The 144,179-nt window shown below is 34.1% G+C and overlaps 1 long non-coding RNA gene across 1 annotated transcript; it reads right to left on the bottom strand.

Moving 5' to 3' along the window:
- Positions 1–86,685: 86,685 nt before the first annotated feature.
- On the bottom strand, positions 86,686–134,015 carry LOC134808086 (uncharacterized). The gene is made up of 3 exons (XR_010150284.1): positions 133,952–134,015; positions 93,292–93,342; positions 86,686–86,794 (listed from the first exon to the last, which is right to left on the bottom strand). It is a non-coding gene; the product is annotated as an uncharacterized LOC134808086 (long non-coding RNA).
- Between the last annotated feature and the right edge of the window lie 10,164 nt (positions 134,016–144,179).

Below are 144,179 nucleotides of genomic sequence, written 5' to 3'. Positions count from 1 at the left end.
TTTCTTGTAAATTTGTTTGAGTTCATTGTAGATTCTGGATATTAGCCCTTTGTCAGATGAGTAGGTTGCGAAAATTTTCTCCCATTTTGTAGGTTGCCTGTTCACTCTGATGGTAGTTTCTTTTGCCGTGCAGAAGCTCTTTAGTTTAATTAGATCCCATTTGTCAATTTTGGCTTTTGTTGCCATTGCTTTTGGTGTTTTAGACATGAAGTCCTTGCCCATGCCTATGTCCTGAATGGTAATGCCTAGGTTTTCTTCTAGGGTTTTTATGGTTTTAGGTCTAATGTTTAAATCTTTAATCCATCTTGAATTGATACACTTCTCAAAAGAAGACATTTATGCAGCCAAAAAACACATGAAAAAATGCTCATCATCACTGGCCATCAGAGAAATGCAAATCAAAACGACAATGAGATACCATCTCACACCAGTTAGAATGGCAATCATTAAAAAGCCAGGAAACAACAGGTGCTGGAGAGGATGTGGAGAAATAGGAACACTTTTACACTGTTGGTGGGACTGTAAACTAGTTCAACCATTGTGGAAGTCAGTGTGGCGATTCCTCAGGGATCTAGAACTAGAAATACCATTTGACCCAGCCATCCCATTACTGGGTATATACCCAAATGACTATAAATCATGCTGCTATAAAGACACATGCACACGTATGTTTATTGTGGCATTATTCACAACAGCAAAGACTTGGAACCAACCCAAATGTCCAACAATGATAGACTGGATTAAGAAAATGTGGCACATATACACCATGGAATACTATGCAGCCATAAAAAATGATGAGTTCGTGTCCTTTGTAGGGACACGGATGAAATTGGAAATCATCATTCTCAGTAAACTATCGCAAGAACAAAAAACCAAACACCGCATATTCTCACTCATAGGTGGGAATTGAACAATGAGATCACATGGACACAGGAAGGGGAATATCACACTCTGGGGACTGTGGTGGGGTGGGGGGAGGGGGGAGGGATAGCATTGGGAGATATACCTAATGCTGGATGATGAGTTAGTGGGTGCAGCGCACCAGCATGGCACATGCATACATATGTAACTAACCTGCACAATGTGCACATGTACCCTAAAACTTAAAGTATAATAAAAAAAAAAGAATCCTAGCAAATGCAAGATGTTTTCTGTTTACTACTCCACTTATCAATACATGTAACAGCATTTATTTTACTGTGAAATTTATTTTCTTAATTTTAACATTAGATAAAGTTTATGGCTTAGATTTAGGAGCCGGGTTAACAAAACTACAATTTTGTTTTCATATGATGTTTTATTTGAAACTATGTGAGTTACAGGTAAGAATAGTACAAATATACTCTAATTGGTGAACCTATTTTCTTGAAAAGAAATATTCACTCACTTCATCATTTATACTGGCTGCATGATATTCCATTGTTAAAATATATCAAAGCTTGTTCTATACCTAAATAGAAGGCAATTATGTATTGTCCAAACTTTTGCTATTAAAAGCAACTCATGATAGCCTAGTAAACAAATATGTTTAGGTTCTGAAAATCCTTATAATGGGATATTACATAATCAGTTAAAATTGTATTTATGAATAATTTTTGTAACCTAAAAAAGAAGCACATTATAAAATAATGCACACAGTTTGAAATAAATGTGTGAAGAAAAATTCCAAAGTAAGTATATTTTTTAAAGAACTGTAGTTACTTGGCATGAGTGATTTTTCATTGTTATAATGTTTATTCTGATACTCTACAATTAATATGTGATTATTTAATGAATTTTTAAAGTTGAACTCTGAATAATGCTTATTTTTTGCATGAAGGTGTTTGTATTCTAATTTTACTATGTGTATCATTCCATTTTCGTGCTACTGTGAAAAAAACACTGGAGACTGGGCAATTTATAAAGACAAAGAGGTTTAATGGACTGAAAGTTCCACAAGGCTGGTGAGCCCTTTCAATCATGGTGGAAAGAGCAGGAGGAGCAAAGGCATGTCTTACATGGCAGCAGGCAAGAGAGCATGTGCAGAGGAACTGCATCTTATAAAACCATCAGATCTCATGAGACTTATTCACTATTATGAGAACAGCATGGGAAAAATCCACCCCATGATTCAGTTACCTTTCACCGGGTCCCTCCCATGACACATGGGTATTATGGGAGCTACAATTCAAAATGAGATTTGGGTAGGGGCACAGCCAAACCATATCACTATGGGATTGATTTATAGAAATAGGATTACTGTATTAAAAGCATAAAGTTATCCTTAAATGATAACCTGTATATTCAGTCCAATTCGATTATTTTAAGTTTTTAGGATTATACTGAATTAAGTATATTTCTAGAGTTTGGATATCTTAACTGCACAGGAATAGAATGATCCAACTCCACGATAGAAATTAAGATAAAACATCTACTTTAAATAGTACTTATTGGAGAAATATTTCCAATGAAGACAAACTAGTAGGCTATACCAAAGCAGGAGAAGGCTGGATTCTGAGATGCTTATTTTGGTGTTTTCTTTCAGCATTTTGTTTTCACATTTTATTGGTAAAGAAACTCTGTATATTTAAACATTTTTGAAAGAAGCCATTCTACAAGAAGTAATGGAATATTCTAGAAAGGAAAGAAAACTAAGACAGCAGCTGGAAAATTTTTGAGAAAAGAAGCAAAGACCACAGGTTTAGAAAATATATTTAAAATCAGGATTCTAGTTAAAAAAATTTTTGCAATGATTGTGTTAAAAAGATTAAATTTCATCTAATGATCTGGTTTAAAAACAATTTTAGGTTATTCACTACTTATACTTTTTAACATTAATTCTGTATTTTAGCTGTCACTTTGCTGGATTTCTTGGAGGTATTATCACAAATGCAATAAACAGTCATTAGCATAACAACATGTCAATATCTTCATTAATGTGAATGTATTGGCAATCTATTGTGGATATGCAACATACTATGAAAGACTTAAACAAAAATTAGAAATAAAGAATTTAGATTCATGTCTTTGGTTTTGTACAGCAGATTTTGTACCTTACTTCATTTGAATCCATGAAAGCATAATATCAACTTGCAAAAGATTTTGCACATCTGTTAAAATACAACTGGTCTATGCTGTCCACCAGCAGTGAAGTGCAAAGGATTCCACCACAGACTCTATTTCCAGATTGTTAATTCCCTTCCAGATGGTACTGCAGAAGGCTGCATGGAGTGTATGACTTTTTTAGCCAATTCAAGAAAAATTCTATTCCAAGAAGAAAATCTCTATTCTAAGTAGTGACATGTAACATAGACATCTTAGGTTGAGCACTTTCTCACCCAGTAGTTGAACATATATAGCAGTTCATAGTTAGCAGACGTGTTCATTACCTAGTGAACTATTAATCAATGGTATATTCTTTCTCAAGGAAAGAAAGGCAGGGTAAGCCCCTTACATTCATCAGCAATGTTACATATACGGAACATAAAGTGTATTTTTAAACCAATTAATTCTTTTCTTTTTTTTTAATTTTTTTGAGATACAGTCTTGCTGTGTCACCCAGGCTAGAATGCAGTGGTGCAATCATAGCTCACTGCAGCCTTCAACTCCTGGGTCTAAGCAATCCACCCAACATGGCCTCCCAAGGTGGTGAGATTATAGGTACCCAACACCATGGCCAGCCTCAAATAATTTTATAATCTATTATAATTTTTTCATCATTTTGTTATCTTTCCAAATATATGAAACATAACAAGAAACCTATACGGATAACAATATGCAAATACAATCTAGACATGTTCATAAAAATTAAGTTCTAGTCTTTTGTGTATCGATTTTTGATATAGAGAAAAGAAAGAGTCATTTTTCAATAGAAGGGAAGTCCAGAAGGAGATTCTAAAAGAAGAAAAGTTATCATTTATGTTATAAAGCATACACAAATAAAATATGAAAGGGAGTAGAACACTATGCATGACTGTTTGCTCTCCAGTGATTGCTTTCCTGTCATCAAGTATTTCTACCCTAAGAAGGTGCATACCTGATTTTGGAGGGCAATAACTTAAAGTAAATGTAAAGAAAATACAAATTTTACATATTAATACTTAGCACTTTTCATTATGTAAAGATGTAGCTTAAGGATCACTCTCTGCCAGTCTCAAACACGTATAAAATCAGTAAATATTTATTAAAAAATAGATTCTAAAAAAATAAGTTTGGTGCAATATTAAAAATAATCTACTATAAAATTAAAGTGTTACATTTGTGGGTTTTACACAAAAATATCCAAAGAAATGTTAATCTGCAAGTTTGTCTTATGTCTCCATAATCTCATGCCCAATGTATGGATTCAGCCAACCTATGGAGGAAACTATGTAATGCATATCTCATTCAATTGTTTAATCTTCTGGTGTTACCCATTGTTCAAAGGAAAGGGCGGCAAGAAGACAAGAAAGTCCATCAATGGAGGACAAGTTATCTGAAGATGCATTGATAAAGTTAGAGAAGAGGCACAGAGAAACAGAGTGAACAATGTGGGTAACTTTCTGGGGTTGGAACGAAAAATCAATAAAAGTTTCTAGTTGTTCTAGGTTCATTTTGTATATTTTTATTCAAAGAAAACACCAATTTCATATGAGCACCAGTGAGCACTTTATCAACCTTTAGGATTGTATTAATTGGTTCCCACATTGCTATAAAGAACTACCTGAGACTGGATAACTTATGAATAAAAGAGGTTTAACTGACTCACAGTTCTGCAGGTTGTACAGGAAGCATGGCTGGGGAGGCCTCAGAAAGTTACAATCATGGCAGAAGGCAAAGGGGAAGCAGGCACATTTTCACAAGGGTGGAAGAGACAGAGAACAAAGGGGGAAGTGCTACACACTTTTAAACAAGCAGATCTCATGACAACTCAGTCACTAGGACAAGAACAGCAAGGGGAAATCACCCCATGATTCAATCACTTCCCACTAGATCCCTCTCCCAACATTGAGGATTACAATTCAAGATGAGGTTTCTCTGGAGACACAGAGCCAAACCATATCAGAATCATTTGACTTGACTGTCAACTCCAGAATACAGAAAAGGACAGAGAGAAAACAAAGGTCTTGAGTGTAAAGGTAGTTTGTATAATCTGAGGAGGAGGAGTTTATATGGAGCAAGGCATTATCCTCTAAATATGGGGTTAGCAAACTTTTGCTGTAAAGAGTCATATAGTAAATACTTAAGGCTCTGTGGGCCACACCTTCTCTGTCACAGCTACACATTTCTACCATTGTTGCCAAAAAGCAACCATAGGAAATAAACGAACAAGTGAGCGTGACTTTGTGTCGATAAAATTTTATTTATTGAAAAATGCCATCTAATTTTTATATGCCATAAAATCATAGTTCTATTTTTGTTTCCAACCATTAAAAAATTTATTTTAGAAGTGGGGTCTCATGATTTCTTCCAGGCTGGCCTCCAACTCTGGGGCTTAAAAGAACCTCTCACCTCAGCTTCCCAAATAGCTGAGACAACAGACCTGCACCACCAACGATGGCCAAAACTTTTTGAAATGCAAAAAGCATTTTGAGCTAGTGGACAGTACAAAAATCAAGTGGCAGGCGAGATTTGCCAATCGACCTGTACTTTGCTGATGCTTGCTTTAAAGTAGTGGTCTCCAAAGTCAGGTATGCACCTTCTTAAGGTAGCAATACATGATGACAGGAAGTCCATCACTGGAGAGCAAACAGTCAAGCAATAGTGTTCTACTCTCTTTCATATTTTATTTGTGTATGTTCTATAATATAGATATGTGTTTAATATTGTAATAGATGATAAATAAGTTTATAAAATGTACTCCAAATTTCATTTTAGCTGATAGAGATCACAATCCAAACATCTGGTGACTAATTTCCTAATATAGCTTCTCAACTATTGGTATAAGTAATACATGTAGGACCCAGAAGTATGCTCAATGAAATACAAAGTTCTTTTGTGTGTGTGTGTGTGTGTGTGTGTGTGTTTTAAGATGGAGTCTTGCTCTGTCCCCCAGGCTGGAGTGCAGTGGCACTATCTCAGTTCACTGTAACCTCCCAGTCCCAGGTTCAAGCAATTCTCATGCCTCAGTCTCCTGAGTAGCTGGGATTACAGGCATGTGCCATCACACCTGGCTAATTTTTGTATTTTTAGTAGAGATGGTGTTTTGCCATTTTGGCCAGGCTTGTCTTGAACTCCTGACCTCAAGCGATCTGCCCGCCTTGGACCCACAAAGTGTTGGGATTGCAGGCGTGAGTCACCACATCTGGACCAAAGTTTTCATAAGAATGACCAAGAACCACTGCTTTCTCAATCTCCAGATAAGTTGCAAGTGTGATATATCATTTTGGGTCTACCCTTTATATTGCAGATTCTCTGTATCTAATATTTGACATTGCAGCACATCATTCAGTGTTTTTCTTCATCCTTCAACTACAGAAGTGTTTTAATATGTCTCTTCCTATCAACCCTGTTTGCCGGAGATTATCCACTGTGCTTCTCCCTTATCCCTTCTCCAGTCCCAAGCTGAGTGGAAGAAAGCACAGCCCTAACATATGCAAATGTTTAAGAAATCCAGGAAGAGCAGACCTCCTTGCACCAAATGGCTTAGGCAGATAAGTTGCTGAAGGTTCTCTTTTATTTGGCTCAATTTTATCACTGAAATATACATCTGAAAATGAGATTGGGAGAGGTGTTGGAGGTTTAAGTAGAGAGGATTCCCTTTGGAAGGACATAGAAATCTCCCCGAGTACCTTTTTAAAATCTGAGTCATTCCTCATGGGGCTTCTGCAGGACCATCCCGGCTAGATTCTGTTCTCATCATCATTTTGCCACTGGTGCAAGGTAAAAATATCTCTTTTTAAGAAAAATTACATCAGCAATGCTGTTAGACTTAGCTTACGTACATCGATTCTATTTTTTCATTGAATAAAGTATACAATATGAAAAAAATCACTTTATTCCTTTTCAGCATGTGGATTTTAACTGTGCATGTACATCACGAGTCACACTTACCTTCAGTGAAAGAAAGATTCATAATATTGATTAGATATTCACAGATTTTATCTTCCTTCTTTCCCTGTACACATTTTCTAAGGCTATCAGAAAATCAACTCCTGCCATAATGCAACCCTTTCACTCCTACATCATTACTTTTTCTTTCTATTCAGTTGCATCATTCCTATCAAGTTAAAAAAATTGTTTACACATGCACACACACACCAGGTACATTTATTTATGCAAATTAAAAGTGGTTTTCAATTATTTTTTGAGAGGGAAATTAAATCCAATTTGTAAAGTAAGAACAAATTTACTAAATTATTTTGTGTTTCAGTATTCATTAAAGTATATTTACTAAAATTAATTTTTAGCATAAATCATGATCAAAAGTTCTATGCCATGAAGACTACTCCGCGATTTTATTTTTATGATAAATCCAGTATCCTTGCTTTTATTGTATTATATGAAATATAATAATATAAAGACTTTCTTTTATCTTGCCATTCCATGAGTTGTATCTAACTGTACAAGTGTGTGAGTTTTGATATGTTTTCCCTTCTCTTGGTCTATATTAACATAGTTTAAGTAATACAATATAAAATTTCTCATGCAAATATTCCTCACATTTGGGAAGAGCAGAAATGAGAAAGGAAGGAAGGAAGGAAGGAAGGAAGGAAGGAAGGAAGGAGGCAGGCAAGCAGGGAGGGAAAGAGCGAGGGAGGGAGGGAGGAAGAAAGGAAGAAAGCAAAGAGGAAAGAAAGGAGAGAGAGAGGAAGGAAGGAGACAAAGGTTAATGCTGCAATAATTGACTATCTATTAATAATTACATTATTTTCCTCCAGGCCTGAAGTCTAGCCAAGCCCATAGCAGTGACTATTTGTCACTGCTGCTTAAATTTATGAAAGTTGAGAGCAATGGCTTGGTAATTTGGAATTCACCTGCTGAGCTCATCTAGTCTCTATTTGGAACTTTGCAATGTCCTGCATTACACATGCATACACTGCACCGTCATTTACAGATGCAATGAGAGAAAACCTGATAAGATGAGTCTTTGGGAGAAGAAAAGGCATAACAAATACAAAAATTAAAACACTCGGGAATAAGGTAAATACTGAGAGTAAGAACTGGCAATGAGACAAATATTGGATTAAGACAAATACTGCTGCAGATTCCAATGTCAATTCTAACGGTGCTGGTAAAGATTGGATTGTGTTGACAGTTGAAGATGAGCAGCTAAAGCAGAAAGTAAGAAAAAAAATCTTCTAGGCCCGAATCCTATGTCATTGAATGTTTTTAACTCAGGTAACAACTTATTAGATCATAAAAATAAATTTAAGCACAGGTAGTTGTACTCTTAAAAAAAGAATCAAGATTAATAAATTAATGCAATTAATTTAAATTGACAGCCAATAGTAATATATGAAAGTCATTTGAGCCCCTGAAATATTTCTTTTTTTAGTTATTGGAAGATAAATTATGCACAAATATACCTATAAAGAATGTTAATTATAAAATGTAGGTATTAAGAGCATGATGAACATTTTGCTTAGATAATATCACTACCAAATCTCTAAGCTCACATTACTCATTTTATTATCCTAACATATTTTAATTTGTTCAGGTATAATGCCATGATTATTCATGTTCATCTGAGAACCTTTTTCATTGGAAGAAATAAGAGAAGTAAATTAGTGTAGCAGTCAAAGCCTGGACTCTGAAATCAAATTGAGTTTAAATGCAGACTCTGCCCCCTCTTAGGTATGAATTCTTGGACCACTTAAGTAAACTCAAAGGAGGGAGTCCCTGGATCCCTGGCTTTCATATCACCTTTCTCAGATGTGATGCAGAAAAGGAGAAGAGATGTGGGGCCTGAAAGCTATCAGCAGTCAAACATCAAAAATGAAATCAGACTCATTATTCTGAGTACTTTTAAGAATTAAATGAGGGTTTTGTTTGTTTTCTAATGCCCAACACTCAGAAAAGCCTCAATAAATCTTACCTAGCATATCTTATCAAAGATGTTGAATTGGAGTCTGTCTAATGTGTATGACAGTGAGGGAAGAATGAGACATAGTCATGAGCTCCAAGGTTAATTATGTTTGAGGAGAATGATAAGTGTGAGAACAAAATACTGAAGGATAACATTGAGAGGTGCACAGCTGTAACTAGGAGGTCATATAGATACCCTTATTCCTCATATTTCATAGTTTTATTCCGTAGCTTCTTGGAAATTAATTCTAATTAATTATATTATTTATACTCCTCTGCATTGCAGTCAAGTTAATGTGTTCACAGGTAACAAATAACCTCTTATGGGAATTATGTCCTTTCACGTATAGAGTTGGGACAGTTCTTCAAAGAGAGAGCAATCAGTGGTAAAAAATTGTTATTGTTGTTAAGTGGGCAATCAGTGGTGAAAAATTCTAAACCAAAAATGGCTAGGCATGTATTTTTCTTTAAAATACTGAAAAATAGTCCAGGCATGGTAGCTCATGCTTGTAATTCTAGCACTTTGGGAGGCTGAGGTGGGAGGGTCATTTGAGTCCTGGAGTTTGAGAGCAGCCTAGGCAACACAAAGAGACTTCATCTTTACAGAAAGTAAAAAATTATGTTAAGTGTGGTGGTATGTGCCTGTAGTCCCAGGTCCTTCGGAGGCTGAGGTGGGGAATTCTCTTGAGCCTCACAGGTTGAGGTTGCAGTAAGCCATGATCACACAACTGTACTCCATCCTGGGTGATGGAGAAAGACTCAGTCTCAAAAAATTTTTAATTAAAGAAGAAATGTAGAAACAATATAGTTAAATTATATTTTGTGTCTTTGTACCATCACATATACCAACCTCTGTTTAGCAGATCTGAAACACAAAGCCATTTCTGGTATTTGTAAACCATTAAAGCACATACTTACAATGCCTATCCAGGAAAACATAAGATGATCCCAAGATAGTTTCATTCTAAAAGACCCCAAATATCTTTATGATTTCTAAACACTCACTGGTCACTAGAATCTATTTCTTGGAATCCTCTAGACTAGATAAACTGTAGAATCAAGTCAGTATTAAACTGAAGTTTCCAAGACATGTTACCTCTAGACTTTCTGCACTGGGAAACTGTATAAGCCTTGCATGCCACTCCCCACTCTTAACCCCCGGCTTCCGCCTTAGTTTGTATAGATTTACCAAAAATATGCTTACAAGAAATAGGCTTGCAACAACTTGTCTTTAACTGAAATGCATTAAATATCATGTCACTGTTCCGGGAATTCAAATGGGATGTGAAGTTATATAATCATTTCTTGTATCACTATAAAAGAAACATTTCATACAATATGTCTATAGGTATCTTCAAGAGGGATGGTTCTAGGGATAAGACAATGAACAGTAGCAAATTTTAACCATCCTAGACTGTTGAGGTTTTGTATTTATTAAAGACCAAGATGGTTCATGTTTATAATTAGCATTTTTTCACATCCATGTTTCCATTCATAGCCTCAATACTAGTCTGGCACTCATACTAAAATTTTTAAATACACCTTTGCTGTGATAATAAACATTATTCACTATAAACATCTAAGTTGAAATTTAGAGGATAATTTTAGCATTGGTTACTCAAATTGCATGGTAAATCTTTAAAAGATTGTAAATTTTACCGTCATTGTTCCTTTAGCTCTTTTTATCTGTCTGCTACATTTTTTTTCTCTCTTTTTCTTATTTCTAGGAGCATTTACTACTTGTGCTCTCTTTTGATGCTTTCTCTGTGTAATTTGTGTGTCATATTTTCTTCTCAAACTTCCAAATTGTGGCATTATTCTAAGGCTATATCCTCACTCTTGCCTATATATTTTTGGTTAGTTCATCCTCTTTTATAGTTTGACCAAAGATATTATTTCCAACATTAAAGTCTCTCCAAAAACTCAAGTACACATCATTCAGTGATCAATTGGTTAATTATTAGTGCTTTGTACTCAGTGTCCACAATTACAAATAACTTTGTTACACATGCATTCCTCTTTGGATCTTCTTATTTCATGTAATGGAACCATCATTCTCCACTCAACCAGCTTGAAATATTAATATTTTTATTCTCCCTCTATCTAGAAAACGTGTCTGTTTACACTTTAAGTAGTTTGTCTTTTACAGTTACAGTACCTTTTACATCTATTCTTTTTTTACAATTTCTATTACTACTGTCCCAATTCAGTTTCCAATAGCCTTTCTAAAAGACCATTGAAACAGCCTCCTCACTGACCTTACCTATCCAGTCTCTTTTCCTTATTCATACCACATGTGATATTAAGTTAAATAATTGTAAAGAACAACTGCTTTGCTAAAAAAAAAAGAAAAGAAAAGAAATTCACTATCAAATCATGTTGTCCCTGAATTTAAAAGCCCCAGCTTGCCTTTACAACCTGTGTCCAACAACTCGTTTACATATACTAAGGGCTTCAACCAAACAATACTACGCACATTTTCCTAAAAATTCTCTGTTCTTCCCAACTCTACAGCTTGCATCTTCCTTTTCATTCTTCATAATTTCCCATTGTCTGTGACATCCCAGCCTGTCAAAATTTTCACAATCTTTGGAAGCCCAGATCAAATACAATTTTCTCAATAAAGTTTTATCCACTCCCCCTTTACGAGTTGAAGTTCTCTCTTTGTATTTTGTTTTCACAATTTCAAGTAGAAATTGTAGGGTTTCTCATTATTGTCATTTGTCTTCACCCCCTTTTTCCCCTACTAGAATGTTAGTTCTTTAAAACAGGTATTGTGATTTAGCCATCACTTTTGTTTCTTCCATGATGAAGCCAAGTAACTGTCATGAAATAGACACCCTTTAATTTTTTTTAAGAATGCATAAACACCTTTATGTTGTAATATATTAGTATTTAGGAAATTAAAACCCTTTTGTCTAATGATGGTAAAATAATTGAACAAGGTTATATAGCTTGTCACTGACAGAACTGAGTAAGAACCACAATACGAAGAGAGAAGAGAAATAAGGCACAGAGGAGAATACAGTTTCCAATCTAGTTTCCAGTGCTATAGTTAGAATTGTGTTCAGTTAGAGCTGAGTAAAAATAAAACTGCATGGTAAAGCAATGACAATGTCCAAATATTTAGAAAACAGCTATAGATTAGAGATTCTTATCAAATACTTAAACCCATCTGATTAGTACTTTTATTCTTGAAAACAAAATTTGAACAGATATAAATACAGTATTTACATTTTCCTGGAAATCTCCATTGCATGGCTGCTGAAGAGAGTCAGCAATTACCCAGGGACCAATTAGCTTGTTTGTGGATTATCTACACCCTGTGGCTTCTTCCTTTTTGCTTTCCTCCTCATTTCTGCCTTTTGACCACTTCACAGTTGTTAGAAGAAGAAATTAAAGAAGTGCTAAAAAGTAGAAAACCAGAACAAGTGAAATTAAGACTGTAAATTATTATACATGAAACAAAATTATGTTAATAGTTGGCTGAATTTTTAAAACAAAATGCCAGACATTTGAGCCAAAGGGTAATTAATTTATTACAAAAAATTTTCAAATTTGTTTTCTTAATCACTCAATTGTTTCTTTTTGAAAGCTCAAAGCTTGTTCAGTAAGATGATACAGCAATAATTATTAAAATCAACCTGGGGAATTATTGAATATTTCATTACTTTATGTTGTCTTGCATAGTCACAATTTGCGAAAGCTTATCAGAAAAACATTAATAGGATTCTATGACCATTTAGTCTGAATATTTCTAAATGTCAGTCTAGAATATTTCTGTGCAGTTTATTCACTGACAGTTTCCACTGATTTGCTCCTATTCATAGAGAAGTTCCCAATGCAATTGGAAAAATCCATCTTCAACTACTAACATGCACTTTTCTATTTATGTACAGTTGGAAAGGGTCCTAAAAATCAATTTGTATCATTTTCCATTGGGGAGTTGATTCTTCATACTTGAATTTCCTTTTCGCAGAGGGGAATTTACTTCAGCACATGTTAAACATTTTTGGTCCACATTTATTGTCCTGTGTCATTTTGGGCCAACTCAATGTTGGCAATCTCTGTGGAGTTTTCTCTTTACCCAGGAGGACTGCACTCAGGGTTTCATGAACACGATGCAGAATTACCCCTCTCAGCTGTCCTGGGACTATTTCTTTTTCTTCTAAGAATACAATTCTATTTCTGACATATAATGATTTTCCTCTGTACTTGCCTATAGACCCAATGTCTAATAGTTTCTTATTCTTTAATTTTTCTATTACATACCTTATTTGCAGTAAATAACCCAAAATCACGAGGTAAATGGTTATTCAAACTATTGTTTTATCACAGACTATTTAATAAAAACTTTAGCTTTCCCATTTTTACTTTCTTAGCATCATTTTTCTAGTGTCTCTGACATTTCTGCCCAAATACAAAAAGGGAATTCCTGAATCAAATTGCAAATGTATTCTAATGTATTCTGTGCACTCAATTGTATCTCAAAATCATCCAAGGAAAGGAAAACATCAGATTTCCATGCTGAATCAGGAAACAAGAGAGTGTTTCAATCTTGGAACCATGAAATTTTGATAAGAAATATGATTGTAATTTTTCTGCATCTTTTATAAATTTGGTAAAATTTTACTTAACCTCCTTTATGCATCCTATTCAAAATAGTATTTATGCAATACTCTCACCTATTTCCTTTACTTTTAGGAAATGTCATCGATCCATATTTTTAAATTTTTACTGTTAATGTATGGAATTCTTAAGCAAAATAGGAAAAGATCAAGTGAAAGCTGTACTTTGATGCCATTCTTTCTACATGTGGTTTTTCTTAATTCTTCATTCTGCACACTTGAATTGAGCATACAAATCACTTTTCTAGAAATAAAAGTCAAATAATTTGTTATGTGTTTAAAATGGTTCACAGCTTACAATATACTGCCAAATGTACTACATCACCTCCCAAATCCCGGTAATCCTGTGAAGAATATAGTCTGGTTATTATTATTACCTCTCATTTTACTGATTGAAAAAATGAAGCAGAAAAGGAGTAACTTGTTCTGGAAGCACAATTCATGCCCCAATTTTGAACATGATTCTTACATGTTTCACTAAGCTGCCTGTGAAAATAAATGAACTAATAACAACTTTATTTGCATGCAGTTTTAAAATGTATACAGGAATTTCATATGTATTCCTTTTCTTATTTTGGCAGAGTGTAGAAAAAAGAAACATTTTCTTTCTATTACATCAAGATTCATGTTTCAATCTTTGGTTACAGACTGATGGAATATGAAATAAGAAAAATGGAATAAGGAGGAGAAAAATGTTTAAGAGAATGAATGACAATTTTTTCTATGATATTTTAATTTTTCTTTTTAAAGTAATGTGAAAATACTTAAAGGAAGACAAAAATTTTTAAAGGATATTACAATTTTGTGTGCTTCTTATTTTAATATGTTGATTTTCAATTGCTACCACATGTAATTAATGTTTCCTGTATTTCAAGCATATGAAATGTCAAACGAAAATATTTTACATTTTTATAAGATTATCAGTGGGTAATTATATATTTGAGAGAGAGGGGAGATATAGAGGAATATGCATATACATTTATAAAAGTATTGCAGAACCATTAAAAAGTCTGCTTTCTGTAATACAGTTTTAAAATGTGCATGAGAAAACAGCATTAGGGTCAGCTAAAAAAACCCATGCAGCATTATAGAAAAATCAAATTCAAAATATATTGCTTTGCTTATTAGGCTGCAATCATTTTAACCATATACTTAAAAATAAAGAGAAATGTATTTTTTAGGATAAGATTTAGCAGAATACTACATCTGACATAGAGATTATTGACAGCAATGGTAACATTCAAAACAGCAAAAAGTTAAAACACTCTGCTGAAATACCAAAAATAGTGGAGAGGAAGTGGAAAATTATTTGAAATGTTAGAGACGTTTCATTCCAGTACCTTGGCCTCATTATATTATCAGCTAAATATAAAATACATAGACCAGATAAATGTCTCATTAAGTCTTTCACAGTTCTTTCTGGGAAGTTGGTAGTGGTCTTGAAAATGAAAAATAGAGAAATATTTTATATGAAAATTATGGCATAAAATGCATTTCAGTGAATGTTTTTATTAACTCACTGTGTGTGGTAAGGCATGGTGGTAGAGTTATCATTTTCTCAATTGCTCTTAAGACAAAGATGTATTCCATATAGCAAGCTTTAACACTGAACAAAATATCTGTTGCATTTCACGTTTAGTTAGATTGTCAACTGCTCAGATGTAGTCTATATTATATGCTTTCTACCTCCATTTTATGAGAAGGCTTTTTTCATACAATAGCATTTCTGAGCTTATAGAAGCATATTAAACTATGCATATTATCCCATTTAATTTGACACACACTCAAATATTAACATACAAAAAACAGGAGTATATTTCATGTTCAGATTTACTTATTTATGGTTTTCACCTGAGATTCATGTGAACACAACACAAGAGGGTTACAGACAGGAAAATAGCATTACTTTTCAAGGTAAAAATAACTTTCTTCATCAATTAATTCATGTAATCTGAATTATTGCATCTAATTAGCACACTCATTCTCTTTCTATAACAAAACAGAGAAAAATTATTTACAATGAATTACTGCTGTATTTCGCATTCTGGCAAAGTTCCCATTGCTTTCAGATATACTTAATGACAAGGTGAATAAGATGACACCACTTTTTCTTTCAAAAACGTAGTCATGCTGAAAATATCTATGTAGAAGACAAGTCACAACACATAGAAAATATCATAAAGGATGCTTGTTAACAATAGAAAAATGAATGGAGAGGGGACAGAAAGGTGTCAGATGAGAGGTGCTCATAATACCTGCAAAATAAACACCAGCTTCAGTTTCAGAGACAAGTGAGTCTCAGATTGACAGATGGTGGATGATTGCTTCTGGTGGAGCGAATGATGGTTAGTTTGCAAGTAAAAGCAGATAAAGGAGCACATGAATAACAGTCAAATCTTTGGTATGTGGGTAAGGCTTAAATTATAAATGGCTTAAATTATAAATGGTTCATGATTGACTGGCCACAAGTAAGTTATTAAGAATGCACATATGGTGAAGAAAGGCAGTAGTGTTCTAACAAATGAATGCAGCTGACCATAAAAAATCCTATATTAAATGGAAAGGAATATTTGGAAAACAATAAACTTGAAGGAGACCTAAAGGCAGATGAAATAAAAATTAAGCCAGCACTTGTGACAAAAGCAACAAAAACATGCTTGGAATATGGGCATGTTAGGGTTAAACTTTGGTTGATCCAAAGACTAAGTTTCATTTCTAAATTCAATTTGTAAAATTCAAGGACAAAATATTGTAAAAGTGCTATCAGACAAACAACTACTTGTGGTCTTGGCCTTTAATAGTATGGAATCAAGCACTCTTCACAGAGAACATGGTTGTCATTCACAATGAGATCAAACCAAACATTAGAGATTCACCCAAAAATTTTCCCTTCAAAATGACCTGGTCATGTCTCTACGAGATGTTTTACAAGTTAGTTTATCCTTCTGTCTCTTGAAGGGACTATGCATATAGAACCTGGTACCATCTTGAATACAATACAGGAAGTTGGCTCATAAACTAGTTCTTAGTTTTAAATCAATGCATGTGTCCATTTTTTTAAATTCAGGTAGAATAAACAAGGCTATAGCAATAGTTGAATGATTATAAATCATAAAATGCTAACTCTGAAATAACTCCTAGAAGTCATTTGCTCTATGCTCCTCTTTCATTTTCATTTTTCATATGGAGAAAGTGAGGTCCAAACTGTGTAGCTGAATTTATCAAGGCACAACTAACTATTTAGTGCCTTAGCTAAGATTAGAAATCAAGAATCCTGATTCCCAGTGGAGTCACCAAAGAGTTAGAAATAATGACTCAACCAATCATAATAGTTATTTATGGAAAAGTGTGGTTGTTTTCCTTTTTATAAAGAAATGTAATGTCATTCTGAAAAAAAAAAGCAAAGATAGCTAAATGTAAGAAAATTGGATTCAACTTTAAATAAAAGCTTATTCTCCAGTTCTCCTCTGTAATCGTTTACTATGGATTCTGAATTGGGGAAATTCCTGATCTACTTTAACTTCTAAACTTCTTAAAAATTACTTTCAAATATCCAAGTTTATCATTTAATTCAACTGTTGACAGACTTTACTGTATAGGATTACATATTTAAATAACAATTTGAATTCGTATGACACATTTTAACACCTACTTTGATTTACAGGTTCTCTTATATTCTCTCTATGCTAGCAAAGCGTGCATGAATAATTAATCTTAGTCTGATTACTATCAAGAAACAGAGAGGTGTCAATTCCATACAGTTTTTATTCAGACAGGAAGAGATAAAAATGAATTTCCAACATAAAGTGGTAGAGACTCTTTTCCCATTGGATTCTGCTCAAGGTATTGTCTCCAAAATAAGTTGAGAACCATGGTGTAGAGAAAAGAGACTTCAAGAACACAGTGACTGAGCACAAGAGAAAAAAAAAAGACCGCAACTTGCTCCCAGGGACTGGAGAAAATTTTAAAAAAGAAAGGTTGGAATCCATCAGTGTTCTATTAGTCATCTTCTCTTTCATCCTCCTCTCCTTCCTCCCCTTCATAATCATCTTCATCTTCTTCACCTTCATCCTCATCCCCTTCATCAATATCTTCTAATCCTTCCTCCTCTTCATCATCATTATCTTCTTCTCCTTCTCCTTCTTCATTATCCATATTGGCAATCAAGTAGTGCCATAATGGGTTTGGCCAAATAGCATCGAGCTCTGTGGGAAAAAGAAAAGCCTGCTCCCTTATCTCTGCTGGAAGCTGGAGGGTGCTAGGCCCCTGTGTAGCAGTGCATAGAGTTCCAGCTTTTTTCCTCCTTTCTCTGTATATTGGGCTCAGAGAGTACATTGTGTCTCTATGTGAATATGGACAGCTAGCATTTACCAACATGTATCTGACAACTTTCTCTTGTTTAAAAAAAGAAAAAAACCTTGAAAAATGGGGTTACAGAAGGTCAGCAAAGGCTGGGTTTGAGATGTTAGGGTGAGTTAAGTGGGTATTTTGACAACATGGCTTCTCCTTTGGTGTGTTTAATTGTGATATTTGACAGATTAAGATGACACTTTTAAAACAAATTCTCTCCTAATGATGACTTGAGCCCTGCCACTCAATGGGATTATCAGCAGAACCTGTAGAATCTTATTTGGAATTGACACTCTCTATTGTAATTTTGTTTCTGTTTATTTTTAATTTTTTTTTTTGTTTCACTGAAAAGGAAAGATGATGCTCAGTTGTTAAAAGTGTACAAGTTGCTTTGTTACAATAAAACAAAATATGTACAAAAAAAAAGAAGCAGAGAGGTGAAGTGAATGGCTCCAGGTTACACAGCAAGCCAGTAGCAATTTTATAAATGTCTTATTTGAATACAAAAATATTTAGAAAATAGAATAATTATTTAGGATCATCAATAGTGGTAACACTTGTCATGTCGACATAAGAAAAACATATTTAAAATCTCACAGGATATTTCCTCATGGCAAGAACAGGCATAGCAAATATTTTCCTAATCTTAATTTTTGTATTATTTAAACTTGCATATGAAAAAAACAGAAGAAATTCAATCCTATTTAATAAAAATGTTGAATACTCAGTATTTGCTCTTTTGATAAGACAGCATGTATTTTCATTTAATAAAATAAAATTAATTCTTTTCCTTTTTAATTTTTATGAAACAGTGAAGTCAAACACCAAAGGATTTTATTAAAATTAAAATAACATTGTTTAGATAGTACATAATATAAACAAACAATATTCCAAAACTCTTGTTTGTATGATGAAAAACACAAGAAATGTGGTAGATATTTTTGTTTGTTTTGGTTATAAAATCCAAACAGCAAATAGACAAAAAAATTACTTTATTTTTTAAACCACATTCAGAATTTATTACAGAAAGGAGATCTTTAGAACTTATTACAGAAAGGAGACCTTCAGCACTGCACTTACTTGAAAAAGGAAGAATTTGAGTTTAAGAAATAGGGCTTTTTTTTGTGAAACATCTTCTACAGAATAGATATTTTTACCAGTGAAAGTATATGTTAAATTTTTTGAGTCAGATAGCAAGCAACATTCCTTACACATATGTACTGTTAACACATTAAACCATGTTATTCATTATTTTTATCAACTGCTTCCACCACTTTTCAGCTTTCAACATTTTTAAACTATATAAAAATTCATTTCAAAGAAGCAGATAATTCCTTGAAAATTCAGACACCTTTTCTCTCCTTGTTACTGATTGTGTTATTTACTAAGTGTGTTAATCCAACAATGTTAATTCAGCTTCACTAATTGCCTGATATTTAAATATTGGATACTTATCATATTTATTTCACTTAGATTAATGCCCTTAGTATATATTCAATCAAGATGAGTTTTGTGGTTTCTAGCATTCTATATGAAAATTGCCTATTTGGGCCATGTCTAGCCACAATTCCTCCTACAAAGTAACAATATTATCAAAAAATGAATATATAGGAATGACAGAGAATATAATCAATTTTTCAGCTGTCCACTGCAACAATGTAAAATATAGGCATTGAACTAAACAGAAAGAGATAATCTATGTATTGGTAAGAGATCTTGGCAGTTTATTGGAAACTACTTAGATACCCATTATTCTTTTACTCTCCATGTTAGAAAAAAAAGGAAATTACAGTTGAATACAGCATAAGACATTCCAAAACAAAATCAAGCAATGAGGACACAACTTTCTTTGAGTTACAATAATTTTCCTCAAATAATATGCGTGCATGAATATTGAAATCTGCCCTTAAGCTAAAAAATAATGTAGATGGATCAGTTGGTTACTTGGGAAGAGATGAATGTAGATAGGAAATAACTCATTTTTCCTATGTTTGAGCAAATATATAAAGAATAAAAGCAAGTAATTTCAAGAAATTATTTTCCATTTGAAAGAAAATGTTTGTTATTTTAAACTTGGTAAATGCATAAAAATCAAGAGAAGAAATAAATGATGCAATACCTTAGCCCAAATACATTTACTATCAAATATTTTGTACCATTTCATTACAGTTTTAAATTTAATGAAGTGATTTTTACATAGTGACAATCATACTGAACATACAATTGTGTTTCTACTCATTCATTAATTGTTTAAAATTATAATATCAAAAAATTCTGTTTTAATATTGGCATATTCATATATTTTGGGGTTTACTATAATTTACATAATCATTTCCATATAGCTAGCCAATTTTTTTGGTATTGTGTTTTTCTCTGTTATAAAAACTGAAACAATAAAAATGTGCCAAAAAATGGTTTTGCTTTTAAAAATTCTCAGTATATATTGCTAAACTGCTTTTTCAAAATTCTGATCAATGTCTGACTCTGGAGAGGCATCATAGCATGTGCTTAGGAGCAGGGTATCCAAAGCCAGGCTTTAAAGGCTCTGGTACTAACTTCCTGCGTGACATTGAGAAAACCACTTAACCTCTCACTGTGACTCAGTTTCTTCATCTCCAAAGTTAGATAGTAATAGTATGTTGCTCATAGCATTGCTGTAGTATTAAAAGAGTTAATATATGTAAATGTATAAATATGTAACACTTAATTGCTTATAATATATATGTAAATCCTTAGAATAGTTCATAGTAGTATGAACTTTGACTGTAAAAAAATATATTCACGTAGACCATACTGATAGAAAATTTGTTGTTCTAAACAATGTCATATTTTCCAAGATTGATCCTTTTCTAGATAACCAAAGCTTGGTAGATAAAATATCAACCATAGTGAACACAATTTATAGCCCTTTGGGTAGATTTCCAATGAAATATCCTTGTCAGCTATCTATGGACTTTTATTTGAGAGAAATTTTACTCACAGACATTTTCCAGTAGTTCCTTTCTTGTTGACAGTGGGTACAGTTTTTTACATTAGTGAACTCATTAGATGCAAGGTGAATACGGCATCTATCAGCACACTGGTGCATGGCCTGAACATCTGCATCGCTGCTGTAGAGATTTGACCAATTCTGCCTTAGCATTCAATTTGATTTCTGAGGTGGCAACTGACATTTTTATTGGCATCTCCATAACACATCTAAATTATTACTCTAAGTCTTCCGGAAATTTCCATAAATGAGTGTTTCCTATGAGGGTATGTTTTTTAAAAGACTCATTTACCTGAACATACTGTAGCAAGGCCATTGATTATAGCTCAAGAGCCTACAAAAATAAAAACATTCCCCTTAAGGCATAAGCCTAAATTCTCTTCTCCTGCTAAGTGGATCTCAATTCTGTCCACTGTGCAGATTTGTTGTTGGCTTCTTCCACTGAGATTTTACCTACTGTAAGGTAGAGTGTGACTGATTTCTTTTTTTTAAGCAAATCGTGTATTTTATTTATTTATTTATTTATTTATTTTTATTATACTTTAAGTTTTAGGGTACATGTGCACAATGTGCAGGTTTGTTACATATGTATACATGTGCCATGTTGGTGTGCTGCACCCATTAACTCGTCATTTACATTAGGTATATCTCCTAATGCTATCCCTCCCCGCTCCACCCCACAACAGGTCCCGGTGTGTGATGTTCCCCTTCCTATGTCCAAGTGTTCTCATTGTTCAATTCCCACCTATGAGTGAGAACATGTGGTGTTTGGTTTTTAGTCATTGCAATAGTTTGCTGAGAATGATGGTTTCCAGCTTCATCCATGTCCCTACAAAAGACATGAACTCATCATTTTTTATGGCTGCATAGTATTCCATGGTGTATATGTGCCACATTTTCTTAATCCAGTCTATCATTGTTGGACATTTGGGTTGGTTCCAAGTCTTTGCTATTGTGAATAGTGCCTCAGTAAACATACGTGTGCATGTGTCTTTATAGCAACATGATTTATAATCCTTTGGGTATATACCCAGTAATGGGATGGCTGGGTCAAATGGTATTTCTAGTTCTAGATCCCTGAGGAATCGCCACACCGACTTCCACAATGGCTGAACTAGTTTACAGTCCCACCAACAGTGTAAAAGTGTTCCTATTTCTCCACATCCTCTCCAGAACCTGTTTCCTGATTTTTAAATAATTGCCATTCTAACTGGTGTGAGATGGTATCTCATTATGGTTTTGATTTGCATTTCTCTGATGGCCAGTGATGATGAGCATTTTTTCATGTGTCTTTTGGCTACATAAATGTCTTCTTCTGAGAAGTGTTTGTTTATATCCTTCACCCACTTGTTCATGGGGTTGTTTGTTTTTTTCTTGTAAATTTTTTTGAGTTCATTGTAGATTCTGGATATTAGCCCTTTGTCAGATGAGTAGATTGCAAACATTTTCTCCCATTCTGTAGTTTGCCTGTTCACTCTGATGGAAGCTTCTTTTCCTGTGCAGAAGCTCTTTAGTTTAATTAGATCCCATTTGTCAATTTTGGCTTTTGTTGCCATTGCTTTTGGTGTTTTAGACATGAAGTCCTTGCCCATGCCTATGTCCTGAATGGTATTGCCTAGGTTTTCTTCTATGGTTTTTATGATTTTAGGCCTAACATTTAAGTCTTTAATCCATCTTGAATTAATTTTTGTATAAGGTGTAATGAAGGGATCCAGTTTCAGCTTTCTACATATGGCTAGCCAGTTTTCCCAGCACCATTTATTAAATATGGAATCCTTTCCCCATTGCTTGTTTTTCTCAGGTTTGTCAAAGATCAGATAGCTGTAGATATGTGGCATTATTTCTGAGGGCTCTGTTCTGTTCCATTGATCTATCTCTCTGTTTTGGTACCAGTACCATGCTGTTTTGGTTACTGTAGCCTTGTAGCTATAGTTTGAAGTCAGGTAGTGTGATGCCTCCAGCTTTGTTCTTTTGGCTTAAGATTGACTTGGCAATGCGCACTCTTTTTTGTTCCATATGAACTTTAAAGTAGTTTTTTCCAATTCTGTGAACAAAGTCATTGGTAGCTTGATGGGCAAGGCATTGAATCTATAAATTACCTTGGGCAGTATGGCCATTTTCACAATATTGATTCTTCCTACCCATGAGCATGGAATGTTCTTCCATTTGTTTGTATCCTCTTTTATTTCGTTGAGCAGTGGTTTGTAGTTCTCCTTGAAGTTGGATTCTCCTTGTAAGTTGGATTCCTAGGTATTTTATTCTCTTTGAAGCAATTGTGAATGGGAGTTCACTCATGATTTGGCTGTTTGTCTGTTATTGGTGTATAAGAATGGTTGTGATTTTTGCACATTGATTTTGTATCTTGAGACTGCTGAAGTTGTTTATCAGCTTAAGGAGATTTTGGGCTAAGACAATGGGGTTTTCTAGATATACAATCATGTCATCTGCAAACAGGGACAATTCGACTTCCTCTTTTCCTAATTGAATACCCTTTATTTCTTTCTCCTGCCTGATTGCCCTGGCCAGAACTTCCAACACTATATTGAACAGGAGTGGTAAGAGAGGGCATCCCTGTCTTGTGCCAGTTTTCAAAGGGAATGCTTCCAGTTTTTGCCATTCAGTATGGTATTGGCTGTGGGTTTGTCATAAATAGCTCTTATTATTTTGAGATAGGTCCCATCAATACCTAATTTATTGACAGTTTTTAGCATGAAGTGCTGTTAAATTTTGTCAAAGGCCTTTTCTGCATCTATTGAGATAATCATGTGGTTTTTGTCTTTGGTTCTGTTTATATGCTGGATTACGTTTACTGATTTGCATATGTTGAACCAGCCTTGCATCCCAGGGATGAAGCCCACTTGATCATGGTGGATAAGCTTTTTGATGTGCTGCTGGATTCACTTTTCCAGTATTTTATTGAGGATTTTTGCATCAATGTTCATCAAGGATATTGGTTTAAAATTCTCTTTTTTGGTTGTGTCTCTGCCAGGCTTTGGTATCAGGATTATGCTGGCCTTATAAAATGAGTTAGGGAGGATTCATTCTTTTTCTATTGATTGGAATAGTTTCAGAAGGAATGGTACCAGTTCCTCCTTGTACCTCTGGTAGAATTCGGCTGTGAATCCCTCTGGTCCTGGACTGTTTTTGGTTGGTAAGCTATTAATTATTGCCTCAATTTCAGAGCCTGTTATTTGTCTATTCAGACATGTAACTTCTTCCTGGTTTAGTCTTGGGAGGGTGTATGTGTCGAGGAATTTATCCATTTCTTCTAGATTTTCTAGTTTATTTTTGTAGAGGTGTTTATAGTATTCTCTGATGGTAGTTTGTATTTCTGTGGGATTGGTGGTGATATCTCCTTTATCACTTTTTATTGCATCTATTTGATTCTTCTCTCTTTTCTTCTTTATTAGTCTTGTTAGCAGTCTATCAATTTTGTTGATCTTTTCAAAAAACCAGCTCCTGGATTCCTTGATGTTTTGAAGGGTTTTTTTGGTGTGTCTCTATTTCCTTCAGTTCTGCTCTGATCTTAGTTATTGCTTGCCTTCTGCTAGCTTTTGAATGTGTTTGCTCTTGCTTCTCTAGTTCTTTTAATTGTGATGTTAGGGAGTCAATTTTAGATCTTTCCTACTTTCTCTTGTGGGCATTTAGTGCTATAAATTTCCCTCTACACACTGATTTCTAAATAGCAACCTGTCCCCTCATTGTAGGATGGCCTTACTTGATTTCTGGCAAGTGCTCCATTCCTCACGCTTTCTAGTTTTAAACATTTCGAACACCACCTGCTCAGCTGGGCCATAAAATGGCTGGAATAACCTGTATCACCACTCTTAATATGTCATTTAATGTTTGTTTTTTCTCAGAGTTTTATTCAAATTGTGACATTATTCTCATGACTTTATGAAGAGGAGCCAAAGAACTCATGGATGAGGAGAGTAATTTTACAAAAGTCTGAATGGCACTGCTAGTCCCTGAGCTTCTTTCTTTAGACATGTTCAGTGAGAGATAATTATTACTCACATTGTGAGGAATATCCCTGGTTACTATTGCCACATAATTCTCAGAAATCTCACAAAACAATTTGCCTTGAATTTTACCTGGATCTATCGGACAAAGATTATTTGTTATATGGATGACTACAGTCCTTAACTCTCTTGAGTTTTCTCTTTTGAAGAGGGAAATTATCATATTATCAATATAGGGAACTAACCTGCTCTTTGTGGTTATCAAGTCCTAGTACCTCTGGTAAGATTATGACAATATGGTGGCAAATTTAAATATTCTTGTGGCTAAACAATCACTGTATAGTGAATTCCACTTCATGAGAATGTAAATTGTGCTTGGATGAACTTCAGAACTGGTACTATAAAGAAATTATTAGCCACATCTATATTAGCTCACCAATCCTGCTTGGTCTATTTCACTTCCTACATAGTATTTAAAATGTTACATAGGTATATAAGTACACATCAGGTACTACTAAAATTTTCAGACAAACCACCTCTTTAATCCTTGTCAGTCTACTCTTGATCTCTCGGAACTGCCTTCTATACCAGCCAGATGAGGTATCTTAAAAGGTGAAAATGTAGTAGTGAGAATTAAACTCCCACTTCACCCATTTTCTTAATCAGAACATAGATCTTATGCCATCGCCTGGAATTCAGTTGCTGAATTTTACTACCTAGAAGGGCATGGATAATTACAAAAGTTCTTACTTAGCATGGCTAATTATAATTGGGCAAAGGGCACCTTATCACTCTGTTGATTGTTTCCTTTGCTGTGCAGAATATTTTTAATTTGACATAGTCCCCATTTGTCTATTTTTGGGTTTGTTGCCTGTGTTTTTAGTGTCATATTCATGAAATCATTGCCAAGACCGATGCCATGAAACTTTTCCCTTAATGTTTTTTCTACAGGTTTCACAGTTTCAGGTCTTAACATTTAAGTCTTTAATACATTTTGAGTTTATTTTTGCAAACTACAGAATAGGAGAATATATTTGTAAACCATATGTAATAAAAGGTTAATTCTCAAAATATATAAACCATATATAATAAAAGGTTAATTCTCTTTTTTTATTTTACCCGACTTTAAGTGTATAATACAGTATTATTAACTATAGGCACAATGTTGTTTAGTTAATCTTTAGAGCTTATTCATCCTTCATAACTAAAATTTTATATCTATTGATTAGTAACTCCCACTTTCTCTCAACCCCAAGTCTTTGGCAACCACCATTCTACATATAACCCCATTAAAAAAAATGAGCAAAGGACACAAACAGACAATTCTCAATAAAAGACGTACATATGATCAATAAGCATATGGAAAATGCTTACCATCATTAAACATTAGAGAAATGCAAATCAAAACCACAATAAGACACCCTCTCACACCAGTCAGAATGACTAGTATTAAAAAGATAAAAAATAACAGATGTTGGTGAGGTTACAGAGAAAAAGGAACAGTTATGCACTGCTGGTGGGAATGTAAATTATTTCAGCCACTGTGGAAAGCAGTTTGGAGATTTCTCAAATAACTTAAAACATAACTACCATTCAACCCAATTCCATTACTGAGCATATACCTAAAGGAATACAAATCATTCTGTTATAAAGATACATGCATACATGTATTTGTCACAGCCCTATTCACAATAACAAAGAAGTGCTATCCTCCTAAGTGCCCATTGATGGCGGACTGCATAAAGAAAATGTGGTCTACAGACAACATGGAATAATATGCTAGCACAGAAAGATCAAAATCATGTCATTTGCAACAATATAGATGGATTGTAGGCCATTATCCTAAACAAATTAAGACAGGAACAGAAAAGCAAGTGGACAGAAAGAAGGGAACAATAAACACCACGGCCTACTTGAAAATGGAGGTGAGAGGAGGGTAAAGATCAAAAACCGATCTATCAGATACTATGCTCAATAGCTGGGTAACAATATAATCTGTACAGTAAACACCCACAATGTACAATTTACTCACGTAAGTAATCTGCACATGTACTTCCTAAACCTAAAATAAAAGTTGTAAAGGAAGAAAACCACCTATAATCTTGAAAATACGTATGTGATCATAAAGATAAAAATTAGATACTGGCATTGCTCATGTAAAAAATGTCTTGAAGTATCATATTTATTATATCATATTTCTTGAAGTATCATTATCATATTAAATGCTGAAAATACATGTACTGTGTGCATTTACGTAAATATTATTATCGCATAAATTCATTATGCATATATGTTGTCTGTTTTCCTCATAATAAATTTTTCATAGGAAATGTTTCTGAATATATTTAAATTTAAAGGGGCAATCTTGTATTATATTTATTATGAAAATAAGCAAATAAATATAGCTTTGGAATAGATTTGGAAGAAAAGTAAAAGTAGCCCATTGTATAATAGTTATTAACATTTTATAGAAAGAAGAAAAGAAAAACATTAAGTCTTTAAATAATTTCCAAATTTGGCTCTCCCTCAGAATTAACATGGATGCCTTTTAGAAGAAACAAACTCTTCACTCTATCCTTATTGAATTAGAATTTCAAGAAGTAGAGCTTTGAATTTTTTAAGTTTTTTTCTTAGTATTTCATACCTCGGTATCTAGAGTATCATCAATCCGTCTGTGTCTGGGTTTCTACATCCTATCTCAAGGATGATGTGTACAACAGCATCCTCTTCTGCAACTTGGGCAACTACTCATATCTACCAAGCTATTTTGCAGCAATCTGTGGTTTCAATTATGCAATACCTGGGTGTTTTTAGAAAAGTAATCAGAACAGGATTGTGATATACAATATATCTTTATTTTAAATCAAATTAAATTTCAAGATTTTTAAGAGCATCACAGCAGTATTTTAAATTTCTTAATTGGCATATGTATATGAATTCTGCTGGAAATATGCTTTCTAAGCAAATAAATGCTAAGGAAGATACATTCCAGGAGTAGGGATGATAATATAAAGAAAATGAATTAAGAGCTATTAGATCTTAAACAATTCTTACTGAATTAACTCATTGTTTAATTCAAAACATATATACATGAAAAAACAAAAAGTACCTCAGAAGGTTTTGCCGTTTATCACCCTCTTTTTATTTTGAATCTCCTTTGTGTAGTTTTAGAATGAGTATTGGCAGATTAAGGTGCAGAGAATTATTTAGAACTCTTTGTTCAGATATTGAATCTTCCATTTCAGCTAAACAATCCCTTCCTGTTCTGAAAATTAAAAAAAAATAAGATAATGAAAACCTGCAATTTTCAAGACTAATGTTTAAGGAGAAACCAAATTTCCACTATTAGTTTCAGAGCATCAGGTGAAGCTTGTAATCTCTTAAAGAAATGTAATCAACAGCTTAAAATTATAAAAAATGATATAATCACTCAAAAATTTTTTTATGGTTTGATAGTTTATTATTGTCTTTTTTTTACTCTACTTTAAGTTCTAGGGTACATGTGCACAACGTGCAGGTTTGATACATAGGTATACACATGCCATGTTGGTTTGCTGCACGCATCAACTCATCATTTACATTAGGTATTTCTCCTAATGCTATCCCTCCCCAGCCCCCCCACCCACTGACAGGCCCTGGTGTGTGATGTTCCCCACCCTGTGTCCAGGTGTTCTCATTGTTCAATTCCAACTATGAGTGAGAACATGCCGTGTTTGGTTTTCTGTCTTTGAATCACTCAAAATTCTTAACATAAGGTCCATTAGTAAAAAGGAATATCATCTTAATCATACCAATAGGACAAGGCCAGTCAACTCCTCCTACACATCAATATATAATAAATGATTTGATAATTTGGCAGAGGGGGAGGAGCCAAGATGGCTGAATAGAAAAAGCTCCCGTCTACAGCTCCCAGCGTGAACGACGCAGAAGACGGGTGATTTCTGCATTTCCATCTGAGGTACCGGGTTCATCTCACTAAGGAGTGCCAGACAGTGGGCGCAGGTCAGTGGGTGTGCGCACTATGCGCGAGCTGAAGCAGGGCGAGGCATTGCCTCACTCGGGAAGTGCAAGGGGTCAGGGAGTTCCCTTTCCTAGTCAAAGAAAGGGGTGACAGACGGCACCTGGAAAATCGGGTCACTCCCACCCGAATACTGCACTTTTCTGACGGGCTTAAAAAATGGCGCAACAGGAGATTATATCCCGCACGTGGATCAGAGGGTCCTACGCCCATGGAGTCTCGCTGATTGCTAGCACAGCAGTCTGAGATCAAATGGCAAAGCGGCAGCAAGGCTGGGGGAGGGGGCCCGCCATTGCCCAGGCTTGCTTAGGTAAACAAAGCAGCCAGGAAGCTGGAACTGGGTGGAGCCCACCACACCTCAAGGAGGCCTGCCTGCCTCAGTAGGCTCCACCTCTGGGGGCAGGGCACAGACAAAAAGACAGCAGTAACCTCTGCAGACTTAAATGTCCCTGTCTGACAGCTTTGAAGAGAGCAGTGGTTCTCCCAGCATGCAGCTGGAGATCTGAGAACGGGCAGACTGCCTCAAGTGGGTCCGTGACCCCTGACCCCCGAGCAGCCTAACTGGGAGGCATCCCGCAGCAGGGGCAGACTGACACCTCACACGGCCGGGTACTCCAACAGACCTGCAGCTGAGGGTCCTGTCTGTTAGAAGGAAAACTAACAAACAGAAAGGACATCCACACCAAAAACCCATCTGTACATCACCATCATCAAAGACCAAAAGTAGATAAAACCACAAAGATGGGGAAAAAACAGAGCAGAAAAACTGGAAACTCTGAAAAGCAGAGCGCCTCTCCTCATCCAAAGGAACGCAGTTCCTCACCGGCAATGGAACAAAGCTGGACGGAGAATGACTTTGACGAACTGAGAGAAGAAGGCTTCAGATGATCAAATTACTCTGAGCTATGGGAGGACATTCAAACCAAAGGCAAAGAAGTTGAAAACTTTGAAAAAAATTTAGAAGAATGTATAACTAGAATAACCAACACAGAGAAGTGCTTAAAGGAGCTGATGGAGCTGAAAACCAAGGGTCGAGAACTACATGAAGAATGCAGAAGCCTCAGGAGCTGATGCGATCAACTGGAAGAAAGGGTATCAGTGATGGAAGATGAAATGAATGAAATGAAGTGAGAAGGGAAGTGTAGAGAAAAAAGAATGAAAAGAAATGAACAAAGCCTCCAAGAAATATGGGACTATGTGAAAAGACCAAATCTATATCTGATTGGTGTACCTGAAAGTGATGGGAAGAATGGAACCAAGTTGGAAAACACGCTGCAGGATATTATCCAGGAGAACTTCCCCAATCTAGCAAGGCAGGCCAACGTTCAGATTCAGGAAATACAGAGAATGCCACAAAGATACTCCTCAAGAAGAGCAACTCCAAGACACATAATTGTCAGATTCACCAAAGTTGAAATGAAGGAAAAAATGTTAAGGGCAGCCAGAGAGAAAGGTTGGGTTACCCTCAAAGGGAAGCCCATCAGACTAACAGCAGATCTCTCGGCAGAAACTCTACAAGCCAGAAGAGAGTGGGGGCCAATATTCAACATTTTTAAAGAAAAGAATTTTCAACCCTGAATTTCATATCCAGCCAAACTAAGCTTCATAAGTGAAGGAGAAATAAAATACTTTACAGACAAGCAAATGCTGAGAGATTTTGTCACCACCAGGCCTGCCCTAAAAGAACTCCTGAAGGAAGTGCTAAACATGAAAAGGAACAACCGGTACCAGCCACTGCAAAATCATGCCAAAATGTAAAGACCATCGAGACTACGAAGAAACTGCATCAACTAATTAGCAAAATCACCAGCTAACATCATAATGACAGGATCAAATTCACACATAACAATATTAACTTTAAATGTAAATGGACTAAATGCTCCAATTAAAAGACACAGACTGGCAAACTGGATATAGAGTCAAGACCCATCAGTGTGCTGTATTCAGAAAACCCATCTCACACACATAGGCTCAAAATAAAAGGATGGAGGAAGATCTACCAAGAAAATGGAAAACAAAAAAAGGCAGGGATTGCAATCCTAGTCTCTGATAAAACAGACTTTAAACCAACAAAGATCAAAAGAGACAAAGAAGGCCATTACATAATGGTAAAGGGATCAATTCAACAAGAAGAGATAACTATCCTAAATATATATGCACCCAACACAGGAGCACCCAGATTCATAAAGCAAGTCCTGAGTGACCTACAAAGAGACTTAGACTCCCACACATTAATAATGGGAGACTTTAACACCCCACTGTCAACATTAGACAGATCAACGAGACAGAAAGTCAACAAGGATACCCAGGAATTGAACTCAGCTCTGCACCAAGCGGACCTAATAGACATCTACAGAACTCTCCACCCCAAATCAACAGAATATACATTTTTCTCAGCACCACAGCACACCTATTCCAAAATTGACCACATAGTTGGAAGTAAAGCTCTCCTCAGCAAATGTAAAAGAACAGAAATTATAACAAACTATCTCTCAGACCACAGTGCAATCAAACTAGAACTCAGGATTAAGAATCTCATTCAAAACCGCTCAACTACATGGAAACTGAACAACCTGCTCCTGAATGACTACTGGGTACATAACGATATGAAGGCAGAAATAAAGATGTTCTTTGAAACCAACGAGAACAAAGACACAACATACCAGAATCTCTGGGACGCATTCAAAGCAGTGTGTAGAGGGAAATTTATAGCACTAAATGCCCACAAGAGAAAGCAGGAAAGATCCAAAATTGACACCCCAACATCACAACTAAAAGAACTAGAAAAGCAAGAGCAAACACATTCAAAAGCTAGCAGAAGGCAAGAAATAACTAAAATCAGAGCAGAACTGAAGGAAATAGAGACACAAAAAACCCTTCAAAAAATTAATGAATCCAGGAGCTGTTTTTTTGAAAGGATCAACAAAATTGATAGACCGCTAGCAAGACTAATAAAGAAAAAAAGAGAGAAGAATCAAATAGACGCAATAAAAATGACAAAGGGGATATCACCACTGATCCCACAGAAATACAAACTACCATCAGAGAATACTGCAAACACCTCTATGCAAATAAACTAGAAAATCTAGAAGAAATGGATAAATTCCTCAACACATACACTCTCCCAAGACTAAACCAGGAAGAAGTTGAATCTCTGAATAGACCAATAACAGGCTCCGAAATTGTGGCAATAATCAATAGCTTACCAACCAAAAAGAGTCCAGGACCAGATGGATTCACAGCCGAATTCTACCAGAGGTACAAGGAGGAACTGGTACCATTCCTTCTGAGACTATTCCAATCAATAGAAAAAGAGGGTATCCTCCCTAACTCATTTTATGAGGTCAGCATCATTCTGATACCAAAGCCAGGCAGAGACACAACCAAAAAAGAGAATTTTAGACCAATATCCTTGATGAACATTGATGCAAAAATCCTCAATAAAATACTGGCAAACTGACTCCAGCAGCACATCAAAAAGCTTATCCACCATGATCAAGTGGGCTTCATCCCTGGGATGCAAGGCTGGTTCAATATACGCAAATCAATAAATGTAGTCCAGCATATAAACAGAACCAAAGACAAAAACCACATGATTATCTCAATAGATGCAGAAAAGTCCTTTGACAAAATTCAACAACCTTCATGCTAAAAACTCTCAATAAATTAGGTATTGATGGGACATATTTCAAAATAATAAGAGCTATCTATGACAAGCCCACAGCCAATATCATACTGAATGGCAAAAACTGGAAGCATTCCCTTTGAAAACTGGCATGAGGCAGGGATGCCCTCTCTCACCACTCCTATTCAACATAGTGTTGGAAGTTCTGGCCAGGGCAATTAGGCAAGAGAAAGAAATGAAGAGTACTCAATTAGGAAAACAGGAAGTCGAATTGTCCCTGTTTGCAGATGACATGATTGTATATCTAGAAAACCCTATTGTCTCAGCCCAAAATCTCCTTAAGCTTATAAGCAACTTCAGCAAAGTCTCAGGATACAAAATCAATGTACAAAAATCACAAGCATTCTTATACACCAACAACAGACAAACAGAGAGCCAAATCATGAGTGAACTCCCATTCACAATTGCTTCAAAGAGAATAAAATACCTAGGAATCCAACTTACAAGGGATGTGAAGGACCTCTTCAAGGAGAACTACAAACCACTGCTCAAGGAAATAAAAGAGGATACAAACAAATGGAAGAACATTCCATGCTCATGGGTGGGAAGAATCAATATCGTGAAAATGGCCATACTGCCCAAGGTAATTTACAGATTCAATGCCATCCCCATCAAGCTACCAATCACTTTCTTCACAGAATTGGAAAATAGTACTTTAAAGTTCATATGGAACCAAAAAAGAGCCCGCATTGCCAAGTCAATCCTAAGCCAAAAGAACAAAGCTGGAGGCATCACACTACCTGACTTTAAACTATACTACAAGGCTACAGCAACCAAAACAGCATGGTACTGGTACCAAAACAGAGATATAGATCAACGGAACAGAACAGAGCCCTCAGAAATAACGCCGCATATCTACAACTATCTGATCTTTGACAAACCTGAGAAAAACAAGCAATGGGGAAAGGATTCCATATTTAATAAATGGTGCTGGGAAAACTGGCTAGCCATATGTAGAAAGCTGAAACTGGATCCCTTCATTACAGCTTATACAAAAATCAATTCAAGATGGATTAAAGACTGAAACAATCGACCTAAAACCATAAAAACCCTAGAAGAAAACCTAGGCATTACCATTCAGGTCATAGGCATAGGCAAGGACTTCATGTCTAAAACACCAAAAGCAATGGCAACAAAAGCCAAAATTGACAAATGGGATCTAATTAAACTAAAGAGCTTCTGCACAGCAAAAGAAACTACCATCAGAGTGAACAGGCAACCTACAAAATGGGAGAAAATTTTCACAACCTACTCATCTGACAAAGGGCTAATATCCAGAATCTACAATGAACTCAAACAAATTTACAAGAAAAAAACAAACCACCCCATCAAAAAGTGGGCGAAGGACATGAACAGACATTTCTCAAAAGAAGACATTTATGCAGCCAAAAAACACATGAAAAAATGCTCACCGTCACTGGCCATCAGAGAAATGCAAATCAAAACCACAATGAGATACCATCTCACAGCGGTTAGAATGGCAATCATTAAAAAGTCAGGAAACAACAGGTGCTGGAGAGCATGTGGAGAAATAGGAACACTTTTACACTGTTGGTGGGACTGTAAACTAGTTCAACCATTGTGGAAGTCAGTGTGGCGATTCCTCAGGGATCTAGAACTAGAAATACCATTTGACCCAGCCATCCCATTACTGGGTATTTACCCAAATGACTATAAATCATGCTGCTATAAAGACACATGCACACGTATGTTTATTGCGGCATTATTCACAATAGCAAAGACTTGGAACCAACCCAAATGTCCAACAATGATACACTGGATTAAGAAAATGTGGCACATTACACCATGGAATACTATGCAGCCATAAAAAATGATGAGTTCACGTTCTTTGTAGGGACATGGATGAAATTGGAAATCATCATTCTCAGTAAACTATCACAAGAACAAAAAACCAAACACCGCATATTCTCACTCATAGGTGGGAATTGAACAATGAGAACACATGGACACAGGAAGGGGAACATCACACTCTGGGGACTGTTGTGGGGTGGGGGGAGGGGGGAGGGATAGCATTGGGAGATATACCTAATGCTAGATGACGAGTTAGTGGGTGGAGTGCACCAGCATGGCACATGTATACATATGTAACTAACCTGCACATTGTGCACATGTACCCTAAAACTTAAAGCATAATAATAATAAAAATAAATAAATAAATAAATAATAAACAAAAAATAAAAATAAATTAAAAAAAAAGAGTAAACCTCACATTTCTGATAGAATGAAGAGGTTTTTTTTTTTTTTTTTTTTTTTTGAGACGGAGTCTCCCTCTGTCACCCAGGCTGGAGTGCAGTGTTGCCATCTCGGCTCACTGCAAGCTGCGCCTCCCAGGTCACACCATTCTCCTGTCTCAGCCTCCCAAGTACCTGGAACTATAGGCGCTCGCCACCACGCCCGGCTAATTTTTTGTATTTTTAGTAGAGACGAAGTTTCACCGTGTTAGCCAGGATGGTCTCGATCTCCTGACCTCGAGATCCACCTGCCTCAGCCTCCCAAAGTGCTGGGATTACAGGCGTGAGCTACCGCGCCTGGTCTAGAATGAAGAGGGTTTATGCCTGCTTTCAAAGAATGAAAAAAGAGCTGTAAGCCCTAACTACACTGTGAAAACTTCCAACCAAGCCTTGTGTTTTGGCTTCATCCTAGATTTCCACTTTCAGAACAACTCTTACTCCTGAACATGACTGAGATTCTGTACTCTAAACAGTAATGCCTCTGGGTCACTGCCTTCATTACGGGCTAAGTAAATTATGCTACGTAAATTAACACTTGCTGTCTGGGCACAGTGGCTCATGCCTGTAATCTCAGCACTTTGGGAGGCCGAGACAGGCAGATCACTTGAGCTCAGGAGTTCGAGACCATCCTGGCTAACACAGTGAAACCCCGTCTCTACTAAAAATACAAAAATTAGCCAGGCATGGTGGCAAGTGCCTGTAATCCCAGCTACTCGAGGCTGAGGCTACTCGGGAGGCTTGGTTTATCAAAGACTGTCTCTATGGTGGAAAAATATTTTCACGGTAAAATGGTATAAAACATTTAAATAAACAAAAGCTATTATTGTAAATATAGATATTTGTGAGAAATATTTTAATATTAATATTGTTCTGTAAGCATATACTGTCATTTATATTAGAGACCATTGCTCCCATTGTTAACTAGTAGATAATCTTTAATAATTTCCAAAATAGTTTTCTTAAACCCATTAGAAAATTAATGATGCAAAAAGTCTAAAAAAAAAAAGAAACTCAAACAAACAAAAAACCCTCCAGTTTAGGCAGAGCCCTCCTTAGATTAGAAGATATCTACTCTAGCTTATTTCTTCCTGGGGGAATAGTGAAGAAAGAATTAAGTCTGCCATGAATAGTAAGGTCTGGGGGAGACTCTAAAGATAAAATTTAGCTCTGAGAAAGAATCATTGAATTCATAGTACTGATAAATACAATATCCAAAATAAAATATCCACTGGAAAGCCTTAATAGCAGATTAAAGAAGTCAATAAAAATAATCTAAACTAAAGCCCAGTTTAGATTTATTTCATCTTTGATTTAGTAAAAATACTTGCATAGCATATTTTTACCTATTTCAGCCATTCGAAAGAATTGCTAATTTCAGTAAACATAAATATATTCTTTGCTTGGTCAAATGTAAGAACCAGCTGAAAATAAAGAAAATATATATTTGGATAATATAACTGTTTAACAAATACGTAATAGATATGTATTAAGATTATGTATATATACTATTAAGAGATGTTAAATATATATGTTAACAAACAAAAATTAATAAGCTAGGGATCCATTCTTCCATACCTTCCACATTAAGCCAGTTATCAAGTCTTTATGCATCCTGTTCATCTGTCTCTCCAACTGACTCTTTTCTCTCCAGCCTTACTAAATATTACTTATTTCAAATTATCTACTTTTTCATGGAAAAAAGGAATTAGTATTTAGTTTGTAGCTCATATTTCAACTCCCACTAGGAGGATGGTTAGAGAGAAATGACTTGACTAAATCCTCATATAAAATATAAATCAAACCTCTTGAAGGTGCTGACTAGTACAAAGATAAAGAAGAGTCCTTGGATATGCCCTAAATTTAGCAGGACTATCACAGTTCATTTTATGCTGCTATAACAGAATACCACCCACTAGTTAATTTACAAATAAAAAAAGTTTATTTAACTAGTGGTTCTGGAAGCTGGAAAGTCCAAAAGCATGGTGCTGGCATCTGGCAAGTGCCTTCTTACTGTATCATGACAAGGCACAGGGCACCAGATAGTGAGATGTAAGACCTTGTGCACTCAGGTCTCTCTTCCTCTTCTCATAAAGCCACCAGTCCCATCATGAGAGCTCCACCCTGATGAGCTTATCTAATCCTAATTATCTCCCAAATACCCCACCTCCAAATTCCATAATCGTATGAATTTGGGGATAAATTTACCACACATGAAATTTGAGGGACACATTCAGACCAAGGACCTATCCTGTCTGTCTAGGTTGATCTCTGCTTTTTGTGAGTCTGGTTTGATAAACCAAATTTTGTGTTTGTCAGACTATTGCTATAAGCAGAATTATCTTTATTTTATACACATAATAATGCCTAAGGCACATTTTAACAAGAAAAAGCTGGAATGGAAAAGCAGTATAAGAAACTGATGCTTGGATGTTTCCCTACCTATGGTTGGTAGGAAGTGGTGAAAGACATGCTGTAGATTATGGAACAAAAGACTTACCACTTATCACAGGCTCTAAAGTTCTATACACTGTTTGCAACAATAAATTAAAATTATAAAACACGAAAAAGGCAAGAAACAACACATTGTCAAGAGAAAAAACAGTTAACAGAAAAATATTCATGAAAGACACAAATATTGGAAATATGAAATAGACAATTTAAAAGACTATGATTAGTATTTTAATGTTTCATGAAGAATTTTTTCAGACAAATGGAGACAAGAAAATGTTGAGTGGACATATGTAAAAACTTCTATAGAGATACTAGAAATAAATGACACTGTGACAGAGATTAAGGTTGTCTTAGACAAACTGATCTGTTTGATCTAAGTAAAAAAAAAAAAAACCGAAAAAATATCAGTGAACTTGAAGATAGTTTAAAGGACATTATCTAAACTAGAATATAAAGAGGAAAACATAGCAAGCAATCAAGAAGAAAAAACAAGTAAACAAAAACTAGAACAGAGCAACAGAGCAAGAGTTGTAGGACAATATGACATTGCCTACCGTGTGTATATTTTGAATCTGAGAAAAAGAAGAGAAAGATAATATAGCAGAAAAAAAATGTTTGAAGGGATGATGGCTGAGGATTTCCCCAAAATAGTGAAATATATTAAACCACACATCAAAGAGGATCAAACAACTCTAAGCAGGATAAATACCATAACACCCACATATCACATACAAACTACTTAAAAACAAATATAATGAAAATCTTGAAGTTCAATCAGAAGATAATGACACATTTCAGGTACAGGAACAAAGACAAAGCTGAGACAGATTTCTAATCAGAAATTACGTTAACGTAGATGATGATGAAGTGTGACCTAAAGTACTGAAAGAAACAATAATACCTATCAATCCAGACACAGATAATATCAAATCATCCCTGACCAATGTGAAATAAAACTAACAATCAATAACTGGAGGAACTTTGGAAGTTATAAAAATACATGAAAATTAAACTACATGCTCCTGACCATTCAGTTAAGGAAGGAATTAAGAAGGAAATTGTAAAAAACAATGCTTGAAACAAATAAAAATTAAAGCACAACGAACCAAAACCTATGGATATAGCAAAAACTATGTCAACAGGAGAGTTTATAGCAATAAATGTCTACATCAGAAGAGTTTCAAATAAATAACCGAATTATATACCTCAAGAAAATCGAAAAGCAAGAACAAACTAAACCCAAAATTAGTGGAAGGAAAGAAATAACTATAAGAACAGAACTAAATGAAATAGAGACTAGAAAAGAATATGAAAGATCAACAAAAGGAAAAATTATTTTTTTAAAAAGTTAACAAAAGTGATAAACTGCTTGCTAGACTAATGAACTAAATAAAGAAGGCGCAAATAAACAAAATCAGAAACAAAAAAGGAGACATTGCAACTGATACCACAGAAATACAAAAGGTCATCAGAGACTGCTATAAACAACTGTACCCTAACAAACTAGAAAACCTAGATAAAATGGATACATTATTGGAAAAATACAATCTACCAAGATTGAATCAGGAAGAAACAGAAAACCATAAGAAGCAATGAGATTCAATCAGTAACAAAAAGTCTCCTAACAAGGAAAAGTTTGAAAACAGATGGCTTCACTGCTGATTTCAGTCAAACCTTCAAAGAAAAACTACCACCAATTCTCCCCAAATTATTTTTAAAAATTGAAGAGAAGTGATTTCTCCCTAATTATATGAGGCCAGCATTTCCCTGATACCAAAATCAAATAAGAACATAATACAAAAAAGAAAACTAAACAGCAATATCTCTGATGAACAAAGACACAAAACTCCCTCAGTTGACTTTTAAACTAGATCCAAGTACAAACAAAAAATTAATACATTATAATCAAATGGGATTTAATTGAGGGATACAAAGATAGTTCAAAATGTGCAAATCAATATATGTAATATATTACATCAAAAAATGAAAGACAAAAACCATATGATCATCTCAATAGAGGCAAAAAAAGCATTTGATAAAATACAACACTTATACCAAAAACTCTCAACAAATTAGGCATAGAGAAAAAGTACCTCAAAATAATAAAAGCCATATACAACAACCCACAGTCCAATGAGGAAAACCTGAAATATTTTCCTCTAAGAACTAGAAAAAAGACAAGGATTCCTGCTTTCACCACTCCTATTCAATATAGTACTAGAAGCCTAATCAGAGCACCAGGCAAGAGAAAGCAGTAAGAAGCATCCAAACTGGAAAAGAAGTCAAATTGTCACTCTGCTGATGATATGATCTTGTATCTGGGAAAACCTAAAGACACCACCAAAACAATTCTTAAACCTAATACATAAATTCAGGAAACTTGCAGAATACAAAATTAATTTGCAAAAATTTCTGGTATTTCTAAACACTAACAATGAAATATTTGAAAAAGAAACCAAGAAGGCAATTCTACTTACAATGACTACAAAAATACATCCAATAATAAATTTAAGTAGAGAGGTGAAAGACCTCTACAAGCAAAACTACAAAACACTAATGAAAGAGACCGAAGAGGACAAAAACAAATGAAAAGACATCTCATGACCATGGATCAGAAGAATTAATATTGTTAAAATGACCATACTTCCAAGGCAACCTACAGATTCTACACAATACTTATCAAAATATCAACATTATTTTTCACAGATATAGAAAAACAGTCCTAAAAGTTGTATGAAACAAAAAGGACCTCCCCCCCTCCAAAAAAAAAAAAAAACAAGGCTGGAGACAACACAATATTTGACTGAGCAAAAAGAATAAAGCAAAAAGAACAAAGCTGATGAAAACGTATAGAATCTACGTGCAATTCCTGGATATCAATAAACAAAAGGAGAGGAAAAACAATTCTTAAAAATGGAACAAAGGATACCAGCAGCTAGTTCCTAGAATGAAAAGCCTGCATGAATATAAACAAATAACAAAACAACAACAAAAATACGATACAATGCTCGAACTCACTAGTAAGTAGAAAATTGCAAAAAAAAATGCATCTGTAAACCATAAGAAGGATCAAATTAAAAAATATGGGCAATACAAAAATAAATAAATGAAGACGGAGTATGTAACATTAGTACAAATAGGTACAGCTATTCTAATAGGAATGACATCTGGTGCTAATTAATAAAATTAAGTATCTATCTATATACTTAATTTCTAGTCGCCACCTTTGGGTATATATACCAGAAAAATTCCAACATGGGTCCATAGGGAATATATACGAGGACACTCATCAAAGAATTGTTAGTGTTAAAGGGAGTTGTAGGCAACCCAAATGTTCATCACTAGAGGGATGCATACCATAAGTGTATTATAAAATAATCTGCAACAATTAGAGCAATGGAACAGATGAACACAAAGCAATATGAGTAGATCCTCAAAACAGACTGAATGCATAAAGTTAGAGTGAAATTTATGTAAATGTAAAACAAAAATACACAAAAAAAGCACAACATATTTTACATGGATAAGTACATATCTGAAGAGCATTCAGAAGATTAGAGTGGATGGTTATGGGGTGCAGAGAATGGGCATTAAAGAGAAATAAGTATAAAATAAACACATTGGAAGTGACAGCATGGGAATTTACTTGAGCACCATTCAAAATAAATAGTACTAATTAAAATATAGAACAATATTAAGCAATATTGGATTCTAAAGCAAACAACTTCATATGATATGCAGACTTAATGCTTGGAAAATTCTAATGATTACCTCATAACTACAGTGGTTATTTTTTACAGTCTCTCTAGTTTGCTTTTGCTATTAAGTCAGAATAGCTGCATTTTGTTTGTTTCTCCTTTTTTTCCTCTCCTGACTTAATTTTATGTACAATGAATTTCTAAGAACAGTGTTATTTTCTCACATATCATTTTTTTGCAGTCAGTCTTAAGATAATAAATTTATTTCTTAGTATATATAACCTTATTTGGGAGGCCTGAACACTTAAAATGTGTTCAAACCCTTCTGTTAGTTCTACAAACATGCAGCAAAAGTGTCGTAGTCAATTTTGTCTAATCTACTATAGGGACCTTAGACATATACATACAGTCATGAAAATAAGTGATATCTTATTTAATGCGCTGGTGGCATTTTTATTAAGGCATTGATCTTGGCTGAGCTTATATTGAGGGTCATATTGTTATTTCTAAATTTTAAAATACTATAGAAGAATTATTTTAAAACGTTTGCTATAATTTAATTTATATCTATATTTTAAACTCTTTAGCCATTTTTTTCTTTAGATTCCCCCTTCTGGATTTGAGATTATAACCCAATGTTATCGGTTTAATAATAGTAAAGTATGATGGCAGGACACTTAAGAAATGCCACTATATGTGAAACAGAATGTAATGTGATTTTAGATCTGGAAATTGCCGGTGGTGAGTGGAGTGCGAATAAATATCAAATGTCTCCTCTTTAGCACTAAATGTAAAATGTTCCAAATCATCTTATCCAACTCTAGATGTTAACTTAAATGTAAATGCACATATTGAATGCAATAGTGGAATAGCAAACAGAATTCATAACAGAACAAGTAATATGATTGGGGATGCTGTTTTGCTGTATTTTTTAATGCCAAGAAATAGCAAATTGGTCTTTAAGAACATATACCGTAGGGTACTTGGGGTGCTAGAAAAGATAGAGCTGCACTATTGCTAACCTCGATTTCTTTTAAATTTCAATATTGTAACACAGGAGGGTAAGGTAAGAACTTTACCTAGGCAACTACTAAAACAGAATCTAACACACCAGATCAAAATAGTTAATATATCTATGTGCTTCAGAGCATACTTTCAAGTCTATCTACCTACTTGCTAAAATGTCCCTACTGAGAGAAGTTAACTTTCTTGATTTAGAGACAAACACTGATTAATACCACGGAGTGAGTCCTGTTATGCCTTAGGAGATTCAGTGTTCTACAAAACAACAATTGTCATGTTTTGTCTCAGTCAGACATTTGACAAGTTTGTAGACTCGCTGAAGATTTAATTTTTATTAGGATTATTTAGAGATCTAAATTTTACTAACAAAATTATTCATCAGATTCTGAAGCGAAAGTATAGCAATGAGAATCTTGTCCAGATCTTATCTTAACAAAACAACCTTACACTCAAAGCACTCATAATTTTTATTTTCCACCCATCATTTACTGCTCTATATTTTGTCATTATTTTCTCAAGTAGACTAAAGCTGCTCCGAGTAAAATGTTGGGTATATCAGAATTGATCCCTAAATATTCCTTGGTACAGTTTAATAAATTGTGGAATATATCCAAACAGCAGAATAGCTTGGCATGTTAAAAAGACTGTGTAGATCTATCTGTTTTTATTACACATGTCCTTTAAAGCTTAGAAGAGTGCACATTGTATGATTTGTACTGGGTTTTAAAAAATAGATTTGTATATTCACCTATAGATAAATATAGGAATAAAGATACACTTTTTACTTATATGCTGTACTAGAAAGACGCAAAAAGTACATGCCTATTTTAGTTCTAAAGATGAAAAAGAAAAAGTTGATGGTGAATAAGTTTGAGAATTAAAATTAGGGTCTGGGGAATGAGAGGGAAACATTTTCTTGTCATTTCGCTTCATTTTGTACTGTTTGACATTCTAGGTAGATGATTGTGTTCATTTTATTGAAAACTAATTATTTAGATTAGCTGGATGGTGAGATTATGGACTATTCTAATTTTATTCTCTACTTAAAAATAACATGAATTAAAGTTTTAAGAAAAAGAACAAATAAGGCAAGAGACAAGCAGAAAGGGAAGAAGGAAGAAGAATGGAAGGGAAAGATACAAGAAAGAGGGAAAGGGACAGGATTGTAGAGGAAAATGTAGGTTTCAAAAATTCTCTAAACCACTGATACACCAGGCCTGTCATTAGAACAGAACTATTTAGTTAGATGTTCTTGATTCCTGTCCACAATCTCATGTCAACTTGTTTAATCTTTTAATGACTTCTCACCAAAATGTGAAATACCTGACAATTCCTTTCACATAAGCTACTACAGGAAGTCTTAGAAACCTTTTATTTAAATATACAGCACAAAGCTTTTGTAATTAAGTGTTGAGCATTGCTTAACGGGGCATAAAGAATCATGAATAGTGCAGTATTTTAAACACTGTTATGCTTGTAAAATCACTGTTTGGTTTTCCAAACAGATATCCCTTTTTAAAATAAAATTTGATTGATAACATTTGCTTTAAAAATCAGCAAATTATTTTTGTGAGAAAAAATATTAATATGCCATCATGCCTAATTTTGATGTTTATAATTAAAAAATTACCTGCTTACCTTTTAAATTACCTTATACCTCTCTATAATTTGGGAAGATTTTCTTCAAGCAAGGCATATAAAATACATTAATATAAGTATGTATTTTTGATCCTTCTAGAAGTTTATCCTGATGTAGTCAATTATATACTTTCAAAAGCATATGGGAATTTATTATATAATTGCTAGAATACTATTTAGAAATGACCAAAATATCTAACAAAATAAGATTGATTTTAGAAAGTATGCTTTGAAAAATTTTGCAATCATTATAATTTAAGAAGCATAGAGCTGTATGTATTGCCAGATACATAAATTCATAATATATTTTTACTTGAAGAAAACACAATACAAAATGCACAATTTATTTTTTGTACAAATTATTCTATTTTTTGCTACAAGCAAATGATATATGCATAAAAAGCTGAAACAGTATGCATTTATCTTATCTCTTAATATCTGTTTCTAATTAGCAGGATTACTTTTTTCTTTTTTAATATATGTATTATTTTGTTATTCAACAAGCATTAACTATTCGGGTAGTAGAGATATAATAAAAATAAATAAACTATAAAATGCTAAATGAAAATCGCATTACCACATCTTTGAAACTAAATATGATTTCTACTTTCTTCACTCCTGAAGTCTCAAGTCAATCATCACCTCCTCTGTTGAAGTATTTTGCAGTTTCACTTTATCCTACTGCTTTGACTCCAATTTGTATGACCTTATTTATTAATAATACCTGTCAAAATGTGTGTCAGCATTTAAAAACAAGCCTAGTTCTCCACTAAATTCCTTGAAAGCTGGGACTCTATTTCCATTGCCTATGAACAATCTGACAATTATCATTTTTTCAGTGTGATTTAACTTAAATCCAAAAATACAATAAAGTTTAAAAATACCTGCAAACCAATCCATATGAGATAAACAGGTCAACCTATAACTACACATGTAGTCTGCCTGTAGATAATTTCTATAAGGAAAAAAAATCTTGAAAATATATGATGCTTAAAAGCTATCAGTCATCAGACAGTTTCTCGGGATTTTAAATTCACAGTGTTAGGATAGAAGGATACAATTGTTTATTAATATCTGTGAGTGCAAGATGGAATTCAATCCATTATTGATGAAACAGACCAATAATCAATAAATGCAACATTGGAGATATTTTTGACATATCCCTTTTAAGTTTGCAACCACTGAGCCAGTCATTTGCCTATTGCTCTCACATCTATTCTCGGTCTTTCACTTACTCTGCTTTGTATCTCAAAGAACTACATTTATGCAGACTCCTTTGCCAACTGACTCAGAGTTAGGTTTAGCAAGTTGCAGGCACAGGGAGGAAATGGAGAGAAACCAAAATATATCTTTCCTGCTCTGCTACTGATGTCATAAGTGTCTAGGTCTCTTCAGTGGCTCCAGCTCCTGCCAGACAGTTTCCCTTTCCATGCTCATGACAGCCACATGGCAACCTCCACCTTGATTCTAGATCCTATAGAATGACCCTGGCTTTCAGGTTCTAGTAACATCATTTTTCTCAATTTCTCCCAGCCCTGGTTCCTGCTGTTTACTATTCTTTAGGTTGATTCACTGGTTCTTTATCTCTTATATCAAACATATAATCAATTCCTTGCATCAAATTCTCTGTTTCAAATAGCTAGAGTGTTTTTTCTTCTTATCTGGATACCTTTCAGTACAACAGCCAAGATTTCTTTCAAGTTACAATGGAAGCTGGTGTGCAAACTGCCTTTTCAAAAGCACTATTTAGTAAGAAATCCAGTTTACCTGGTTTACCTGCTTCAGCAACCACATTTTTAAATGTAAATACAATTGCATGTACAATTGTTCAAGGACTTTTGCAAAACATCTGATGAAATTAATTCTACTTAGAACTTACTTGCTAAAATATAATAGCAATTGAGAATGATTTAGCATGCCCTATGGACATGCTACTTATGAAAATTATTGATCAAAGTATGTGCATTTTTATATAATGATATGTATTATACTTATTTATATAATTGTCTTAAATAATGGGTAGCTATAGATAAAATGAGATTGAGGATTTGTTTCCAATTTCTCCTCCTTTTCAAATTGATGAAGACCTTTGTCTCAACCACCTAATTGAAATGTCCCCATCCAGATTCTGTCCTAAGTTTGGCTTTCATCAACAATTCTATGTAATTCGTTTATCCTTTTTTGGTTATCACTATTCACACTTCACAGACCACTTAATGATATGTCATCAATTATTATGACTACAGGGTACTCCAGTTCTTTATGTAATGGCTCGAAGCAAATTATTAATCAAGTGTATCAAGGAAACTACAAATATGTGTTCGAATTTACTACTACTAAATCCTGGCTATACAGGAACCTTAAGGGGGTTCAAACTCTATTGATCCTATCCTAGTCAGGCTCCTCTGAACTTTTTTCAAGTAGGCCCTGACTCTTGGGCTTCCAAGTTCATATCTGCTTAGCCCGGTTTTAGCAAGAATCTTACCCAGTCAGTGTAGCAGAACTCCTCAATCTTTGATACATAATCAAATTCCTTATGCCCCCACCCTCAATCTTATCACCCAGTCTTCCTATTGCCTTCAGCAATTATGCTGTCAAGTCTGTTTAACCAGAATCCTCCTTACCCGTGATGCTGCTTCTTAGTAATTTTCCATCCACTGACCCCCACTAGGATATAAATCTCCACTTGACTTTGTTTTATTTGGTGTTGAACCAAATCTCTCTCTTCTACTACCAAACCGCATTGTAGTAGCACCCCTTGAATAAACTCTGCCTTACCATTCTTTAACATGTGTCAAGAATATTCATTTTTAATGAATGAGCAGGAATTTCTTTTATTATTCTGCAGATATGGCTGGTGGAGCTACCTGGTTGTTGAGAATGAGTTTCTCAGTTCTTCCCAAGCTGCTGTCATGAATCAACTTTAACTTTTAAAAAATTCTGTTTGAGGGTGACACAAGCATTTTCAAATTACTCTCTCTCTAAAACAAATACTTTCACATCACTCAGAAACATTACTCTTTCGACACTTTCTGTGAAAGCCTATTTTGCTAGTATTATGTATATTTACTTAGTAAATATGCCAGTTTGAATAAAATGACTGGGATTTAAAAGTTTTGAGATACAAATCCTAGATGGTTATTGTGTTTTGTGATTATTTTGGCAGCTTCATATCAAGGTAGAAGTTATCACATTGTACCTCTAAATGTTTTTTATAAACCAAATTCATTTCCCTTATTTTAAAATAATTATGTCTTTGTCTTGAAAGTTCTATGCACCTCTGGAGCCTTGTAGAATTTGTAAATTTGGCAGAGCAATGCTAATGCCCTGCTCATCTTCTGTATGGATTCTGAGACTATATTGTTCCACATACCTGAGAAGGGAGGGAAACGTTCTTATTCTTCTGTCGACTTCTCCTGTTGCATGATTAGCTGTGTGACATGCCAGTTTGACCTATCTCTTAGTCTCCATTTGGAGAAGCAGTCAAAAAGGCAAGTGCCTTAGGAACTGAAACACTCATAAGCTGTCAACAGGAGTTATAAACCCATACAAGATGCGCTTTAAAAACAGATTGTAATATGCAAGAAGGCATTCATGCAGCAAGGAATAGTAAAATTCGGAGCCAGGAAAAATTGGGTCCTACCCTCAACTCTGCCACTACTGCAGTTACCTTAAACAAGTAGATGTTCTTTTCTCAGCCTAAATTTTCTTATCTGCCATTTTAGGGGAATGGATATGATTTTGATACAATGTTATGGTGTGACATTTTAAGAATGAGAAACCTGAAAAGTCCTTCTATCCTATCTTCTTCAACCATCTGCTTCCAAAATCCTTCACAGTTTGAACATTTTAAAGTACAAACAGTTGTGTGATGATGATGAAATTCAACTATGACAGCTTCCACAGGGTTATATTTCATATTTACTTAAATGTAAAGGTAACTGTAGAACATGATCACATACACAAGCAGGTTTAGAAATAACCTAAGAAGAATTGTAATCATTGCAGCAGGAGTTTTAGAGTTAGGACTCTCTATTCAGAGGCATCTAACAATAACTAAAAAATTTTTCCACTTGAAATAATCCTGTGAAATGAATGTGAATTCTTGGCCCTGAGGGACATCTTACAGACTCACAGTCCAGTCTGTAGTTAACTCCTTCATAGTCGTTGGACTATAATGATTAATTTCAAGCCAGCAAATTTGAGTCTAATTTATTCAGAAACAATATTTCTCAGGTATGAAGAAAGTATCATCATTTTACAAGTGGATTTAAGAACTGATTCCATAGTACAATATTTTGCACTGTCAGTTAAAACTTAACAATTATCATTAATTTCAGGATTTTTATATGGTTATCTTTACCTGTATGTGTGTATGTGTGTGTATTTTTTAAAATATAATTTGGTGCTGTGTTCATGTAATGACAAAACAATGTGGTATGAAAAAGAAAAATCAACTAAATAATAATGGGATCACAGAGGCAAAGTATATTTAAGCATATTTATTATTATTCAAATATATATTTCATATATTCATATTATATGTATATGAATATATAAAAATACTTTAGGTAGACAAAGTATTCTAGTAGACAAAGGAGTATGGCTCAACATAAAAGAAGATACAAAGAAATGTTAGTAAAACCCAGATATCAAAAGAATCATTATATTTTATGTTTGTATTTATATAATATAATTTTTAAAATATTAATCTGATATTACTCCATCATAGCCCCAGAATTTTTCTTTATTTTTTCTTTTTTATATTAGGCTTTCGGTTCTGGAATACACTTGCAGAACTTGCAGGTTTGCTACATAGGTATACATGTGCCATGGTGGTTTGCTGCACCCATCAACCCGTCATTTACATTATCTATTTCTCCTAATGCTATCCCTCCCCTAGCCCACCACCCCCGATAGGCCCCGGTGTGTGAATTTTTCATATAGGAAAATGTGATCCCTTTATAGCATTATTTGTCAACTGCAATAAGAAAGTCTTAAGTGCATCTTTTTGTTGTTTTTGAAAACAACTATTTCAACTACATTTCATCTATTTTGGCACATTGCTTTTATTAAACACTCATGGGGATTTTTACTGAATTTAATTAAATTATGTATTATTTCTTTCATAATCTTCGAGCCAAATTTGAGTTTCTTTGAAACAATTTGACTTTCTTTGAAATGAATGCACATGCATCTTTAAGTAAAGGTAAATTTGAGGTGCAATGTGCAAAGCCCATTTAATAATTTACGCAGACCTTTCGGTTTTTATTTCATTCACCTCTGAGAGATTGTTGATGGAGATCAACATGGAAGGGAAATTGTATAATCAAATTTCTTTAAAAGAATGTCATTGCTAGTGAAAGACAGGATGGATGACATACAGAATTGATCATAACCCTGATATATACATTTCCCAGATATAAGAAGATTGCCAGGAAGTTAGAATTATGAACTTCCTTTTTTTTTTTTTTTGTATTTGTGATAGCCACTAACAGTCAAGATAAGAGGATTGGAGAGCTCTCAGGATCAGCTCATTTTGAAAGAGTTTGCATGATTTTCATGTCTTTAGCAATATAGAGACTGACGTAACATAGGAAAACTTATAAGTTATAATCATGGATATAAGTGACCAGCTGTATATGTAATGATATTTTTGTGTTTTATAGTTATACAGTGTGGAAATATTAAAATGTACAATAAAAAGGGCCAAAAAAGCTTACATTAAAATAGAAAATACTTTTCTCCGAGCCTACTAAATTTTACAATTTATGTTTTCACAGTTTCTCCATGTCCAAACACATATACTACTTCTTTTTAACCTGCCACAGTTATACTTATTACAATGTAATTTATCATTTGACTAATTTTATCAGATGTCCATTGTCTCTACTTATATAAAATAATCAATACTTGTGGACTAATTTGAAATTATGCTTTTATCCTATAGTAAATTCTGGTAAATAGCTGAATATGCTACAGTATTTTCTGTATTCATTGTCTTGTGTTGCACCTAATGTGTACTAGAATCACTTTGCTTTGATGATTGTGGCTTTGCAGTTCATGTTTTTCTCTGATACAATAATTATCCTCCAAAATTACCTCACCTCCAATTATGAATTCATATTACTCTTCAAAAATATCCTGGTTATGTCCACAAATTGACAAATTTTAGAATAAATTTGTAAAATTTCCAAAAAAAACATGCTTGACGTTTTCATTGGAATCAACATATTTATTGGCTAATGTGTAGTGAAATGGTATCTTTATAGTACTGAGTCCTCTCAATTCAGAGAAGGTGTGACTCCTCATGCAGTCAAATATCCTTTTATTTTCTTAGTAGAATTCTTACTACTATTGTTCTTATATGGTTTCCATGCATTTGTTGTAAATTTTGTTCATAAGTGTTTTCTTTTGTGTTATAATTAAGCATGTCAATTTCTACAGATGTATTGAGCTGCTTATTATTTGATATATAAAAGGTCATTGATTACACATATTATTTAGAGACTAGCTATTATGTCAAACTCTGATTTTATTTTCATTGATTACCAGATTATTTTGGGCAGGCTTTTAGGAATATAGTGGTATCAGCTACAAACAATGGTAATTTGCTTTATTTTTTCTTCTGTATCTCTTCCTTGAATTTTTTCACAAATTGGGTTGGCACTGGTTTTAAATGATGTTAAAAAAAATGGTGTCCTTACGGAGCAACTGATTTTTTCCAACTATGAAAATCCATGCATAGTTTCACTGTCAAGCATGAGATTAGGTATTAGTTTGACATAAATAATGCTTTGACTTATTAACGTTTTATCCTAAAATTTTATTAGAAATGAGTACTGAATTTGCAATATAGATTTTTTAGCAACTATTGAGATGATATTATTCTTCCTACTTTATTATGAATTATAGCAATAGTTGTTATATTGTGACTAAATGTGATGGAGGTTAACTTTCCCTTTACTGTAAATAAATCATCATACATCTTCATTTCACATTATTTAGGATGTTTAGTGGATTTCCTGACATTCTATGACATCTCAGGGGCTAGTGTTATTCCTAGTCAACTTTGGCATTAATTTCCAACTTTTGAGAAATTGTTTTCTCTTCTTTTTTACGGCCTATTTACTCTTTGCTTATTTGTTTGTTTTTATACCCAATTCCAAAATGACCCAAATATGAAATGCCTTTATATACTTGTTTCATAATTTATATTCTTTCTTTTACACTTTTATTTATCATCTTTCTTCCTGTGACAATATTTATTATCGGGTTTAGCTTTGCTTCTTCAGGCTTCTGAGTTCAAATGATTGTGTTACAGAACTAGAGTATGCTACAGCTGTAGAAGCATTGTAAAAAAATGTTCCATTTAAGCTTTATCTTGGTCAGGGGACTTGTTCTTCCCTTCAAACTCTCTGTGTGCTAATAATTGTCAAGGTCTGGGGTGCAGCTGGAGGTGAGTTCAGGTGAGCTTCAGACTGCACAAAAAGTTTGATTTCTATTGGGCTCAATATTCCTCCTCTTTCTCTTAATAATTATTTTCCAGTCATTTCAATCTTCTTCCTAATCTTACTTTGTTCCTGTTTCAGGAATTTTTTACCTTACTTCTCTGTCTATAATGCTCTTCCACAAAACATTGGCACATTTAACTTCTCGTTATTCATTTTATGTCAAATCTTACCTCCTCAATAAAACTTTCTGGCCCACAATATCTCAAGTTTTATAATACTACCATCACCAACCACTGATTTTCTGCAATTATCTCATTTTATTTTCTTCATAGCTCTTTATCATTATTTGGATTATCTCATTAATATAATCAGTTATTTCTTTATGATCCACAGCCCTCATCACCACCTGACGTAAGAATGTACGAAACATTAGAGAAAAGATATTGTCTAAATTGTTCACCATAATATTCTTAGTTCTAAGGATACTGGTGTTTTTCTCCCAGGAAGTGAGAGATTAGATTTTCATGTAACTCAAATCTCTTTTACTCACATGCAAAATAAAACAAAAAAAGAAAGAAATGTGTTTTTCACAATCTGGTTGTATATAATATGCTATGTTTATTTCATGGCAAACATTGGATATTGGTATACAAAATTAACTAATTGGTTATAATTTTGGTATAACACAGTCAATGATAAATAGTAATATTATGAAGATTTCTCTTTTGTACATTTATTTGGCACATTTTCATTTCTCCTCTATTATATACAATAAGAAAACAAAAATTTAAAGAGCTAGAAAAGTGATTCCCAAAGACACAGAAGACATCATTTTACAGTATCAGAGATTATGTTTCTAATCCATATGGAATATTTAAAAATATATATTTACTGAAGTGTTACAGTGAAATCAACTATTTGTATACAAAGTCTTAACATCTTTAGCCATATCAAGAATTGGATCTAGAATGCATATATGATTTATGTGTGTGTGTGTATATATACACATGTATACATGTATATAATGCATACATGTATATGTATATGTATACATATACATGTATAATGCATACATGTATAATGTGATTACATATATATTTTTAACATATAATGATTATATATTGAGTACATATTTTACGTATTCATATATAATCACATTATACATGTATTTTTCTTTTGCTGCATTGTAATAAATGTATTTTCAATTTTCAATACATACGTTTTTTTCAATAAATAAATAAATGTATTTTCAATTTTCCGTAAATAAATTTTCAATTTGTTTTATTATATGCCCACATGGTTAAAAAGAGAATACTACTAAAATGTTTGCCTCATAATAAAACCTGTACTTTGAAAAATATTTAATATTTTTTAGCCTAAATTTTTTAAATGATGTGAAATAGTTTATCTTTGTAGATACAGGATCAGTTTCTTGGAATTATATTCAGGAAGCAGCGCTTCATTGATAAAGGCTAGCACAAATTGCCAGCAGTGGAGTGGTTGATAAGTATAATTTTTCTTCACCATTTGCCACTCCCTGGCCTCCACAGTAATCGCAGAGGAGAGTATCCAAAGATGCACAGGTTAAATATAATAGTAACAGAGAAAAATTCCAATAAATTTGCTGTAAAGATTTAAATAAAATAAAAGCATTTTTCAGAGAATACCAAAATATTTAATACTTGAAGATCTTGAACGAACTAGAAAATATTGCTAATATTTTATCACATATTGTTATTGCTTGACCCATTTTGTTTTGTTAAATTGATGTCTGAGGGACTTCTATCAAATCTTCCAAACACTTTGATGGTAAATTAATAGATCTATGGAGCCCTTGAAGAAGGATGGAAAAAGCCATGAGAAAATTATTTTCTGTAACTAATATTCCAAATGAGAAGTAAATTAAATATCCTAAAACTATGAAATTATATTCTAGCATATATTGAAAGGGTTATATTAAAAGGAATCATTTGACCTATATCTTGGTAGGTGGGTGATGATCAGAGAATATTCTGAGACCTAAATTCTGGAATACCCAAGGAGTAGCAGTAATTGTTTTAGATACTGCATTTCTGTGCACTGCTGTTTCTTCTCCTTTCTTTGTAATTATTATCAAGCCATGAAAAAGTTTTTCTTAGATGCCCTTGATAAATTGTTGATAAATACAGTGTTTATCTTACAGCCAGCAACAAAACAAAGCACCTTCATGAGGGCAATAGTAATATCACTTTTTAAAATATTTGCTGGAATGTAACCTAAATCATTTGATTATTTGTAACATTTTTTGACCAAAGTACTCACAATAATTTCTCATGTAACATTTTGAATATTGTTAGGAAATAACAAAGGAAAGCATTATAAAATAAGCACAAGAAAAACTTTGTAGTTAGGTTAAATTCATGCAATGAAAGGCAATCTTGTTGGAGCTCAGGCTGAATTCTCATTTAGGTCACCAACTTGCTTGATGATTCTGCATAAGCTAAAATACCTTTCTTAACCTTAGTATTTACAGCTGAAGATTTACATTAGTGGTTCTCAAACTTTAGTCTGCACTAGAATAACCAGACTTTTTAAGAAACAGATTACTCTTTCAGTAAATCTGGAGTGATATCCAATAATATCTCAAATGATGTTGCTGCTGATCTTGAGACCACACTTTTTAAGAAGCACTAATGTATAAGATGACACACAAACACACACAAATTGCCAGGGGTCAAATTTCTGTATTAGAGAATTTAAATTTAAACTTAATCCTTTTGACTTGACATCATATATGTTGGATGTACTTTTCTAATTTTGAAACGTAAAGAGAGGCAGCATTCACTACTCGAACTTCAAAAGGTAGTAGTATAGATAACACTGAGTAGCATAAAATGACCATATATAATTAGTAAATTTACCTATTAAAAACCCTCTGTTAATTTTCCAATTTCAACATTGTTATATTAATAGACAAGGTTTAAATCAATGAAGGGATATTGACAAACATTGCCATTGCTCCATTTGTTGTGAAAATAGAGTAACATTTTTGGACTACTTTGTCTATGCTCATAAGTCTGGCTAGCACTTTAAAGGCATCAGCTTATTTGATCTTTATAAAAGCCTGTTATGTGAGTTGCAATTATTATTGCTTAAAGAAAAGTAATAGAAATTTTAAAATGCAACAAAACATGCCCATTGTTCTTCACCTAGAAAGTAGTAGACCGGGCATCTAACTCAGACAATTTGACTCCATATATCACACTTTAGTCTGAAGCAAAATTTAAGGACAATCTTGTTAATGAATGAGTGGCTTGAAAACATTATATAAATCTATATATAAGTCAAATTTGTTTTTTTTTATTTGATTGCTTGCTGAATCAGCCATGATTAGGTCTTACTGAAAGTAGCTAAAGAATGAAAACAACATTGGCATAATAAAATAGAATTTTTTTTTCATATTTAGAAATTCAAAAGAGTAATACTAGAGATGTAAAGATGCTTCATGCTGTCAAGGACTCACACTTATTATATGTTATTCTTCTGCCTTATTCGGCTTCAATTCTCAAAGTTACCTAATGGTCCAAGACGGCTGCTATAGCCTCACCCAGTTTTATCTATATCATGGCCAAATGTAAGTAGAAAACAGGAAGACACAGGATCACTCATTAAGAACACTTCCTGGTTGATGTACTGAGCATTTCCATTTATAGCCTATTGGTCAGAATTTAGTTACAGGGCCGTATCAAGTTGCACCTTGGATATTCAAGAAAACCCCGCAAGTCTCTGCCAAATTGGTTGCCCAGCAATTGATGAGTCATGTCAGACACACAATTGGATCTCAGTCAGGCATGATTGGCTTTCCACAATTTACTACCTAGGATAATTTGAATTTTGACATAGACAGTATTAAATATTCATCACATAGTTTTCTCTTTCTGAGCACATAGGATGATTACATTTCCCAGACCCACTTGAAGTTAGATTAGGTATAAATGACTCAGAATTAGCCAATGGGATATGAGTAGTAGTGATATGAGAACTTCAGGCCTGGGCCTGAAAAACTATATAAACAATTCTCCCTCTCTCTACTCTGATGCAGCAATTTTGGAGGCTATTTTTCCAAAATTTCCTATCTTCGAGTTATATAGGACTCATTGATCCCCAATGAATTTTGTGTGAGATATAAATCTTTATTGTCTTAAGCCCTTGAAGTTCAAGATATATTTGTTACCATAGAATAACCTAACATATATGACTTCTACAGGAATTATTATGTAGAGTGAGATCTGGTGTAAATGTCATTTATGACACCAAGAATCAATTTATTGAGCTTTTTCAAAGTATCAGGTACTTATAATAGATGACATAAATACAACGATGATGACCCAAATTTCCTCCTCTCCATGAGTTTGCAAACCGGAAAAGATCTCATAAAGCAGTAATGTACTCCCAGATTTCTGTAATGGAAGATCTCAACTGTACCAACATAGTAAGTATACCATCAATTCTCAAAGCTCTCTGAAAAGAACTGTGGCTACTTACATAGTCTCTGGTAAAGGAATAAATGAAGAGATAATTTTTAGGCAAGGCTAAGCACGGTAATTAGAATGAAGATAAGAAAGTGTAATGTTAAGAACATGAACTCTGGACCCAAGTTGAGTCAATTCAAACCTTGCTTTACCACCTACTTTGCTTCTAGCTTTGGACAAGTTATGTAACTTCCTTGTATCTCATATTTCTTACCTGTAAAATAAGAATATAATAGTCCCTACCTCAAAGGATTATTAATGAGATTACATGGGTTATTTGTAAAACTATTAGAACAGTGGCTGAAATAAACAAGTATTAGGTAAGTACCCGTTAACAATATCTGAGGACTATACTTCCCTTTCTTTCTTTTAACCAAGATTTCTCAAAAACTAGGAGTAAGACTTCACACTTTTACCCGATCATTTACTTGTAGTTTATAATATTAGCAAGCTATTAAAATGTTTCCTGATATAAAAGCAGCATTTCTCATCTTTGTCTACTTTAAGTTCTGTCAAAATAAAGCATAATAATAAAAAGGAAAATCTAGACAATCAGAAATCATTCTAACATTAAAAACTGTTCTTGTTATTATACTCTATATCGTAATGTATTTTTAATGTAATATATGTCCGAGCTATTACCACACAAGAACCCATCATCGATAAGCTGTCAGATTTAATTGGTGTGTATTGTAAAAATATCCTTGAAAAATAGAACTGTCTCACATTGAATTAAACTCAAAAAGGGGAAAATTTTGTTTCATTCAAAATACATTTCAATAAAATTAATAGAGACACAAATTTCACTGTTATAATATTTTAGTGGAAGGAAATCAAGTGCTTTACATAGTTGGGTACTCTGTAATCTATTTAATATTCTCAATTGATAAAAAACATGTATGTTTATCTAGACCACCAGAAAATTATCACTTTGATAAAGGAGGGATGGCCTGTCACCCTCCTTCAGAGGCTGCCTGTGGGACTTTCTCAAAATTTTGTTATTTTAACAGAAACAAAAGTAGTATGGATGGGGTCAAAAGTGTTGTTTGTTTTTAACAGAAGACAGAAAAGCGTGTTTATATACTGAAGAGAATAATTCAGGAAGACCCGTAGTCTTTATTGGAGTCTAGATTTTTAAGGACTGAGAAACAGCAAGTTATGGTTTTACCTATGATTAAGTAGAGAGCAAATAATACCTGTAAACACAATCATGATGATTTAATCAGCTTGTCTAAATAATACAAATAGGAAGAGAGAGATCCATTACTTATTAAAGCCTCTGACTTCAAACTTGATGTCATTTGTATTTAAAGCGTAAAAATTTTAAATATTTTTTACCATGTTAGGTATTTTTGCATCAAATTATCACATATTAAAAAGGTAGTAGACTAAGTAGGAGAAAGAATTTCAGAGACTGAAGACCAGTCTTTCAAACTAATCCAGTCAGACAAAAATAAAGAAAAAAGAATTTATATTCTTCTATCCGAAGTAACTCAGTAATGAAGAACCAAATAAATCTTCTCACTTACAAGTGGGAGCTAAGCTATGGATATGCTCACAATAGGATCAAAACCTCACGTGTCAATATTAACCTTGAATATAAATTGTCTAAATGCTCCACTTAAAAGGCACAGAGTAGCAAGTTGGACTTTAAAAATAATACCCATTCATCTTCTGTTTTCAAAAGACTCATCCCACATGTACCAAAACAAACAGGTGCAAAGTAAAGAGTTAGAGAAAGATCTACCATGCAAAGGAAAAACAACAAAAAAAGCAGGGGTGACTATTTTTATATCAGATAAAACAGACCCTAAATAAATAATGATAAAAAAATGACAAAGATGGTCATAACATAATGATAAGGGGTTCAATTCAACAAGAAGACTTTATTGTCCTAAAGTTATATGGACCTAACATTGAAGATCCCAGATCATAATACAAGTATGTCTAGACCTCCAAAAACCCTAGACAGCCCCACAATTGTAGCAAAGGACTTCAGCACCCCATTGACAGTGTTAAACAGATAGTTGAGGCAGAAAACTAACAAAAAAATTCTGGACATAAATTTGGCGCATAACCAATTAAACCTAATGGACAGCTACACAATATTCCACAAGTCAACCACATAATAAACATTATTTTCAACTAAATATGGAACATACTCCAAGATTGATCACATGCTCATCCATAACGCACGTCTCAAAAAATTCAAAAAACTGGAAATCATACAACCATACCGTCAGACTATGGTGGAATAAAAATAGAAATCAATACCAAGAAGATCTCTCAAAACTGCACAATTACATGAAAATTAAACAACTTGCTTTTAAATGACTTATGAGTAAGCAACAAAATTAAGGAAGAAATCAGAAAAATTGTTTGAAATAAATGCAAACAGAAGCACAACATACCAAAATATCTGTGATACTGCAAAAACAGTGTGAAGAGGAAAGCCTGTCTCAAAAAGTTACAAAGGTTTCAAATTAATGATCTAACATGACACATTGAGGACCTAGAAAGACAATAAAAAAGTAACCACAAAGCTAGTAGAAAAAAGAAATAACTAAAATCAGAATAAAACTGAACATAATTGAGACTGAGAAATCCATGCAAAGAATCGACAAAACCAAAAGTTGGTTATTTGAAAGAGTAAACAATATCACTAGACTGCTAGCTACATTAACAAAGAGAAAAGAAAGAAGATCCAAATAATCACAATAAGCAATGACAAAGATGACATTACAACTGATCTCACAGAAATACAAAAGATTCTCAGAGACTATTATGAACATCTCTATGCACACAAACTAGAAAATCTAGAGGAAATGAAAAAACTCCTGGAAACACAGTCTCCCAAGGATGAATCAGAAAGAAATTGAAATATTGAACACAGCAGTATCTAGTTCCAAAATTGAAGCAGTAATTAAACACTTACCTGCAGGAGAAAAAAAAAAAAAAAAAAAAAAGCCCCAGACCAGATGGATTTGTAGCTTAATTCTACCAGATGTGCAAAGAAGTGCTGGTACCAATACTACTGAAACGATTCCAAAAAACAATTCTACTGAAATGATTCCAAAAAAACAAGTATGAAGGACTCCTCCCAAATTCATAGCATAAAGCTAGCATCACCCTGATACCAAAACCTAGCAAATACACCATGAAAAAATGAAACCACAGGCCAGTATCTCTGATGAACATAGATATGAAAGTCCTCAACAAAATACCAGGAAATCAAATCAAGCAGCACATCAAAAAATTAAATCACCATGATCAAGTAGGTTTCATTTCTAGGATGCAAGGTTGATTCAACATAGGCAAATAAATAAATGTAACTCAACACATAAACCTAATTAAAAACAAAAGCCAATGACCATCTCATAGATGCGAAAAAAATCTTTCTAGAAGATGCAATATTCCTTCATGATAAAACATCTCAAGAAACTAGGCATCAAAAGAATGTAACTTAAAATAAGATCAATCTATGACAAACTGTTGGCCAATATAATAATGAATGGGAAAACTTGATGAATTTCCCTTGAGAACAAGATAAGAATGCCCACTCTCACCACTCCTGTTCAACGCAGTACTGGAAGTGCTAGCCAGAGCAATTAGGCAATAGAAGTAAATGAAAGTCATACGAATAGGAAAAGAAGGAGTCAAACTATTTCTTTTTGTAGATAATATGATTTTATACCTAGAAAACCCTAAAAATTTCACCAAAAGGTTTCTGGAATTGAGAAACAAACTCAGTAAAATGTCTGGATACAAAATCAATGTACAAAAATTGGTAGCTTATTTATAAACCAATAACTTTCAAGCTGAGAGCCAAATCAAGGACACAATCCCATTTACAATAGCCACAAAAACATTAAAATACCTAGGAATACATCTAAACAAGGAGATGAAAGATCTCCACAAGGAGAATTGCAAAACACTGTTAAAAGTCATCATGGATGACACAAACAAATGAGTAAACATTTTATGCTCATGGGCTGGAAGAATCAATGTCATTAGAATGGCCATACAGCCCAAAGAAATCTGCAGATTCGATCCTATACCTATCAAACTACCAATATTATTTTTCACACAACTAGAAAAAACAATTCTAAAATTCATATAGAACCAAAAAGGAGTCTGAATAGCCAAAACAATTCTAGGTAAAAAGGAACAAAGCCAGAGGCATTACATTACCTAACTTCAAACTATACAATAAAGCTACAGTAACCAAAACAGCATGGTACTCATACAAAATCAGAGGCATAGACCAAGGGAACATAATAGAAAACACAGATATAAAGCCACACACCTACAGCTATCTGATCTTCAGCAAAGTCAACAAAAATAAGAAATGGGGAAGACTTTTCTATACAATAAGTGGTGCTGTGATAGTTGGCTAGTCATAATAAGGAATAAGGAAACTGGAGAATAAGGATTATTCTCCTTATTATATTCCTTATTCCTTGGATTATATTCCTTATTCCATAATAAGGAATAAGGAAACTGGACCCCTACCTTTCACTGTATGCAAAAATTAACTCAAGATAGATTGAAGATTTAAATGTAAGACCTCAACCTATAAGAATCCTATAAAAGAAAACCTCAGAAATGTCATTTTGGACCTCAGACTTGGAAGATAATTTATGACAATTATTCACCTTAGCAATCCCATCACTGGGTTTACCCAAAAGAAAACAAATTGTTCCACCAAAAAGACACATGTACTTGTATGTGCATCGCAGCACTATTCACAATAGCGAAACATTGAATCAACCTAGGTGCCCATCAACAATGGATTGAATAAAGAAAATGTAGTACATATAACCATGGAATACTATGCAGTCATAAAAAGGAAGGAAATCATATCCTTTGAAGCAATATGGATGTAGCTAGATGCCATTATCTTAACTGAATTAATGCAGGAACAGAAAACCAAATACCAAATAATCTCACTTATGAGTGGGAGCTAAATGTACTCAGGTACAAAAGGTGGCAGCAATAGAAACTGAAGACTACTAGAGGGCTAGGAGAAAGGGGGACAAGAGCAGAAAAACTAACTTTTGTGTACTATGCTCAGTACTTGAGTGACAGGATCACTCATATTCCAAACCTCAGTGTCACGCAATATACCCAGGTAACAAACCTGAACATGTATCCCCTGAATCTAAAATAAAAGTTGAAAACAAAATAGTAGGTGGAGCCATCCATATAATTGTGTAAGGTGAACCATGACATATGATTGAAATAGTTACTATTCTCACCAGCCAAAATAGAAAGAACCGTTAAAATCTGGAATTGAGTAGAGTCTTGAGAATGGTATTGCCTTTGTATTACAATTATACTTAATCTTACACTGCAGGCTGCCTTGAAATTAACAAAACATAAAAAGCAAGCCTTGAAGAAGTTATGTTGATTACAATAATTTGACTGTGTCTCAGAACAAAAACCAACAACATCTAGAGTAATAAAACAAATTCAAGTAGCAAACAAAAATAAAACATTAAAATGTCTAACATTTGAAAGAAATATTGTTTGACCTAATTCAGAGGGAAAATATCAATCAAAACAGATGGTTAAATAATACAGATTCTGGAATTAGCAGAGAAACATGTTAAAGCAACTATTATGAATGTACTGTATGTGTTCAAAAAGCTAGAATAAATTATAAAAATGAAGAGGAAAGAAGTGAAAGAAAAAGGCCTGAAAACAAACTACTAAATCTAAAAATTAGAATATCTGAAATTACATATTAGATGTTTCTACCTAAAGAAATTAGAAAAATAAGAGCAAGTAAAACCCAAAACATGTAGAAGGAAGGCATTAAGAAATAGCAGAAGAAATTGAAATAGAAACAGAAAAACAACATAGAAAATAAATAAAACAAAAACCTGGTTCTTTGAGAAGATAAATAAATTTGATAAACCTCTCACTAGAATAATCAAGCAAAAGGAGTATAAACAATTTACCAATCACAGGAATAAAGAGGGGTCACCACTACTGATCCCAAAGATATTAAAATAACAATAATATGATATTTTCTAAAACTTTATGTCAATAAATTTTAATAATTAGAAAGAAACTGGCAAATTTCTTAAACTACTCATTACTAAAGCTCATTTAAAATAAATAACCTAAAGATTTCATATTTATTTAAGAAATTAAATGTATAGTTAAAATCTTTACTCCAAAAAAAAAATTTCCAGACCAAGAGAGCTTCACTGGTGAATTCTACAAAACTTTAAATAAAGAAATAATGAGACATCCTTTATACACAAAGGATTATAAATCATTCTATTATTAAGACACATGAATATGTATATTCATTGCAGCACTATTCACAATAGCAAAGACATGGAACCAAACTAAATGTCCATCAATGGTAGACTGGATAAAAAGATGTGGTACATATGTGCCATGGAATACTATGCAGTCATTAAAAAGAACATGATTATGTCCTTTGCAAGAACATGGATGGAGCTGGAGGCCATTATCATTAGCAAACTAATGTAGGAACAGAAAACCAAATGCTGCATGTTGACACTTATGAGTGTGGGAGCTAAATGATAAGAACACCTGAATGCATAGAGAGGAACAACAGACACAGGGGCCTACCAGAAGATAGAGGGTGTTAGGAGGAAGAGGATCAGGGAAAATAACTAATGGGTACTAGGCTTAATACCTGGGTGATGAAATAATCTGTACAACAAATGCCCATTTCATGAGTTTTCCTGCTTAACAAACCTGCACACATACACCTGAACTTAAAATAAAAGTTAATAATAAGAAGAATAAAAAGACATCCTTACAACCTTTTGCAGAAAACAGAAAAAAATGGGGCATTTCCTAGCCATTTTATAAAGCCAGCATCATCCGGTTATTAAAACCAAAGACGTTATTCAAAAGGAAAACTACTGATCAAAATTCTTCATGAACATAGATGCAAAAATCCCTTAGCATACTTCGGGAAAAATCCAGACATATGGAAAAATAAAGTGCAACAAGAAGAACTAGAGTTCATCACAGGAATGCCAAGTTAATGTAAAACTTAATCACTTATTATAATTCAAATTATATTAAACTATTACAAAGGAAAATTAATATAATAATTTCAATAGATGCAAAAAGCTATTTGATAAAATTCAACATAATACAGAACACTAAGAAAAACTTAAAAGCAAATCCCTCAAAGCCATAAAAAACATCTATTAAAAATCTAAAGCTAACATTTTAATTAATGGTAAAATGTCAAATCATTTCCCCCTACTATTGGGAACAAGGTTCAGATGTCTGCTCACTCCACTTCCATTTAATGTTGTTCTACAAGTCCTAGCCAATGGAATAAGATAAGAGAAAGAAATAAGAGGCATGTAATTTGAAATGGAAGAAGCAAAACTATCTTAATTCACATTTGACATGCCTATGCACTTAGGAAATATTAAGAAATCTATGGAAAAGCTGCTAAAATTTATAAGTGAAGCAAGATAACAGTATACAAGGTAAATACACAAAATTCAATTATCTATATATGTACTAGTAGTAAACAAATCAGAAATTCAAATTTAAAAATATATTATTTACAATAGCATCAAAGTATGAAACGTACAGGAGTAAGATTAACAAAATATTGAAATTTTATACATTGAAATCTACAAAATGCTCTTGATAAATTTCAAAAGACTTAAATATATGGAATGTAAGGATTGAAGGATTCACTATTGTTAAAATGTCAGTTCTCTCTAAATTTATGTACAGATTCAACAAAATCCAAATCAAAACACAAGTAAGACTTTTTGGTAAAACTTAACAAGCTGATTCTAAGATTCACATGGAAATGCAAAGAACCTAGAATAACCTATATAATTTTTAAAAAGAAAAATAAAGTTGGAACATTCATCTTATATGCTGTTGCTTTTATAATGCTATAGTAATTAACAAAATAATAGATATAAGATATATAGATAGTCTGGAACTGCAAAAAATCTGAATTTTGACTGTGTTTACAAGTAAATAAGTTAACCTATCACAGTTTCAATGATGCTGACAGAATACATGAGCCTTTATCAAAAAAAAAAAAAGGGGGTGCCTTATCCTTCATAGCACGGGAAGGCATCTTGAGCTTCACATTTGCAGAGGTTTAACATGCACTCCAAGTCCCATGGTGATGAGGCAGGTGAGCATAATTGAATGCTGATAATGTGCTGCTTTTGTACCACAACAAGGGAAACTCACACTTAGGAACCTTAATTTTTCATACAAGGTTGAAAGCAAACCAATGCAATGTTTGCCTTGATGGGAGAAAATTATCTTGTTATACTGAACAGCAAAACAAAACAAAAAGAGCCTTTTGTTCTAAAATAAAACACTGTCTCTCAAGACTATTCATTGTACCAACATTTGTAGATAGTCTGGAATGAAAGTTGTCAGTACCTCTTTTTAAGAAAGTGCAAAAATTCAAGAAACTCATAAAAATCCACAAAGAACTGTCTTCCAACAACGTTTAATGGGACAAAATAGAGAATCTAGAAATCAACTCAGTATATTAAATTAATCATTTTTCAACAAAGCTACAAAGGTAACTCAATAAGTAATGAATATTTTCAACATATGTTGTTAAAATAATTCTATATTTCTGTTAAAAAATAAACTGTGACCCTTACCTCAGTGTATACACCAAATTAAATCAAGTGAATATATCAAAACCAAAAACTGCAATCCTCCTGGAAGAAATATAAAAAAGAGGCTAAGTGGCTTTAGGTTGGCAAAATTATCTTTAAAGAGAACTCACAAAGCATGATAATAAAATAAGAGACTGATAAGTTGGAATTCATCCAAATAAAAAGACACAAAAATGAAAAGACAAGCCACATTTTGGAAGAAAATATCTGGAAAACATACAATCTGTCAAAAGACCTTTAACTAGAATATGTAAAAAATGTTCACCATTTGATATGTAAACTAACAAACCATTGAAAAAATAGACCAAAGATTGGATACTTCACCAATGAAAATATAAAGATGACTAACAGCCACACGAATGATGCTTAACATTATTCAGCATTAGAGATATACAAACTAAAACTACAATAAAATACCACTAGAACACACTTGAATGGCTAACATTAAAGAAGACCAACAACACCAAGTATCAAACAAGTGGAATTTTCATATATTTCTCATTGGAGTGAAAAATGACACAACATCTTTGGTAATTAGTATGGCAGTTTGTTATATAGGTAAAAATATAATGAACTTACTGTACATCAACCAACTTTCAGATGTTTACCCAGGAAAAATGAAAACATAACCCACAAAAATACTGTACTCAAATGTTCCTAATAGCTTTACTCAGAATAACTAAAAACTGGAAACATTCCAAATTTGAATATATTAGAAAAACAAAATGTGATTTACTTATGTAATGAAATACTACTCAGCAATTAAAATGAATGGAATACTGATAGATGCAACAACATGGATGAATCTCAAAAGAATTAGGCTAAATGAAATAATCCAGACACAAGAGTCTATATACTGTATGATTGCCTTCATACGAATGTCTAGAAAATGAAAAGCTAGAGTTAGAAAGTAGATGAGTGTTTGTCAGGGAATGGGGAATAGGAGGAGGTTAATGACTGCAATGGCACAAGAGGAAAGCATTTGGATGATGAAAATGAATATTTAACCCCTAAAAGAGAGAAAAGGAGAAAGAACGAAAGAAGGAAGGAAGAAAGAAAGGCAGAATCTCCGGAACTGACTACCATGTTTCCTATAGCCTGTTTATTTGATGACCTTTTGATTCTGAGATACCTAGCATCTCTTCAATAAAATCTACTTTTTGTTTTAATTTTCCTTAAGTTGGTTTTTGTTATTGGCAAATCATCTTGGTTCATAAAAGCGGTCCCAGCGAATTAGGTGTAGGAAATAGAACTTCAGGGAAATGTACAGCATTTGGTGTTGAATAAAAGCTGAGGTAGCTAAAAGGAATTGAGATTTGGAAAAATTGGAAGTTCTTGTTATATAGTGTCAGAGATAATGGAGCCTCATAATTCTTTCCTTAGACCAAGTACTCACTAGTAGTGAAATTCTAGGTGAGCAAAGAACTGCTACCATAAAATAATTTGAAGTGGATAAGTAATGTTGGCATACCCAACCTCGGAGGGTCACTTGGGATGGCATTGGATAACTCAAAGTGAGAGAAAAGTAAAATAAAATTTGAAATTTCTTAATTTAAAACACTAAATGAAACATAGATCCCTTTTGTGACCATACTGAAATAATTTCTCTTTGTACAGAGTTTTAATGTGGTTGCTGTGCACCAAAGCCAGAGATTGTGTTCCATTATATTCAAGATAAAATTCACCAAGATGGCTGAATATAAAATTAACACACAAAGTCAATAGTTTTCCTATTTAAAAATTAATACGTATATTAGAATTACCTACAGTAGCAAAAGAAAGATGACTTACATAGGAATAAGAGGAATTAAGAGAAAATGAGCAAAATCACAATGTAGTTGGAAGGGCAAGAGCAAGAAGTGTGGGAGTGAGAAGAGGGAGGTAACAGAACTATCGGTAGCAGCTCTTCTCAATTTCCTACCTCTGATCATTTCGCCTACCAGCTACATCTCTGATTGCAGGATACCCAAAAGCCAAGCATTAACTACTTAGACCAAAAATGGAAGAAAGAGTACATGCAACAGAGATTTTTATTTTTTGAAGAAAAGGAACTTCTGTTGGGGAGTATTAGGGTAACCGGTGTGAGTGTGTTTACCAGAGAATAATGCTCGTTGTTTTGATATTCCTGGGTTTTTCATTGTACTGAAATAAAAAAGACTGGTTGACCTTTCATCCTCAAGTATAAAATCTTGTTAAAAGCCCTTCTTTTTCCTTAGTTTTAACTTGTACTTTCTGGAAACATTAGGAAAACCTGTAACTCAAAAAAAAAAAAAAAAAAAAAAAAAAGGCCGGAAGCAGTGGCTTGCGCCTGTAATCCCAGCACTTTGGGAGGCCGAGGTGGGCGGTTCAGTTGAGGTCATGAGTTCCAGACCAGCCAGACCAATATGGTGAAACCCTATCTCTACTGAAAATACAAAAGTTAAACAGGCGTGGTGGTGGGTGTCGGTAATCCCAGCTACTCAGGAATGTGAGGCAGGAGAATTGTGTGAGCCTGGGAGGCAGAGGTTGCAATGAACCGAGATTGCACTCCAGCCTGGGTGACACAGCAAAACTCTGTCTCAAAATAAAAATAAAATAAAATAAAAATAAAAGAAAAGAAAAACCAAGGTTTGTTTTTTGTTTGCTTGTTTTTTAAAGAGAGCAAAGGCATTCTAATGTAAGCAATACTAACGGACTGAAAAATTTCCACAGTAGCCCCCAGCCACTCACCTTGAGTTTCTTTCATATTTTAGGAATTGAGAAATGCTGTGTAGTATTTTACAGGCCCCAAATAGAAAAGTTTTATCACAGTTTCTCAAAATCTCAAATGAGTAACAGACCCTGTACTTGAACTTAGGTATGTTCACATCCAAAGATGGAAATTTATTTTACCAGTTTTAATATCTGAATACTCCTCTCATTTTAACAAAAATTCCTCTTGCTCACTCCTATTCCTGATACTACCACCTTACACTTAAAATAGCAACAGCTTTTACAAGGGGTCTTTAATCTTCAAAAGAAAGGGTATGAGATGGTTATAAAGATGACTTATAAGGAAACTTACTTAAGATCATCAATTTGGATATCAGATCCAAGAACCAAATTCAGGTTTTCTGACTCCAAGTACAGTGATTTTTTTCCATTAATTAAAAAACGTCATTGACTATAAAGAAATTTAAATTTATTTTTACTAACACCAAATGTTAGGGTTTATATTCAATGTTTTGACTATATTCATCTGCCAGTCTCTGTTTACCATTATTTTTAATGATAACATTGATATTTAAAAGTTTTGTAGTTTCCTAAATTTTTAATAATATAAAATCTGCCTCTTCTCTTTCTCTAGGAAGTCTTTTAATAGTTGATTATTGTGTAAATCAATATGACAATAAATAAAAGGACATTTTAAATGGTCAGGTTAAAAATTAAAAGATGGCTGAATCACACAGAAAATGCATAAATTCACCACAAATAAATCAACCAAGTTGACTGTAGATCGATTTCAACTATGTTCTTTCAAAATAAGAAACACTGAACCTGTAAGAGAGTATACTTGGATAAGATAGTGATGCTTCTTTTAAATAATAAGATGAAAACATTCTCTAAAGCACAGAAGTGCTTTAAATAGGAGACCCACTTTAAAATTTTTATTCTTTTGTGTAGTTTTGCCATTCTGAGCTTTTGTGACCCTTTCTTTTCATTTTCTTACCTTCCAAATGGCCTAGCCTGGCCTTTTACTCAATCTCACTTACATGAGCAGGTCTTTTACAATAGAAATGGTTAGCATCAGAGGAAAAATCTATTCACCAAAGATAATTGAAAATTCCTAGGTGCTTCTCCATCTTGTTACCCTTCAGCTTTCTTCTCCAAATCCATTATTTTGGAAAGTAAGTTCTGTCCAAAGCATAGCTTCTCAAGTTTGATTCTCCCTTTAACCAATGGCCCTCCATTATTATAAGCTACAATAGAGGTCAAATTACAGATAAAAATCTTACACTTCACACATACAGTGATATCCAAAAGGGGAAGTATTATTTGACTTTATAAGGAAATGGAGAAGAACTATCCAACCCCACATTTTGTTGCCATAGCCACAATTGTGTAGTATGTGTGAACATGTATGTACATACACTATGTTTAAACTTTTCTATAAACCTATCATTCATTTTGTCATGTTTGGCAATTAGATAAATGCAATTCCTCATATTCAAAAGAATATACAAATTCACCTTTAAGTGGATTTGGGGAACCTTATGGCTTCAAGTAAAAAAAAAATATCATTATGTTTCAATGACAGGTGCTAAAAAAACTCTATTTACTCTTTTTAATGCAGAGGAAATCAGGAAATTGATATAATTTTGTGGGAGTTAACCAAGTAAATGACTTTCCTGGGCTTACTGACTCACCTTTCCTATGAACAGCTTCCCTTATATTTAGGCGATTTAGTGGCAAGAAAAATCTTGGTAGATGGTTAAGGCATTAACAAATAAGCATTACTTGTACACAGGAGTTCTATCCTCACTCTGAGGTGAGTACATACACAATAGGGCAAGACAAGGTTATTGTCCTTACACAGCTATGACATAGATAGGGAGAAACTGATGAAGTTTATGAAGTAATTACAGAACAGTCAAGTGTAAAATAAATCCAAAGAAGAAAAATTAGTGAAAGTGGAAGAAAGCAGATAAAGTTTCTTTGACAAGGTTAACTAGAAGGAGAGGAAGAAGGTAAGGAGCAAGAAAAAGAAATGATTTTTAAGAAGCACAGACTAGGCTGGTTGTGGTGGCTCACACCTGTAATCCGAACACTTTGGGAGGCCTGGGTGGGCAGATAACCTGACGTCAGGAGTTCGAAACCAGCCTGGCCAACATGATGAAACCTCGTCTCTATTAAAACTACAAAATTTAGCTGGGCATGGTGGTGTGTGCCTGTAATCCCAACTAACCAGGAGGCTGAGGTGGGAGAATCGCTTGAACTTGGGAGGCAGAGGTTGCAGTGAGCCAAGCTTGCACCACTGTACTCCAACCTGGGCAACAGAGTGAGACTCTGTCTCAAAAAAAAAAAAAAAAAAAAAGCTCAGATTATGTACAGTGCTTTATTATTGGCACAATCATAGTCCCTGAGCTGGGCCTATGAAATGAAGGAGCAAGAGAATTGCATGAAAGAAAATAGCAATAGTTAAGATACAAAAATTGACCTAAAGAGGGTAGATTCTATGGACAAGAAGCATGCTTGCTTTCCTGAAATAAGGCGATATTAACATGGGATTACAGAATAAAATATGGATAAACTGTGGGGCAGAACAAGCTACATCATTTGTGAGGCCCAGTGCAAAATGAAAATGCTGGATGTTTCTTCCAAAATTAAGAATTTCAAGACAGTGACAGCAGAGTATTAAGCAAGCAAGGGTCCCTTCTAAGTGTGGGGTTCTGACCACTGCACAAACCACATGCCTGTGAAGCCAGCCCCACTGGGGGACATTACACAGGCACCCTAGAGTTAGGTAGAAAAGCTTAATATCTTATAAGCAATGGGGATCTTGCAACAGAGAAAATATGCTTTAAGAAAGGTAATGACTTGCAATTAGTGACTTAAGATATTCCTGGCAGCAGCACATAGACTGAATTGTGGAGAAGCCTCAGACTAAAGACAAGGCAAAGAGTTCAGAGATTAGTGTAGTGACATAGCCTAAGGAAGATGCTTGCACCAGGATAGTGGAAATGGAAACAAAGAAAAAACAGAAAATTGGATATATAGAACACCATGATTCTTACAAGAAAAAATTACAAACATAGAAGTTTTTGTTTTGTTTTGTTTTGAATTGGAAGGCTGAGAAAACAATGGTAAGACACACAAAATAGCAGCACTCTGGAAAGGTGCAGGCATTGGGTGTGAAGTTAATGACATCAAGTGGGTAGTTGCCAATTTAGGAAAAAGTTTAACATTTACATCAGAATTCAGCTCAATTTAAATAATTTCCTGTAAACGTAGACATAATGGAACACACTGCTTTAGAAAATGGTGATTTCTTATTACTATATGTGTTCAAATTTTTGACCACAGTATCAGTTTCTTATTACAGCCCTAACAAACGACCACAAACTTGGTGGCTTAAAAGAGCATCCAGTAATGGCAGGGCTGTGTTCCTTCTGGAGATAGTGGGAGAAAATTTGTTTCCTTACATTTTCCAGCTTCTAGAGCCTCCTTGCATTCCTTGACTCATGACCTTGTCCTCCAACTTCAAGGCTGGCAGTGTAAGGTAGTGAAGAGCTAAGGACATGCCATCCCAAAATGTGCTGTTTTGGCATTTTGATTTTTAGCTGAAGTCACTTGAGAAACAGTAGATACGGGACAGGCTCTTTGATCTCTTTCTTTATGCCTAAGAACAGGCCATAAAACTTCCCATTAGAAAGGCGTACTGAGAAGAGACCATGCAATCACCAAAGACTGAGGGTTGAGGCTGAGGGGGATGTATATAAACACACTTACTAAAATAACCCTGATCTTACCCTAGCCCCATCACTTCATACATCTCCTAGCCAATTCCTCATAATTCACTACCCTTCACCCCAACTCCTTTGTCCTCTTATTTCTTCATAAACTTATCATTTATCTAAAAGTTATAAGAACTTTATGCTCTAATCACTTTTTCAGGTATTCATTCTGTTGTGAAGGCTTTCAAGTACATGTAAAAATGTATTAAAACTTGTATGCTTTTCTCCTGTTAATCTATTTTATGTCAGGTTACCTCTAGCCCAGCTGGAGACACTGAACGGGTAGAGAAGAATTATTTCCTCTCCAAAAGTTCCATCTTCAAATCTCTCTCTCTTTCTCTCTCTCTCTCTCTCTCACACACACACATCCACACACACACCCCTTTACTTTTGTCTTCTTTTCTGACTCTGACTCTCCTACCTTCTTTTCTTTTCAAGAGTCTTGTGATTGCATTGAACAGCCCTGGGTAATCTAGGATAATCTCTCCATCTCAAAACTTTTAGTTCAATCACATCTGTAATGTCTCTTTTGTACAAAAGTTAGCATAGTCACAGGTTCTGGGAATTTGGATGTGGAAATCTTTGAGGTGGGTAGTCATTATTCTGCCTACCACAAAAGATGTTAGTGATTGCTATTTATTAAGTGTGTAGGCTAACTTTCCGCTAGTTTTATTTAGCTATAAGATTCAATGGTTATAAGAGACTTTCTGCAATATAAAGAAAGTAGGAAAATGTAACAGGAACATAAGCCCGAGCAGGATTATAGGTTGGATTTAGCTGAATTTAAGCTATTACTCTGAATCAGTTTCCCAATTGTAGGAGTAGATAAGCCAATAGCACATTTCGGGGAGTTAAAGGTGGCTATGATGGTTAGAGGGGAAAAGTGGTAAGAGGTATAAAAAGAAAATATAAAATAATGATATAGAAATGTATGGGATAAATTTTTAGACACTGGTCATATGTCTGATCCCAGAGAACATTTAACTTATAGCATAAATAAGAATTGTAGGAAATGATATTTTAATTTTCTAGGATTTCCAAATTGATGCCGCTGACTGGTACAGCAAGAAGCAAAACATAATTCAGGAATATCATTCATCAGATAGAGAGGTGGGTGAAGATATCGAGACACATAGGATGAACTCAATGGAAAGTCATAAAGAGTAATTTGCTCAACATAATTTTATTGTGAGAACAGCAAAAAGAAAAAAATGACACAGAGAGAGAGAGAAAAAAAAACAATATAGAATCATACAAAATGCCTCTGGTTCTGAAATCTTATGCCAAACTACTTTCCACTTTAAATGAAGAAAAGTTTTCGGAAAGGGAGTGGATGGGGATTATTAAACATAGAATTATTTTGCATAGTCCTATTATGTATATGACAACTGCTTGAAACATTGTCCAGGGTAAGAAAATAGGCAAAAGAAGAAAAGAAGAAAAAAAGTACTGGGTGTCCTTTCAGTGGAGCACTTGGCATTTGCTATTGAATTCTCTGGGAATTATATGGCTCTATATATGTGTACTTTTGATCATCTTTCTATTAACTAGGTTAGTTTCTATCTCTGTGGGGCCAGCTCCACAAATCAAGCTGTAGGAAACTGATAGTAATGCAAGTAATTTTTATCTATATAAATGCAAATGAATTTTGTCCAAGAGCGAAACAATTGATTTCTATCCTGTAAAAGTTAACTAGACTAAGAGAGAAGACCCAAATAAATAAAATCAGAAACAAACAAAAAAGAAACATTACAATGGATATCACAGTAATATAAAGGATCATTAGAGACTATTATTAACAACTATATGCCAATAAATTTGAAAACCTAAAGGAAATGGATTGCATTCCTGGATACACACAATGTACCAAGATTGAACCAGGAAGAAATGGAAAACCTGCACAGGCCAGTAACATGTAATGATATTGAAGCAGTAATAAAAAGTCTGCCAACAAAGAAAAGTTCTGGACTGGATGGCTTCACAGGCTGAATTGTACCAAACTTTTAAAGAAGAATTAATACCAATTCTTCTTAAACTATTCCAAAATATTGAAGCAGAGGAAATTCTTCCTAACTCATTCTACAAGGCCAGAATAATCCTGCTACTTAAGCCAGATAAGAACACAAAATGATAAAAATAGATGCAGAAAGCCTCAACGAAATACTAGCAAACAAAATCCAACAACATGCTGAAAAGACAATCAATGAAAGGATGGTTCAACATATGCAAGTCAATAAATGACATACATAACATCACTGAGATGAAGGACAAAAACCTTCACATTGATCATCTCAATAGATGCAGAAAAGGCTTTTAATAAAATTCAACATCTTTCATGATAAAAACTTTTAATGAATTAACTATAGAAGAAAAGTACCTCAATGTAAAAAATGCCATGTATGACAAATCAACACCTAATATCTTACTGAATGGGGAAAAAGCTTTCAGAATCTGAACAAGGCAAGGATGCCACTTTTACCACTGTTACTTAACTTAGTACTGGAAGTCCTAACCAGAACAATTAGGCAAGAGAAAAAAGTAAAATGCATCCAAACTGAAAAAGAGGAAGTCAAATTTTCCCTCTTTATAGACAACATGATCTTCTATATGAAAATCCTAAGGACCCTACCAAATTACTCTCGAAACTGATAAACAAGTTCAGTCAAGTTGCAGAATACAAGATTAATAAACAAAAGTCAGTAATGCTTCTACATATGAACAGTGAACTAGCTAAAAAAGAAATCAAGAAGGAATTCTGTCTATAATAGCTACACAAATAATAAAATAACTAGGAATATATTTAACAAAAGAGGCAAAAATCTCTATAGGAAAAACTACAAAACACTGATTAAATAAATTAAAGAGGGTACAAACAAATGGAAAGACATCCCATGCTCTTCCTATGGATCTGAAGAAACAATATCATTAAAATGGCAATACTACCCAAAGCAGCCTACAGATTCAAGATAAGCCTTATGAAATACCAATAACATTCTTCACGGAAATAAAATAAACTGTCCAAAATTTTTGTGGAGTCACAAAAGACCCCAAAGAGCCAAAGCAATTCTCAGTGAAAAGAACAAAGCTGAAGGTGTCACACTACCAGACTTCAAAATATACTGCAAAGCTGAAGTAACCCACAGCAACACACTGACATAAAAATAGACATACAGACCAGTGAAACAGGATAGCAAACCCAGAAATTAATCCAAATATCTCCATCTAACTGATTTTTGACAAAAGTGCCAACAGCATTCACTGGGGCAAAGACAGTCTCTTCAATGAATGCTTCTGGGAAAAGAGGATAACTATACACAAAACAATGAAATTAGACTCCCACTTCTAACCCTATACAAAAAAACAACTCAAAATGGATCAAATACCTAACTATAAGACCTGAAATGCTCAAACTAACAGACAAAAATATATTGGAAACACTTCAGGACATTGGTCTGGGAAAAGATTTTATGAATAAGACCTCGAAAACACAGGCAACAAAAGCAAAAATAAACAAATGGAATTATATCAAACTAAAAAGCTTCTGCACAGCAAAGGAAATAATCAACAGAGTGAAAAGACAACCTCTTGAATGGGAAAAAAATATTTTTAAACTACTCATTTACCAGGGCATTAATGTCCAGAATGTACAAATAATTCAAACATTTCAACAGCAAAAAATCTCCGATGAAAAAATGGGCAAGTGATCTGAACACACATTTCTTAATAAAATATATAAATGGCCAATAAATATATTTTTAAAATGCTAAACATCACTAATATTCAAGGAAATGCAAATCAAAACCACAATGAGGTATCATCTCACCTCAGCTAGAACGAATTGGTATTATCAAAAAGACCAAAAATAGCAAATTCTGGCAAGGATAGCGAGAAAAGGGAACTCTTAGACACTGTTGATGGGAATGTAAACTAGTATAGCTACTATGAAGAACAATATGAAGGTTTCTCAAAAAATTACAAATAGAAATACCATATGACCCAGCAATCCCACTACTGGAAATCTATTCAAAGGAAAGGAAATCATTATATTAAAGACACATTTGCACCTCCATGTTTATTGCAACACTATTCACAATAGCCAAGAGATGGCATCAACCTAGGTGTTCAAAAACAAATAAATGAATAAAGAAATTGGTAAATATACATTATGAAATACAAGTCAGTCATTAAAAGAAATAATGAAATTCTTTCAATTGTGGCAAAATGCATGGAATTGGAGAACATTACATTTAGTGAAATAAGCCATAAACAAGAGGTCAAAAATTGCATGTTCTTGCTTTTACCTGAAAGCTAAAAAATGTGGATCTCATGGAAGGAAAAAGTAGAACAGACGAAACTACAAGCGTTCTACTAGGAGAAAACAAGGAATAAGAAAAGATTTGTTAAAGGATATGAAATTACAACTAGATAGGAGGAATAAGTTCTAGTGTTCTATGCCACCGTAGGATGAGTATAGTTAACAATAAATACAAAGTTTCAAGTAGTTAACAGGGAGATATTGAATGTTCCAAAAGCAAAGAAATGATAAATGTTTGAAATTGTGGATATGGCCAATTATCCTGATCTGATCGCTATACATTTGTGCATCAAACATCACTTTCTGCCCTGTGAATATGTACAATTATTATTTGTCAATTAAATAAAACAATATTAAAATACAGAAAAACTAACACATTAAAAAATTATGACCCCAAACACTACATTTAATAGACCCTTAAAATATTAATCAGTTTTGCATCCGTTAGTGTTTCTGATCTTACACACATGCATGCACACACATATAATCCTCAAAATCTTTGAACTTCTTTTAATAGCTTACTGGTTCCTTCATTAATTAAGGAGTTGACTAAAGTCTGTTTTTTTTTGTGCTAAATTTATATTTGTATGAGAGTTGCTATGGTCTAAATATGAGGGTCCCCCCAAAATTGTATGTTGAAATCTAACTTCCAAGGTGATGGTATTAGAAGGTGGGACTTTTGGGGAGGTGATTAGGACATAAAGGAGCCCTTAAGAATGGGATTAGCACCTTAATGAAAAAGACCCCAAAGAACTGCCTTGACCTTTCCACCATGTGAGAACACAGCAAAAAGGTGCCATTTTTGAGAAAGCACATTCTTACCAGTCACTGAATCTTGATCTTAAACTTCCCAACTTCCAGAACTCTGAGAAATAAACTTCTGTTGTTTATAAAATACCCAGTTTATGGTGAGATGAGCTCTGATTTACAATAGTTTGACTTAAATTTTTGACTCTACGATTGTGCAAAGAGATATGCATTCTGTAGAAACCTTACTAAATATGAGTACTCATATAACTGTTCTGTTTTTTACTTTTAGTAAAGTGTTCAAAAATTACATGAGACATTTAATACTGTATTATTTTTTAAAAGGCTTTGCTTTAGATAATTTTGCTCAACTATAAGCTAGTACAAGTTTTCTGAGCACATTTAACGGTAGCAGGCTAAGATATAATGTTTGGTAAGTGTATTAAATGCATTTTAGCATGATTTTTTCAACTTATAAGTTTATTGAAATGTAATGCCATCGTAAGTCCATCTGTATTTTGTTAAAGCAGCTCAATGGACTAAGCCAAGAGTCATATTTACCTTTTTGAATATTTATATTTTAACATAACCCACTAGGTATAATACAGATGGATAAAACAATCATTTTAGCAATTTCAGTTTTTAAGGCATGAATTTAAACAAACATTTGAGGGCAAAAAAGAACCTGAATCTATAACTTGAAGAACCATGTTCTCCAACCACTGTCTGTATAGGTATTCCAAAACATAAGCTGATTTACATGGTTCCTTATTCATCATAATATTGATTCCAAAATTCTCTCCATAAACACTTGGAGGGATCATTATAAATTGCCTCAATTGTCAGAGGGTCAATATTTCTTAAAGAAATTTTGTTTTGGGGTTTTTGAGTTATTTCAGGAAAGAAGCAACATATTTTGAAATATCAATACTTTTTCTTTTGCAGGGAGGGGTCATGTGTATTAAAATGAAGCTGAGCATCAATTATAATTGTATTTCTCCCCACGTAATTTAATCAGAACATATTATTTTGGTAAAGGAATGTTTTTGGTCTCAAACTTCATTCTCAAACGTGTGCAATCAAAATAAATGTAAGAAGTGCAAATTAAGAAGACATTTGATTTTTTTCTTTGCTTAACTAAATACTCAGTAAAATTGTTGTTAGTATCATATTGCCATGACACCTTTGTGTTATACAATAGGCACATACATTTTCTTTAGAAAAACTAAATTCATGCATCTCTTCTCTCAATTATATGATTTATGTAATTTTGAGAACATAGAAGCTCTGCAACAAAACATTCAATAAATTATTTAAAAGTGCTGAGAATTGCTCTGTGGCAGTGAAGAGCTAAATAAGGATCATTTAATTCCATCAGTTGTTAACATATAAATTCAAAACAGGAAAAATTCTACATATAAGTATTTTGTCCAAAAGTAGTGTTTTCTACTTATAAGTAGGTCAGAAGAGCAAAAAAGATATAAAGTTTGGATCTACCACACTTTATACTTATTTATTGCTCAATATTTCCATAACTAAATTTGTTAACTTGAATATAAATGTTTCAAACAGGAAAACAAATTAGCATAAAAGAAACTAAAAGAATAACAAATATATGAATACACATAATCATATTCACTGGAAAGAAAGCGCAGATTAAACGGTACTTACCTTAGGGCATTATTCATTATCACACACATGCACATAAATATATATACAGTAGTGACACATTTGGGAAAAAACATGGACAAACTGAAGAGTTCAGAAGAAAGGGTTGATGAAATGTTTGAAAAATAAGAACTATGAGGAAAGGTTAAAAGAACAGGGCACGTCTGTCAAATGAGTATACTAAAGGGATAATATGATATTTATCTACAAATACATAAAGAGGTGATAGAAGACAACCATCAATTATTCTCATTAGTCGATGAGGAGAGAATAAGAATAGACAGTTTGAAAGAGGGTAATCATGCAAAACTTAAGAAAAACTCTAAACAAAGGCTGTAAATCCAAAGAACAGGCAATTCTATGGCTATAGTATCTGTCGTTATTGAGAAGCCAAGATTGATGTTAGATGCTTATTAAGAAAGGCTCATAAATAATTAAGTTAAACCTGCCTTACCTCAAAGAAGTTAATAGATGTAAATGAAAATCTTCCTTCCAATGTTGAAATCCAGTTTTACTTCTCTCTCTCACTTATTGAGAATTAGCTGACTTTAACCTTCTAGTTTATATTTAAAACTACTTGAATTATTTATTTATTTATTTACTTTTTGAGACTGAGTCTCGCTCTGTTGCCCAGGCTGGAGTGCAGTGGTGTGAGCTTGGCTCACTGCAACCTCCGCCTCCCGGGTTCAGGTGATTCTCCTGCCTCGGCCTCCTGAGTAGGTGGGATTACAGGCACCTGCCACCACCCCCAGCTAATTTGTTTTTTTTTTTTTTTTTTGTATTTTTAGTAGAGTTGGTGTTTCACCTGTTGGTCAGGCTGGTCTCGAGCTCCTGACCTCGTGATCTGCCTGCGTCAGCCTCCCAAAGTGCTGGGATTACAGGCATGAGCCACCGCGCCCAGCTGAATTTTTTTTTTTTTTAAGTAGAATGAAGTACAAAATAAAATTAAAAAGAACGTATACTACATTGAATGACAGATTAGCAAATACAAGCATGATAGAAAATGATTCATGAGTTTTTTCTGGTCTGGAAACTAAAAGTGTATTAGTTTTCCAATATATATGTATTAACTTAATACACCAGACAATGTAACAGGCATTAATATAAATTCTTTGGAAGGGCAGAATTCAAATACAGTTCCCTGTTTTTCAGTATCTCTGGTATTTTATATAATGATATGTCATCTAATGACTAACCATCTCTCAAATAATATGCGCTGCTTGCAAGGAAATCACCTAAAGCCATTCTACTAGGAAAATAACAGATTCAGTATGAGATATCTTCTATACCATTAGTAAATCACCTTTACAGATGGAGAAAAATACATCAAACTTGAGCAAAATTTTGAGATGATAATTAGGGTATAAATAACAGACAAAACTCTAACAATTTGTATTTCACTAATACAGAATTCATTAGTTGACCATAAGCTGCCAGGAATGTTATTTTTGCCTTGATACATTTCTTTCTTTTTAAAGAGAGTAAATTAATAATGTAAATAAGATTGCAAGAGGATCCTTGAAAATACTTAGTAGAACAAACTTTCTAAGCACCCTCAAGCACTTTAGAAGGATCCATTTCCACACAATTGATATGCTAATTACAAACCATTAAATCAAGTCAAGGATGTGTATTGGATAACACTTTGTTAGTTTAATGTGAGTTAATGTACGTACTTGAAATAATAGAACTCTGTTCCTTTTTAAAATAATATACCTTTACACTTTTTTTCTTAATTGAGATTAAGCTTTCTCCAATTAGTACAGATTAATGACATCTTACAGGAGTCAATATTTAAGAACCAAGAGGCATTACTGACTCTTCTATAACATATTTATGGTCATAAAAGGGCTTTAAGTTTGGGAAAAGCAATCCTAGAGTTGATACTTAATACGATCTTACAATTGAAATAGTACTTCCAAACACAATAAAGTAACAGATATGACAAATTTGGATATAATCCAAAATAAAATCATTAATGATTTTTACATATATATATGCCTAGCAAATAAAGGAGAATGGATATCTTTGCTAGTCAATGTTGAGAGAAGGCAACTTTTTATATATAAAGAGATTATCTAAGGAAATAATGAGTCTCTGCTCCCACATCTGTATACATAAGTATAGGCCTTCCTCCTCTCTTACTCGCATACATTAATAAAACAGTATTAAAACAAGGGTAAGGTGGAGACTTGGCTAATTTACACATCATTATAGCCTATTTTTACTGAGGGAGGAGGGAAGTGGGGGAGGGGCGGGGCAGTGTAGAGCAAATTTAAGAAACCCCACAGTGCTTTCATCAGCATTACTAGTTTATTGTCCATCGTAAAAATATGTGGTACACTGGCTGGGGGTGGTGACTCAAGCCTGTAATCCCAGCACTTTGGGAGGCTGAGGTGGGTGGATCAGCTGAGGTCAGGAGTTTGAGACCAGCCTGAGCACATGGAGAAACCTTGTCTCTAATAAAAACACAAAATTAGCTGGGTGTGGTGGCGCATGCCTGTAGTCCCAGTTTATCATGAGGCTGAGGCAGGAGAATCGCTTGAACCTGGGAGGTAGAGGTTGTGGTGAGCGGAGATCATGCCATTGCACTCCAGCCTGGGCAACAAGAGTGAAACTCCATCTCAAAAAAAAAATAAATAAATAAAACATGGCACAGTAAAGGTTATAGACTTTACTTCTAAAGAGATGTTTACGAACCAGGCTGAACAACACTTCTCTTTCAAATAATTGAAGGGATATACTAACTATATACTTTAGTACATCTGACAGATGATAGTACAACTTTTAAAAAACATTTTGTTACATGAAAGTTTCAAAGAGCACCAAAGTAGAGAGGAGGGTAAATGAAGATCTCTTTACCTGTTACCAGATTCAGCCTTTAATCAAAATTTTGCTGCCATTATTCTCTAACTCCTACAGTTGTGGCTCTCTCACTATTACTTTCTCTCTCTTGATTTCTGCCGTGTTCGTTTTTGGTGAGTTACATAAAACAAATCCCAGAGATTATCTCTCACCTGACATCTTTTGCTGTGCATCTCTTAAAAATACGGACAATTTATCAATAATAACTGTTACTTTTTTATAATACATTTACCATTCTAATTTGCTTCCTATGTGTCTTTGATAGCAACAGGAGGCAGAAAAACCCTAGGCAGAGATGGGAGGGTCCCCAGTGAAATCCCACCTTCAAGTCAAAGACAGCTGGAAGCCAAGCTACAAATCTTGGGTAAGTTCATGGACCAGATTGAGAACCTCTCTTCCTGTTTGGCATGTTTTCCTCTGATTGATCCCCACCCTTCACCTATTTTACATACACCTATCCTTCCCTAATTGGTTTGCTACACTGTTGTACCCACCTTTGAGTGGTGCTTTTGTTTTAGCTTTTTTTTTTTTTTTGCATACTCACAAACCAATCAGCATGCACCCCCATTCTGAGCCCATAAAAACCCTGGATCCAGCCACACTGGGAGAGAATCCACCCAACTTCAGGTGGGGACTACCCTCACATGCCCTCTCCACTGAGAGCTGTTTTGTTGCTCAATAAAATTCTTCTCCACCCTCCTCACCCTTCAACTGTCAGCATTTCTTCATTCTTCTTGGATGTGAGACAAGAGTTTGGGACCCACCAAATGTGGGTGTAAAGAGGGCAGTAACACTGTGGTCCTCTGCTCTCTACCAGTGGAAGGAAGCTGCCCCACATGATGGGAAACAGCAGCAGGGCCAAGACAGCCCCAGAGTCGTGGGCTGGAGTGGGGCAATGGGGTTGACAGAGTTGTAAATGTTCCACCATCTGCCTGGGCAGGGGCGTCACCGGTCAGAGGTCTCCAGCTGGCAACGTTACTGAGAAAAATCCTGTGTCATCTTTGCTCTACCACTTACGTGGTTAGTAAATAGCTAGAGGGCAATGCCTTCATTTAGGACATAATAAATGATATCATATTGGCAAATTGTACTTTTCTTTTGAGGAATTTGTTGTGAATGAAATGCTTTGTTCAAAACTATTTCAGTTTTTGTGCTATCTGATTTTTTTAAACACGTAAAAATGTTGCTAGCTACTGGAAAAGGGAAAAATGTATTTAAAAGACAGAATCACTATCTACCAAAAACTTGGTACCATTCTGACCTCAGCAGAGAAGGAACATTGTTATCAAAATTTGAGCATATTCACAATTGCTTTAACTCAGTCAAGAAATAAAATGTTTCTCATGTTTAGCATATTCATTTGTTTATCAGTTTTTTCTTCTTTCCCATCATTTAAAATGATCCAGCAAGAGACAATGTTTTGAAATCATGTTTTTCAGCTCATCACCAAATTTAATTTTGTATCTTCTTTATTTGCTCTTTAAAGTAAAAATAGCAACTGTACCTTTAAATGATTCTCCCTGCATGTTGTTCTATTTAAATATTTTATGTATTTAAAAACAATATAACCACATTAATATTTATTTAGACATTTTTAGTAATCGTTTTCTTTTTCATATAATGAGAGATTACCATAGGCTAATTCAGTGAATGAAGCATTTCACATACAAATTTTTGCATTATCTGATAGGTTTTCATATGTAAATCACATACATCTGTTTATCTCTGGTGAATGGTGTCAAATATCCTCAGTGCAAAATGCACCTTATAACATTATGTTCCTAATGACTTTTCTTTTCCCAAAGAAAAATTGGTTATTTGTGCCAGATATTTATAAATTGTCATTCAAAAAGAGCTTTTTTGTTTGTGTTGGACTGCATCAGGGTAAAAAGGAAAATTAACTCTGAGGTGAATTGCCATTATATTGCCATTATACAAACCTTAAGGGGTTTTATATTTAAGATTAGAAGATCTCAGGAATACATACATTTGAAACACAGAAGGTGGAATGTTTTGATAAAAAAAAATTCCACTACATTTAAAGGGTTTTATTAGACATCAGGCACTTAAATCACGTTTACAAACATGGAGAGACAAATGCTCAAACATCTGAAATAGTCTCTTTGCACTCTCAAGTCTTCTTTGAATTCACCATGTGGGTGAAATCAAAGCACAGAACAAACACTGTTTTGATATGGCTTTGAAGATGATAACAGCTTCTAACAGAGAAAAAGGCAGCTTTGGGTTCGCAGGAAAACGATGATTGACGTGACTCTCAGCCCAAGAAAGTTTACCTTTTAATGAGTGCGTGGTGAGAAGCTCTCATCCCATGTTTTATTTTTGAGGGAAGCTGCCTAACTAGAATAGATCTCAGACATCTACAGCTGCTATTCAGGATGTAACACACACTCTTTTAAGCTGCGACATCTTTTGATCCAAATGAGCACATGCAGGATCCAGATGTATACAGGAGAGTTTAAGGTGAACTAAGGATTAGAACTTTTTTTCCATGATACGTAAGCTTTTCTATCAATCTATGTAATGTGGTCCCCAGACACAAGAGCTTAATTAATACTCTAGTAATTATTAAAATAATGGTCACAAGAAGGCAGAGATTTAATTTTCTTATCTGTTGTTGTCTTTCTCTTTTCTTTATTATTTGTTTGACCTTGCAATCTTTGGTGTTGGTAATAGAAGTGTTAATCAGCATCCTTGCTGCCCATCTTCCCCAAGAAAATCTTAGTCATAAAGAACCTTCCTATTTTTGGCTAATCTTGTTTTGAAACTTTCAACTTTCTTATAGATTTGTTTTGTTTTTTTAATATTTTTGAAGTCTTGAGTTTAAATTATTTTATGTTGACTCAGATTTCTTGAACCTGGGAGACAGAGGCTGCAGTGAGCTGAAATTGTTCCACTGCACTCCAACTTGGGTGACAGAGTGAGACCCCATCTCAAAAAAAAAAAAAAAGGTGCTTTATATCATGCTTGTATCTTAGGAAGATACTAAGTTTAATTTCTGTTGAATAAAACAAAAAATTATGTCCACAAACACCAGAGGTTATTACAAATTTCAAATAGTTATAGGTCCCCAAATTATCTTTAGAAATAATGACACTGTAGACAAGCAGTTTCAACTAAATTTAGTGGCAGTGACTGGCTGGATGCCCTCTAATCCTGTTTCCTACTTTGGGACACACAAGAAGAGTACATTTCTCAGTTTCTCCTGCAATTGGGATTTCTGGCCAGTGATATATGGGTGACAGTAAGATATGCTCCTTCCAGGCTTGGAAGAAAATTTCCTATGAGCCTTTTACGTCTTACAAACAGCGGTTCACAGGCCAAATCTGATGTGACCAGACATCTGTTTTTTAATTAAAATTTCCTTGGAACACAGCTATGCCTAGTTATTTACAATTATCTATGGCTGTTTTTCTGCTAAAATGGAAGGTTGAGTGGTTGCAACGGACACCTTATAGATAAAAAGCATAAAATGTTTACTATTTGACCCTTTATAGAAAAAAATTGCTGACTCTGAGTTAGAAAGAGGATCCAAGATTGACTATTGTCATTAGAAGAAAGGAGAGTCAGTGGTATTAAGGAAGACATTTCAGAAATTTATGACTTGGAACAAGAACAATATCCATGGAATGTCTATATACTTGAGTTGCTAAAGTGGTAGCTATATAGGATAAATTGACATAAAGAACAAAGGAATGAATGACTATACGTTTTCATATATGTAAATAATGGAATCTACCCTATCAAATTACACATGCACTCATATCATTTATTTTTTCAATTAATTTTCATTTTTTTCTGTTAACTTCTATTCCCACAATGCCTGTTAGCAGAAATTTCACAATCGTTTTCTTGAGGCCTCTCTACCACCTCAAGTTGAGCAAAGACCCTATCAGTTATTCATGGTAGAGGGAAAGAATTTTTTTCTCTTTTCTGATTGCCAGACTGAGAGAAGTGAATCTATCTTCTTCCTTTTTTCTTTTTCTTTTTTTTTTTTTGAGACAGAGTCTCACTCTGTTGCCCAGGCTGGATTGCATTGGTGCTATCTTGCCTTGCCGCAACATCCACCTCCCAGGTTCAAGTGAATCTTGTGCCTTAGCCTCCTCAATAACTGGGATTACAGGTGCCCGCCACCACACTCGGCTAATTTTTTTGTATTTTTAGTAGAGACAGGTTTTCTTCATGTTTGCCAGGCAGGTCTCGAACTCCTGGCCTCAAGTGATCTTCCTGCCTTTGCCTCCCAAAGTGCTGGGATTACAGGTGTGAGCCACTGTTCCTAGCCCAAGAAGTAGAATCTTAATTGGTTCACCACTGCTGTTATTTCTTGCAGCCACACAAGGGAGCTTTTGGAGATTCATTCTGCACACATCAATGGGTGGCATTTGTTAACACTGCTGGCATAACATTGTTTCACAATTTGGAACTCCCAATTATGATTTCAAGCTGAGCACCAAGGTTATATTAACAGTTCATTTTAGCTAACTCTTTAAGTTCTAACATTGTTACCCGTGGGCCAGTAATCTGGAAGAGCTTCTAGCATTAGCCATAAACAGGGCCAAAATCAGTTCCAACCAACAAACTCTTAGGATATTAAGGGTAAATAACTTGTCTAGATTTTTCTTCTCATCAACAAAACTTTTATTTGAGACTTGCAATTTCTTGCTTGGTCCCTGGACAAGAATGTCTCGAGAGTTACTATGCAAATAGATTCAGTCTCTATCTAACTCTGAGCTCTGCATAGGGGTGTTTCTTGCTAAATCACATGAGAAAAAAAAAAAAGTTTTGTTATATCCTAATCTCAGGACAATGAGTTTTTACTTGCCCCATATTTGCATAACTAAAAGGGCCACACAAATGACTGAGGGCAGAACAAAGAAGATCCATATCATGATGAACTTTCACTTCTGCAAATTCAAACAGCAGCTGCCAGCCTGGCTGGGTGTTATAGAAACAAAACCATCATAAATAACAATTCCAACAGTGAAAAGTATATACCTTTCAGCATTGGTGTATGTTTGTAAACATGTGTGTTTCTGTATATGTGTTTATGTGTGTGTATGAACCTGTGCATATGTGTCCACATATATATGTACAAAATTACATATAGTTATATTTGGATACAGATATATATATTTGATATTAATCACTTTAAATATATATATACATATGTACATATATACACACATATACACTTATATACATATATACACACATATACATATATGTATACATATATACACACATATACATATATGTATACATATATACACACATATACATATATGTACACATATACATATATGTATACATATATACACATATATACATATATGTATACATATATACACATATATACATATATGTATACATATATACACATATATACATATATGTATACATATATACACATATATACATATATGTATACATATATATAACCAATTTATCAAAGTAACTCAAATAGTACTTAAAAGTTTATGTTGAAAAAAGAACATTATTTGCCCCACCTCTCTCTAATTTTCAGCTCTGCTCATTTGGCTCTTAATTATAAACTTCACTTCTATATTATTAAATAATAAATGTACAACTTGTCAAATTAAAAATAACTAATCAAATTTACCTTTTGATAGTTGCACTATTTTCCTTTATTATTTTTTCAATTGAATTAACTTGGGGTTAAAGCAAGTCAACATTTGCATTTTCTGGCAATGTATGTTGTACGTTTCTAAGTGGAGAATAATACTCTTTCAGAATTACTTTGTTTTTGTTGGATTAATAATGGCATTGTTTTTGATTTTGTTATTGGTAGAAAGTGTCCAGGTTCTTGGCGTCCTGAACAAAGAATTGGACAAAATGCACAAACAAAGCAAGGAAGGAATGAAGGGTTTCAATGAAAATGAAAGTAGACTCCACAGTGTGGGAGCAGGCCTGAGCAAATGGGCTCAAAGGCACCATTCAAGAATTTTGGGGAGTTTAAATACCCCCTAGAGGATTCCATTCATTACTTTGGGTACATCCTACGTAAATGGAGAAGACGAAGTAAAGTTACAAATTCATTTATGGCGTACACCCTATGGAGAGGATATTTTCTATTATAGCTAAAGTGTGAATTGGCCTTACGTTCCCTGCTTCCAGACCCTATTTTCCTGTCTCATCTCTCCCCCGAGAGATGTGATCCCCATAAATCTTTCTGGGAGACAGATGGACTGATGGTCTTTTTTCTGTAACTGCTTCATGCTAGCTTGGGGCATAGTCCCTAACTACTGGGGATCACGGAACTCACCCTGCTCTGTCTAGTGGAGGTGGGGTAGCTTCTTTACTGCTGGAGGTGGTGTCTTCACCTGCAACTGGCTGGAACCTTTGTTGCATGATCATCTGAAGCTTGATGGTCTCTAGGCAAAAGGAAGTGAGTTTGGTTAAAAGATTTAATGGGGACTTCAGTGGGTGGATACCTATGCTGTCATAAATGTTTATTACAGAGATTTGCAGGAGAAAAAACAAAACCTGATTTGTTCTAGAATCTATGTGTTTCCTTAAAGTCTTAGCACAAGTGACTCTATTTTGGTTTGGCTTGGTTTGTTGGGGCCTAGTGCATGAGCTTAGTCCAAAACAATGGCCTCCCAGAATTTTGTTTAAAAAATCTGGCTTTTTGGTCAGGTTCTCACTTAGGTGAGAGTGTGACCAAAACTTAGGGCCTTAGCGCCACTAACAGTTATCATCATCATTTTTGGTGTCTGGCCTCAGCGCCTCATGTATAGGTTACAGAGTCCTCATGGTTGCACATTTCTTTCAGCTCCTGTTCTTCCAGTTGAAGAGAGACCTATGACATTCTACAGATGGCTGCATGCAAGCATTTAAAACATTTGAGATAATACAGTGCACCAGGTAGACTATTGTTTTGACTATTGGGAGAATAATACCAAGAGTTTGGAGTATGCTCCTTACACCCCATAAACTAAACCTCCTAGAATCAAATAGAACAAAGAATGAGCTAGATAGAGTTTACTCATTTAACTAAGCAGTCTCCTTGTTAATCCCCTACAACGGAATTTCTATAATCTTCATTTGATGTGTTTCTCCATAGGCCACAAATGCCAGCAGCTGCACAGTTACTTCTCTGTTCAGCCAATTCTATTATTTATCATAACTTTCACAAGAGAATTTAAAGTCTGTTGTGTAATTATATTGTAACTTTGCAATATAATTTGCTATAGAGCCTATCATAAGGGATACATTTCTAATCATTGCTTCTTTAATTTTAAACCATGGAAAATGGACCTAACAAATGACGCCCTTTTAGAAGAGTGAAGGCCTTTTGGCAATGTTCTCTTTAATCAATGATGTGGATTAAGGGAAGTAAACCAATGCTTTGTTTTTGACTGATTATGAGGCAACATGTGTACCATTAAAGTTTCTTACCTGCATTGGGCCTTCATCTTTTATATCAAAGTATAAGATTAGCTATATATAAGGCCGGCTGCAAACTCCTTAATAAATAAAAGTATACCCCATTAGTGCACATAGCAGACCCCTTTTCCACTTCTAATGTTCTTAGAGGCATAAGCAAGAAACAATATTCAAAGGTAAGAGTTTCATGAAAATAGAAGTCTTAATTTGTGAACTTGGGAAACGCTGTTCATTTCAAGAATGCCATTCTCTTCTTGGGGGAAATTTCCCTGGTTAGTTTTACCTTAAGGTTTCCAATGGGTGCACAGCTCCAAGGGCATGGAGGGACCTTTCTCAGTTGTGAGATTATGAACTCAAATTTCAAGGTCCTGAAGTTTTGTTGTAGTGCGGATGGCAAGGACAGTCTTTCTCTGATGTTTCCAGAAGATTCAAACCATAAGCTTTTTTTTGTTTTGTTTTTAACCTGGTGAAAATACACTGTAGCATAATAATCTACTCTTATCACATCAGCCCTCTTGCATGGGAAAGCTTTTATACAACCAGAAAACATGCATTGAAAGTGACAATTACATGAAATCCCTTTATAAAATGTTTAAATGGCGGAGCTATTGACCAAATATGTCTGAAGCTTTAATTGTTTTCCCAAGAATATGAGATCAAGCATTGGATATAAACTATTTTAAACAATTTCAGTATTACCTGGTTTAGCATGAAAGTATTTTCTTGATATTTAATTAACTTTTGTTTTACTTGGGTTAGTAGCTTTATACAAGAAAATTTGGTTATTTCTGTGGTTTAGAATATAACCATGTTAAATGGTTAAAATGGTTAGCATGATAACCATGTTAAATGTTAAAAATAATTGATGGCTCATTACTCAGACATTAGAATTTTAGAAATCCGATACAATTTTGGAACATATATTAGTATTACTTACAAAAATATAACCTAAAGAAGATTGAACATCATTTTGGTAATCCTATTTAACTAAACAAGTCAAATAATTGTTTAACTCTTTTCTGGATGTTTTCAGGGGCCCTCTGACCCATCCAGAAAGCCAGACATTAGGAAAAATAATTTTGAAACTGAAGTTTGGTTTTGGAATTCCAGATTACCATATTAATTACTTTGCCAAAATAGTGACTGAGAAATTTTAAAGAAATAAAAAGCTTTTATAACCTTTTATAAAAACAACAACAACAACAACAACAAAAACACATTCTATGGTTTTTACATACCTTGCTTGTAAAACTGTTTCTAGGAGTCTTAACTGCATGATACAATGGTGACTCTTAGCAATTTAACTTTAATGTAAAACCTAGTAAGTTATGTTCCGATAAGGTTTGACTATTTCCAGCATAGCTAGAGGCATGGCTAACTCCAGATGTCCCCAGCCCTTACCTAGCTGAAAAGCAGGCAAGTTAAACAATTTTCTAAAGCCAAAGAAGCAGTTTATGTCCGTAAAGCATTTAGCAAAGCTAATATTTGAACATAACTTAGATCACATGTTTACATTTTGAAGACAATTGTATTTTATCAATAATATTTAAAACCATCTTTATTTCCCAAAGATTACTCAAGTCACATGAACTAAATAAAAAGCATTAAGTTTTTCACTTTTCTGACAAAATATTTGATTTAAACTCTTATTATTATTAAAGCAATTACTTTAAAACTTTACAGAGGAGATTAACAGTTTGCACAGAGAGAAAGAGGCCAGAGATTGACTGGTAAGAAATTCTTACCCTTTTGCCGGCATGTCAGGTTTCTGGGTTCTCTCTCCCTGAGCAGCTGTGGTAACTCTACTTGACTGTATGCAAACAGACACTTTGCCATTAATTCAGAATATTCATAGAAGGTTTACAAATTTTGGAGAAAACTAGGCAGAGAGACAAATATGACTCAAAATTTATTTGTAAGAGTATACTCAACACACTTAAAGTATCTGGAAGCCTAAAATCCAAAAAGTTAGTTTAAGGATAAAAAACTAGTGTGTTCCATTAATTCTGCAGCCTGACAAGGGTAGCTTAGGAATTCCAAATAAATGGAATGAATGATGACTTGCTAGAAATGCACAGGAAACAAAATAACTATTCACAGAACCAAATAAAAGCCTCCCACTAGAAACTAAAAAGAATCATGGTTTCAAATATATGGATAAACAAGCAAAGCTAGAGGAGAATAAACAGCAAACAAATGAAAATTAGAAGCAGGAACAAATGAACAAAAAACCAACCCTAAATTTTCCTACTCAATTTACCCTGGAGGCTACAGTGTTACCTAGGGCCCTAGAAAACCCACATACTGAATATTTTATTCCTGATACACAATTCAATATCTTTAAGTTCACCAATATCATTATACATTCTGTGCAATCAAGAAATCCACTTTAGACACATGACCAATAAGTACTCCAGTACTATCCATGCATAACAGTAAACACCATGTGAAACAATGCAAGCGTTGTATGTGAAATTTGGTTCCACACTAAATTCAGCTTCATGTTTAACTATATTTTAAAAAGAATTGCCAAACTCCCAAAGCATTTTTACAATACTTTTTACTTTAATCAAGACTAAGAGGTTTAACTATGAAAATGTTAATTAGCCAAATGTTTTCAATTCTCTATCAGGTTTTAAAGAATATTTTATTATTAAGCTTTTCCACATCTTTCTCCCCTACTTAATGGTTCCTTACTACATTGTTGCATAAATAACCTTTTCAAATCTGTAATTTGAACTAACTTTTAGACAACTTCTGAATTAGACAAAATTTTTCTTTTTTTTTTTCACTAGTAACATAACCCTTTGTGGAACATTTTGTATACAGAATTACATGTTACCTAGAAACCTAGAACTTTAGTAAAACCCTAAAAAGCAAGAAATACTGAACTATCAGATATGGGCATTTATAGATAAGAACAATTTCACAATTTTAGAAACACATTTCCCTGTATTACAACCCTTCCTTAATTGGACATGACAACTTACACAAAAAGTTTACCCAGAACAATTGTCCTATTCATTGTACTTAATTTTTTACTTTTTTTTTTTTTTGAGACAGAGCCTCACTCTGTTGTTCAGGATAGAGTGCAGTGGCGTGATCTCAGCTCACTGCAACATCCGCCTCCTGGGTTCAAGTGATTCTCCTACCTCAGCCTCCCAAGTAGCTGGGATTACTTATAAGCGCCCAACACCATGTTCAGCTAATTTGCTTTTTGTATTTTTAGTAGAGATGGAGTTTCACCTTGTTGGCTGGTCACAAACTCCTGAACTCAAGTGATCCGCCGGCCTCAGCCTCCCAAAGTGCTGGGATTAAGGTGTGAGCCACTGTGCCCGGCCAATTTTTTAACAGGGGAAACTTGAGATATCAATCAACATATGTAAAATGAACATTGGTTTGGTCCAGAAACAAGGGAAAACTCCAGGCCAGGAGGCTTGGGGGCTTTCAGATCACAGGTGGGACACCTTCTTTTGAGTTTGCCTTCTTTTGAGTTTCTGATTAGCCTTTCTAAAGGAAGCAATCAGATACGCATATATCTCAGTGAGACTTTGGATAGAATGGGGGGCAGGCTAGCCCCAAGCAGCTCCCAGCTTGAATTAACACTGACATTTTAAAATATCTAGCAAAAACAAACATAAAATTTAGAAAAAATGCATGCTTACAATTCTGAAGGCATTTCTATTTTTATTCTACCAATAATTTTAAAGGTAGCTTGTTTAGTGGTTATACTTTAAGTCACGTGAACTTGAAAATTGCTTAGACTTATTTACTTAATTTATGAGTTCTCTTTTAACTATAAGCCAATTTGGTAGACACAACATATAACAATAAGGGTACATACAAATAAACACATCTAGACATGTACAATCACACATAAATGAAGATCCAATAGCTTGGAACGTTAGCCATGAGATAGCAATACAAGCTTGCCGGCTTTGCTTTGTGCCAGTAGACAATCCAGTGAAAGCTGAGAACCAAAATTTCTGGTAAAGCAGTCTCCATGGCAGTTTGATTTTTAAAGGCCAAACCTCCCCAGACTCTAAAGAGACCTGGGGCCAAACAGTACCAAAGGAGGACATCACATGTCAACCAGGCCCCCTGCTTAGAAATGCAGCATGAAAGCCTGGGTACATGCAAAGCCAGTCCACTTTCCCATTCAAGAGTGAACTCCAGATTTCAAACAATGTTGGGGCCAAGCAGCATTGCAACTTCAATATAAAATTCTAAGGAGAGCTTAATATTAGACCTCAGAAACTCTGCCAAGAGCATCCTCTTTGGAGTGGTTGGGGTCCACAGAACCCACGGAGCATCCTCTTGTGGGGTTCGATTTTAGAGTTCCAGACGTCTCTGGCTTTAGGTGGGCACCACATGCAGGGTTTTCCCTCCAGAACATACTATGAGCTTTATAAGAACAGCCATGAACTGTAATGTGAACTGGATGCCAGGTTGGCCTTTTATACCTTAGCCAGTTGAGTACAATAAGGGAAGAATTTAGCATATGAAAAGAAGGTTTAAGTTGCCTGAAACATGTGAGAGTTTGCTCTGAGTTGCACCACACTTAAGGATCAGGGAACTTGTGCAAGTAGAAAAGATTGAAAAAAAAAAGACCCTTCTCCCTTTTGGGGGGCAATTATTCCATTTCATTCCTAAACCTTCAGGCAGTACCAGGAAGTGACCCCAGCCAATTGCCCTCAGTTTCCAAGGAGCTACTAGTAAACGGCTGCTGAAAGACTGGAAAAGAAATAGAAGAAAATAAAAATGAAAAAGACCCTGGTCCCTTAAGTGAACTGGGTGGTGGTGGTCAGGCTTGTCTACATGGAAACACCTTACTTTCACTGGCCATGGCCAGAAACCTGCAGTTGCTTCCATGTTTAGGTGCTGCCCACCAAGCGTCCTGTTGGAAGTAAAGCTCAGAGTCACAAAGAAAACAAGCACTTAAACAAAGGATTTCTCAGCAAGGCAAATTTACTTCTGCAGAAGGGTGCATCTCGCAGGTCTGGTCGCCACGAGAGCACCCCAAACAAAGGAGGGAAGGGATTTTTATCCCTAATGTGGCTTGTCCCTGCTACTGTGTCCTGCCTCCACTGGTTGGAGCTGGACTGCACAATCTAAGCTGAACCCAGTTGGCTAACTTGAAAAGTGCAGGAATGTGGTTACACTGGCAGGAAGGACAGGTTTCGCGGGAAGAGGTGTTGTGAAGGGAGGGGTAATTTACAGAGTGAGTAGCAGATATGGGCTCTGTAGATAAAGACCAGAGGGGGAGAGTTGTTTACTGAAACCAAGACAGGGAGGCACAGAGAGCAAGGAAGTTTGGCCTTGAAAGTAGAGAAAAAAGAACAAGGAAACTAAACTAGCTAAACCTTTGAAGAAGAACTTCTTACTGTATTTAACAGGTCCCAAGTTGGAAAGGAAAAGAGAGAGAGAGAGCCACTGTATGGAGCAGAAAGGGAGAAAAATAAATCCCAAATTTTGGGCTTACCTCTTCCTCCTGGCTGGTAGAAGGTGTCCATGTTCTTGGCATCTTGAAGAACTGGACAAAATGCACAAACAAAACAAGGAAGGAACAAAGGGTTTTATTGAAAATGAAAGTACACTCCACAATTTGAGAGTGGGCCTGAGCATAGGTGATCAAAGGCCCTGTTTCAGATTTTTTGGGAGTTTAAAAACCCCCTGGAGGATTCCATTTGTTTCTTGGGTATGCCTTATGTAAATGGAGAGGATGAAGTAAAGTTATAAAGTCATTTATGGCAAACATCCTATGGAGAGGATATTTCCTGCTATAGCTGAAGTATGAATTGGCATTATGTTCCCTGCCTCCAGACCCTATTTTTCTACCTCAATTTTACTTAATGTTCTAAATATTTTACTATTTTAAAAGAATGCTCCAGCAGATTTTTCAATGACCACAAATACTTTTCGAAAGCTCAATTTGATATCGATATTGATATTGATATTAGCTAATCTATCAGTTATGTTTTTCCCGCTTCATAGTCTCCCACTTGCTTTGACATCTAATCTGGCCTGGTTGAATTTTAGATGCAGACCATCGCTGTCATCTTCATACTGCCTTTTTCTTGCTCTATGTTGGCTCCTCTGTTTCTTGAATCTGATGTCTTTCCCTTGGTTTACTTTTCATTTTGAAAAGAAGATTCTCCAATACTTGCCAAGAAAAAGAGGACCTTGTTTTTTTTTTTTTTAAAGTAAGCCTCAATTCTATTGTTACATTTGTTTGATAACCAAATATAAAATTCTGAGTTAAATTTCTTTCATAATTTTAAAGGAATTTCTTCACAGTAAACTATGAATAAGGTTACTTTTGAAAAGTCTGATGCAATTTGTATTCCATTTTTATTTCTACTTCTCTCTGCCTGTGTCTTCTGGCATTCATTCTCTCTCTCTCTCTCTCTCTCTCTGTGTTGTGTTTGTTGCCTTCTCTTTTTATCTTCCCCTTCCTTTCTCCCCAAACATGCCCCATTTCTGGATGTTTTCAGTACATCCTCTCAGTTTTTATTATTGAAACTTTCAAACATGTAGAAAAAACAGTATGAAGGACCTTCATATCCCTTACATACATATCCCCCAGCTCCAAGAATCAATACACACCGATCTTACTTCATCCTTCCATATCTCCTTCACTACTACATACTCAGCATTCACACTAAATTTTCCTTGAGAAAATCCTCAACTTTATATCATTTCATGAATTAGTATGCATCTCTAAAATAAAAGGACTCTTTCTTCCTTCCTTTTTTTCTGTAAAGAAGGTGTAAAAAGAAGCCTAAGATCCAACAATTTAGTGTTCGAAACATTAAGATAATTCCTTTAAAAAGATCAGAATTTGTTTCTCTTTAATGTAAATTAAATCTACAGGTAGACAGTCCAGGCCACATTTGGTAATTCACAAAACATCAGAGACCTAGGTCCCTGTCAGTGTCCTGGCCTGTCCTTTCAGCCCACTCTAGAGATTCACACAATTCCTGTAAAAACTGACTGCTTCCTATATGCCTCCCAGCCTGAAGGCATTCTGAGGACCTTCCCTCTAAGTCATTGGTTTATATCCATATGGCACAGAATGACTACTGAAAGAAGTCCTAAATTCATGCTGTGTTCCAAGTACAACCATGGAGAAAGGAGACAGAAGATTGTAACATGTTTCTTTTGAAGAAACAGAAATATAACAAACATTTCTACCACACTTGTATTGACTAAACATAGTGAGAAGATCAGAACTAACTAGAAGAGAAGCAAGAAAATGTAGATAGATGCTAGTTAGATAGTGATGAATACATGCATGTGTACCTACATATGAATATAGACATATGGGCACAAACACACACATAATATTTGTATATTTAATACCTATATACTTCAATGGCCAAACTTCCATAAATTGGAAGTACACAAAATGGATTTGTATATATTTTTTAAAATTATATTTTTAAAGTGTCTTAGTCATTTTCTGTTGCTTATAACAGAATACCTGGAAAAGAGTTATTTACACATAAAAGCCATTTATTTCTTACAGTTATGGAGACTGAGAAGCTCAACATCAGGAGGTCACATCTGGTGAAAGTCTTCTTGCTGGTCGGGACTCTGCAGAATAGCCAGGTAGCACAGAGTATCACATGACGAGAGGCTTGAGCATGGAAGCTCAGGTCTCTGTTCCTCTTCTTATAAAACTTCCAGTCCCAATCCCATGATAACTCACTAATCCATTAACCAATTAATCCATCAATCTATTAATCTATGAATGAATTAATTCACTCTTGAGGGCAGAACCCTCATGACTCAATCACCTCTTAAAAGGCCTCACTTCTCAATACTGCCACATTGGGGGTTAAATTTCACATGAGTTTTGGAGGGGACAGATATTAAACCATAGCATAAAGTATTTAATAAAACTCAAAATGTTAAGGCTATAAACTTAACCTGAGAGAAGTGATTTCCTGTGTGTCTTTCCTTTCACAAAGTTATTGCAACATCAGATGCATAGTTGTAAAATGCTTCAAGCCTGGAGGTTGTCAATCAAATCAACTCTTCCTTTGCCTACATACTCACTCACTATTTATACCAACTGTGTCAATCACCTATTGCAATAATAAAGTTACTGGAATGCTTATGTTGGTATTTTGCATGTACAAGATTATATACTTATTTTCTTCATGGGATATCTTGATACTGCCTTCAATATGTGAAAAATGTCAATCAGCATTGATAAAATTTCAGTGTCTTTGCTCAAGCTTTTTGGATTCTGACTCAAACATTTGAGGATCCTCAATTTTAGAGTACTTTATTGGAGAAGACACAAGGGAAGATACTTGGCCCATATTTCTCTTTCTAATTTGACATTTTAGTCCCAGAGCCTCAAATAGACTAAAACATAACTTAAAATTATTTATGATCACTTGGGAATGCTTAGTAACAAAGGCAGTGTACAGCAATTGGAAATAGGGTGATTTCTTTAAAGCTAAGTTAACATCTGTCTTTCGAAATCAAAAAAAGAGAAGGAGATAGCTGCAATGCAATTTCAGAAATAGCAGAAATCAATGCCTAATTGTTGCAGCCCACACGCAGATAAGAATTGCCACTGAAAGCCTAATCTTCTTGTGTTTAAGACATTTCAAACATTGTTTTTTTTTTCCTAATGTTTTCCTGAATAAACACTGGAAAGAGGCCCTGCTCAAATTAGAACAAATTCTCTCTATGTCCATTATTTTTCTTTTCATTTCATCAGTGTTAGTTTTTCACAGGTTGACTACAGCTTTCATACCTAATGGTGGGTTATAATGCTTGAAAAAAATAATGTAAGCCAAAGTGATAAAAATCATGTTGATTTATATCACAAATAAATAACACTAGGAGCTGAGGTCCAAATTTTAACACTTAAAAACATATTTTATCAGCTATAAATTGCATAACAATTTAGCATGAAGCAGCTTTCTAAATTTAAACTGAATATGTAAAAGTATATATAACTTCAATAAGGTAATAAGTTAAATGCTATACATTTGCTTTTAAATCATGACACAACAGTTTATTGTTTATACTTACTGTGTTCTTTATAATTCCTGTCTTATCTTCGTAATGTTGACTAACCTGAGAAAGCCTGGTTGCTTTTTCTTATACTTCAAGTACAATTCAGATAAGATATAAGGATATTTATTGCTCTTCTGAAAATTAGTTCAGTTTTGCATATCTTGTGGTCTCTTTCCTTCATTGCTAATTTCAACAATTCTGTAGATGTTAGTACTCAAGTTATTTTTTTATGCTGCTGCCTTCTGAAAAGATCCTTTTTCTTTCATGAGTTCAATTATACCCATATCTTCAATTAATGTTACTCATAGAACAAAAATACATCACCATTGACATATAAGTACAATGATAATTGATTTCCCATAATATTAACATTTTCTTCACTACTAGGGAATTGTTTTTGTAGGAGCTAAGTCATTTAGATCCAGAAGGGAGGCCCTAAAATCATTCTGTTTAACAGATGAAATGATAAAATGCTTTCTAGGCCATTAGAATTAGACAATGGTAAATTACTTGGTTGATCCACAAAGTAACTTTCAGGTTTCCCAGGAACATAGGTTACATAGTCAAATAAGCTAAGGAAACCACTATATCCTAAATCCCTGAAGCATCCTCTCCATTTCAAAGTACATTAGCATAATCAAAAACTCTAAAACATGTAGTAGTACTTTTAAAACCTAATTTTTCCCTCTTTTATAACTACCTCTATGACTCTATATTGGGAAAGTATAGAATGCGAAAATATAGCTCAGCTGCTCTGGAGATTTCTAATGTTTTACAAATGCCCAATGCAAATTAATACTCTATAATAGTTTTAATTTTTACAGCAGTGTTCTAATAATATCTTATATTTTGTTGCTTGGCATCCATTACGATGTAGTATACCAATTCCATTACAAATGTATAGTTAAATTGAATTTAAGCACAATTTTCTATCTTTGCTGATATAAAATTAGTAACTTTACATTCACTAACAACCCTAGTGCTTTTAAAATATGAAATGTTTTTCCATTATCCTTTCAACAAAAAAAGATATTTCACCAGCCAGGCCCGGTGGCTCAGGCCTGTAATCCTTGCACTTTGAGAGGCCAAGGCAGGAGTATTGTTTTGGGCCAGGAGTTCAAGACTCACCTGGGCATTATATCAAGACCCGATCTCTACAAATAATAAAAAAGTTAGCTGGGCATGGTAGCACATGCCTGTGGGCCCGGGTAGTAGGGAGGCTGAAGTGGGAAGATTGGTTGAACTTAGTCAGTGGAGGCTACAGTGAGCCTTGATCACGCCACTGCACTCCAGCCTGGGTGACAGAATGAGACCTTGTCTCAAAAAAATAATCTATATATATTTATATCAATATATATCAATATAGATATAGATATCAGCAATCATATAGTTTTCCAATTACAAAATGCAAAGAAAAGCATAATAATATACTCAGAAATACAGGAGCTAAATAAAATTTAAATTAATGAAATGTAATGGGATGGGGATAATGATCAGGAGTAGAAGGAGGGACATGCATCTTTTACATTGAAGGACTTCAGAACATGTGAGTGACACATTGTTATATTACAAAGGAAAAAACAAGATAGGTAGAAAAAGAAAGAAAGGAGAGAGAGAGAAGGGAAAAGTAATGCTACAATTTCTCACTTACTTAAAAAAAAAAAGAGTTTCATTCTGGTCTGTTTTCTGTGTCAGCATCCTAGCATAATAAGGAAGTATCCTTATTTATCTGCTAAATAATGAATGTGAAAAATCATATATTTTTCTTAAAATTTCACTAGAAATTCAAAGGTTACTTCTTACCTGTCTGGTAAGACTAATAATATACCCACCTATTTCTTTGAATTATGCCCAGATACTAGGGGAATAGACCTTGTAAATAGCATAGATATTCTGGGATTTTTTTTTAGTTAAGCTAAAATAACTCTCTTGATTTTTCTTACTTGTGTGTCCAATTCATTAGCTTAGATTAAGAAGCTCAGTGTTTGAAGGATATGGAAACATGATTCCCTTACATGTCTGCTATCTTCTGAATCTTAACTGTATGTGCATATAGTCATTTTGCAAAATTTCTCATTTGGTGTCCTTTACATAAAGACTTTGGATTAATTCAAGAAACAGACAGTATGATGTATATAAAAATGTGAACAATAGCCAATAATTTTAACAGTGTAATTATTAAGGCCTTTAAATATATGTTCAAAACACGGCTGTTTATTAAGTGCATACTACTAGATCGCATAAGAAATTTAGTTTTAAAAAATTATGGGTTAAACGGTATGCATACTATCAATAAATAGATTTGTTTGCTAAATAGATGACCTATACTTATCTACTTAAATATAATTTGATTATGTTTAATAAAAACAAAATTAAGATTCTTCATACCAATTAGTATGCCTACAATTAAATTCATGTGACCCAATTCAATAACTTGCGTATAGTTCCCATTATTTGATCAACTGACTTCCATAACCTGGTAGAATTACCAGAAGATATCTTACATTGACAACATAAAGACAAACACATACACACACACACAGACACACACACACAACTCACATGGCAGTTTAAGTCAGAATTACTGCCAAGTTGCTAGTGACAGCAACAGTTGGTCAGTATTTAGTTTTAGAAATAGTCATAATGGGAATTATACAGGAAAAAGTGTTAATATCTTTATAATACAGATTTTAAAGATGGATTAAGAATTTTTAGAAATATCTTAGAAACAGCTTCCTTTTTAAGACAAAAATGTATAAATATTAGATAAAAACAAATAAAAGACACAGAATCATCCTTTAAAGATTAGTTGCAAAATCGTAAACTGTACGTATGTGTAGGAAAGAATTTAATCTTGCACCAAATGAGATCTGGCCTTTGCCCTCAGTTCCTGATCAGTAATCTTGGTTTGCCTGGGGGCCTCAAGCTAGCCAAAAAATAACAGTATGACTTCAGATAGAAGCTTTGTGCCACATAGGATCAGTTGACCTGAGGACTGAGATCAACCATACGGGCAATCTATTAATGAATCATGTTTGTATAATGGACTTCCAATAAAAACTCCATGCACTGAGGTTCAGGTGAGCTTCCTTCTTGACAGTACTTTGTGTGCACTGTCATATACTGATGCTCAGAAAGTAATGTATTTTGATTTGATGGGGAGAGGACAATGTATTTAGTATTTTCTGTACTCCACTCTATGCACCTCTTCTCTTGGCTGATTTAATCAGTATCTTTTCATGTAATAAACCACAACTATGACTATAATAGCTTTCAATGAGTTCGGAGAGTCCTTCTAGTGACTGACCAAAACAGGGTGGTTTGGGAAATTTCCAATCCTCCAGTTGATGTTGGAAGAGAGAAGGATCTTGTGTGGATTTTTTTCTCTAACTATACAGTAGCCAGCACTCTCACAGTTAGTGTCAAAAGTGAGTGTGCAGTCTGTGAACGTTGTTCTAACTTTGTAGTCAGCAAAAGTGTTCACAGCATGTATCAATCTTTTGAAATGTGGTGTGTCTTTTTTTTTTTTTTCTTGAGACAGAGTCTCCCTCTGTCACCCGGGCTTGAGTGCGGTGGTGAGATCTCGGCTCACTGCAACCTCTGCCTCCCAGGTTCAAGAGATTATCCTGCCTCAGCCTCCCGAGTAGCTGGGATTACTGGGGCCTGCCACCACATCTGGCTAATTTTTTTGTATTTTTAGTAGAGATGTGGTTTCACTATGTTGGCCAGGCTGGTCTCGAACTCCTGACCTCACGATCCACCCATCTCGGCCTCCCAAAGTGCTGGGATACAGGCGTGAGCCACCGCGCCTGGTTAATGTGTCATTTTTAAAAGCATAATCATGTAATTTAACATCAATGGAATTAATCCCTGATGAAAAATTGGTCCTTGCTGTAGCATAAATCCATAAAATAGTCATGGATAGTAAGAACCATAGATATGTCAACTTGCCGGGTGCAGTGACTACTTGCTTTGGCATGAGACAAGCTAGAGGCTGCTGCTTTTTGTCATTTGGGCTTAGGGTGTCAGCATACTCAGTGTCTTAACTAGAGGAAATAGACTCCCAGAGGACCTCGCTAATTAAACAGAATATTGTCAGTGTACATAATAGAAATTTTGCATGTTCCTAATCAGCAATTAGAGAGTTCCTGACAAATGTAAGGAAGAGATTGATCAAGTTCCAGAAGTGTAGACTGAACATATTCTGGCATAGGTATGTCCAGATAAGGAAAAATGTGTCATAAACATGATTCAAATGGGCAAGTCCCTCGTTGTCTCAGAAGCACAGAGCGGGACCTCTTTTGACTATCAAGATGGTAAGTATTCATCTTGTGTTCCATTTTATGCCTGAGTCATCACCTCAAGAGGACACAAATGTTCTCATTCTATTTCACTTGAAAATATATTTTAAAAAATTTAATGTTTTAGAAAAATATTTCAATTAATAACTCCAATGGCTTTAATCATGACCCTAATTTTGATTAAACTCTATGTGAAAGTGCATCTGACTACTGTAACCATCAAAATCTTCTTATCCCTCCATAGTAATGTAATGGGTGGGCTCAATTACTGTAGTCTACAAGGAAAGACTTCTATTCAATAAAATCTTCAATTTTTTTTCTAAATATACATGTACATACAAAACATAGAAATTCTTACTACATAAAATATTTAATTAAAATTATTATTAATAACATTTTGTTTTCCTTCTGTAAACAACTTAGATGGGAATAACACACAAGAGAAAATGCCACTTCCCCCGTTGTTAGTACCTTATAGCTGCCTGTCTGTTGATAATTATTATAATTGGGAATTAGTTTTCTTTTTAATCCTACTTTAGAAGTAAGTAGACATATCATAGGGATAACTGGTATTTTAAAAAATATAATAGTGGGATAGGCCAGGCTAGGCTGCATTAATAAACAAACCAGGTTCTCAGTTAAGACACAAAAAGTTATTTCCCATTCAGGCTTCATATTCAAAGAAGGTCAGGGCAGAGATTGTCATCAAGTATCCAATATGACAAAGTCTCCACCATCTTGAATGACACCATCTGGATCACTCACTACCCATCATAATAGTAAGTATTTTTAAAAAAGATTTGCTTATTATCAACCATAAATTGGACATATAAGATATAACAGAAAGGTAACTTTCAGAAAGTACTGAAAGTTAAATTGTAAGTCTGTATTACAGACTGCCCAGCTAAAGAAAAGGTTTAATTCAATTGGAGAGGGAACACGAAGTGCATATAAATGCTTTCTTTTAACCCTTTTTTAGTGATAGAAGTCTAAGATAAATTTTTATCAACTGCACTACAGAAAACCTATCCATTGCAAGACATGGAAGCTTAAAACAATAAACCATTCCCATAATAATATAATAATATGAACATTCAAGTCAAATTCAGGCATTTTAAAAAGTGGTATTTCGGAAACTGGCAGGAAAAACAAACAACAACAACAAAAAAAAACAGATCACTGAGAATAGTACTAACGGGGATCCTCACCAAAGACAAAAGAGAAAACAGAGAACGCTGGCAGGTTGTAAACAAATATACAAAATCAAGCATGTATATAGGTGATTTCTGAATATTATAGGCCTACTGGTTTTCCCACTGTCTCCAAAATGTATCATTCTAAATCATGTTGTTGTAACTCCACATTGATTCATACGTTCCAATTATCAGCTTCAGGGTGGTAATAGAGGACCTAGGGAAAGTCTCACTCAAGGACTCTACTAGTTGGCCGGAAATTGCAGGAGTCTAGTAAACCTGAGTACTTTGATTATTCCTTCTGCTCTCTACATTCTTTGGTAGGGTTCACCTTGAATAGTGAGTGCAAAAGAGATTGTGGGATTATATGACTAATATCTGTCTTTGCTGGACTGGGGGCATTGTGAGGGCAAAGCAATGTCTGGGTTGCTTACCACTTTATCTCCAATGTCTGCTGTGTATTGTGTTTAGAGTTACTGTTCAATAAATATTTTATGAGTGAATAATTGAAAAGTTAATGTTTACATGAAGTTTTCAGATTTAGAGAAAGTGAAAAAAAGGGATATGTTCTAATTCAGGTGAATTTTATATCGTTTAAAAATATGTACTGGAAAATACTTTCAAATATACCCAGATTTGCTGAAAGGAGAAATAAAAAATTAAATACAAGAGATCATAATATTTAAACTTATAGATTATATGCTGTAATACCTGAAAAATATAAATATATGAAACATTCACTTTCAGATTTGTATTTTTCCCAAAGAAAAAGCCACATCAAGTATATTTTGTATATGTTTAATTAATTATGTGTTTGAACAGTTCCATTGGGGAGCAAATATAATATTTGGTAATATAATTGCCTGAAGCACAAAAATTTGAATTATTAAGATTGGTTATTTTATATAAGGTTCTTCAGATAGTTTCCATTTACAATATTTTTCTTAGAAAGTTCTATCAGAAATGATTTTCTGCCCCTTGAAAGCTTACATCTTACTTATAACTCTCTCCGATACATGGAGGACTGGATAAACAAGAATAAGTGAAATACACATATCCCTAGTGTGATTTTAGCAATTAGCTTCGAACTCTTCCACACCAATTTTTATGGAAAATTCTTGCAAGTAATAATATCTACTGATTTAAGTTTTCACACCTTTTCCCTTCCCCTGCCAATCTCACTAACAAGCAAGGAGTAGAAATACTAACAAGGTGATAACTGTCCAAAAGGTGGACAGCAGGAAGAAGAAGAAGGGAGGCAAAAGCCTTGAATAATTGACAACCTAGATAATCAGCCCCCGCATAATTACAATCTTACTGTATTCTACATGTAATTTAGAAATGAGTCACATTATTATGGGTAGAGGTGGTTTAGGTATTAAACTGAATATTGGCATGTTAACAGTCGTAATACATTTGTGATTACAATAGTAATTTTTTCTTTATAATTTGAATATTTATTTTTTCTTCCAAAAGATTTAGTGCCCATTGGAGTGTTGTATAAAAGTTAAGCTAAGGTAATCTATAATTCTTTCCTTGCATTTAACAAGAAGTACATGAAAGATATTTAACAATCTTGCTATTTTGGCAGAAACTCAAAACAAACATATGTAACAGTTTTCAAGAGAAATATCAAGCAGGCAGTGCCAAATCAAGGCATTATATTTAGTTTGCTGTAAATAATATGGTGTTTGCACATACTCCATTCTGAGACTGGTCCTGTGTACTTTCTAAAATTAGTAGAATACAGGACAACACCTTTCTTGGAAGCCAATCATAACTCATTTTCTGATTGAAAACTGTGTCCAAAGCAAATGTAGATAAAAAACCAATCCCTTCAAATTAGAGCTAACCAAAGACAGTGATACATAAGTAAAAGTATTTAAGTTATTGAGTAAAATTTATCCATGATATAAATATGTGAAAATTACAGTGCCTTAAAAATAGTCTGTTCCCATGCTTTTTGAAGACATTATCTGAGGTATATTTTTGGGGAACATTTCATACATAAAATGAAAGACCCATTGATTAACAGGAGAATCTGCTCAAACAGGAGCATGTGCATCAGAATTTCTTTTTTCCATCAGTGAAAATGGAATTTACCTAATGTTTGGTATTTTTTTACACATTAAGAAAGGCATACTCTTAGAGTTTGAAAGAGTCCATTTATGTGAAATTATCCTAATAATTTTGTGTGTGTTTTCATTGAATTTTCTCAAATTAATTCAGAGATTAAAGATTGGAAGTATACTGAGGGTCAGCTAAGAAAAGACAGTTAAAGAGAGAACTGAAAGTTGAATCATAAGGATCTATATTACAGCCTGCCCATCTGTATGAAAAAAAATGTTAATTCAACTGGAGAGAGAACACAAAACTGACAACAAAAGAGAAATGATAAATATTTGAGGTAATGGATATGCTAATTACCCTGATTTGATCATTACACATTGTATATATGCATGAAAATATCACTCTATATCCCAAAAATAAGTACAATTATTACATGTCAACTAAAAATAAAAGGAAAAAAGAATAGTGACAAAAGCTAATATTTAATGAGGATGGGAGACTTCTTCACTCTGCTAGTAATCTTCTCGCTGAATGAAAGCAATGTAAATATTTTCCTAGTAATAGTACATCAGCTCCTCCTCCACTTCCTCACACTTTTTCTTTTCTAAATCCATTACCTCTCTTATGTGAAAGCACCTAGCAGAATACCTTTTATATGGCATATTCTCAGTAAATGCCAGTTGCCTTCTTTTCATCTTCTGCTCTGCTCAAAACACAACTGACATATTGTGTCAGTCTTTAAAAGGAAAGTTGACAACTGAGCACATTTAGAGGAAAGTTACCATAGTCGAAATCTGTCTTGTTAACCGCCCAGCATCTGGATTATCTTCCTAACATAACCAGATATTAAAGTAGAAATTTTGACCAAAATGATAAGACATCAAAGTGACATACTAAACATAAAGGGATAGTTTCCAAGATTATGTGTGAGAACTCGTTAGATGCCCGTAAGCTATGCAACTTTATTGAATATATTAAAGGGTCAGAGTTTGTAAAGAAGGTTTTTAAGAACTTCACATGTGTTTTGAGTTCTCCTTTTTCAAAGGGGAATATAAGAATAAGCCTAGTTACCACGTCAATCCTCAGGAAACAATTCAATGAGACTACTCAGATAGCCTAAATAGAATCTCTTAAGTTATTAGAAGTGGCAGAATGAAGTGGTAATAAGTGTCAAAGACAAAAAAAAATGTTATCTAACTTGATTCTGATGGGCAAACCAAAAACAGGTAGCTGGATTTGGGTGGCCTACATTCTCAGAATTTTAAAGACAAAGTTTTGTATGTGCTTCCCATAGACTAGAAGTTGGCCACATGAGAAAGAACAGTCTTCCTAAACATTTCGTTAATGTGTTTTATGACCTCTACAGGGTTGGAAAGTAGAGATATGTGAGACAGGAAAGTTCTTGTTGGACTGATAATGATTTAAGTTTCCGTTGCCATAAAACCATGTGAAAGTCTTGTAAATATTAAAAACTGCACATAATTGTAGTTTAAAGAAGTTAAAGGCAAGCTCAAACATGTAAATGTTCAGATTATGGTACAGATTGAAACATCCAGAATTTCTATGACTATGTAAACAAATAAAAACTCTTTATTTCAATGGCAGGAATGAGATAGCCAATAACAAAATGCAAAGTTTGAGTCTATGTGTTGCTAACTTGCAATGCTAATTGAATTTAATATCTTGCCAGATTTCTTATGCTACAGAGTTTTGATTGGAACTTGAAATGGGATTTATCTGGGGATTAACCATTTTCATAATACTCTGAATTTCCACCTCCTGCCAAATTGGACACTATTCTACTGACTGAGGCAGCATTTGATACTTGACTTGAAGATCTGGTCATGCTTTCACTTGTGAGAAGTTAAGTTCAAGGTGAAACTATTTGTTTAATTCCTGTACCATTTTTCTTTTTTCTTTTTATTTTCATATTTTATTATTTTTTTTTAAAAGACAGGGTCTCACTATATTCCCTCAGCTGGACTTCAACTCTTGGACTCAAGTGGTCCTCCTGCCTCATCTTCTCAAGTAGCTGGGACTATAGGAAAGTGCCATCACAAAGGCTACATTTCTCCATTTTTAAGAGACATATCCAGACCCAAATCCCAGCAACCTATAGAGGACAAATTATAATGTCAAATTCAGAAGAGAAGGATTACATACCAAAATAATTTCAGATTTGTTTAATTAACTAGAAAAAACATTGAAGACCATGTGTATGAATGAATGCTAGACCAAAAAGCTAAGAAAATAATTTTATAACATTATGAAATAAATATTAAATTACACTGTCCAGGCATTCTGTATGCAATAACCTAACTTAAATAGCTGAGAATGGTTCCAAACGTTTGGTCAATTTATTGAAACCTGGATTCAATAGTGATCAATAATAAATGAGATTGAAATAATAGAAATTCCTTAATAAGATGTAGAGGAAATAAAAGTTTTAAGGAAATTGAAATAATTGAATCAATTTCTCAATTTTAACCATACAAACACCCCCTACTAATGACAAGAGGCCCAGAAGACACAATTTTTATATATTGTCCTTGAAAAACACACTAATTAGAGAAAATACATGAGGTTTGTTTAGTGGTTTTGTTTTTGAACACTTTACTGGATGCTTTCTGTAGGCTAGAAAGGGCTTCCTGATTTCAGTAGGTCTACCCCATTGAGTGTTCTCAATTCTAAGACCTGAATCAGCTTAAATGGCAAGAGTACCTTAAATGAAGAGGCTGGGTAAAGGACACCAAAATAACATCACAGTTGTGTTCTATAACCTTTCCATTAGTATTCCTAAAAGGTATCTATCTATCTATTGCTTTTTATTAGGTAGCTTAGAAATGAAGAAGGAAAACACTCAGAATTTTGGCTTTGAGTTACTTCTGATTTCTGGGGAGCCAGACATTGACTGTGAAAGCCATATATCAAATTTCAGTGGTTAGCTGTTAATGGAGTTTTGCCCAGTGTTACTTATGGTAGGGCTGTCGGGTCTACAAACACATTCATGTTCATTTCTTTTAGAAATTTATGTATACTTGGAATATATAATCTTTGCAAATGGAAGAATTTCTACATTGGTTCCCTAACCCATGAAGTGATGTCTCTTATTGTTAAGAGTAATAATTAAAAATCACCAGATATTTGCTTTTCTAACAATATAGTAAATTTAAAAATAGAATTATAATCAATAGTAATGTTACTTTCCTCAGGTAGCATCAATTTTTCTGTTTCTGTGTACCTCATATAGTTTTTAAGGACCATTATCATCTTTATATGCCACAGAATATAACACGGTTCTACATTATTTTCATGATCATGTTTACAGAACCTGGAAAGAAAGAATTAATACGTACTCTTAGATGCCTTATTTAGACATATATAGGCCAGAAGATAGGAGAAAAGACAGTAAAAATGCAGGGTTCCATAATATGGGATAATAAAAGGCAACCAAAGAAGAATTTGCTTCATTTTATCCCCCTAAGTTTTGAGACATAGGCAGTATGCTTCCTCTATGGTTTTGGAGACAATATGTATAACATCTCTATGGATGTTGTCAGTTATCAGGTAAAGTGAAAAGCTTCCATGAAAAACTCTTGCATATGCTTTAGCTGAATAAAATATAGCTTTACAGGTCAACTCCAAGGCAGCACATCTCTCTTTCATGCTGCCATCCAAATAGCTCTGCAGCCAATCTGTTATACTGAGATACTACTGGAGATAATGAGAACAACACCCTTCCTCCCTTCCTCCTCCGGCATATTCACACAACTGCAGAGGAGGCATAGTCAGCTCCCAGTGTGGTCTCTATGGAGGCTCTCTTGCTAAACCTGAGATAAGAGGTGGTTACCCCCACCTCTCTCCCTTGTATGATTGAGGAGAACAGGGGTACCTGCAGCATCAGCAATTCTTACAACTACTTTGGGATGTAGCATTTGTTGCAACTTGGTATGTGGGCAGAAACTTTGATGTTAACATCTTGTTGCATATATGTGAAGATTTTTAAAGCATTTCTGAAAATTTATTTAAAAATTTAAAGTAAATACATACCATTTAATAGACCCAGAATACCCCTGTACTAGATGATTCTTATAAGATAGTAAATATTGTATTATATAATTCAGTAAAATTAGTAGAACTTTCAGAAGCATGCACATGCCTTAACAAAAATGTCTCTTTAAAAGAGTTTCCTACTACCTCTCCTAATCCCTCTTAAATTCATTCTCCAAAAAGCAATCAGCCATAGTATCAGGTCGCACACACAATCTCCCCTCAAGCCCCTGACTACAACCATTCATTGTTGTTGGAATAAAATCCAAGTTCTTTAACATAGGCTTACATAATGTGTCCCCAGCCCTGTCCCGTGTCCTGCTTCTCCTAAATAATTGTGCTCTGGCAAAATTAGTCTCTTTCTGTTCCTCTGACAAATAAAACCCTTTTTGATCCTTAAGATTTGGGTCTATTATTTTCTTTGGAATGCTTTTATCAGCCCCATCAGTCCTTCCCCTTCTTTTGTTTGCTGTTTTATTGTCATCCTTTAGTTTTTTTGCTTAACTTTTGCTTCCCTGAAATCTCATTGAGAATGTTATCTCAGCATTCAGCATGCAATTTATTTATTTTATGTACTTACTGCCATATATAATTATATAGGTATGTGCTTGTCTATTTAATTCATTATTTGTATACCCTACTAGACTTTAAACTCCTTAAGAGCAAAGACTACATAACTCGTACTCATCTCAGTGGCTGGCAGACAGTAAATGACTACTATATTTTACATCAAGAATTGAATGAACAAAATGTATGACAAACGCCAACTAACTGCTATTGGAAATTTTATTTAATCTCTTTGAGCTCCAGTTTTTCTTCACCTGTAAAATGTGTTTAAAACTATCTACTCTGATGGGCTGTTATGAGGGTTAAATAATATAATATGAAAAACCCTAGGATACTAGTAAGAATTGCAGTCCATCAATTCATCCCGTCATTTACACATAATTTCTTTTATTCATTTGTTTACTTGATCATTTATTCAATGAATGCTATTCAATTTTCTATGTTCCTTGCACTTTTCAAACATTGGCAATATAACAGTAAACAAGATAAAATCCTAAAGGTGAGAGACGGAAAATTAGCAAATAAGCAAGTAATATGCAGTATACCAGATAATGCTAAGTGTTATAAAGTAAAATAAAGCAGGATAACAGGATAGGGAGTTGGGTGCTTGCTGCTTTCAATAGTGTGATTAGCAAAGGGTTCTAAAAAAAAGGTAGCATTGAATCAGAGGCATAAAGAAAGTAAGATATCAAGGCATAGCATATCTTGGAGGAGTTTTGGGCTGAAAGGACAGTAAGTGAAATGCCCTGAGGTGGGAGGATGCTTCTCAAGGAATAGCAAGGAAGTCAGTGAGATGGGGGAGCAGTGATGGATGGAAGGAGTGGCTGGGGATGAGATCAGACATCAGTGGCTGACAGTGGGAGGGAAGATTACATAGGCTCTTTTAAGTCATGAGAAATATTTGAGGTTATTCTTTAAAAAATGACAAACTTTTGCAGAATTTTGAATAAATGTGTAACTTGACCTGGGATATATGTTAATGGTGTTATTCTAGTTCCTGTGTTAAGTATAGACTACCAGGTGCTAAGGGTGGAATAATCTAGGAGAGGAATAATTGGTGGTAGATAGAAAACTAAAACTGGTTGGATTTCAGATATTTTTAAAAGAATTGCTAATAGAGTTGGATGTGTGATAAAGAGAAGAGTCAAGAATGGCTCAATCCTTCTTCTTGCTCAGTGGAAGAATGTCACTGCTACTTAATTTGGTGGAGAAGACTGGGGAAGGAACAGGTAGCAGTTGGGCATGGCCAAATTTAGTGCTCACTCTTGGAAAGCCTAGATATTTTAAAAATCTTGCTGTCACTGCACTGTATTGCCATTTGCGTTTTCCTATATTTTATGTGTCTCATCCATAATTATTTTTGCTAGATTGATCAGGCTACCTCAGTGATTTAACAGCTGCTCACTGCTAGCAATTCAACAAATCTTCCTGAACTGGCTGATTGGATCCTTCTGAGGTGCTTTAGTACTGGGATGTGTTATACAATAACAGATAAAATAACTTTTGTAAAATTTTAGGAGGTTCACTTCTCTTCCCAGCTTCAATTTTTGACATGAGAAGTCTATTGTCATAAATACTGAAAGATTTCCAAACCAATGAAATGTGTAAGTGAGGATTGGGTTAATTTGCTAAACTGTCAGGAGTTTTAGGTTCAGCCATCTTCTGGTTTTGTCTGAGCCTAGGTCAGCTCAATTATGTTTGTGTCCAATCACGTGCCAGGGTTGTGTGTTTGATGCTTATTGCGGTTATTTTACTTTATTTTGATCAAGAAGCACAAACCAAAACCCTGACTCCAACCAACTGCCTTACAAATGCAAAGAGAACACTGCACCATCCTTCACCACAATCAGAGAAAAACCAAAACACACATACAAATTCTAGCTTAACATATGTCTTTACTTACCAAGAATAGCACACATAAGCGGTTTGTTCCACCACCCTGTGACTCTGATCCTGGCAAGACTGTAAGAGCAGCTACCACTCAGTGAACTAACCCCTTCAGATATTGTGATTTGACTGTGATTTTAGACATTGTGACTCCAGGGGATCACAGGAATGGATGGAAAATGAAGGGATGCGGCCCAAATGATGGGGCTGGAAATATTTTCTGCGTAAATGACAAGAAATCCCATACAACAAGAGCCAGTTTTTCCTTACATCAAGATATAACTTCTACAGTGCAATTTTGAGGTCGAAAATAAACCTTATATGTTTAATTTTAAGGTAAAGATTCTAAGAACATTTGACATAAGTTAGTAACCTCTTCAGAAATAAATAGGCTGGAGTGCAACACATATCATAACTTATTTTTAATTAATTGAAGTTAATGGAAGATTTTCTCATTGTTTAGTGTGCTTGTATTTATTGTCAATAGTTATCTCCCCAATACTCATTTTCTATAAGAGCTCTGGCCAATTATCTATAATGTATTTTGGTGCCTTTGGAAATAGTAATTGATACTAATTATTTGACAGAACCACTAGAAAAACTATTTAATCATAGGGCTGCACATTCACATTGCAAAAATCTTTTGAATTCTTTACTCCACACCTTCTGCTATTCCTCTCCAGCTAAATATATTTTAAGTTTATATTTTTACAGAAAAGGGTATTTGTGAAGTATTTTTTTCCTAATAAAAATTTAACTTGAATGATTTCTGTAATCTGTTGACTGGGCCTTTAAAAATTGATGTCCCAGGAGTCTGTGAAACTAAATCAGAAAAAAGGAAGCCTCACTGCCTTTTAGAATTCCAAAGGTCTGGCCCACAGCTCTATGAGGTCAGGAGGTGGGATTAACCTCTCACATTCTAGTAATGGTTTTAGAAGGACTCTGAAAATTCACATATGATTAAAAACATCCAACTGACTGGCACTCAAGAAGAATATGGAAAGTAAATTTCATTTGTTTAACAGCTCTATCTAATGGTACTATGCCAAGCCACCTCAGCCACAGCCATGGATTATAGATCCATATACCTGTCTGTCTGTCATCTATCATTTCTCGACCTTTCATAATGTGGCTATAGACGTTGTTCAAATTTTTGTTTCTCAAACTAGAAAAGTTCTTGATATCATCTTTTCTAATTTCCTCATTTTCTGGGGTGCTAACATACAGAGAGACTGTGTGTCACATACTTACAAAATATATAGAATACTGTACTTAACCGTCTCAACAACACTAAGACTTATAATGATTATGTCAACTGAAATATCCACGTTGTAAATTATGTGGAAGAAAAATATTTCACAGTTGGTTTTTATAAATTTATCAAAATAAATACCATTTTATCTTATTTGTACATTCCATTAAAAAGAAAATATCTTGTACTGTATGTTGAAGCTTTCCTCTGCGGGTCATATAGTGATACGTGATTAGAGTTATATTTATACTTTTCTTGAAAAGGTAAAATGTTCTTCTACAATTTGGCAAAAGGTTTATAGCATTGTAAAAAATATTGTATTTGGATATCTCCAAAATTGCTTTTTGTGTTTTCAGATGGTAGATCCTGGGCGGGGGAGGCAAAACTAATTATAACATTAACTATACCTAGTATTAGTGTATGACTCAGCTAAGAAAAGTTATCTGTTTGAAGACTACACATCTTAACACATTAAAAAATGTGCTATAAAATGTATTAATTAGTCATTGTTTTACATGACCAGAGCTTTCCTCCCAGAGGGTGGATCATACAACATTTACTCACGGTGATGAGGCCATCTGTTATCTCTTTCCATCAATACTATGAAAATGAATATGAATTATGACTGGTATAGAAAGTAATAGCTATTCTCATTTTCTCATAATTCAATATTGTTTTGTTCAGTCAGTGAGGACTTCACTTCCCTGCCCTGGACTGCTGTGCCTTACTACCCAATGAGAACACTGATTTTTAACTAAGACTGGGAGTAGGGGTGTGGGGAGGGCATCAAAAATCTCTGTTTAAAAATACTCATTTCTACTCTCTATCACCAGAGAATGTGATTTAGTAAGCTTAGGAAAGTGTCTTGAATTCTATATTTTTGAAAAAATATTGATTTTGTTCCATGCCAAATTTAATAATGTTAGGGTATTTTAGAACAATATTGATAATGTTAGTTCACATTATTGAAGATAATATTAAAAATATATTGAAGATACATACATTATCCTTTTTCTACTGCCATTCAAGATATTGTCCCAAACACTCTGTCCAGTGAATTAAGTAGTTAATACTTTAGCCCCCTTTGCTGCACCGAAGTGTTTATTTTCCCATCATAATTATATAGATATCACAACCCACAAATTATGATTTCCCATGTATGCTTAAATCATCATTGTAGTATAGTTTTTAGATTGATTCTATTAAAAACAGAAAAGTAGTAATTCAAATGAGTTTTGATACAGGAGTTCTTTTACACAACCATTTTTAAAACACCACAACCTCCATTAACTTGGGCAACAAATCATTTATCACCATACCACATTGTGTCACAAATATATTCAAGCATAAGGATTATCTGGTCCCATCTCAGACTCTCTGAAGGATAGGCAAGAAAACCTTTATCTTTAGCTAATGCCCCATGTGGTTATTTTAACTAGACTACTCAGGAAAATAATGAACAAGAATATAAGTTCCTCAAGAGTGGAAATGACAAAGTGTCCAATATTATGCTACTATTTAATATTTTTTTAAATGAGAGAATCAAGAGTATATGAAAGACTGTACAAATGAAAGAAGAAATGAATGATGGGCACACAATTCCACAAGTATTAAATAAATACCTTTCTGTTAATGTAGTTAGCTAATTTAGCCCTTGATTTATTGAGCAATATTTAACACATCAAGCAAAGTAAAGCAAAATATGTAAGTGACTAATAAGGAATTTTGCGGAGGTGAGCCCTCTGAGCTGACCTAGGAACTGAAAGATGCACAATCTTTTCATCAGTCAGCTTTGGCCTTTATAAACTAGCAGAGTAGTCAGAGAAAGACTGAGCAAAGCTGAAAACTGTAGATTACATATTTTGATCGGCATTTAAAAGATCAGTTTATCAATTACAGGACCTGTTTAGAACCATGTGTGTATGTGTGTGTATATTTGCTTACTGATCCATAGAAACATATTCATTGTTTATCAATACAAATAATTTGCAACATGAGGTTTCTTTAGCTTTGTCTACGTATAATCACTATAAATCTATGGCCTCTAAAATATCTGAACTATTTTATTCTTTTTAAAATAGTGATGTGTTAACACTGTGCTGGGGATTTCCTCAGTTTGTGTAACAGAATACAATGAGAAGGTGTGCTGAGATTAAAAGGAAGAATGTGTGCACTTTTGTGCGTAGGGTCTTTCAAGAGTGTCTCCATATGTATGAAGTTAGGAGGGAAGAAAGTCAGAAAAGAGACAATGAAATAAATTGATGAAAGAGGGTAGCAAGTGTAAGACAGAGGGCAAGTGTGTCCCGAGATCATTAAAGTAAGGTCAGGGAGATGAGAAATGAGGAGGCTGGAATGTGCTGTGGAAGCCTACCCAACTCTCTCCTGATCTGTCCCTCTGCTTCGATTCCCAGACATCACACTGCCTCAGCTCCTGCTTTCTCTCTGATGTGATTCCATGTAAGAGATCCAGCACCTCCCATTCTGTGTCTCTTTTTTTCTCACTGTCTGATGGCTCTTGAGCCTGCTATGCTGCCATGGGAACCTGCGGGAGACAGTAGGTGCCCATTACATTTATTCCCTTTCATCCCTTTTTGAAAATGAATTAAGCGTTTTCTGTTTAGGCTGGCATAAAAATGTGTTCTGACTCCAGAGTCCTAAAATTTGCACATTCAAGATATTTAATTTAACATTGAAAAGCAAGAAACATGTGGCTGCTAACAATGTCAGCCTTGAAAACCATACTCGCAAATCTTGGTCATTAACAAATATTTACACAAGTATGATCCCTGTCAGCAGTCAATTTCTTCTGTTAATGAGAAATAGCTGAGACTAAAAATAGTGGCAGTATATGTATCATCATGACTAAAATCATAGGCTCTAAAATCATACGTATGTGGGTTCAAATTCTAGAACTACCAAAATATGTGACTTAAAGAAGTTATTTTACTTTTCTAAACCTTGGTTTCATAAATCTGTAAAATGGATTGTCAGAACAGGATAGTCTAATTAGATAAAAGAAAGAGGTTAAATTAGAAAGTTTATGTAAAACACTTATTACAATGTCTGGTACACTAAATGTTCAATACATGTTTGATATTTTTAATAGCAAAATGCTCTGTCCTAAGGAAGGTAATTTTGGCAATAAAAGAGTCAGTGTTTTCATACCTATCAAAAATTACATACACACACATCCTCTCTAATTTTAATGCCATTAACTTGGAATTTAATTCCTTGTCACTACATAACTACATATAGCTGATATATTTATATAATGAATTCATTTCCAAATAATCCTATAAATGAGATAAGAAAAGACATTTTCAACAAGTAGAGACAAACTGAGAATAAATAATTCTCTTTTAAGGTTACATTTTGGGATCAGTGAAGTCAAATGACTTGGTATTTTTATCATATAATGCACATGATTTGAAGAGGAAATTAGTTTGTATACATGAGTATTACATTGATTTATTCCAGATATCACCAATCTTGATTAAAATATTCTTTGATCAGGGTCTTTCCATTTCTCATACAGAAACAAGCTCTGCTGTTAGAATGTACACTGCACTTCTAAGGTTTTATTTTATATTTGATATACAGAGTAGTTATGCTACAAAACAGGATTTTATGTCATTCATAAAGAGAAGTGAACTGAGAAAAGTAGTTTTTTGGCCTTTTTAATGCTATTACTATGATATTTCAGTGCTGATACTTACCATATCTAATTAGTAAATTGCACAAATACAACAGGAGTTTGAATAACATGTTATGAATTTTCATTTGTACACATGTGGCTTTTGGAGCTCTGCCATTTCCTGAAATAGGAAGATTGTTCTGAATAGTAAACAGTAAGATTTTCTGTTTTAGCTCCAACTTTAATTTGTATCTGGCTTGAGAAATGTGATCAAATTATCTAATCAAAATCTTTGACACCGTCAATGGGCTTTTTAAAAATAAAGACAATATTGAAATGAAGCCTGCAAATTAATCTCATTATCTGCATAAAATTGAATTGAGGACTAAAATAGAGCTTGTGCCTGGCAAAGTTTAGTTTTCAAAGATGATGTTGACACACACATTTTTTCTGTTCCATAGTGGTCCTTGGATTAATTTCAAATCTGATATTTAAAATGAAATAAAATGAAGACTAAGTATCTGATCCCAGAGCAGTCGTTTTCAGTTTTCTCCATCTCAATGAGATAGGATGATTTTGCATGTGTGTATGTATGTGTGCGTATTATATCTATCTATAAATATACCTATACATATATTTTATAGATATATATACATTTTCATTAAAAATAGACTTCTTTATAAAGAAATATATTGATATTAACAAACATTTCTGTAAAGACCTGTGTGTGTGAGATACCTTGAGAATAAAATACCTAGAATTGTTGTCACCTTGATCTTCAGAATCTAAATGCTTTCCATTTTTACCAAAATGTCAAATTATTTTTTGTGTAAAAGAGAAGGCACTCCTTGCAACCTGCCAGATTGTATACCTGATTGTTAAATACTGCCAAATTTTTGAAGCAGACAAAACCTAACTTCTTATATTCATGAGAAGTATTTATCCCACCAGAAAGATGTGCAGGGTAATATCACCTTGAATTTATAAGAATTGACTATCAAAATACTTAATTACTCCCTTAAACAGTAGCAAAGTCCAGGCAAGTTTTGGTAGTATCATTTTACAGATGAGCAAAATAGAGATCTGTGATGTTAGAAGCTAGCGAAAGGTAACATAGCTAATAAAAATGGCAGAGATAGGAACTAGGTTATCAAATTTTGGTCCCAATATTCTTTCACTGTGCTTTCCTACCCTCTGACATTTGTGCCTACAAAGCAACTACTTACTTCTCACCAGCTATACCTCAAGAGAACCTTGTGTTAATGCAAAATGAACTCGTTTTATAAAATCAATAACACTTTTAATGCATTGTAGGCTTTTTAGTGAAATAAATTTATAAGCCTAATAATTAAAGATTATGTCTACCTTAACCCAATCCTTTTCTGAGGGAAAACATCATCAAGGCAATTCATACAAATAAAATTGAATAATGCTTACACATCAACCCCTATAATTTATAAGACAACACATTTTTTAAAAAATTTAAAGTCATGCTAAAAGAAATTACATTTATAAAGCCATCTAAATTTCTTTTGAATTTGTCTTAAAGAACACTGTCATACTTTAAGGCAATATTAAAACAGAGTTGTAAACAGGCAGACTGCAAATAAAATGGCCATTGGTTATTATGGTGATTGTAACAGAATTATTTGCTGTCAGGAATTTATTTTTAAAAACTCTGTGAGAAGTGAATTCGGAATTAATAATCAAACAATGCAAGTGGTGGTCTAGGTTGTTTATTTCAGCTTCTCATTTAAAATATACTTAAAAGATTAAAAATGTGTCGGTGTGATAGACAAAATAGTTTTGCCAAGTTAGATAGACATACATACTAAACATTATATTAAAAAATAAAGAAAATTATATTACATGTAAACTTTTTCAGACAAAGTTCTATGCCATGTGAAGGCACTCTATTTTCCCTAAGGGTGCTGATATAGATAGCTCTATTTACAAGGTTCAATGCAATGTATATCTCTTTCGAGCTTCAGGGATAAATTTAAAATTGACAGAGAAGTAAAGAGCTAAAGCTAGTGTATGTGAGTGTAAGTGTCCACATCTAAGTGTGTGTGTGTGCCTGTGAGAGAGAGGAAGAGCACTAATGAGGAAGCTCGGGAGATAACCATTTGAGAAATACACTGTAGATTATCTACACTGTAGGAACTTAAATCATACTCATAGCAGTTCTTTAGGATGTTCAGGGGAGAACAATAACAATGGAAATATCCTTCAGCAGACTAATGTTTTTATGTAGCTTATATTTTTTCTTCAAAAATTAAGCTTCCTTTTTTTCTACAAAGAAAATGAATACTTATCACAAATTATATTAAGAAAACATTTATATAAAGTGACTTTGGAATACTGTACTAAAAATCTTTAATTTGCTTCATGTAAAATTTAAATTAAGGAGTTGATCAGAACACTGGCTAGTAGAATTACAACTGGGTTTCATTTTCAACATCAGTATTTGTTAAGCCACATTATAAATTATAAAACCATACAAATACACAATATTAAAATGGTTCTCTCATTCACAGTTTCAGTAGTTACACGTGCTCTCTCAGGAAATATAAATTTGAATGCAGCCAAATTCTGAATCAGGAAACATTTTACTTTGTGATCTTCAAATGCATCAAAAGGAATATGAGAATGTAAACAGGAAGAATTATTTGAAAACAAGAATTATTTGAAAATATTGGCCTGGAGAAAACTGTTTTGCTTTTAACATCTTTGTAAGCCTGTATGATACATGAACAAATTTCTGAATTAATTAATAACACATTATTTTACAAGGTAGACATTCAAATTTGAGCTTAAAAATCTTGACCTTGGGTACTTTGTCAAGAAAGTTCTCTAAAATCTGTTAAATATATGTAATTATATTACTGTACATTTTAGTACTATGAGTGTTGAGAATTGTAGCTAATAGGATCTGCCTTTTCCTTCAGGTAAGTGATGATTGTACGCTAACTTAGCCAGCCCTTTTTTTTTTCCAGTTTCCTCTTGCCTGTTAGACAGCAGTCTAACAGAAGTTTGCATTATATTATAAATTCCTGCAGAAATTCTTCTGCTTAGTGCATATTAATGCCAAATCAAATTATCATGTGTAATCTTAGTTCTTTGGATGTAAAAGGACTGTAATATTTACATGTAGTTCATTAATTGTTTATAGTGAACTATTAATTAATTAGTTGGCTTATATTGTTGCTCGCTCTGCCCTGTGGTTTCGATGTTCTCTTCATAGGAATTGAAGGTATGTGTTCAGAAGGTTTCTGTTAGAAGAATGTAAAGAGTTAATTTTTCAGATTCATGGGAAAGTACAGATTTGGGGATGGAGGAGGGCATTTGAAAAAGAATAAAGTAGCAATCCTAGTCAGAAAGTATATACTACAGCTGTATTGCAATCTGCCAAAACAACTGTGTCCTATTATGTTAATAAAACAAAAATATCACTTTGTGATGTGGGTATTTCCAGCATCCCTTCTTGTAAATAGAAACCACCACCCACAATGCATTGTACTTCTTGTGAAATATGCAGATGCGGTGTACAGTAATCACACACAGAATGTGTGGGTGATGTCACCTAAGTGTGGGCTGGGTACACTTTACAATGCATTTTGGATTTGTATTCATTTAAAAACAGCATGGTATTGCTTTTTGATAACACTCATAATGGAATGGTTTTGCTTCTTCAGTGGGTTTTCACTTAGAACAGGAAAAGTGCTAGATTATGATAACATAAGAAAACAAGCTAAGGCCTATTCTGGGGAAGAAAATGGGTTGCTAGGCTTATTGAACTGGTCTTGTTGGTCTTAAGGAAATAAATAAAGAAGTAAAGAAGAACCTCTTTCAATAGAATGTCACTTAACTTCATTTTCATGTGCAGTATTCATGGAACTGAATCATAAAAATATCATGTGTTAGCATTGCCCTGTATGTCCCATGGCCTTCATTAGCTTACAGGAAGCTCAGTGGAAGCTTGAAAATACTAACAGAAAAAATGACAGAAATCAGGTATGCTGTCCTCTGGTTTTGCTTTAAGATAATCGTAATAATAAAAGTTTGGGTTAGGCATCCATTTATATGTGAAAAGTAAAGAACACTGAGCAAGGCAGAATCCAGAAGCCAAGATATATCCAGCGATGTTTAAGAGAAAGAGCCCCGGCTGTAAATGTGCACAATATTCCACATTATATACATGTCATTTCTGAGTACTGTTGGAACGATGCGGTGTCAAATCTGTATGACAGATTGAGGTGAAAGCTGGGAAGAGAGAGCTTGTGAAAAAGCAGCCCTGACTGAGTGGGGCATCCTATAGGATTTATCCTGCAGGCTAAGTAACCAGCTTCATCTCATAAAAGGAAGAGGAGAACCGGGATAATTGTCTACTAATTTAACTAGCTCATTTGGTCATTGTATTATTTAAATTGTATTCAAGTGTAACAATGCCATCTAGTGATGAGATTCTAAACTGATCTTTTAACTGAAATCCTGGTTAAGGTTAGAAGGCAAGTGTTTGGCTATTAGATAGCACTTTAACTTAATATTCTATGAAATAATAGCGCACTCCCAATATCTGTTTTAGTGTTAGATAAATTATCCCTACAAGATAACACAAAGGACAAAATGAACTCCCTCCCTTTTTTGCCTTTTTATGCAGCCTTATTTTTATGTGGGAAGTTCATGTTCAATAGTAAAACATCCTATGATTTTCCATCAGTCTGTGACCTGAGTTTATAGCATCTCTGATATTTTCTCATTCAATAGATCTTTACAATCAATTGTACTGAAAGCATATCTTTTATTTAATCTTTGCTTTTCGAAAACAGTATTTGTAAAACTTTAGCTAACAAAATGATCATTAGCTATTTCTTTTCTTTTACCCATCTCCACTTTTTGCTTCCAGCATAAAACCAGCTCTTCTAAAACATGGAGGTCAAAGTTCTTCAAGATCATAATTCATGTTTCTCCATGGCAATGACTACTTATCACATCATCCTGTTAAAACTTGAAAACAACTTATACCTTTATTGAGAGAAATATAAATTTATAGGAATGTACATTTTAATTGTAATTGCTTGCCTGAAATTTGGGCAAAAGTGATTTAAAAATAAGACCTGAAATAAAAAAAGAGTAAGAACTAAAATCAGTGGAAATAGATTTTAGGATTATCTTTACTATTAGTTAATTATATAAGCTTAAATTTAAGAGACAGGTTCTTGGGCTTCAGTTTCCTCTGGGAAAAAAAAATGTGTGGATCTGACAAAGTAATCTCTAATATATTTTCCAGCTACAAACTTCTGGGACCGTAAAGTAGCTGATAAATACAATTTTTAAAAGAGTGGAGCAACAGGAAGAGTTGACTTTGTTCTACTTCTGGTCTTTGTGGCTGCACTCCAAGACTTTGAACTCTTCTTCAGCAGATGTTTAACAAAATGTGTTGTTTGATAGATTATCCTTAACACTTTAAGCATATCATCTATAGGCAGGGAACAGAGTAAGGGAAGATATCCCAGTGCAGGATAAAAATGTATAACATTCGAAATATTGCTTCACATCAATTTTTATATCGGCTATATTCTAAAGTGTTTTATGTAGACATATGACCCCCAAAATTGAAAAAAAAATGTTATGGTATAAAGATGTTGCATCACCCACTTTCCCCTCACTCAATAATGTGTAATGACATGGTACCATTTTTTTTAAATGTTTCATGCAGAAAACAAATTTTATATTCCAATCCCTAAAATTTCAGATGATATTACAAAATTTTCTCAATTGTCTAATATATAAGCTTTTTCGAACAGGAAAGGTGCTACCTGATGCCATGGAAACCTACATATATTTTTGATTTATATGTAGAAAAATTAAAATATCCCGATTTTAATAGTAATAAACAGATACTAAGACTCCCTTTCTGATAAATAAATTAAAAAGTCAGCATTATATCTTCTTAAAAGAGCTAAGGGTCATTTGTTATTCACTTATTTTTTGTTCTGTAAGTTTCCTTATGTATCTTTCATCTTATCCACCATAGTAACTATACAATATTAAAATAAATAGCAGATTTTTCTTCAGTTTAACTATTATAAAATGAAATTACTTTTAGTATATTGTGATTATTTACCTACTTATTTTTAGTAGTTGCATATTCTAATTCAGGATTATTAGTGAAGAATAGGTGAGTGCAAGTCCAAATTATTTGTCATATATATATAAATCTGTACTCGGTTATAGGAATTTTTTTTAGTAACAAACCAAACAACATGAAAACATAAATAAGGCAGGTATAATCTCTGCCTAATAATGTGACTTGAGAGCAAAACTTGGGAAATTACAGCTCCCATTCCCAGTTAAAAGACAAAGACCAAATACAATAAAAACAGATATGCGTGTGGTCCAATAACAATGTTAGGAGCATACCTGTTGGATTTCACAATAAATATTTTCGTTGAAAACATTTATAAACTAAACTGTATATTGTTAAAGAAAATATTCATTAAATAATTAATTAAAATCAAGACACATTTTATGTTTTAAATTCTTCCTCCAACTTTTTACACTTTTTATTTTTCTTTCTGCACATGCTCTCTCTTGCTTGTGCTCTCTCTCCTCCTTTTCTTTCGTTGCTTTCTTTCTATATTTGTTATTCTTATATGATTTCGCACAAAATATATAATTTTATTGATAAATTATCTGGTTTTATGAATTTTCTTACTTTGTTATGTTTTTTGGCCTGAGCTACAATAACAGCTGTAAATCCATAAGACTTTGAATAATAATGCATGTGAAGAATTTTAATTTCTTTGAAAAAAACTTATTTATTTGAGGTTATTAGACATTATTATTCTGATAACCTGCGAGATCTTATAAATCTGAATTTTTTTGGCTTTGTCAAAGCATTTTTTTTTGCTTTAATACATGCCAGTTTATTTCCACAAATTGTTCATGAGAATGAAAAACTGGCTGATAATTAGTTCACTAACATATTTTACAAATATTTACTACAATCAAATTCACCCTCTAAAATCTCAATATAACTTTTAGGATATATTGAATCATTTTGAAAAACCACAACCTCTCTCTTGCTGCTCTATCGATGTGGTGCCTAATTACTACTATATTTACTATTTATTTCACCAAAACGTCTCTATGGTTATAACAACACAACCTTGATTTAACCAATTAAGAAGTAGAAAAATCAATAAAACAACTAGATGTTTTTCAATATATTGCCACAAAAAATATTTAAATTTGTGTTTTTTTTAAACCTGACCTCAACTGTTATTTGAGTAGCCTGATAATATTGATAAGTTGCAGTTTTGTGTAGTAAACAGAACCTGTATGTTATAGACTCTTGGGATTGAAGCAATAGGCCTAGCTTATCTGTAAAAGGCATGATTATACATTACTAAGCTACTCAAATGATTGACTTAGTAGAATTACAGAGAATAGAATTACTCATCTAATATGTTTGCTTTAAAGATGGCAAATAAATTGGTTTATGGGAAAATGTTTCATTACTCAAACTGCTGTTTTTTAACATTATCTAGGAAGATTGGTAACATATAACCAGTGAAAAAGAAGACTTGCTAAAATAACTAATGAAGTAAATTTTATAAATGTGAATAACTTAGTCAAAGAAGGTTCCTGCCATCATCATCCTGGGATTCAACTGTTTGTCAAAGATCTCAAGAGTACCTCCTTCATGTATATGAAATAAATTTAACCGTGTTATGAAGTTGCAAATAATTTACATGCTGACAAATATGATTTTTGAAATCATAAATTCTATTATTTAAATAAATTTATCAATACATTAATTTTCTTTGTGATTGACTTTGTAGGCTTCTATCCTTAGAAAAAAGTTTAAAAAAAATCCCAACAAAAAGAAGGTATTTACATTCAGTTTTATTTGTATATTCAAAAATTCTTGTTACTTTCTAAGACATTAAAATAAGATTATACCTAAAGTAGCAAACTTACAACAGAAAACTTTTGTTCCTTTTTTTTTTTTTTTTTGATTTATTTAGCTCACCACTCAGCTAGCCAAAAAGTTTCTGAAAAGTAAGGGGAGTCTACACTGCTAGCTAGTCATGACATGGACAATTTAGCAATGTGATACAGGAAACAATTTTTAAAAAAAATAACATGTAAATGAATAGTTCAAACAAATTATGTTAACATTTCTTCCTTATCTTTAACTTTTTAAGTTACTATACACTATTCTTTGATTTGGTAGCGTACTTCATCATTTCTTTCACTGATCATTTTCTTTTCCCTCTTTTCCTTTTTCTGAACAGAAATAAAGTAATTTTAGAAAAAAATTGACTAAACTGTATTTTGCTGTATATGTTTCAAATAATGGTTATTATTACTAATGACTTTAAAATATATACATATGAGAAAATATCAATAATTTGCAAATGAATCTAGAAACATTCCATGAGAGTATATGTTTTAAATATAAAGAATTTTTCACAGAAAAGTATGTGAATGGACCATGATTCAAGTTCAAATGATTCTAGTAAATGGCCTTAGATATAAACTTAGTTTCTTATAATTTTCCATTGCTTTATTACACTAACAAAACAGCTTTAGTTAGGGTTCCTTATAATGTGTAGCTCCACAAGGACCTATTTTTTATACTTTGGCTCCATCTAGTAGAAACTGAGGAAATTACTTGAAGACGTGACTTCCCTTTTTGTAGGACTTCGAGCTGCATGTCATGGTAATGGAAAATAAAATAAAAGATGGCAAATAAACTGCCTTTATTATAATGTGGCATGCTTTTATTTGAAAATGTAAACTACTATTCTATATTGTGTCATATGCTTTTTACCTAGAGTAAGTCAATTGTTTACTATTTTAACCAAATTCAGGATTTTGCTGTCTTAAATTTTGAGGGAATAAAAATGGTTTTAATTCTTGTTCCATCACTTTCTCCTCCCAGGTTCTGGCTTTATAACAGCATAGAGTCAACTTTCCTTCAAGATAGAAGGTAAAAAGTACTTTTACTACATTTTCAACTCACATGTGAACTAGCTGAGACGTTTATACAACAGACATGGAAGCCTGTTTAAAGTTCATCTTTGATGGGGAGCAGGTATCGGCTAAATTTTAACAAGTAATCATAGGAAGGTTATAGAGTTTTTCATATTTTAAAAAATTACCAATGCCTTAATAGTTCTTGGATTCTCATATAAAATATTTTTTTTTCCTTTTTTATTGCTTTTTTTTTTTTTTTGGTTCTTGAAGGTCACAGTAGTTCCTTGACTGCTAAGACTACAATATCTGCAATAGAATGTGTGTTTTCTATAATTGCTTTAAACAGGTAAACACCAGTGCTCTAATCAAAATGACCATTCAATCTAAACAGAAAACTACTTTTTTTTTTTCCAGGAGAACATGTAGTATTTAACAAACGACATCCTAAGGTTGTAAAGGAATGGATAATTTAAAGTAGCTAATGGGAATGACAATGTTAGTTGTACTGCCCCAAATCTAACTGCCAATAAGAATGCCTCTGTAGTTTTACCACCTGAAATACTTCCAGTATAGGCAGCTAATCTAACCTGCAACACAGCCAATTCAATCATTGCTGACACTTTCACCATCAACACTGATCACTGTCGCTCAGTCAGTTGTGTCATGAGGAGCCATTGATTTCAAGATGGCTAAACTGATTGGGTAACCATGAAATGATTCAACTGGTTAGTGCCTGTACATATTTCCATACTTTGCTTATTGGTGGGAAGCACAGTAAATTTCAGAGATGTGACTAGTGAACCGGTTTGACTATTTAAAATTGCAATGCAGTCTTCTAAGTAGAGAGAAGGTCATTTCTTTTGAAAGGAAAACTTTTTGAAAAACACAGTGGCTGTAAAAAGTTATGCTACTCTCAATTTGATTTTGAATGGCTTATAAAATAAACTTTGTATTTTAGAACAAGATTAGGGTTACATAAAAATTGTGAAATTCAAGTTCCCTCATATTGCACATCCAATTTTCTCTATTACATTAGTAAATAATACATAGATTCATAAAATTCTCTCTAATTTGCTCAATTGTTATTAAATGTTTTCATCAATTGGAATCATAAAATTGCATTTTATTAAAAAGGGTTATTTTACTCTTTGTTAGTGTTATACAAATCAGCTTTTATGCATTCTTTTTAGGTTTCGATACCACACAACTTTCTGTAAGTTGTTTTTTAAAAAGCAATTTTTGGCAATATAATATGTGCAAACATTCAAGTCATTTAAATGTATAGTATTCTGCCTTTAAATGTTTGGCAAACACTAAGTAAAAAATACCTTTGACCTATATCAGAATAGAAGATGAAAGACATTTTAAAAGAAGTACTTCATAATAAAACATCCTGATATACTGGTGTAGAGCTAACATGTGATAATCATCAATGAACATTTATTTTTGTCACTATAAAAATAACTCATGCATGTGTAAAAAAAACTCTGAACAATACAAAATTCTATAAAATAAAATATAAAAGTTCTTCCACTCTTGGTCCCATTTTCTAACATAACATTTTATTTCATTTTTGTTCTTTAGATTGTCATCAAACTCTAAATACTATGTTTTTACTCCATTTCTGTATATATCTAATGTAGGCAGGATTTATTGCAGCACAGATTAAAGAATTGAGCATATTTGTACTAACTCCTTTCATTTGTTCATGCAAACATTTAGTTTCCTTATTTGTCCTTATTTTTCTCTGTGAGGAAGATACTTATTTATTTCTGTTACTATTCACTTTAGCCTGTGTAATGACCACTATGTCAACTAAGAAACTGGCCCATATATATACTTCTCCATATGTGGTTTGATTCACTTTCACTTCTTGTGGGTTTTCAGATCTACAATTACTTTATGATTCAAGATTATAGCATCTATTTATTGCCTAAAATATATGCAAACCTTTGATAACCTGTGTTTATAAGTTGATTATAATAATTAAAAATTAATAAAGTAGGTTTATAATATAAAGATAATTTAATCATTATTGATAGCCATGCCAAACCCTTTTTGACCTATACAAAATGAAACATAATCTTTAAGTGTGTATCATTCAAAAGAGAAAGTGCCAAGTATCAAGTTCAAATGAATTCTTAAGCTGTATTCATTGAATAAAATTACATTATGTTTTAACTTGCTTTGTAATAGTATTATGCTTTTTTGTAAAGTTTTTCACTTTACTTTGTTCCTCATTCCTTCTCTCTTTTTTTTTTCCCTTGGTGTGTGACTGACTAGGCATAAGAAAATCTTTCATTTTCTTAGCCATAGATGTGGTAACCAATTGCCAAAGTTTTCCAGGATAAGTCTATCTAAATTTTGATTCTAATTTGCATTAATTTTTTTCAAATATGTACATATACATGTCTTTCTATTCATTAAAAAGACTCAATTAAGAGAGAAGTTTAAAAAAACACCTACAATTCTATCAATCATAAAATACTAGGAGTCATAACTAACTTTACTATTTTGCATATATATTTCCCAATATTCTGATTGCATATATCAAGAATGAGAGTAGCTATTGATATAAAAATGTCAATAGATAGGTATAAAATGTCAATAGATATAAAGTGGCTACACTATGTATGCTGTATTGAAAATTATACATATATTACATACTTGAATTTAATTAAAAACACTTAATTGAGAGGATTCTGGGAAGATGGTGCCACTGGCAGAATCACTCTCAATCTTTCTGAATTGACACACACACACATACACACACACACAAAGAAAAGAATATAGAAAGTAAACAAAACCTACGGGCATTTAAGGCACACTAGACCTCAAGGTGATTCTAGAACCATTCCACACGCCAAATTAACAGGTGAGACAAATCACCAAAAGTCACAGGGCCATATATAAAAAATAATAATAATTTATCAGCATTTGACGCACTGGAGGGAAAAAAGAAGAGCTAGAGACAGAGAGATCTGTTTAAAATTCTTTGAGAAAGATACATAAAAGAATGAGAGCTGGATTAGGTTAGGAATAGGAAAATGGGAAGGAAATAATAATATAAGTACTTAGTAAATGTTTGATGATCTCTATAAGCCAAGTCTGTGAAATTTACATCTAATTGAAGAAAGAAGTAAAGGAGATTAAAGCAAGAACCCAAATCGACCATTTCGGTTGGCCCTGTTACAGAAAAGAAATATTTTGGCAGAAAATGCTTCCTCAGTAAAGCAAAGCCCATCAGTTTCAGTGAAGCATTTCTGTTAATAACTTGTCAGAGGGAAACGGTGTGGATGTTAGGTATCCATGCCAACATGTGCCAGTTTCTCACTTCTCAGAATATTTTGCCAAGGTATAGATATAGAATGATTTCAGACTTTCACAGGCAAGGGAAAATGGACTGAAACAAGACTTTAACAAATTTGGGCCACCACATTTTTACCTTAATATTAAATCCAGAATCATTCACTTCATTTCATTTATGACAATTTCCCACAGTTGTTTTTAATTGGCATGCAGGGCATCCATTCTTTTAATGAACAATTACCAACTTTTAAAAATCAATCCATACTGTGTTTGGTAGTAGAAATCCACCCTGTGCAACTTGTGCTAATTAGAATATTATGCCTTCTTAAAAATAAAATATTTTACTGCCATCTGCTGGCATAAGGTCATAATAATTCTAGAAATCTAAACTGTGAAGGTGAATGTTGCATCCTGGAGCTGTTCAAAGCAACTGTAAACTTCAGTTCTGATAAGGGTGCATGTATAAATGAGGGACAGCTTTCTAGTACATGTATTCCTATACTTCCCACAGCCAGTGTCATGTAATCCCATTTACAGATTTAACATAGTACATCCCATTATGGCCAAGAAACAGTCACAACATGAAAATATTATTTTAGGGGCCCAATCCTGTTTGAAAGGGGAGTGTTAAATTGTAAAAAGAAGCAAAAAAAAAAAAAAGCTATGAAAATAAAAACAGGATCTCAGGAACCAAGTCTCTACCAGATCAAACAAGAAAGAACAAAGTCCTGTTGCTGAGCCTCCATTCCATAAATGCCTGCTGCCCTCGGCCAAGAGCAATGCTAGGCATCAGGCAGGAGCAGAGGCCATCAAGGAAGATGAAGGCTCTAATCTGAAGATTTGTAAGGCTATTTTATACTCACTAACTCAATGTTTTCACATTTGTAAAATGTTTGGAAACTTACATCAAATAAAATTTTATATAAGATCTCAATTTAGACAGAAGAATAAGTTTCTGGGTGAAGAAGTACAACAGAAGAGCAAAGCCTTGTCTGCTCACTCTGCTGTTCATTTTCCACCGCTTGTGGAAACCCTGACAGTCCAGAGGCCTTCTATTGGCTCCAAAACAGATCAGGATTTCTTACAGACCTCTTTTCTCCTTGGATTATTTTTACTGATCCAATGTATTCATAGCTTATATTTCCTATGGAAAAAAATTACTATAAAGTAATCTCCAAAATGTGTACAAATTTTCATAGAAAATATGTTTTTCTTGAACAGAAATCTATGAAACAATGATTTTAATTTGACTTGAATGCACAGATATCAGAGACTAGAGAAACAGGTTTAAAGATTTGAAGGTATCTTCAAAATTATATTTTAATATGTTCAGGAGAAATAATCCTGCATATTACCATCACGTTGATAATGTAGCATATTAATATATGTACTACCTCATCCATATACTACCATTACATTTACGTTGCCCTGGAATATAACCATTTAGGCACAATTGCTATCTCTCCATTAAAGGAAGTAAGAAACTCATCTATTGTACAATTCTAAACTGTGAATCTTTTTTCAAGTTAAAACAAAGTCAAAGATGGAGCCCTACAGAAATAGGAGAAAGAAATTTTGATAAGAAAAGAAAGATGGGGGAGAAATGGTGTGATTATTGCTCACAGTAGGGAGAAAAAAGAATTGAGTTGAGGGGAGTGTAAGAATGTCATAGATTGGTAAAGTTGAAATAAGAAACCATTTATTCAATTTTTCCCAATTCTGTACCTGGAAAAGACTTGGATCTGTTCTAGCATTGTTAGTCATATATGTGGGTCAAACATCATTTACATTCCTTTTTGTTACGCCATTGAAAAGGAATGATAGATTGAGGCTCATGGTTATTTTTCCTATATTTTCTATTTACTTCAAAAATCCATATATTGCCAACTCGAATGTACTGAAATTGACTTAATATAGCTATGAGGTTAATATTTCCCACGCATAAGGGAGAACAAGTTATAGTTAATGGGAATTAACTAGTGGTTGACATGGAATGTGAATCTAGTTGTCTTGATTTCAAAAGTCAAGGTCCTTCAGTATCAAAATCATGTGTCTGTCTTCACTGACAGAAATCTCTAGAATGTCTCTATTATTCACTGTAGCATGGTTACATCTACAGGGGCATATAAATACATTATATATTCATTATGTATTTATTATATATATTCATTACATATATATATTCACAAATCTCACCATTTAGAGAGAAATCTTATTTTATAAGCCTTAATTATATCTCTCATGATTATTGTATTTTCTGAGAACTCTAAGAAACTGCTGTTGAAGTAGGTTAGTAGGGGATGGGCATGACTGAAAAATTCTATGTAGTTTTCTTCATGGAACTACTTATTTAAATGTAAATTTTAAGTTAGTCGTTAAGAAGAACAGAAAGAGTTCCTTAGAGGCTAGCAGAGATAAAGAAAGAAGTGAGGTGGTTGGGCAAGGGAGAACTTCAGTGAAAGAAATGCAATATTTGAAACTTGTTTAATGTAGATATATGAAAGGTAATATAAATACTTCTTCATTTCTTCAGTAAAACATACTTTTTCTTGGTATTACATTAGAGAGTTTAATCTGTTTGAGCATGAGACACAGTCCAGAGTTTTTCATCTTTAGCAGAAACCGAGATTGGTCAAGGAGAAAATATTATGCTTGAGATATTATGGCCACTAAGCCATCAATCTAGCTACCCATCCCTTAAATTATTTTTGGAATAAGATAAAAGATAAAGAAATGTTTTATATTTGTATATATGTAGAGTCAATGAGAGGCAAACACTAGATAATTTTTTTTAGAAAGACTCGAGCTGTGCATTCTTCCTCCCAATTGAATATTATGTGTAAAAATACAAGTAAAAATGTTGTGAAAAAATTACTAAAGAATTATAATTGTGAATAAGTTAATATTTATATATCTGTATATGAATATATCAAGTTTTCTGCAATATTTTGTATTTTTCACTATCTCTACTTATATCACTTCTAAAATTAGACTTTCTATCTCATGTAAGTCACAGAAGTTGGAAATTTGTACTTTAGGAAATACAATATTTTCAATTTAGATTATATCAATTAGTAGAAAAACATATTCATTGCAGATGACACAATTCACATGAAAATACCATACAACATTTTTGAATGACAGAAAATTTGTAAAAAAATGTGAATGCAGTGTTTGAATTATTTTTGGCATTAATTCTACAAGGTATTTTTATTACACTATGAAAATATTTGATATGTTAACACTTTAAGTGTCTCAAATGTGCATTTAATTCAGATTTAGTAACACAAGTTTTGCTTATGAAAACTAAGTCAATTATTGAAAGCATTTCCTAAGGTTTAGCAATTATTTGAGAGCTGCATTTACTCTAAAGTAATTAGCTCAAATGGCATGTTCATGAAAGCAGATTTAGAACAACTTTACATATTGGTATGACAGGGAAATGTTTAGTACCAATATAGCTAAAAATATTTAAATTTATTTGATCTGGCAAGCATTTTATTTTCAACAAAGGAACAAGTAGACATTTTAAAGTATATTTGTCACATTTTCAAGATACAAAATTGCCATATTTATGGCTAGAATTTTGTATAAAATAAAAATGTCAAAATTAATTGAAACAATGTAAAATTTTAGGGAGTTCTTACTTTGTTTTTATGTTATCAACTTTCTTATTTGAATATGATATAAGCAAAAGAGTATAGTTTATGAGGCTGTATATGTTACATAGTAAGATAGAACAAAACAAAAATCCAGATACTCATGACTCAGCTTACAAAAATAGAGCACTACAAATAAAGTTGAATTCCCTGCTCTGTATTAACTGATCACATTGCTTACTCTTACTTAATGAAGTAACCACTGCTCTGAATTTGGTTTTACTCATTCCCTTGTTTTGCTCTATAGTTTTACAACATACATACGCACACACCACACACATTTAATATTGCATTACTTCGTTTTACTGTGGGTGTGTGGTGTACACACATATAAAAAATTGAACTTTATTCTTCCATGATAAATCTATTTATTGTATTTTATTTCATTTTTGTTTTTGAGGTATTTAAATGCTAATGCTTGAAGCAGGAATTAATTTATTTTTATGATGTTACAATAAATATTATTCTGTATGCATATTTATGTATTTATTTATTGCTTTTTCAGTTAACGAATTTTGTTTAACTCTTTTTTTTTCTCTGCCATTATGAGCAAAGCTGTTATTAGCTTTTTTTTTTTTTTTTTTTTTTTTTTGAGACAGAGTCTTACTTTGTTGCCCAGGCTGGAGTGCAGTGGTGCGATCTTGGCTCACTGTAATCTCCGCCTTCTAGGTTCAAAGAATTCTCATGCCTCAGCCTCCCAAGTAGCTGGTGGTACAGGCATGTCGCACGACACCCAGCTAATTTTTCTTGTATTTTTAGTAGAGAGAGGGTTTCTCTGTGTTGGCCAGGCTGGTTTCAAACCACTGGCCTCAAGTGACCCACCCACCTTGCCTCCCAAAGTGCTGGGATTACAGGTATGAGCCACCATGCCTGGCCAGCATTCTTGTACATATTTTCTGTCAGACATATGTAAGAGGCTCAGTCATAGTGTTAGAGTAGGTAGCTAGGCAGACATGAGCAGGACCGGAAAGTCCCCTCCAAGAAATGTCAGGCAACCATCAGATGATGGTCAGGCAGTTATTAGTTTGTCTTTCTAAAATAATAATTGCTCATAACTGGTGCCAGGGAAAGGTAGTCCTCTAATACATAGAAAACACCTTAAGCTAGTGATCAGCAGCTTTCCAATAAGATCTCAGGAGTTGAAAAAGTGGGCTTAAGCATGCACACTAAGAGGCAAAATGACAGAGTTTAACAAGTATATGACCTTCCTCTGGTAATACTCCACGGCTAAGGGAAACAGCTTTAAATGAGCATGCACACAACTTCACAACTTCAGTAAGCACACTGTGCCTGTGGCCCCTCCCAAGTGAGGGTGAGGTTGCTGCAGACCCCATATGGATATGAATACGTTCTGCCAGTAACACTCTCACTTGTACCTTAGGACTCAAAGTTGATAACTGAGCTGCCACTGTCATTGCTACTACCACTCTAGGAAACGTAGAGAGTGATCGTGCTGCTGACTCTACCTGGTCTATCTCAACACCAATACAATCAGAACAATGCAGTTTCTTCTACCACTCTGTTCTAGCCACACTCCAGCTTTTCCTGTCTCACAGCCTTGAAAACCTCAGAGACCAGCATATATCCTCCTCTCTGTCAGGTAAGTCTCATTACTCTCCCCAGGATTAGCTAGTTCACAGGATGTTTGAATATGGAATCGTTGATTCTCTAGCAAGTAAAGAGAATACCTGCCCCATCCATTCAAGAATTGAGTTTGCTGCAGACCCGTCGGATTTGCCGCTGCTAACATGCTTTGGCGTCTTGACTTTTTCTGCCCGAGGCATTCAATCTCCCAAGTATGTTAGCTGTGGTGAATCTGATTCGTCTGCAGCAAACTCAATTCTTGCCTTCTCAGAAGAAACAATTCGGCTGAGGGACATAAGGCAGAGTGAGAAATTGAAGCACGTTTTAGAGTAGGAGTAAGAGTTTATTAAATAGCTTTAGAGCAGGAATGAAAGAAAGTAAAGTACACTCGGAAGAGGGCCAAGTAGGCAACTTGAGAGATCCTTGACCCTCGACTTGGGGTTTTATATGTTGTCATGATTCCAGGGTTTGCATTTCTCCTCCCCTGATTCTTCCCTTGGGGTGGGCTGTCCACATGCGCAGTGGCCTGCTAGCACTTGGGAGGGGCCACATGTTCAGTGTGTTTTCTGAAGTTGTGCATATGTTCATTTAATGAGGTTTTTCTCTTACCAGTCAAGTGTTCCCAGAAGAAGGTCATGTATCAGTTAAACTCCGCCATTTTGCCTCTAAATGCGCATGCTTGAACTCACTTGCCCAATTCCTGAGATCTTATCAGGAACTGTCAATCACCAGCTTCTGTTGTTTCTATCTGTTGGGAGACTGCCTTTCCTTGGCACCTGCTACAAGCAGCTATTATTTTAGAGACACAGACTAACAACCCTCTGATCGTCACCTGATGGTACCCTGACATTCCTTGTTGGGTTTCGGGCCTTTCCTGCCCTGGTCATGTTTGCTTAGCTGGCTACTTTAACAGTACAATATACTATGTTTAACTTCAGTAGTTTTTCAAACTACTGTTTGTAAATTTTTTTTTGTCTTCCAGAGTGATTATTCTATCACAGGTTTATATGAATTTGAATTTTTCTTATTTTATATTGCCATCATATCTGGTAATATTAGACTCTATTTCTTTCTTCAATTTTCTTGAGAGTAAAATTATACTTCACTGTGGTTTTCATTTTTATTTTAATGAAATAAAGCTCAATAGTTTCCTATCTTTTAAAAGCCACTATGCATTTCCTTTTCTTAGAGATTCTTGTTTTTGTGTTTTCCCATTTAAGTATTGTGTAGTTTTTTTTTTAACTTACTAATTTTAGGGTCTCTTTATATATCTTGATAGCACCCTTTTATAGTTTTTAGATGTAGCACATATCTTTTCCTGGAGTATAATATCTCTAAGAATATTGTTTACTTTTGATTTAGTCAGATAAGGTATTCTATAAAATAGTGATACTTCAGAAAGCTAAACATTTAAAACACCTAAAAAGTAGTTCATTAATCTAAATATTCCAAATGAATTTGAAAAAAATTATTTTTACACTTGTTGGAAGCAATACTGTATACACATTCCTTAGATCAAATATAATTTCGTATTGTCATACCTTCAATATCATTACACTGTGGTTTTGTTTTTGTTTTGTGTTATTTATCAACCACTGAGAGGTATATATTTAAAGAAAACTCCTAAATCAGGTGGGTTTGCCAATTTTATTTTGTAGTTTTATTAGTTAATATATATTTATATATTTTATGATGTTCATACACTTAATTTGTTACACTATTTTAGTATCAAAATAGTACCTGAAGCTCCACATTTTCTAGAACCAGCCAAACAAGTGATTCTAAAATTTATATTTAAAAACAAAAGACAAGTACAAGCAGTAAAACTTTGAAGAAAATTCAATGATAGCAAGCTAATAATCCACCCAGCAATGGTAAACATAGGATTAAGCATCCATAAGCAAAACAGCACAGCACCCTTTCACTATTAATTGACTGAATTGAAGCAGTTTTCTAAGTATAGAAATAGAGCCAAATAAGCCTGGACATTTAAGACGTGACAAAAATACCATATCCAATCTATGGGGGAAAGGTCAACTTTATAATAAATAATATTTGAGCTAAATTTTGCCTATCAGAAAAAGATTATAATCATAAAAGTCTCACGTAATATACCATAATTTATGAATCAACTCAATTTTTAAATGTGAAAAGGAAACAAAAGAACAACCAGAAAGAAACCTGAGTTAATTTTTTTATATACCCTTGTCATTGAGCAGGACTTGCCATTGTGTCACAAACAACAAAAGCCACAAAAGAAAATCTGGGTAGATTAAATTATATAAAAAATAAAGAATACATGCATTAAAAAAATTCCTTAGTAAAGTCAGAAGGCAAATTACCAATGGGAAGTGTGTGTATGTGCTTGTGTGGATGCATGTGCACATGTGTGCATGTATACCATTTATACTACAGATTTATACCATTGAAATAGGGAAAATCTATGTACTCAACACTCAAAAGAAGACAGGTAAAGAAATTGTAGGTAAACTATCTCTCTCTTCTCACTGGGTGTTTTGAAGTTTTTTTTTTGTTTTTTTTTTCTCTACCATTTCACAAAAGATGTCCATGATTGCTTTTATTTATTGATTTTTATACATCTATAATTTTACATTTTATTTTGCTTCATGAATATTCTTATTTTTTCTATTTCCCCTATTATCTATTTCTAGGCTTGTTATTAGAAATATATTAAAGTCACACATCCAAAATCTTTGATATTCTCAATCAGTTTGATGGTAATTTATTCAGATGTAATTATTGTTGATATAATTTAGTCAAATCTAACTAGGAGCTTATCAATTATTTCCCATCTCTGCCTTATCCCGTTCAACTTATATACTTTTCTTCTTTTGTGTTTTAATTTCTAGAAGTTCTATTTTTTGAATTATTCCTGTTTGTTTTCATAGGCTTCTCTTTTTTATGATTTCAATAATATATGCTTGTTAGTTTCTTAAATTCTTGTAGCTTTATTTTTATATGGTATTTATGGGACTGACACAAACATCTATAGACACACATATTTATAATATATATCATCCTATAAATATTTGCTAACTCCAGCTTATTGTGTTGTATTTGAACTTATTTTTACTCTGCATATATGTTCCTCATAATTTATGGCCTTGACAAATTAACTGAATGAAGACATACCTACCCACAATATGCAACTATAAAACTTGACTAGCTATATAAAATAATTGCTTTCAGACATTAGACAACCGATAGTATAGGACTGTAATCTCTGAGAAAAGCAAATAAGCTAGATAACATCTATGTTCACCTGAATTTTCTGCCTAGAGACTATTTTCAATGACAGTACTGGAGAAGAAACCTTAAATGACAAAAAATCTTACTGAGTTGAGGAGATGGAGACCAGACGTTAGAGTAACTGAGACAGATGGAATTTATGGGACAGAATACCAGGAATGAGGCAACTACCTAAAGAAAGAGCTCCAGATATCTGCATTTGCGGCACTTTGAGTCTTTGCTGAATGATAAAAAGACGTCTTCATGGAGCGAAGTTCCCACAGGCCTGGCAAAGAACATGTACTCAGAGATACAAGCTAAACAATTTTCAGAGCTTATAGAGAAATAGCAGATGTAAGAATTCCTATCAACCAGAATGGAGAGACCTCAGAGAAAAGCTTTGGCATGAATAGTAGGGCTAAACAATCACATGAATAAATATTTCACTAGACTAGCCCTAGAAAAACAAAAATAACTTTCAAAAGTTTCAAGCTTACTTTGGGAGGCCGAGGCGGGCGGATCACGAGGTCAGGAGATGGAGACCATCCTGGCTAACACGGTGAAACCCCATCTCTACTAAAAATACAAAAAATTAGCCGGGCGTGGTGGCGGGCGCCTGTAGTCCCAGCTACTCGGGGGCTGAGGCAGGAGAATGGCGTGAACCCGGGAGGCGGAGCTTGCAGTGAGCCGAGATCGCGCCACTGCACTCCAGCCTGAGTGAAAGAGCGAGACTCCGTCTCAAAAAAAAAAAAGTTTCAAGCTGATTTGGAAATAAATCAACTCTCTGCCAAAACATGTTTAAAAGAGCTTGCTTTTAAAGTTACTTTTCAATACTCTTTAAAAGAAGACAATAAAATCCAGACACATGACAATATAATAATCAAAATTGCCCCACCATCCAATAAGAATTACTAGAAACGGAATAAAGCACGAACAGGTAACTAATCACTAGGAGAGAAACAAGTCAATAGAAGGAGATTCTGAAATAATAATGGTTAAGAGCATTATCAAAAAAATACAACAATTCTTTTCACAAATCTAAAGAAAAAGATGAACATTATGAGGAGAAATATGGAAACTATAGAAAAGAAACAAATGTAAAATGTTGAGCTAAGAAATTAATATTGAAAGAAAATATTTCAATCGATGTGATTAATAGCAATTTAGATATTGCATAAAGATAAGTAAGTTTAAAGATAGCAAAAATGGTAAAAACAACAACAAAAAAAACCCAACACTAAAAAATCTGTATAAACTGACGAAGTAAAAAATTTACTCAATAGATTGAGTCCCATAAGGGGGTGACACAAAATTATTGACAAAATCACGGCCAAATATTTTTTCAATTCAATAAAAACCATAAGCTCAGAGGTTCAAGAAATGTGACAAACTTAAAGCAAGATAAGCATATAGAAAAAAATTAAAAATGCCAAGACTCACTATAATCAACTTGTTGAAAATCATAAAAGCAGACAGAAAAAGTGCCACATTCCCTACAATGAGAAAATAAAAAATAACCATGGACATTTTTTACACCAGAAAACAATGCAAGCCAGAAGAAAATTAAGTGTCATCTTTAAAGGTTTAAATTTAAAAAGTCAAATGTAATCTTACAAATATATGCCTCAAAAATTAGGTAATGAAAGGAAAACATTCTTTGAAGTTGATAGAGTAGTAAGAACCCATAATCTGTCTCCCCATTTAGACAACAACTGAACAAGCAAAATCTACCTGGCATAACTATTCGTGAAACTCTGGAGTATACTGGAGTATACTGAAGGCTTGCATTTCTTCCCAGGTAAGGCTTTGAAAGTAAGTTGTAGTTAATTTCAACTCCTAGCATATTGGCAGCAACCCATTTCTCACCCCAGGCCTGTGAATGTGTTCCTAGAGAAACCCATGCACAACCTGTGGGAGTTATAGTGGGCAAAAAGGACCCTCTCCTCCAAACCTCGGAGATCTATGCTTTGCCGATTGCTGCTTCTGATCACATACATGCAGGAAAAGAAGCAGGTGGCCATTGTTGCACCTCTCCACATTGTTGCATGCCAGGCCCCTTTTAGGAAATTTAAGGGGCTGATACTTACCTCCTGTCTTTTACCTTTTTCCTTTTCCTCTTTTGGGAGCCAGGCAATAAAGACTAAGAGATTCAAAAACAAGTGTACATACAGGGAAAATTAGAAAGTGATTGTGCATGTCTAGAGAAAAGTGCAGGTACCAAAAAGAGACGATGACACTCAAGTTATACCTCAGTATAATCCTTAGTACAAGGTCTAAAACAATTTTAAAACAAACAAAAACAATAAATGAAAGCAGTAACAACAACAATAAAAACAGCAAACCTTGGAGACAAGGGAGAATCTAATTTTAAGAGTTAAAATATTGTTAGATTCAAATATTCGGTTTTCAACAAAACCAACGAAAACAACAAATCAGAGGGTATATAAAGAAACAGAAAAATATGACCTATTCAAAGGAAAAAAATAAACAGAACCTGTCCTGGAAAAAAAAATGGCAGATTTACTAGACAAAAACTTTAAAATTACTGTCTTAAATATAACCAAGGAACTATAAGAAAATGTTGAGAAAATTTAAAGTATGAAAAAATATGATATAAATAAATAGAAAATCTAAGCAAGAAACAAAACAAAGTTCTGGAGCTGAAAACTACAGTAACTGAGTTGAAAATTTACTAGAAGATTCAAAGGTAGATGTAAGCAGGCAAAAAAAAAATCAGCAAATTTGAAGACTGGACAATGAGAATCATTGGGTCTGAGGAACAGAAAGCATAAAGATTGAAGAGAAATGAATAGAGTCTTTGTAATTCTATGTTTTGTTTTCTACACAACCTAAGAGATTAATATATATTTTTTAGCACATAATGTATAAAGATGTAATTTTGTGACATCATCAACAAAAAGGGATGGAGATTAAGTTGCTAAAAGAGAAGAGTTTTTTTGTGTTATTGAAGTTATGCTGGTAAACTCTCCAATCAAAAGACAGAGATTGGCAGGATTGACTTTTTAAAAACCAACATAACCAAACCATACGCTGTCTGCAAGAGACTAACTTTAAATCCAAACAAATACGTAGATTGAAAGTAAAAGAATTTAAAAAAAGATCTTTTTGTAAATAATAACCCTAAAAGAGCAAAAGAAGCTCCCACACCATAACACAAACTACACTAATATCAAAAAAATTAGGATTTGGAGGAGGATTAAAGATGGCTGACTAGTGGTAACTGTGATGTGCCTCTTCCATGGAGAGGAACCAAAATATCAAGTAAATCTAAACACTCCAAAAAGCACTTTTGAGAGAAAACACTGAAATTTAACAGCTAGGCAATGGAAGACACCGTGGTTGAGGAAGGAGGAAGCAAGGTTGCCTGCTTAACATTGCTGGGCACCAGCACTAGCCTCTGGACTCTGAGCAGCTGTAGCAAAGTGTAACTCTGGGTGGCCACCTGCCAAGGCTCTGAATCCTGCCATGAATGGCTACAGCTCCTGCTGTCTGCTGGGCAAAGAAAGAGCAAGGCCTGGGCATGTGAGCATGATCAAGACAGTCCCCACCACCATTGCCACAGGACAGAGGTACATCTGAACCAGACACTCCCATGCTTATTGGTACTTCCCAAGACTGTCTGCCAAATTGTTTCCACAGGGTGGGGCCCATAGCATAGCCTCCATTGTTCCACCTGAGTGGTTTATTGGCAGCCAGGGAGTAGTTCACCCCTCTATCACAGATAGTGCTTGACCAAGAGGGGCAAAGGACAAATCAGGTGGCATGGTCTCAATTTCCCAAGATTCATCCCCTTACCCCTGGGTTGAACACACCACCCAGGGGTAAGGAGTTGAGATCTGTGGCCTGATCTCAAGGAGGGGAAGAGGCCCAACTGGCAGAACACAGAGAAGAGTGTGGCATGGGTTTTTGTGATGGTGTGGGACCTAGGTGCCCCTCTCTTTGTGAGACAAGATCAAGAAGAGTGTGGCCTGATAGCTGCAGTTTCTGATGCAGGGTGCCTTATGGTCCAGAACACGTGGAATGGCATGGTGATCTGGGAGCAGGTGGCTTGGGACTAGCTTAACAGGTTGGGCCTGTTGTCTGAGCCAGATGCTGGAGGGAGACCACAGATTTGGGGATAGGAGAGCTGAGTGGGCCAAATGAACACCTGCTGGGCTGAAAACACCAGATGGCTCTTTTTCCCCTGAGTGGGCTCTGTGGTGTAGGGGAAGGGTTGTCTCAGCAGCCTGAGAACTTCCCCTAGAATAATACTAAGGTCTAATTCACCTCAGAGAACCTGGTTGCACTGGACCCAACTCTGCTCAGCTTTGCCTCTTTCTGACACTTCACAGGCAGAACACAGAACAGGGCCTCAGAAAGCCCCAGACTCTGCCCAACACCAGGAACTCCATGGTACTTCTCCCATCAACTAAGGCCAAGTAAAAATTCCACTGCCATCACTGCAACTGCCTCTCACCTGCAAGCCTCACCTACTGGCCAGCAGGTCAAACTGCAGGGCCTATCACAACTTCTGCTGTCATCATTGTACTGTACTCAGTTGGCTCTTATCTGCAAGCACAACTTACTGGGGTGTAGGGTGTACTGAAAAATCCAATATAATTCCTCCTGAAAGAAGTGGACAGCATTGTGGGATGAGGTAAGCCTCCTGAGAGCTCTACTTCCCCATCTCTGTGAGAGTGAGTCTGAACACACACGCAGCACACCACTACTACAACCTACAAACAACAAGCATTTGAGGAAACTACTACACTAAAACTATCTATAACCAAGGAATTCATACAGAGCCTTTGCCTTCTAAAAGCACATAGGGTCAAATCCAAAGTCCATTACCCAACATACACAACAGTTATATCCTGAAGGGGCTGGGGAAACCCTACCAAATTAAAGTACACCCCCAAATAAAAAGTTATTGCTTCTACAGATGAGAAGGCAGCAGCACAACAACCCCAGAACTATGAAGAAGCAGAATATTGTGACATCCCCAAAGGACAACAGTATAACAATGAATCCTAACCAAAATGAAAACTATGAAATGACAGATAAAGAATTCAGGATATGGATTATAAGGAAACTCAATGAGATGCAAGAGGAAGTTGAATGAAAACACAAAGAAACCATACAAAATAATCAAGGTGATGAAATAGCGATACATTTAAACAATAATTTCTGGAAATAAAAAAATGAAGAAATTTCAAAATACAATATTAAACTTTAACAATAGACTAGAAAGCAGAAGAAATAAATTCAGAGCTTGAAGTGTATTCTTTTTAATTAGCCACAGACAAAAACAAATAAAAAATAATTTAGAAAATGAAAAAAAGCCTTTGAGAAATACGGGATTATGTAAAGTGATCACACCCATGATTTCCAGGCATCCTGAGGAAGAAGAAAAAATCAGATATTTGGAAAACATATTTGAGGGAATAATTCAGGAAAATTTTCTTGATTTTACTAGAAATGCAGACAATAAGATACAAGAAATTCAGAGAACATCTAGTTGATACTATACACGATGAATATCATCAACACATACAGTGATCAGACTATACAAGGTCAATGTGAAAGAACAAAATTCAAAGACATCCAGAGAGAGAAGTCAAATCACCTATAAAGGGAATCCCATTAGACTAAGCAGACTTCTCCACAGAAACTTTACAAGACAGAAGAGATTTGAGGCCTATTTTTAGCCTTCTTAAAGAAAAAGTAATATGACAGTAGAGAATTTTATATCCTGAAAAACTAAGATTCTTAAATGGAGCAGAAATAAAGTATTTCCCAGAAAAGGAAACACTAAGGGAATTCATGACCACTATACAGTCCCTGTAAGAACTGCTCAAAGGACTTCTAAACATAGAAACAAAATGATGATACCTGCTATCATTAAAGCACATGAGAATAGAAAGCTCATATAACCTATAAAGCAATAACACAATTGAGACTCCAAGGCAACTAGCTAACATGACTATGACAGGAAAAAAGTCTCATATATCAATTTAACCTTGAACATAAATGGCCTAAATATTCTTCTTAAAAGACATAAATTGAAAAACTGTCTTACTACCTGCAAGAGTCTCCCACAATGGCTAAAGACACCTGCAATCTCAAAGTAAAAGGATAGAAAAAGATTTATCACACAAATGGAAAACAGAAACTACCAGCAGTAGTAATTCTTATAAAAGATAAAATAGACGTGAAACCAACAACAGTAAAAAAAAAAAAGACAAAGAAAAGTGTTTATCTATAGGTAAGGTGGCTTTTGTTTCCTCTGCATTCTTTCAATATTTTATTTTATTTTTAAATTTCTACAGTTTCAAAACAGTAGTTATTTTGGCATTTATCTTGCTTGGTGATCTTTGAGCTTCCTAAACCTGGGGTTTGGTATCTGACATTAATTTGATGAAATTCTGTCATTGTTTCAAATATGTCTTCTGTTTATTTCTCTGTTTCTTCTCCTTCTGGTATTACCATTACACATGTGTTACATCTTTTTTAGTTTTCCTACAGTCCTTGGATAGTCTATTTTTTTCCAGTCTGTTCTTTTTGCTTTTCAGTTCTAAAAGCTTCTATTGATATATTCTCAAGTTCAGAGATTTTTTTTCCTCAGCCTTGTTCAGTTTAATTAACTCATCAAAGACATTTTCATTTCTGTTACAGTGCTTTTGATCTCTAGCGTTTTTTTCAGATCTTTCTTAGGATTTCCATTTCTGTTCATGTTGTCTATCTGTTCTTGCATGTTGTCTGTCCACTGGAGCCCTTAGCATATTAATTGTAGTTGTTTTAAATTATTAGTCAGATAATTCCAACATCCCTGCCAAGTCTGGCTCTTATGCTCATGCTGTTGTTCAAATTCTGTTTTTGCTTTATACTATATCTTATTGTATTTTTCCTTGATAGCTGATCATGATGTCCTGGGTAAAAGGAAACAGTGTAAATAGGCCTTTAATAATGTGATGATGTCAGGGGAGTGTAAGCATCCTATAGTCCTCATTTCTCAGACGTACAGTGGACCCATGCCTCAGGTCTATGAACTTCATAAGTATTTCTCAGGTTTTCTCTTCCTCCTTAAGTGGGGCAGGATGGCCAGAGTGGTCTGGATTTAGGTATCTCACTTACGTCACATCGAAGTTTAGAGCTGGCTAGAGTTGGGTAGTTTTCCCAGGTTAGTTAGACCATGATAATTTCCCCGCAGGATAAGCTCAGATTAACTAGCTTCTCCTGAGATCAGGGCTTGCTAAAAAGAACAAAGTACTCTGGCATATTTCAAAAGGGTTTATATCCCCCACCCCCAGCCCCCCAGAAACAGAAGAGGATTTTTCTCCTATATTTACTGAGAGATCCTCGTTGAGCTTCTGGAGGTAAAATTCACAAAAGTACGTGTGGAGGGAAGGTGGCTTATGAATGGGTAACCCTGAAGGTTTAAACTCTTAAGACTTGCCCATACTAACCCTCCAGCAGTTTATTAATTACAGTTTAGGCTTCTCTAATCCTGAGGCAGGTCCTGCTAATGAGTCTTTGCTCTGGTATGCTGTGACTCCTTGTATTCATCTGTCTGTCTCTCCAATCTTGG

The sequence above is a fragment of the Pan troglodytes genome, chromosome 13 (assembly GCF_028858775.2).
Source record: "Pan troglodytes isolate AG18354 chromosome 13, NHGRI_mPanTro3-v2.0_pri, whole genome shotgun sequence".
NCBI classification, from domain to species: Eukaryota; Metazoa; Chordata; class Mammalia; order Primates; family Hominidae; genus Pan; species Pan troglodytes.
Note: the sequence above shows the minus strand (reverse complement) of the source record. Positions and strands in the feature narration are given on the sequence as shown.